The sequence below is a fragment of the Microtus oregoni genome, unplaced genomic scaffold, assembly GCF_018167655.1.
Source record: "Microtus oregoni isolate MIOR12 unplaced genomic scaffold, Mior012 000154F_ref0000087, whole genome shotgun sequence".
NCBI lineage: Eukaryota > Metazoa > Chordata > Mammalia > Rodentia > Cricetidae > Microtus > Microtus oregoni.
In genome coordinates, this window is record NW_024544809.1 from 286,081 (window position 1) to 430,259 (window position 144,179).

The window sequence follows — 144,179 nt, forward strand, 5'->3', positions numbered from 1 at the left end:
TATGATAAAGAAATGTTTGCATGGAAAAGCTGGGCTGTGAATATTAAGTGTGATATTGGTAGCTGCAAGACAAGGAATGGATGCTCTTTGTGCTTCATTGTTAGTATGCCTAGGCACATATTATTTGATCATTAACATCTTCCTCATAATGTTCTACCCTTCAGGTCTTTATCGTGATCACCAGAAAAATATAAAACAATTGATTATCCTGACCTAATTCCCCTGAGTGCTGTTTTGGCTTTACACAGCTAAGTTTCCTCTGAATAGCTCACAGAGAAACTTTTGGTTTCCTTCTCCATATCTGTGTTGTGTTTACTGACTGCATAACACCTAGAATTGGGTTTATTCTTCATTCCTAGCCACAGACTTCCGTATCATCAGTCATGGGAGAATATTAATAGTGGTCAGCTAATTTCATCTTCTGGGCTTTCTATTGGTCAGAAAAATTGCCATTGAGAATATTTCAGTGGTCCTTGCTATAGGCTTCCTGGTTTTAGTTTTGGGTTCCTATGACCTTTTTCTTTAACATCTTTCAATCTGATAATATTTATCTTGATATTTATTTCCTTCCTTTTCCCATTCAGAATAGTTTTCTGTTGAGAAAATTAAAACTATTTGGTAGAACATTATAAATGAGGACTCCTTTGGATTGTAGTAATCGATCACATACTCTAAAGAATTTAATAGGAGACATTAAATGATGTAACAATTACACAGCTCAGACATGGCTGGAAACAATAGTGCATACAGTTTGGGGATGAAGTTTGTCGTGTGGACTCCTATCGCCTGTTTAATGTTGACTCTATTTGTATTGATTTCTGTGGCAGTCTTTCTTGGGTCCACTGGGAAAAAAACACAGCTTCCTGGCAGTTTCCTGGAGTTCATTAGCTCTAGTAGAATCATGTGGTCATCCCCTGACCCAAACCGTGAGATAAGAGCTGTGCCTCACCTAGGTTAGGTGTCTCTTGTGTCTTCGAACAGCTCTGGGTTTGAAACACGCTCCCTCAAAACGTGGTGACCCAGCATTTGAGAACACAACAGCAGAACAACCGTTTGTACCTTCTGTTCACCTCCTCTCCCCATCGGCCATCAACTCCAGCTGACCTGCCCCTGAAGCGGGGAATCAGAACCCAGTTAGTTCTGCAGCTGTGCTCTTTAGACCCCGACTTCAGAAAGCTCTTATGGAGGAGAACAGGGATCTGAACACGCGACCTTGCGAAGACTCCCCACCCCCTGGTTTACTAGGATTAGAATTGAGATACCAGACCTGAAAGATTTTTTTTTCAAATGAGTAATTTGGCAGTTGACCGTAACAGGAGTAGAGCAAAATAAAAGGAAGGGAAGGTTGTTACTTCAGCTTAAACCAAACTGGAGGAAATGTGGGGAAATAGCTCGATTCACTGTCGGCCATGCACCTTATTTTCAAAGGCACAGAGAACTGATTGAAATTGATCACATTCTGGGTCGTATTTTGCCATATCATGCTTAACCCGATTCAGATCATGTGATACCTGTTTTCTGAGAACTGTGAATTAAAGGTCAGTAATAAAATAAACTTTAGAAGCTCTCAAATATTTAGAAACTGACACATTTCTCTTTTTGGTTTTTAGAGAAAAGGTTTCTTTGTAGCTTTGGAGCCAATCTTAGAACTCACTCTGTAGACCAGGCTGGCCTCAAACTCACAGAGATCCGCCTGCTTCTGCCTCCCAAGTTCTGGGATTAAAGGTGTGCACTCCCATCACCCAGCTTAGACACTGACACATTTCTCCATAGCTCTGTTGGTCTAAGATAACTGTGTAAGAGAAATGAGAAATTATTTTACACTTGGTTAAAATAAAAATATCCCAGAGTAAAACAGTATTAAGAGAAAAATCTTGGCACAAAATGTCTTTATAAATTTAAAAACAGGCTATTTCTTAGCTTCCAACTTAAAAAGAATTATAAAGCATAGAGAGAGCATAAATGAAGCTCTATCTAAGCAGAATATGGAGAATAATAAGCTTCTGATAAAAATACTCTGACGTCCCAAATGAAAAAGGCATAGAAAAAAATAACAATGAGTCTAAAATCTAGTGTTTCAAAGTTAGTTAAAGTGTCAAGCCTCTAATTTTACTCAATAACAAGAATAAGAAAAATAAAAAAATACTGATGGCAGTAAAATAACGAGTAAATGGTATCAAACAGCACTATGATAATCAGTCAGCAACTTTGATTAAATGAACAAATTCCCTGAAATCTGCAAACTAACAAAAGTCACTGAAAATTCTCATTAGTGAAATTTCTCTTGTAGCTAAGAGCATTCCTGCTAACACGATTCCAGACCAAAGTTGATTTTATTGGTAAGTCCTATCACGTTATTGAGGAGAAAATAATATCAATTTTGTGTAAGCCTTCCAGAAAGTGGAAAGAAAAGCAATATCTTGTAACACATTATTCGACGTAATCTTAGCCTGATAGCAAACTAGACAAAGACACAGAAGCAAATGCATTCAGCAAAATGTCTCATAGAAGGTGAAAATTATATATATATATATATCAGGAAATTTAACCAATTTGTATTGATTTAATTATATATTATGGTTATATATTATATATTATAATTATGTATTAATCATTATATATATAAAATGAATAAGCATGGGTCAACAGAGTTTCTTTCAGGATTTCAAGGAAAGTTTAACCTTAGAGAACCAATAACGACAGTGGAATCTATCGCCCTACAAAGAAACACATTTCACCTCTTTGGACACAGTGAGTATGTTTGCTACAATCACATCACATTTTTGTTTTCCTCTGAACTGAAATATTCCTTCAAGCTTTTGACATTTGTCCGTTTTTGGTCAGACACACGGGTAGCTCCCTCTTTGATTTTCTGCTCCTAAGGGAGACCTTTGGTTGTTCGATCGCTGGCTCTTGCTCTGCCATTTTCCCTTCTTATCATGCTGTTGTCCTACAATCTTAGGCAACTGCTTTATTCTTTTTAAATAATCATATAATGCTTTGTTAAGGTAAAGCGATTATGAGACATTCCTTTCTTGATTCAGTTTTATTTTTAGAAAGTTTTGATTTCTTTCTTTTATTTTTGTCAGTGGTTGTTTTAGTAGGCTTTCTCTAGTGGAACGGAACTAATAGAATGAGTATCTATGTATGTGTATATATATGTGTGTGTGTGTGTGTATGCTTATATATATATATATATATGAATATGTATATTCATACATATGGGATTTATTAGAGTAGATTTGCAGACTCTGACCCAGCCAGTCCAACAACGGCTGTCTGCCAGTAGAAAATCTTAAAATTCAGCAGTTGCTCAGTCCATAAGGCTGAACATCGCAGCTGTCTTCAGTGCATGCTGGGATCCCGAAGAAGCAGGCTCTGATGCCAGCGAAGGAACGAGCTTGCCAGTGAGAGTCAGGGCAAGCAAACAAGGAGCAAGGGCTTCCTTCTTCCATGTCCTTTATGTTGGCTGCTACCAGAAGGTGTGGACCCGATTCAAGATCTGCGTACCTCCAAAGATAGGGGTTAAAGGTGATCCTTCCTGTTTCGTAAGACTTCATTAAGAAAAACCCCTCACAGGTGTACCAAGTTGCTTGGTGTTTAGTTAATTCCAGATGTAGTCAATTTGACAGCAAGAGTAACCATCCCAATGGCATTCTGTTACTTTTTAAAAGTTTTTAAACTTTTAATTATAATTCCTTATTTCCCTCTTCTGTTTCATCTCTCCAACTACTCCATGTTCCCCCTCACATCCCACCCCCTTTCATATTCATGACCTCTTTATTATTATTATTTGCATTATATATATGTACATGTATGCATAAATATGTAAATACAACCACTGAGTCCATTTAGTACTGCTTGGAATATATATGATTTCAGGACTGACAACTTGGTATTTTAGAAAACAATTAGGGGCTCATTGGAAAGATAATTCTCCCTTTCTCATCAGTATTTCATTGCCTGTAGCTTCTTCATCCGTAGTGGGGCCCTGTGAGATTTTTCCCCTTTCACGATCACGTGGCTGTTGGTGCTGTCATTGTTTGGGTCTTGTTTAGTCATCCGTATTGGTGAGATAGCATTGATGTACTGGTTTGATTATAACTGGCCCCCATAAACTCGCAGGGAGTGGCGCTGTTAGGAGGTGACTTTGCTGGCGTAGGTATGGCCTTGGAGGAAGTGTGCCACTGTGTGTGTGTGTGTGTGGGGGGTGGACTTTGAGTTCTCATATATGCTCAATACACGGCCAGTGTCTCAGACTACTTCCTGTTGCTTGTGGGTCAAGATGTGAGAACCGTCAGCTCCTTCTTCACCACCATGTCTGCCTGCGTGCTGCCCTGCCTCTTGCCATGATTATATCCTCTGAACTGGAAGCCAACTAAATGAACGTTTTTCTTTTATAAGAGTTGCCCAGGCTACAGTTTCTCTTCACAGTAATAGAAACCCTAACTGAGACAATGGGTATAGCTTAACCTGTCATTTCCAGGAAAGAAAAATCTCACAGTATTCCTTTCAATCATCTGGTTCCTAATAATCTTTCTATTTCCTATTCTGTGACGTTTATTGAATCTTAGATGCAGAAGCTGTGTTATAACTGGATTTTTAGGACCTGGCACGCCGTGGTCAGTCCTCCACCAGAAGGCCTGGTGATGAGTTCTCCCCTTTGGCAGCTTGCCTAGGACCTTCGGGGAGTGAGACAATAGCAGGCACTCAGGTAAGATCCAGCTTGACTCTTCTGAGTCCTATGTCTGAAGTGTGTGGTGTCCTCAGCACAGGGATTCACCTTCAAATTCAGGGAGCAGCCAGGAGCAGTGGCAACAGCCCATGTTGTCTGGGAGTTGTCAGGCAACTCAGAGCAACAACTTGAAAGGGGGTTTCTCATGCCTGGCACTGGAGTTTTTGCTCTATAGATATTTAGACTGATATTTTTATGTGTATATATAATATATATCAAACACAAATATATAATTATAAGCATGTATATAATAAATATAAGTATAAACATAGAATTTGCATATATATAATTTTTAGGTAAATATAAAATACTACAACTACCTAAGGCTTTTTCCAACATCCTCATTAAAGTTTCTCCCTGTTTCTAAATTTATTTGTCCAGGAACCAAGGACTATAAAAATTGACAATATCCTCATAAAATATAAAGCATCTGTACAGATAAAAATCACTTAGTTTAGTGATGAAGAGACCTATAGAATGGGAGACAAGCTGTTCTAGCTGTGTTTCTGGCAGGATAACTCTCGAATATATGAAGAATTCAGAGAGTCATCAAGGAGTTACGAGTGAAAGCAATAGAAATGGACAAGACATATCTCAAAAAGTGCTCATCATCTTTATCACTTATGGAAAAACACAAATTAAAATAACTTTGAGATTTTTATTTCATTGTCAAAAGAGCTAAGATTAATAAAAGAAAAAACTGAAGAAAATGCTGGGGAGGACATAGAGAAAGGGGAACCCTTATTCACCATTAGTGGGAGTGAAAACTTGTGCAGCTACGCTGGAAATCAGTGTGGAGAATCCTCAAAGAGCTGCAGATAAATCTACCATGTGACCTAGCTGCACAGCTCCGGGGGGGACTCAGTTCTACAGTATAGAGATACTTGTGCATTGGTATTCACAGAGACCCGAGCCCCAATATCCAGGAAAAGGAAACAACCAAACGTCCTTCAAAAGATGAACGGATAATGAAAATGTGGCGCATACAACTCACACAGTGGAACACTATTCAGATGCGAGAAAAATGAAGTCATGAAAATTTGCGGTAAATGGATGGAACTCGGAAAGATGGTATCTAGTGGAGTAACCCGGATCTGGAAGGACACCCCGCATCTCCTCTCATCTGTGTTTCTTAGCTCCGGGTCCTCAGATAAGAGCAAACAACCTGAAGATGCTGCAGAAGCCAGGAAGGTGGAGAGAGTCTTTCCGGATGTGAGAAGGCGGGGGAGGGAGAGGGGAATAAAGGACATTCCTTCAGTGAAACTTCTAATCACCAAAATAACCCAGTTGGTAAGGCGAGGAGTAGGGGGAAGTAAATGCAGGACTCTTTTGTGGCACAGAATTTAAGGGTGCATTTAAAGGGCAATAAATCAAGGTAAATAATACTTTAATAAGTACCTTTAAGAATAAAAAGTAATGAAAAATCCACGATGACCAAATATCCAGATTTTAAATCAGGACAGAATTAGCAACAGTGCTGTGCCAAACCATATTAAAGCCTGAGGCAAAGAAAAAAATCAGTAATGCTGATCTTATGGTTTATTTTTTAAAAAAACTTTAGTCATCCTGGTCACCATGTAATGGTGTTTTATTGTGGGTTTGTGGGGTTTGCCTTAAATTTCTCTGGAAACTAATGGTGTTGAACACCTTTCCATGTATTTATTAGACACTCAGATTTTCTCTGTCGTGAAGTCAAAAAATTAATTATTTTTTTGATTGTATCTATTGTGGGCATGCACATGCGTATTTATATATGTGCAGGTGCATGTGTGTGCATGTGCGTGTGTGTCTGTGTGTGTGCGCGTGTGTGCATGTATGTGTATGTGCATGTGTGTCTGTGTGTGCATGTATGTATACGTGCATGTGTGTCTGTGTGTGCATGTGTGTCTGTGTGTGCATGTGTGTGTATGTGCATGTGTGTCTGTGTGTGTGCATGTGTGCGTATGTGCATATGTGTGTGTGTGTCCATGCGTGTGCGTGTCCATGCCTTTGTGGGAGCCCTAGGACAACCTTGAGTTTCATTCTGCAGAGACATTCCTTTCTTTTTCCTTTGATACCGTGTGTCCCTGGAAAGCTGTAGAGATCCTGTGTCTCCATCTATACAGAGCTGGACATACAAGACGAGGCTGTGACATTTGACTCTTTTATGTGGATTCTGGAACTCGACCACTGGTTCTTACGTTTGCCATCACCCCAGCCTTTTATTTCCTTGTCTATTATGCTGTGTGCCTGTTTATATTATGAATTTCAATGTACTATTTGGGAATTTTAAAATACAAGAACCTTTATATTTATATTCTTGCCAATGTCTACTTATTTTATCATTTCTTTTTCCTCTATTAATGGTATCTTGATAATCTGACATTTTTAGCTTGTAAAAAGTATGTCAATATTTGGGGACTATATTCTACATGTAATTCCAAAAAAAAAACACTTTTGATATTTTACACATTTTGCAATTTTCTATATTTTACATTTTAATTCTAAATGCATAAAACAGTTTATTTCATCACATTCTTTCTATACTTGAATATAGTCAGTCTTTTTATACCTATGGACCAAGTTTGCCCATCTCCTTTCTTCACCCAGTGCTCCCCAGCCTCTGGCAGACACAATTCTGCTGTCATCCTCTATGTGACCCCGCATTGGAGACTCCATACTGGACTGTGTCTGCCGTATTTCACTGTTTAACAGAATGATTTCCAGCCCTATCTATATTGCCACCGATGGCGGGAGTTCATTCTCTATAGTGGCCAAGTCGAATTTTACTGTGCATGCACTACGTTCCTTGTTCTGTTTGTCAACTGGATTCTATTCCATAGCTATTGGGGTAATGACGCAACAGTTATGAGGGCAAATGTCTCCTGAATATATTCAGTAAATTTCTGTGTGTATACCTACTGCTGGGATTGCTGGATTTTTCTGTGGTTCTGCCTTTAACTTTTTGAGAAACCTGGAAAGTGCTTTTAGAAACAGCTGTCATAACGTATTCCCCAACACAGTGTAAAGAGTCTCCCTTTGTCACATCCTTGCCACCACTTACACTTGTTAGCAGTGTTTTCCTCCTCTCCCATGCGATGTGTGTGTGTGTGTGTGTGTGTGTGTGTGTGTGAGTTTATGTACACATATGTGTTGTATGCGTGCATGGAAGTCTTCCTCAGTCCTTCTCTACCTTATGCTCTGAGACAGGGATTTTCGCTGAGCCTATAGCTCACTATTTCATCTGGAGTGACTGTACAGCATCCACCTGTACCTATGTCCCAATGCTGAGGGTACAGATATGTGTGACCACGCTGTGACTTAATATCAGTGCTGAGGAGCCAAACTTAGGTCCTCCTGCTTGTGCGGCAAAAGTTAAACACACATATGGTCAGCCATCTTCCCAGATCCTTTTGTTTTTGTAATAGCCATTATAGCTTGAAGGAGATTATAGATGAGTATGATCTGGATTTCAACTTTCCTGATAATTAATGATGTCCGCCCTCACCTTACACGCCTGCTGGGCCATTTGTATGCATTCTTTCAGAAATGTCTCTGTAGATTCCTAATACCAGCATGGATTCCCCTTAGTGAGTGGACCTTAAGTCCAATTAGACCGCTGTTAGTTACCACAAAGCTATGAATACAATTATTGCACCTCGAGGTTATCTCTTGTCGTGTTGGTCATTGCTGTGGTTCACAGTCATCACAGCAAGGTAGGGCTGCTAGGGACACCCCTCCCTCCCCAGCTTGAATAGCGCTTTCTGTCTCTATGGACGCCAGGTCTTAGGGAGGAGGCTTGAGTCTTGGACCTTAGGGAGGTCAGGTCCAGCTTGAGTCTTTGAAGTCCTGTGTCCGAAGTGCCTTGCGTCTTCATCAATATGGACTTTCCTTAACTTCTTAGAGACAACTAAAGGCAACAGCAAAGGCTTACATTGCTTCGGGAGGCTCTAGGACTCCACCGACCAACAACTGGAAAAGATGTTTCTCTTGCCTGGTACTGGAGTTTTTGTAAGATGGTAAATGGACCTTGGGGCGAAAATTGTCAGCTCAAGTTGCATAATTTCATTTAAAATATTTTGTATAAAGATACATACGCTTATACGCATTATGTATAATTTTAGTCAGATTGATTCCTTATGGCTTTTCAAACATTCATGGCTGTGCATTTTCTTCCTCTTTTTTCCTCTGTATTGATCTCTCTCACCCTCCACTTGAAGCTCCTCCTCCTTTTTCCAATTTCTTCTTTGTATCATTTGTACCCTCTATTCCTCACTCTAGGGTCCCCCCACCCCCAGTTCACTTGCATGTCCCTGGTTGAGCATCCTCCCAGTTACACACGCCCATCTGAAGAACTAGGAAACACAAATGAAAAAGAATATGCTGCCCTTTTGGATCTGGGTTACCTCACTCAATATAATCTTTCTGGATCCAGCCGTTTAACTGCAAATCTCATGTTTCCTTGTTCTTTACAACTGAACGGTGCTCTGTTGTGTATATGGACTGCATTTGCATTTATCTGTTGAAGAACATTTAGACTGATTCAGTATCCTGGCTGTTGTGAATGGGGACGAGTGGGCAATGGACTTCGGGGTGCAAGTGTCCGGGGAATAAGACGGTGAGTCCTTTGCACATATGCAAAGGAGTAGTAGAGTTAGCAAATAAGAAGCTAGAGCTAATGGGCCAAACAGTGATTTAAATAATATGGTTTCTGTGTTATTATTTCAGGGCTGAAGAGCCAGGAATGAACAAGCAGGCTTCCTCCTACATATATGTAAATTAAAAAAGGAAAAACAACAGTTCATGAATTCGAGACGAAGCAAGTGGAGTGGGAAACTACATAGATGTGGTTGGAGGGAGGAAAGGGAAGGGAAAGTGTAGTTAAATTTATTACATTTTAATTAAAAATATATTTACGCTTTCCCTGGGCTTGTTGTTTTACTGCCCTTAATTACTTCTTAATCTTTTTCAAAATTTGGGGGTGCCTTTCCTCTTTCTCTTTCTTCACTTCAGAGTGTCGCTTCCTTCTGGTTTGTTAGCCGAGCTCACTCTCAGGGTTTGTACATTTGTAAAACCTTAATCCCAACTCTTCCAGCATCTAGAAAATTTTCTTGGGATGCCAACTGTTTAAAAACCAATGCCACCCTGTTACATCTTTGTACAGAACTGGTTTTGATCTCTTATGATTTCGAGTCTCGTTTTTAACAATCACTAGTTTCTACATTTCATCATTTCCTAAAATGCCAGAGGTTTATTTCCGTAAATACTGTTGAGTCTTCGAGCGCTCCTCCTTTCTCCGTGCTTTTGGCTCCATGGGTCCTACACCCCTCATGGCACACTGCCATCTTTTACAATGTCTGTCTTTCTGTCATTTCTCTTGTTTCCTTAAGAATTATTTTTATTTCTTATTTTCCAATTCTTTATTCATATGCATATTAAATAACCTTGAAAATACATTGCTATTCATCTGTGAGTCTTATTTATTATTTTTCTTTTCTGATTCTGGATGTTGAACTTGACATGCTAAAACCACACTCTGCCTCTGAGATATGCCCCCTCTTCCATAGTGTCTTTTTATTAGCAATTGTAAACATTTTCTTATCTACTTTTCTTCTTCTGTATACATCCAATCACTTTGTTCTTTGCAGTTAGCTGAAGGTTACATATTATATAGAGGGCAATGAGCTTTGAATGACAATGAAGTTTATGACCTTAGAGGGCGGGCTTACATTCCCCACGTACCTTCTCCCCCATAACACAGCACATTCTAATGGCACCCCTTTCTTTTTAAATACATTTGTTTATTTATTTTGCAGTTTCTCCTTCTAGTTCCTCCCCCCAACACCCTCTGTTCCAACCTCTCAATCCATGCCCCCACTCTTATTTCTGTTTAGGAAAAGGCAGGGCTCCAGTGAATATCCACAGACTATGGCATCTCAAGTTACAGTAAGACTATGCACCTCCACATGTAGTAAGGTTGGGCAAGCCAATCCAGTATAAGGAGTAGTGTCTGTGCCCACTGTTAGGAGTTGCAGAACACACAGCTGTAACATATATGCAAAGTGCCTCGGTCCGTCCCATGCAGGCTTGCTGAATGTTGCTTCAGCCTCTTTGAGCCCCTATGAGCCCAGGTCGGTTGAGACTGTGAGTTTTCTTGTAGTGTCCTGGATCCCTCTAGTCCTTACAACGCTTTCTCCCCCTCTTCTGCAGGGTTCCCTTAGCTCCTCTTGTTTAACTGTCTGTCTGCCTCTGTTTCCATCAGTTTCTAGATGAAGCCTCTCTAGTGACAATTGGGCTAGGTGCTAATCTGGTCACAGGGGCTGTCCGGTTCAGGCTATGTATCTGATATGGCTACATGTTGTAGGTGGGGGGCATTCTTGTGGATTCCTAGGAGATTCCCTTGTGCCAGATTTTTATTGACCCCCAAATGCACCCCCTTTCCAGTAGTCTCTTTCAGCATTTCCCTCCTTTTCCCCTCAACCTGATTGCTCATGCTCCCATTCCCACCGGCCCTCAGTCCACTCATGAAATCTCTTACATTTCCACTTCCCAGGGAGATCCATTCATACCCTATGAACCTTCGCTGTTGCCTAGTCTGTCTGGGTCTATGGGCTGTAGCATATTTTATTGTATTTTTATTTATTTTATTATTTATGTATTTTATTGCATATTTATTGTAGCATTATTTTATGCTCCAATATCCACTTATGCATGAGTACATGCCATGTTTGTCTTCCTCACTCAGGATGAATTTTTTTTTTTTTACTCCATCCTCAATGGCACTTCCTGATAGAGCCACAATAAAGATCATGTAGATTTTGTCGGCCTGTGGCCCCACACGGCCATGTAAGGCAGCCTCCTTCTTGGACCAAGAAGCATGTACAATAAAAAGAACTTCGTTTCACTGCGTAACAAAAACTGGGGATTACTATGGCCGTCATGAGCCAGCCACTCACATGTAGTCACATGAATGATCACAGGCACACACTAAGTCATCTTTGTGACAGTGAATTCGGACTTTGAAGTTATGTCCTTATTTTTTAGACGTACTTTCTCACATGCTCTCACGTGCTTCCCATGATAGCGATTAGCGATAGATCTGAAAGACTTTGCCTCCCGTTTCACGAATTAAAAGACTGGATTGCAGATCTGTCATGAGACATATACAAGAGCTCGTAGGAGACCGAGCAAAGACCTAGACCTTTCGAGTCTTCACATCACATATTTCTAGCAGGTCATATGTTCTAAATTATTTTTCCTAAATGAGCGTTCATGTTTCACTGTCAAGGGCCAGCTTTGTAATAAGAATTTATATTGTATAAGTAGAAAGCCGTTTTTCTATCATTTTTTTTTGCTCCCTGAGACCTAACACTCATATGCAGAAACTATGCCATTTCTGGAAGGGAATATAGTTAGCGAATGATATATTTCAGTATCTGACGTGTATAAGTACCTTATCCTTCTTCCAGATTTCTTTTTGATGACTATGTGTTGTAACAGATTTAAAACCCTTCTATATATTCCGGCTGAGCTCAGCTCACTCATGAGTACCTATATTTGCTCCTTGAGATAAAAACAGTCATTTTCCCACCCAAGATATCTTAGTTGTAGCCTGTTTGAAATATGACGAATTCAGAATTTAAACTCAGTCCAGCGAACGTGCTCACTTCCCCTTCTTTTCCTCTTCTGTCCTCCCCTGCCCTACGTATGAAGATTGTGTGTGCATATTAATTTTCATCAAGACCTTGGAGTAGTGGGCTTGGATGTCAATATGTACCCCATGCTCTTTGCCTCTTCCTATCCCGAGTATGAAGATTTTATGTGCATATTATCTTTCATCAGGGCCTTGGGGTGAGTTTGGAAGTCGATACGGACCTCCTGCTCTTACTGCCCTCTCCCCTTTGGTTTCTGATCTCTGTGCCAGTTGTACCAGCAGCTGCTTTAATGTTTGGGTTTCCAGCTACGTTTCCTGGTCACAACGTAAACCACTGTCTTCAATGTTGTTCCTACTGTAGCTACCTTCTGTTTTCATGAGCAATCTCTTACTTAACTGCTTGAGTATGGAACAGAATTGTAGGGTAGAGGTAACGGCAAGCTAGGAATTCTCTGTCGCGTTCCTAGGCTCGAATAAAACCTTGATGAGGCCATCCTCAAGTTCGTATATAGACGTCCTTTCTTCAGCCACTGTGTTAAAGAACTTAGGCTTTACTAAAGTCTGCTTTGGATTTGATTTATATTTGGCGCCTGGTTCTCAAGACACCAAACACTCCAAAGATCCTTGCTTTTCTAGTTTGCCAGCATAGTTACCGTGAGGAAGGTGGAAGAGAAAGACAGAATTTCTACCATCTCGGCTGTCTCCTCGCTCACGGCCAAGGCCCTTCACCCGAAGGTGGGGAATTCAGAACTCACTTCCTGTTAGTCCCAGGAAGTCACAACTAAAAGGAATGGAAACAGTTCACAACCAGAGTATTGTTTTTCAGTAAATTTAGGACTTATTCATTGATTTCCTTTTCTCCGTTATTTTATTCCAGCTGTTTGCCTCTGTGTTATCAGTATTTGTGTCCTAAGTTCCCGGTACAATATGGCAGTGACTCAGTTAATGTGAGCTCTAATGGCAGTGGTTTGGCTGAGTTGTCTTTGTCTACACCTGTTGATTCTTACAAATACATCAGAACTGGTGAGGCTCAAGCAAGCTACCTCCAATGGTGACCGAGTTATGGAAACGTTATTCTTGGCCCTTTAGAATACAGTGAACATGAAGATGACTGGAATATATTAGACCAAAGACTCGTTGACACTAGCTATCCTCCCATCTCTAATTTGCTCGCTGGCTTCAGCCTCTCATTGGTAGGAAATCAAACCACTGAATCCCCCCAACTCATCTAACATAGGCTGATTACTGCTAACTTCTCTGTTCCTTTGGTCACTTAAAGAAATCTTAGGTTCAAAGCTAGTTGACCTCTCTCAGGTCAGGTTCTTTACTGAGAGTCAAGGATGACTTACAGGAGATTTATTACTGGCCCCCAATGACTCTAAATGACTCTATCCTAAATAACATGTCCTCAAGGGACTAAGTAAACGCAACACATCTCTGTGATGAAAAAGTAGTGGAGGAATAGTAGGGACTTACATTCATTTGATGCTGATTTGAATAATTTATTTGATAGATGGAAGAAACAAGATGTTTGTCCAAATGTATCAGTTGAGCTTAGCATTTTCTTCAAATCACTTCCTTTCCCTACGGAAGTTCAAGTTTATCCCGTACTTTATGACAAAAAAATTTATTCGCAGAAATAATCACTGAGTGATTAACATCCATCAATGAAAATGAATAGGATGGATCTAAATTAAACCAGAGCAGATTAATTTCAAATGTATTCATAGTGATTTCCTATAGTTTTAAAAGATTTTACAATTTCTAGTCAAATCCTCCTTTTTGTATAAAAGCCCAAAATACTATCTTTTGGGTTCATTTAAGAGATCGCAAATGATTCTTTCATTGGCATATGTTGCTCCAACATCTTTCCTGCTGTTCATGGGCTTAATTTTCCCACCACATACCTCAACATACTGCTTCACAGGACCCATTTGAATACCACGGCACTAGCTTCTTTGAAGTTTTTTTTTTTAAATTTAGTAATTTTAAATGATCTGTAGCGGCATAAAATTTTACATATTTGTGGGGTGGGTGCACAGAGAAGTTTTGATACATGTATACTCTATGTAATGTTTAATTCAGAGTAAAAGAATCCTGGAACCCACTACACCACACTCATGAAGTATGAATAACCAACATTCTGAAATCAACTTTTTTGTTAACTGGTCGCAATTAGCTTAAAGGAATTCACATTAGTCAATAGCATAAGGGGTGGAAGCGAGGGAGTTTGTTTCAGCGTGTTTAGGGAAGGGACTGTGTAAGGATTTACACACTGTGTAAGAATATTAACCGCTTTCCTGTACTCATTTTAGAAGAGATCATTTGTAATTGCTTTCCCCTGAAAAATAAATCCACGAGACATCATTTGTGCACGGGAATTTAAACTTTGCATCCATTGTAATTTCTCACTTTCACCCTGCTACTTAATGTGAAGTCCTAATAAATGCAGAGACTGAAATTAATTATGTCAATTATGTGAACGGCAAGACGGGGATCCTGGTCTCAAGGAATATCCTTCACAGTTTTACATACTCCCGTGTAATACATGAAGGTACTTAGAAATATAAGCTCCTTGACTTTGAAAACTTCCCTTTGAATATGTGTGATGTTCTACAATTTCAGCCTCATTCAGCGGGTTACAGTGCAAACTTCGGGACCTTATAAGCAGTGTACGTAATTATGGATATGAACGTGTACAGAGGCACACCTACTCTTCAAATTATATCATAATATCAGTCAGTGTCCACCAAATTCATCAAAGTATTGCCCATTTCTTCCAAAAGTGTATTGGTTGGTTGGTTGGTTTATTGCATTTTGAGACAGGTTCTCACGTTGTAATCTCAAGCTGGCCTTGAATTCATGGCGACCTTCTTCCTACTTCCAACTCTACAGCTCCAGGAAGACAGGCAGGAGCCAATACATCTAGCTCTACCATGACTGTGTAAAAGGTAGCTTGCTGTTTTGATATATGGGAATAGAGATTTTCCTGATCACTTAAGTGTTAATAAATGGGTCCATCACTAGTCACTTCAAAGATCCTATTTCTTACAAGAAGATATTCAAATTTTGACAAAACTCTTATTCTGTTTTATTTTGTTAAACTTACAACCATATAGAAATAAAAACTGATTTAAAGCCACATTTTCCTGTTACTTTGGGGGTGTCTAGTGCTGTGCTATAATCACCTTTAATTGACATTGTTGTGTAATATTAGAGCAACCCGTGACACTCTGTTGACTTTGTTTCAAAAAAAATTATCAATGAAACTTCTGGGAAGCTAGCAAGATGTTCCTCTGTTTCACTTGCCTATAGAATACCTAAATCTGAATCACATAGGTGCTTGCTTGCATTTTCTTAGAGTTAAAGCATCATGACTGGCAAAGGAGATCTGCCCTCTGCTGGGACCAGACCCTGCTTCATTCCCTAATTTTGCACACCTTCGTCAATATTCCTTTCCAAAAAGTTGAGTGCGATTGTTTCTCCATAGTTTATTTTAGGGATATGCAAATGAGAAGAGCTAGAAGGAATCAATGCCACCAAAGCCGTTCTTTTAAATAACCAGGACGTGAACTCTCTAACAAGACTCACTCGGCGCTATTCATAGTTTCCCCGAGCTATGAACTGTTCGTACACCCATGTTTCTGCATAATGTCTTCTCAATGTGGTTTCAGTAATCATTCCAGAAGGCGCAATCTCAAAATATCTATATGCATAAAGAATATATTTAAAATAAAGGCTAAATTGGCTGGCCACGCATTAAACCATTTGCCTGTGAAATCATTTTGTGAAATATCTCCAAACAGGAGATGCTCCAGCCGAGAGGACACAGCAAACATTTTTTTTTTTCCTTTTCTCTTACCATATTGTATCACCATGGCTTCTTTTGGAAGCAACTCTTCCTCCAAGTGTCCTCTTCGGCACGTCTTCCTTCCTCCTCTACGATGACAAGCCATTTTGAGAACTTGAATTTCATTTAGCCTGCACAGGATTAGAAGAGATAGACACGCTCTCCAACGACTGTCTTTAAATACTTAATAGCTGAAACGAGAGTCGCTGATGATTCTGGGAAGGAAGTGTGTTAGCACCAGACTCCCCGATTTTAGAGACAGACAGCATGGCAAGGAGAGAGAGAGAGAGAGAGAGAGAGAGAGAGAGAGAGAGAGAGAGAGAAATGCGCTTCCATGGAAGAGGGCTCATCCTCCGTGATTCTGAACGCAAGTCTCGCCTCCTTCGCTAAAGGGCTTGGAGGAAGACATTTTGCAAGCTGCATCTTGAGTTTCAAAAAGAAAATTAATTCATTTCTTAAGTGCTTTTCTTGAATCGAGAACGCGCATGAAATCTTTCCTCACAAATGAATAATGCTTGCATAATTAACCTGATCTTTTACAGAACAATATCAAAATAAGTCCGCGACATTGCTCCCATAGTCCTGTCTCTATGAGTGTGAAGAGAAGTCAGATCTACCTATGTATGTATGAGTCAGGGCTCTAGTAACTGGAAGGAATCTTCATGTTTCACACCCCTAATTTTAATTTTCCTTCATTTCCTTACTCCAAATAACATTACTTTCTTTCATTATGCTAGGCAAGTTGGTTAAATAATAATTCTCCATGCTCAATTGTATTGCGTTTTGCCCTAACTTTTAGGCAGATTATTCCTTAGCGTTCATCTTCGGCCAATGTTTTACAAGAGGAAATACATTTAACTAATTTAATTAATTCTAATTGCTCTTACAATTATCTTTAGCTACTCATATGCCTCTAGAAAAATCACATGTGGTTCTGAAGACTTGGTTGTTTTCCGAGTGACGTTTTAAAGAATTTTCGTTGTGGACCGAAGAGAAAGTCTTCGGCGTAGCAAGAGTTTTCATGAAGACTGAGGGCTATAAGTGAACACAGAGTCACAATTGTGTCTGGTAATTTCGCATGCTAATTATTTCCCATGAAATAATTGTGTATGTCCTGTCTCCGCTATCCAAATGGGCCTGTGTGCTTTTCAAAGGTACACGAGGCTAGAAATTTAACGAGCTGAAACATACTGCCTTGTAGGTGGAGCGCATTTACAGCCTCTGAGCGAAATGCTCTCTCTGTCAGAGAACGACCTGCTCATCAGCCCCGCATCTGATAAGCACACCTTTTTTACTTATATAAGTTCATGACATCACCGTCGCCACCCAACCAATTTCCAAGCACCACAGCTGTTACTAGTTATTTAGAAGTCTAATTTGAGCAGAATGTGTCACGCCAACTTTGCACACACGCGCTCCCACAGGCGGTGTTCACATGAAAACTTTCACCTCTATTAAATAGCGACAGTTCTTCAAAAATTCCAACACTCAACAACTCAAATCAAATATGTGCCTTTGAGGAGTCGTGCGTCTTGCCATTTTATTTTTATTCCTTGAGCAGATCTTTGTATTTGGGGGACGCGGTTGGGTTACCCAGCTGTCTGTGGTTTTCTTCAGTTCTCAAAGACACGTGTCGTGCTGGGCAGGTGGATACTTCCTGCCTCAGTGTTCACTCCCCCTGCGCCAAGCGGAAAACCTCGCTGACTTTGTTTTCAGTAGAGGACGTATAGGTATCGTCATCAATATTGAAATGGCGTTTTCTCATGCAAGCAGAAACTTTAATAGCCTCTACGAGGGTTTGTTCCTAAGGGATGCTCTGTACGAAATGGCACGGGCCATCTGTTGTGGTGGGATGTTTAAACTCCGTAGTAGAATGCTCAATCTCTTTCTCATCATCTCATAAAGTGAGTTTATAACCCATGCTTAGATCTCAAGTTGGCTAAGCCATAAACACTTAGCGGGTCCTCAAACCTACTGATAAGTGTACCATATGACCCAACCGCTGAAGGGGAAGCTCAAATTTGCAATTAGGAATCAGATATTTCTATTGGTTTTATAGCAGTGTCTAGGAAGCACCTGCTGCTCTGGCATTGGAGGGTTTTGGGGCACAAGGACACTGTAGCAGGTCCCAGACTTGTGGCCGTAGATGGTTGCTATGCACACCTGTACACCTTGAGCCCAGAAGGCATAGTTGAGCTAAGACAGGAAGGGAATGATGGAGAAGGGATAGAAGGAAAGGTGGATGGGTGTTAAGTGGAGACCAAGTCAGAGAAAGGAAAAGAGGAATTAAAAAATATCTACAATGGAAAGTAAAACCTTGCAATCTCACTACAAAATATTTTTTTTTAAATTTATTTATTTATTAAGGATTTCTGCCTCGTCCCCACAACCGCTTCCCATTTCCCTCCCCCTCCCCCGATCAAGTCTCCCTCCCTCATCTGCTCGAAGAGCAATCGTATATGCTCAACTATGTTCATGGCAGCATTGTTTGTAATAGCCAGAACCTGGAAACAACCTAGATGCCCTTCAATGGAAGAATGGATGAAGAAAGTATGGAATATATACATATTAGAGTATTACTCAGCAGTAAAAAACAAGGACTTCTTGAATTTTGCATACAAATGGATGGAAATAGAAAACACTATCCTGAGTGAGGTAAGCCAGACCCAAAAAGAGGAACATGGGATGTACTCACTCACTACAAAATATTGATCTGACAGACTCACAGCCCTGAAAAAGGGAGTATGAACGTGGAGCCACCGATGAGAGGAAGTTATTAAATAAACCTGGGCATCAAGCCCTTGGTTAAGTTCTCTAAGGACCACATGAAATTGGCTTCCAGATTTGACACTCTTATTTTGAGTTGAGTTGATTTTTATATCACGCAATCTCGGATGCTTTAGAGTCGTGTCACGACTGCACTGGGGATGAACAGTACTCCTGGCAGAAATGGGATTCCTACAGTTATAAGATTGGGTAGGGAGGGTACATTGGCCATAGGCTGTCATGGACCAGTACTCCTGAAGAAAGATTTTTGGACTATAGCAATTCAAACTTACAACCTCTTTTTTTAAAAAAAAAATCCATGTATATTGTAATAATAATATTTGCAAGAGTATGGCGAAGCGTGTTGAATCGTGCCATTTGAACAGTGATATGCATTTCTGCACAGACCCAATATGTCCCATGTTAAAGATATCTTACTCATTCTGCTTCGTTTCAGAAGCAGGCAGAAGGCCTGGAAATGAGAGACCATATCAAATGTGGATCAAGAAGGGGTCGTGACAAACAATCCCAGAAGACAAGCAGAGGTCAATCTATCACAGCTTCTTATTTTGGCCCCGAGGTTCTCTCTATATTTTAAAAATTGGTTCAGGACAGATTGCTGTCTTACTTGCTTTTCTATCGCTGCGATAAAACACCGTGACCAAGCAACGTACAGAAGGAGTTTACGTGATTTATGTTTCCAGAGGGGAACTACGCAAGCAGCGGGTGGGTGAGAGGAACAGGAAGCCGAGAGCTCACATCTTTGAACTACAAGTATCAGTAGAGAAAACCAAGAGGAAACAGCGTGAGTCTTGAAACTCTGAAATCCGACCTCCAGTGACGACTTCCTCTGAAAGCCTGCCTCCAGTGACGTACTTCCTCTGAAAGAACACGCCTCCTAAGACTCCCCAAACAGAACCAACCACTGGGGTTTAAACCTTTGATTGCACAGACTATGAGGCACTATTTTTTTTTAATTTATTTATTTATTAAGGATTTCTGCCTCCTCCCTGCCACCGTCTCCCCTTTCCCTCCCCCTCCCCCGATCAAGTCCCTCTCCCTCATCAGCTCGAAGAGCAATCAGGGTTCCCTGACCTGTGGGAAGTCCAAGGACCGCCCACCTCCATCCAGGTTTATTAAGGCGAGCATCCAAACTGCCTAGGCTCCCCCAAAGCCAGTACGTGCAGTAGGATCAAAAACCCACTGCCTTTGTTCTTGAGTTCTCAGTAGTCCTCATTGTCCACTATGTTCAGCAAGTCCGGTTTTATCCCATGCTTTTTCAGATCCAGGCCAGCTGGCCTTGGTGAGTTCCCGATAGAACATCCCCATTGTTTCAGTGTGTGGGTGCACCCCTCGCGGTCCTGAGTTCCTTGCTCATGCTCTCTCTCCTTCTGCTCCTGATTTGGACCTTGAGATTTCTGTCCGGTGCTCCAATGTGGGTCTCTTTCTCTGTCTCCTTTCATCGCCTGATGAAGGTTAATATTCAGGAGGATGCCTATATGTTTGTCTTTGGATTCACCTTCTTATTTAGCTTCTCTAGGATCGCGAATTATAAGCTCAATGTCCTTTATTTATGGCTAGAAACCAAATATGAGTGAGTACATCCCATGTTCCTCTTTTTGGGTCTGGCTTACCTCACTCAGGATAGTGTTTTCTATTTCCATCCATTTGTACGCAAAATTCAAGAAGTCCTTGTTTTTTTTACTGCTGAGTAATACTCTAATATGTATATATTCCATACTTTCTTCATCCATTCTTCCATTGAAGGGCATCTAGGTTGTTTCCAGGTTCTGGCTATTACAAACAATGCTGCTATGAACATAGTTGAGCATATACTTTTGTTGTATGATAAGGCCTCTCTTGGGTATATTCCCAAGAGTGGTATTGCTGGGTCCAGGGGTAGGTTGATCCCGAATTTCCTGAGAAACCGCCACACTGCTTTCCAGAGTGGTTGCACAAGTTTGCATTCCCACCAGCAATGGATGAGTGTACCCCTTTCTCCACAACCTCTCCAGCAAAGGCTATCATTGGTGTTTTTTATTTTAGCCATTCTGACAGGTGTAATATGGTATCTTAAAGTTGTCTTGATTTGCATTTCCCTGATCGCTAAGGAAGTTGAGCATGACCTTAAGTGTCTTTTGGCCATATGAAGTTCTTCTGTTGAGAATTCTCTGTTCATCTCAGTGCCCCATTTTATAATTGGGTTGATTAGCCTTTTGCGGTCTAGTTTCTTGAGTTCTTTATATATTTTGGAGATCAGACCTTTGTCAGTTGCGGGGTTGGTGAAGATCTTCTCCCAGTCAGTGGGTTGCCTTTTTGTCTTAGTGACAGTGTCCTTTACTTTACAGAAGCTTCTCAGTCTTAGGAGGTCCCATTTATTCAATGAGGCCCTTAATGTCTGTGCTGCTGGGGTTATACGTAGGAAGTGGTCTCCTGTGCCCATGTGTTTTAGAGTACTTCCTACTTTCTCTTCTATCAGGTTCAGTGTGTTCGGACTGATATTGAGGTCTTTAATCCATTTGGACTTGAGTTTTGTGCATGGTGATAGATATGGATCTATTTTCATTCTTCTACAGATTGACATCCAGTTTTGCCAGGACAATTTGTTGAAGTTGTTCTCTTTTTTCCATTGTATACTTTTAGCTCCTTTATCGAAAATCAGGTGTTCATAGGTTTGTGGGTTAAAGTCAGGGTCTTCTATTCGATTCCATTGGTCGACTTCTCTGTTTTTATGCCAATACCAAGCTGTTTTCAATACTGTAGCTCTGTAATAGAGTTTGAAGTCAGGGATAGTAATGCCTCCAGACAATCCTTTATTGTATAAGATTGTTTTGACTATCCTGGGTTTTTTGTTTTTCCATATAAAGTTGATTATTGTCTTCCCCAGATCTGTGAAGAATTTTGATGGGGATTGCATTGAATCTATAGATTGCTTTTGGTAGAATTGCCATTTTTACTATGTTGATCCTCCCAATAAAAAGAGATTATAATTACTTTCTCCCTTCCCCTTTCTGCCTCTGAAACATCCTATGTACCCTTCCTCACTCTCTTTTAAATTCATGCCTTCTTTCTCCAATAATTTTTATAATATGTTATATTATAAATTTTATAAATATTATATATGCATATATATGTAACCTTATGTGAAAAGGGCAGGACATACTTAGGAATATATATATATATTATATAATGTATGTGTAATAATAGTATATATATATGAATATACATATTCCTAAATATATCCTACCCTTTCTATATACTGCTCTATTTAGGAATATACTTATATAATATATAATACATGTATAATAGCAACACATATATATTTCTTAATAGATCCTGACCTTTGCACACAAAGTTACTTTCTATGTATGTTTTTAGGGAACATTTGTTATCCCAAACCTTTATCATCCACAACTGTCTTTTAAGCCCCAGCCCAACCTGATACCAATGTTATTCTATCTCCCACAGATTAAAATAATAGACAATAATTTTGAAAGGAAGAGAGAAACCTTTAAGAGTATCTGGTTGAGAGGCAGACGGTTTGAGCAATACCAACATTCAGATGAAAGTGTGTCCAGAGTCATGATGACAGTCTCCGAGAGTTGGTGAAGCTAAGAACGCTGTGCTCAGCTACCCTTTCCCCGAATGATCGGATTGGCTGCTTCCCTCACCCAGTGAAGAGCTGGAGTGCTCAGCTATCCTTTGCCTGAATGATCGGATTGGCTGCTTCCCTCACTCAGTGAAGAGCTGGAGTGCTTAGCTATCCTTTGCCCGAATGATCGGATTGGCTGCTTCCCTCACCCAGTGAAGAGCTGGAGTGCTCAGCTATCCTTTGCCCGAATGATCGGATTGGCTGCTTCCCTCACCCAGTGAAGAGCTGGAGGCGAGGCAGGGCCAGACTTTAATATATTACTACATAAACTTTAATGATTACCTACATTGTGTTATATTTCATAGGTCCCTGTTAGTCTACCCTTTCATCCGTAGCCCAGTGTTGGTCAATTCGTCGGATTGGACTTCTGTGATAGACACACGGCTTTTCTAAACCTCTCATTTATGCTATTTCTGTGTGTTAACTTGAAGCTGGCTGTTGTGAGACCCCAATATATTTGTTAACTTGTTCACCAAACTGTACCCTGCTTTCTAACAAGGACCATGTTTCTTGGAGTAGGTACTTCGTATTGTCTCAGCGTCTTTCATTTCCTCACTGATGAGCCACGGCGGATCATGAACGTTTCCTTTAGCTCTAAAGCAATGATAATATCTGTTCATAGGTTAATGGCAATTAGTGACACTATGTCCCTGACTTCCTCATCATCTTTGTTAAGAAAAAGAATATAATTTAAAAATCATTATTGGAGTATATCCATCGAATGAGGAGCAGGACATCACAAGGGTGTTTTCACTCAGGTCCGTAATGAACTTGGAATGTGTAGCCCCGGGGAGCTCTGTGCTGTCACAGTCTTGAGCTGGAAAGCACTGCTGTTTGCTTAGAGTTTAACCAGTCATTTTATTTTCTGAACAGAAGAGAGAGCTCACCGTTGTGCTGAGCACAGAACTGACGGCTGAAGTGGCGACGTGTTTGAGAAATGCGGCATTCTATCAGGCAGAACTAGAAAGCAATTCTAATCGCTCATCATTCATCTCCTCTTATCTTTCAAAAAATAATTATTGAGATCCTATGACCACGCTTCTAAGGTACTGTAGGAGGGGAAAAAAAACCTGTATAAAATCTGGAACTGACATTGGAGAGTATGGGTAAGTCATTGAACTGAATTTTAGCACCTGTTCTAAGTTCAAAAGGAACCTATAGATTAGTTTATAAAGACTCCCAAATAACTCGGAGGCAAAAGAAGCAGTAATGTACCCTAGAATCCTGTCCCCCAGACTTCTAGGCCAATTATCTTGTATATAAGTGCATCATTGCTTGCAATCTTTTCATCTTTTATCTTAGTTTTTGTTTGCTTTAGTTTTCTGTTTTCATATGTACGGAATAGAAGTATGTAAGCAAATTATATTTAGGGTGACTTTATGCTTCCTAGAGCTAGGATAAAAGACAAAATTCTCTGATGAGTTTACAGAAGCATGCTGTTTTTTTCTTCACGCTGAACAGTAGTACTTATCGATGCTGTTGCACCAGGGTTTCCTGCCTGGAATACACAACCATTGCTTAATTGGTGGACTCCGTGTGGGTTCTAGTCACAAAAGAAGGCATTTCAGCTGAAATAGGATGACCCTGCCCGATCCTTGCTTCATGTTTTTCTCGGATTGTACTAGATGTTTACCAGGATCTGTGAGTTTTTGCCTTTGTGTAGTTACTGAGAACATGACTACCACGCCACAGGCAGTGCTTGCTGGCCTGTGCTGGCTTCTGCTGAATCCAAAAAGCTAGACTGCTGTCTATGGATCGTAAACTAAAATGTTATGCGCAACTCTTGTACTGAAGGGGAAACTTCCATCTCCCTTTTCCTTTCCATCCCAGGGGTAAGAAGTGACCAGGACCCAACCTCATCAGATTCCAGCGCCCTAGACACTTGGAAGGGAAGATGGGACTATGCGCCTTGAATGACCTCCAGAATCAGACCTCTGCTGCTAGCCGGGATTGCCTGTCCGCTTCCAGCCTGGTCCATGTGAGCAAAACAACATTCCATTTTTCTCAATTTACTGTCTGGGATCCATCTGTTACGGAGCCTTAGCCTGTAACCTGACTAATGGCGTATGCCTCCCAGAAGGAGCAATGCATTCAGCACAGCTAGGCAGAGAGCAGGGGCACTGGAGCGGGTAGTGACTCCCCTGCTCTTTAGAGCTGGTAAGCCCAGAGTAGCAGTTCTCGTGAAAGCCGCGAGCACCGGGCAAGTGCCTATGCGAGATATGACATGGGACCTGCGAGCGACCAAATGACCTAGGTATAAACAGACCACTGTAAACGGAGCAATTGGAATTATGCAAAGATACACAGGGAAATGAAATATACCTAGTCTTAGTGATCGAGGCTTATCAAGAGTTTGGTGAGGAGAGGCAGGAGGAGTTGAGATCTATCATCTATCTATCTATCTATCTATCATCTATCTATCTATCTATCTATCCTTTTGAGTTCATGGGATATATTGACTGTAAATATTTTTATTAATAACTAAATTACTCATTCTTAATGCCATTATTACTTTATGGCTACAAAGGAATCCCTTGAGACGCAATATACTTGTTTAAGAGGACACCAGCCAAACCCGGTAATCATATTTGTCCCCACTTTCCCACGTCAGTGCTGGGTTCAAGTATTATGGGGCACAATAGCAGAATGAAGTCAGCGTTAAACTATCCGTACCAAGAATCTCTTCCTGTAGTGCTTGTCATTGACCCTCCAGACAGTGTGACAGATGCTGAGGATTCAGAGAAAATTCATTGTCCCCAAAGTTTGGGGCAAGAGTTGGCAACACTTGTTGACTGAACTCTGCTTCTATTGCTGTGGTGTAATTCTACTTCTTTCTCCTGGTTGCTCCTCCCTCCCTTCCTCCCTCCCTCCCTCCCTCCCTCCTTTCTATCTTTCCTTCTTATTTCATTTGTATCATCTATCTCTTTAGGTCAAAAGTGATGATTATTCTTTATTGATTATTTGATTTTTTTACAACAGGAAAAGAAGAAAAACAAAGACTTAGAAAACATTTTATTCTATCGATATCTACATTGGTATGATAGTACTATTTTCATACGGAGTGTTTATAAGATGTGACTATATCTATGGCATATTAATTAACATTGCAAATACTTGATGTGTTTCTATAGATATTAGAGGTTTAGCTAGAATTCCCATTGGCATGCTGATAGGCTAATGTTGATTTTAGACAATATTACCTTTTTTGAAGTGTGTAAAATAGGTTAATAGGTATGATGTGTGCGTGTGTGTATATATAACATATATGTGTGTGTGTGTTTGTGTGTGTGTGTATGTGTGTGTGTGTGTGTGTGTGTGTGTGTGTGTGTGTGTGTGTGATTTGAGCCCCCTATGTAGTTCTGGTTTCCCTGGACTACCTTCTGAATGCTGGGATTAAATATATGTGCTATCATGCCTAACTTAATTTATAGGGTATATTTTTGAGTCCTAAATAATAAATTTGGGTTTACATAAGACATTCACCTTAGCTTCATATATCATATATATATATATATACACATATATATAACATTTTAGTTGCCATCTTACATACTGAAGAAAATTAAACCTATTACCTTCCTCGTTATCTGACCTAGTATTCTGAGGAAGAAGTCGGTTGCTTCTCAAGGTGCTTCTCCGCATGCTCCGGGCATCCCAATAGTTAATCCCTCACCAGTTGCATTGGCTGAGTTCCGTCTTCCATTAGACAGCTCAACTGAAGCTTGATGTCTATGGCGAAAATTGCCCCGCTTTCTTTCGACGAGATGAGCATCCAAGGAGTTTGGAAATGTGTTTTAATTAAGATTCTGCTCAATTTTTACCACGCACCTCCTTGGAAAACAAAGCCACTGAATAATTAACTCTGATGAGAGCAGATGCTGGCCTAATGGCCACCTGTTACCATTCAAGTGCGTCATTGGTTTACCGTGCTCTCTTTAATGTGTCCGGAGTTCTCCTCCGCTAATGCACGCCTTGGTAGCTGCGTGTGCAAAACAGCCTTCCATCCTGCACTGCAGGAAGGTATCGCTAGCATCTGCAGAGACGTTCGTTAAAATAACCAGCCCCCCCCCCACACCCATCCATCCCCTCTCTTCATCTGTTTGGCATGTGCCTGGAACCCAACACTCCCCTCGTCTTCCTTGTGGGATTATTCGAGCCATACATCAAGTGAAGCTTACAAATTGATGAGAATCTAATGATGCATTTATTTACAGATGTGCTTTTTAATTTCCCTGTTAAGTTGTTAAGGGGTAGGATGAGCATAAAGGCGCTCCCTCTCCACTCCTCCCCACTGCCCCACCGGTGCTATGGGAATAACTGCGCATTTAACAAAATAAAAAAAAAAAAAGAAATAGCCTCACAGTAGAATAGGTGTGGAACTGTCAAATAGGAATTGTTAGAAGTTCTTAAAAATAGGGAATAATCATTCCCATCATAGTCCCGTCTTTTCGCTTTCCTTCTGTTTCGTGACCCCGCTACTTTTAACCTACAATAGCATGCGTCTCTAATCACCTTTAAATTTAAATGCTAACACCTACAGTTTAGAGTGAGGCCCCGCAAAAGACGACATAATCAACAGCATCGGCTTTAAAAGGGATGCAAAGTAAGGGGACATGGAATCGATTTAACTTCTGTGCTCAGAGTCAAATGTAGCCCTGTCTGGGAATATGAAATATCTTCACGGAGGTTCACGCATGACAGTGAACGTGAGAATCACATCTTCTAAGCAGTGTTCTAGCCAACTCAAACTCAGCTGAGCTAAGCGGCGTTGTGACGAAGAGAGATGGTAACTCATGCACGCTGGGTTGTTGTGTGGCCGTCTGTGTACGTGACGTTCCTTACACATGCGATGTCGTGTCTTTACAGTTAGCCAACTGCCATTCGGGTCACGGAGAGTTCAGAATAAACCTGTGGATTCTTCTCTTTTTTTCCTCTGTCTTAATTCTCTTCCCTTCATTGAATAGAATTTCATTTTAATGTTTTTTTAAATAAATATTCCCTAATAAATATTCCCAAAATGGCCAGGCACCAGAGTTTGTCACTTATGTGAAATATGGCTTTCTTCTTGTGGTAAACAATAGTTAATGAATTGTTTCTAATCTTTCTTTTTTGGGGTAGAGGGAGAGGAACCCTACCAATCATTCATTTCATGGGATGCGCTTCGGAATGCTTGCAGCCCTTCAGAATGATGCGAAGTCCTTTCTACTCATAAAATTCAGGTTGAGGGGGTAGAGAGATGCTTAAGGGCACTGGCTGCCCTTCGAGAGGATTGGGGTTCAATTCCCAGCACCCACGTGGTGCCTAACAACCATCTAAAACTCCAGTCTGACAACATCCCACATCCTCTCTGGACTCCATAGACATGTATGTAGGACACAGATACCCATTCAGGCAAAACACCTGTACATGTAAATTATTTTTAAAAATCTGATTAATAGACAAACCTATTATAATATAGGCAATGCCGAGTAAGCTATGTTTATGGTTTTGTCCTCAATCTGCTCCCGAGATGTCTTTAAGATCCTGTATCCATGCCCTTATGGAAATGTCCCTTGCTTTCCACGAAGCCATCACTTCCCTCGGGATGTGGCTACAGCTCCCCTCTTCTTCATCTGATTTCCCACCTAGGGGGCGCCATCGTACACCCAGTTCCCCCCTTTCACCGCTGGTTGTCACTGGTGACCTAATCGCGTAAAAATTGCCAGTAGACCCTTGGGCTTCATGCCTGCCTCTGTTAAGCCATCCTGAGTCTCAAAGAGGGGGTGCACAGCGAAACGCAAGACACCACATGATGGTGTGTGTGCAGCACCCTTCCTTTCCACACCTAGCTCTGCCGCTCTTCCCCTGGGCTATGATTAGACTACTAAAGCCAATCTGAACGATTATCTTTATCATGCTGGTGTTTCAGGCACCCGTGAATGAGTCAAGAAGAGTTTCTGTATCTGTCATTGTACTCATCCTTCAAATCTATTACTCCTTGGGAATTATCTTCCCTTTTCTCCCTGATTTATAGTCTACGGACCTCAGAACTTGGATTCTCAGTGGAGTGCTATCCCAGCTCCTGGGAGCAGGGGCTGAGTCACTGCCCAGATTCTAAGAGGGTGTATTATCTGAGGAGAGTCTCTGCCCTGCTTGACACTTTGCTTGCGGGATATTCCGTTCTCTGAAGAGATAAATCATAGACATATGCTTTCTGGAACTTTAGGCGGTGTTCACAGAGCATGGTATCCTTATGCATCATGACTTGGTTCTGGCCCTTTTCCAAAGGTTATACGTATTCTTTAGTAAGCTCTTACACAGATACAATATATTTATATTGTATCCAACCTAATCCCCCTCCAATTTCTCATAGAACCCCCTGTCACCTTCCCATCCCAACTCCATTTTGTCTTCTCCTCTTCCTACTTCTTAATAACCCACTGAGTCCAGCTAGCACATCATGTATATGCTTCGGTGTGGGGCTCTATCTGTGTGATTACTCGGGTTTGGAAAGCCAGGAAGGAAAGCACAGTCACCGCTAGCAATGCACCTCTTGCTTCTTTCTGCTTGTGGTGGATAAAAAAAAAACATATTATTTCCGAATATTTAGCTCCCACCACCACCACCACCACACATATCTGTTTACTGGGGAAAACACGAACAAGAGGAAGAAAGCACCAGCTCAGGCGTTTGTTCTTTTTCAACTGCCCTGGATTATGTTCAGTTCTTCCCTATGCTAAGAAAATAAACACAACTGCTAGCAATTCAACAGAAAATTGATGCGTACTGGAGACAGAGATGGTTTTCCTTCGTGTGTGTACATGTTCTTTTGTCTGTGTGTACACAAGTGTGGGTGTGGTGCCTGTGCGCTTACGGACATTTGTGGGGGGCTGGAAGTCAATGCCATGTGTGTTCTTAGTATTTCTTTAACCTGTTTGTTGGGATGACGCCTCTCACAGAACCAATCACCAATTTGGCTAGACTGGCTGACTGGCAAGGCGAGAGGATCTCTCCTCTCCCCGGTTCTGGGGCTGTAATCATTCCACTAAGCATGGTTTTTACATGTGTGCTGCTGTGTATCTGAGCTTAGGCCCTCACGGTCCCACAAAAGAATTCTACAAACAGAACCGCCTCCCCAGAAGGCCGCTCTTAAAAGAGAGTTTGAGAGTTAGCAACAGGTTGTCATGCCAGGATCCTTAGGCATCACCTCTTTTCACTTGCTAAATTTACAGAGAGAGAGAGAGGCTGGACTTGCATCTGGTTGGAGACCCTCACAGGCAAAGGAGAGCTGGAAGCTGCAGGCAATGCCACGCTCTCTTCTCTGTTGAGTGTGCAGGGTGTATTTAGGACCTGAAGCATCAGGAAATTGCTTTAAACCTAAAAGTGGCTTGTAGCTGTTTCATTTTTAGTATGCAGTCTATTTTTGTCATGGCTATGGTTACTGTGATATATTCCTTAGTTAAAAATGTAAAACTCCAGTCACTGCACCCTTTCTCTGCAATATATATATATATATATATATATATATATATATATATATATATATGTTGTGATATTCCATTTCATGACAGGTTCCAGAACTCACTTATAAGCGAAAGTGGGACAGCTTCTCTTCTCACAATTGCTCTCTTTCTCCACCTCTTGTTGCATATGTATGAGCGCACCAATATGCTCATCTTCAGGTCAGAAGACATCACAGGGCTGTCCGTATACAGTGACGTGTAGACAATACAATAAGGCCCCAGGGGAGGTGGCTCGTTGTCTAGGGTGTTCTATGTATCAAGACTCCGACCAGCAGCCTGATTATCGTGTGTCCCTTCCTCTGTTGTCTACCAGAGTCCCAGTGGCCATTTACTTCAAATGAACATTGTCAATAAAGGAGTTACTCAGCAAATGAAGAAAAATAGAAATCAGACCCACTATTCTAAAATGGCTAAAATAAACAATTTGAGAAGGAATACTTTCTTTCTTCTTTCTTTCTTTCTTTCTTTCTTCCTTCCTTCCTTCCTTTCTTCCTTCCTTCCTCCTTCCTTCCTTCCTTCCTCCTTCCTTCCTTCCTTCTTTCTTTGTCCTTCCTTCCTTTCTTCTTCCTTCCTTCCTTCCTTTCTTTTTTTCATTCATTCATTCATTCATTCATTCTCTCCTTTTCTTGTCAAAATGGGCAGTCTGCAAGGCTTTTATGGTCAGAGTTCCATATGAAGGGGAACAAATCTATCTTTCCTTACTGAAGCTGTGTAGAAGTTGAACTGAACTAAATTATCTCAATAGCTATTTTTCATACTTCCAAAAATGTTCCTAAAATAAATTTGCATATCCTAACCCTCTACTCTATAGATCCGGGAGAGAGGGAGCCAGATGATTTGGACAGGTACAGGAAAATCACAAAAGCCAACCACTCACTTGCCTTGTACAGAAAGCAGCGCACTGACATTTTATGATTCTGGGACACTGCCACAGTGTGAAATATTCAGAAATTTCCAGAGAGAGCGGGGCTAAGCAAACACGCACTGGTATTTGAAGGGTGTACGCACAAGACAGATCCTACACAGGACCCAATACCTTTGGTCACATTTCATCTTTAGAAAATAGAGGAGACCTTCCTATTTATGGGCTGCACAGCTGAATTTGGTGCCTTTTATGAAGACCTCTTTGGGTCTGATTAATTAGTAATTGGGACGAGAGCTGTGCACGTCAGTGACTCTTGCTGCCTCGATTGTAAACTGCAATCTGCTGTGAAATCTCAGCAGGTCACATTGCTGTTTCTACTGTACCCCAGGGACACAACTGATTAAATCTGCGTAAACAGAATCCTTATGAAAATATTTTTTGTTATAGACATGAGGAATTAGCACATTTTTCATTTTGGATGGAAATTAAAATTATTTGTGGGAGCTCGGTGTGTTTGCATCAATTGTCAGTCATCTTTGCAGAGCATGGAGTGAAGGAGCTGTTTTCATTTTCGCAAAGGGGGAGGTAAGGTTCTGAGACGGAGGGCTTTCAAAACTGAGAATTATAATAATTATGTCATCTATAATACAGCGCTACATGACAGGCAAGGATGATGCCATTTAATAGGTAGTTAAACAAGTAAATAGAAATCTGAAAATTATTGCACACCATCTATTTCCGCTGGGGTACATCTCAGTGAGGAGATATGTTTCAGTGGATGCCTTTGCACATGCACAGATACACATATGCACACACACATGCGTGCACACACTCAGACAAAAACTTTTTTATACCTTACCTTTTCTAAAATAACTTTCACAGAAATTTAAGTAGGTCCGTTGACTCTGGACAAGGGTCTTCGTGCTAGGGTGAGCTCTTTAGCTAGAGCACCTTCGACATTCTGTTTTGCATTCCTTGTGCTTGATACTAAGGCAAAGAAGTTTTGCATTAAGACTGATTTGTGTCTGCCCACTGCCTGCTGTCTAGTAAGATTAAGCAAATGAGTCACTTGCCAGGATTGTAAACTACATAATTTATGGTCTTTCTAATTTATTAAACACTGCTTTTTTTATTTGTGTTTGCACCTGTAGGGGTGGAGCAAATGTATGTATGTGGTCAGAGGACAGCGTGCAGGGGTTGGTGCTCTCCTTAGGATTAAAGCATCCTTAGGCTTGGGAGCAGGCACCTCTACCCCTAAGGCAACTCTAAGGTCCTGGTTCATTTTATTTCCCATCTGAATGGCTACTATGTGCTGTGGGACAATGGTCTTGTACCCTGTAAAGGTTTGTCACTTATATTGCTTTAATGAATGCTGATTGGCCAATAGCCAGGCAGGAAGTATAGGTGGGGCAACCAGAACAGGAGAATTCTGGGAAGAGAAAAGGTTCCATCTGCAGTCATCACCCAGACACAGAGGAAGCAAGATGAGAATGCCTCACTGATAAGAGGTACCAAGCCTTGTGGCTAACACAGACAAGATGTATGGGTTAATCTAAGTTATAAGAGTTAATAAGAAGCCTGGGCTAATAGGCTAATGAGTTTATAATTAATGTAGACCTCTGTATGTTTCTTTGGAACTGAAGAGCTGTGGAGGCTGACAGAATAGAAACTTCTGACAACAACTATATCATTGTAATTGGCATAAGAATTGTGTTTGATAATCTCCAATGAGACCCAAATGCACCTGTTTCCTGAGAGAGATGTGTCAAGCCTGTCAGACAGGAGTTCTCTCATTTGGGTCATTTTACAGAGAAAAAGTTAGAAAAGAGAAACTGGGTGGGGGGAATCAAGTGTAAAATTCAGTTGTTCAAATGGGAGTGAAGATGCAGGATGCATGGGAAGGCTTAAAGGAACTTTAATAAAATGAACCCACTGAAATACTGAAACTTGAGCAACAGATAATTTTCTTTCTAGGAGCTAAGGCTTAGATAAAAGAAAAATAACATTTCTTCCAGTTAGTACACAAAAATAATTATTGAAATATCAAGGCAAAAGAAGCAAGCTAACAAATTAGGAAAATTACTACGTGCCAACATTTAGATTTAAAGAAAGTATTGTCTGTGTACATTTCTAATGACTGCCTTTGTATCATGTAGGCCAAAGAAACAAACAACTCCCCCTCCACACACACTGTATACACACCCAAATTACCTTTAAACAGAAGAGGAAGCATTTACTCTGGGCTTTAATGCCATGCAGATGTTCCAAATGCTTTTGCCAAGGTGGGAGGTGAGCTCCACGAAGCTACAGCCTGCTGGTCACAGGAGAAAGGGTGGGGTGTTGGGACCACATGGCCCCCTTTGGAAGAGCTCTTTGCTAAATACACCTTCTTAGGCCTTTCCAAAACCTCTGGTTATAGACCTGTCTGGAGAAAGCATATCTGTAAAGCATACAGCTAAGAAATTCAGGGGGAAAAAATCAAGTGTAAAGTTAAGTGGTTCAAACAGGAATGGAAGTGAAGGGTGTGTGGATGGTTTCATCCTGAATGTAAACCAAGTCAGAGTGGCCGCATTTGCTTGTCAAATCTGCCTGCACAGCCCAGTGCTGCTCTGCACGCAATGCCCCTTAGGCATTGTCAGTGAAACACAATTCATTAACATCTTTCAGCAAGCTAAGAAAGTGTGAAAAATAACTTTTGAGGATCAAGGGTTTTTTTTTTTTTTTTTTTTTTTTTTTTTTTTTTTTTTTTTACCAGCTTCTCAATAAAATATCAGAGGCATTCTTGTTTAACAAAATAAGCCTGGCACTTTGTCTGACTAAAGATTTTCAAGAATATCTAGAATACAATACATTGAAAGTGTAGAAAAAGCACACACACAAGCTCATATACTCACACAAGTACATACGCACATTCACCAAACACATACACACACAAACACACACACACATACACACACACACACACACACACACACAGAGAGAGAGAGAGAGAGAGAGAGAGAGAGAGAGAGAGAGAGAGAGAGAGAGAGAGAAGGGGGGAGATAGAACTATACACAAAGACTGTGTGCAAGAACTCTTTGGTAATCAAGGTTCCTATGGACAGATAAACTTCTGTTTGACATTTCCGTATCCTTTATGCCCCCCCAGTCTGACAAAGGACCATGTCCACAAGAAGAAAAAGTTACTAAAACTTTAGAACGTGAAGTCTAGAAATGTGGCCCAGACCTATCAATGACAAAACTGTCAAGACCACCAGCTAAATGTAGAAAGGAAGGTGGCACAGAGGTGTGGAAAGGAAGCCACTGCTACATCCTCATTTTGCTGCTGTTTCCCACATGGTCCACATGATGCCACAGTGATGTCAGAACCCAGAAGACCAGCGGTCAACTCTTGAACTGAGAAATACTAGGGTAAGCATTCATAGAAACTAATTTGTGAGTATTGACTTGAGACAACATTTAAACATAGATTAATGGTCTAGAGTTAAGGACAGGGAGGAGGGCAAGGTGATAATAGAGTCGGTGTGTTACAAGGAGGACCCTGTAGCCAAAGGATGGTCTGCATCTCCCCTTCTCTGTATGTATGTTTACTTAATTTATAGTGCATTAATGTAATTTATAGCGCATTAGTTACTGGTGGTAACAATGGAGCGAAGGGAATACAGGCTCTCTGTGTTATTTATTAAAATTGCTGATAAGTCTATGATTTAAAAGTATAAACTTTAATGAAAAGTAAAAGAGTTTTTGTAGAAAACTCGCAAAATACTAACCCATACAAATCTGCATGCATATGTATGGGTGATGCATAGATTCTTTGAGGGCTATAAATTTTGATTTCAGCTATATTTGTACATGTATCAATTCTTAAACTCTATATAGTTTGATTTGGTATTCCATTTAGTTTGAAGGATTGTTTATGTATCATTTTTCAAGGCAGAGGCACGGATGGTTTCTGAATCATGGTAGTGAGCAGTGTTAACACAGGCGTGGGGGTTGCCTGTGTGAGTCACCTCTTCGACTTATAATACAAATCATTCAACCACTCTCTTTCTCCATGTGTCCACCTCTTAAAAGGACAGCCTTGGGCACCTCCTAGTTTGCTGTAATGAGATGCATTTATACCTAGAACACACTAGACCCCGACATGGAGCTAGGACACTCTGATGATAGCCATGTGAATCTCATCCGTTTCCTTAAAACGTCCTGTTAGCCCAAGAGGTAGCATTTAGGAACTGCGCTTTAGGTACCCAACTATGTTAAGAGTCAGGCATAAGCTCACAAAACGGACCATGTTTAGGAAGTTTCTACTCTGCTCTACCTTTGTTTGTGTTTTTGTTGTTATAGTGGAAGTGTATTAAATTTTATTACACATATGAATATTTGATGATCTATTCCCCAAATAATGATTCATAAATAACATTGGAAACAATACTGTAAAATAATAGTTTTTCTCTATGGGTGTACCAGTCTGGGAAGGACTTCCTTTGGGTATTTTGTCCATTCACTTCTTATCCTGAAAAAAACCAAAAACTGGATAGGTGTATGAAAAGAAAAGATAGGTTGCGAGCCCAAAGTTCTTTCTTAAAACTTCAGAAAAGATAAAGTATTGGGTTCAGTCCAATAAAAGGTGAAAATTCAGATCAAATCTTATTTTTTATAAGGCTAATGTATTTGCTTGAAGCCACCTAGCAATGATAGTGTCAGGTCTGGTGTTAACTAGTCTTTGGGGAATGGCTGGAATTACTCTTTAAAAAGAACTTTATCTTTGTATAGCTTTGCTATAGTCACTAAAACAGGAATAGCCTGGGATTGAGTGACCATATTTTAAAATGATCAACAGAAAAACAGAAAAAAAAGTGTGCTGTTGTCTAAATGGGAGTGGGATCTGTGTGTACGTTTGCAAAGTGTGAGCCAGGCAACTCGCTGCCAAGGTGGAAAGTTGCAAGCATTCATCAAACGCAAGACTTGAAAACAAAATCTTAGTGCTGAAGACACTATATATGTTGTATATAGGACTTAGAAAAATGGGACTACTGTGAGTGCATTCGTTCTCTATTATATATATATTATATGATACATACATATTATATCTATATAGTTGTATATCATACTACTATGTGGGTGTACACAAATGAACATAAATATATATGTATGTACACAATAAATGGTGATTGTAGAAAGAGTAGAAAGCCTCAATTAAGATTTATTGTCCAAGGGTATGAAAGCAAAGCTGGAAATCATTGATACATATATAAATGTGCTACAACTTGGATATTAAAGATATAGGCAAACCTACACTAAATGTATTATGTATGCTTTATAAACATCAAGTATACATGTGTTTAGGTAGTCCTAAGTAAAAAATAAAATAGCATTGTAATTGAAATAATTTAGAAACTCAATAAGGATGTTGCAATAGTGTTTATTAAAGCTGCTAAAATGGAACCAAACATCAGAAGCAAGTCTTCACCATGAGGACTTTCATTATGACTCATGAAGTCAAAGGAAGGAAAATTAACTGAAATTTACCAAGAAGAACTTGGGGGGGAAATGTAAAAAAAAAAAATACAAACAGTTCAATGTGAGCATGTCATAATTATAAATAACGTCAATCTTTATTAAGTAAAATAGTACAATTTGTTATTAACTTTACCAACATAACATATATATGTTGGTATATATATATATACCTGATGCTTTAATTGCCATAGAGAATACTGAATCTATCCTTGCCCTGGGAGATTTAAATCCTCTACAAAGAACATTCTCAGACTTTCTCAGAATGCCCGAGAGAAGTTCCAGAGTATAAGGAAAGGGGCCTTGCATTATTGTAAGTCTAGACATCTGGCTATTTGAAAAAATTAATAAGTTAAGAATATGAGGGAGGAAATGATAAGAAAACTTAAGATTAAACTCATGAATAGGAAATAAAAATCTTCATCAAAGCTTTAGAGAGACACAACCTGGTCTTCCAGCGAAGACAGTCCATATATTGAAGACAAAATGAGGGGAAAGGAGCCGATCATCAGCTTAGGTCTGTCATGATAACTGACCAATTGAGAACAAGCTATTTGTGACTTTAAGTAATTCTACTGCACCCATGATATGCATGTATTTTCTAATGAGATAAAGAAAAATTGTAGGAAGCTAATAATCTACATTATTATATGTAGGTTCAACCCCAAAACCGTTTGCTCTTTAATGTGCACTGGAGAAAAAGATGGGGATACATGAAAACAGCATTTTTATGTTTCGATGCTGAGAGAAAAAGAACAAAAGTCACTGAAATTTTGACAACCACTGTCAATATTAGAATGGAAAAATCAAATTATTTGACTATCCAAGAGAGCGAGCATAAAACAGTTACAATAGACAACTTATGAGTATAAAGTCCATTTGTATTTTATAATGAGATGACAGAGGACAAACTAAAAGGCAATGTTACTTCGAAAATATAAAATCTCATGGCCAGCCTGTAAGATACCAACAGCCTTTAAAAAACTTCATGGGAATAGAGTCCATTAATAATCACAGCAAAAAATGATTATATATTTAGTAAAGATTTATTGGGAAATGTCCAAGATTTACTCAAAAAAGAAATTTAATTTCCTAAAGAGATTGTTTTAAAGGACAGTTAAATCAAAACATACCTTTTATTTACCTGGAAAATTTCAATAACATAAATATATAAAGCCTTATGGAGTTTAATACAAATTGACTTGTTCCTATATCAAAATTCAAACCTTGTTTTAAAAAGTGAAGTGACCCTGGATATCTGTGGCCTTGATATCTGTGGGTCATATCTAGAGAAGAAACGTCTGTTTAAAATATATATAAATATATATCAATGGAAAGGAATGAAGCCACTTGTTCCATGGTGAATGAGACTTTTGCCTGTAGCTTTCCCCCCAAACTTCTTGTGTTTTGTAAGCGTGGACTCATTTGTGGGATTGTTTTGTTATTCTCCATCTCACCAGTAAGCCCTTAACCTCATAATGGCCACAGCTGTGTCTGGTTTGTTTGCTAGGGCTACTCTTAATATAAAGTCCTGTAAATAAGTAGATGTGTGATCGGTATTTGTGGAGCCGGGAGCTGAAGGGCATTTTCATAAGTTTTATTCTGTAATGATAATGTCTGCCTGATGTTGTCCTCCACACCAAGGGCAAACCTTCGATGCAAATAAAAATATAGAAATTTATATAGATTTATAACCTTCAAAGCACTTGAGAAACATTTAAAAGGTATCTAAGAAAACGACATCATTGTAAGTGAGGTGGGCCATGCAATGAAGTGTGGGCAGCAGGCGCAGACACCAGGGAACAGAACGAAGTGAAATGGATGAACATTACTGTCAAATTCTAGAGGGTTTTTACAGTGGAAAATAGATGGGAACTTTTCATGCTAAGAGAGAGTGGGGATTAAGTCTCTCTGGCCAGTGTTAGGTTTCTGAGCATTGCTGAAGAAGGCCGGCTTCCATACCTGTGATCTAGCTCCCTGCTCAGCCTCACTTCCCACCATGCTATAGAACACATGAGTAGAACCTTGGAGGCGTCCCCCCGAGTATCAGCAAGCATCACAGCTCACACAAGTCATGGTGAAGAGAGAGCGTCTCTCCCTCCTCTACTGAGTGATCGCACACCCCCAGTCAAAGTAATTCCATGAAACTTTTCATTCCTCCATTATTTAGACTGCATACTATGGGCCTGAAGTCCAATACTTTTTAAAAGTGTTAACAATATTAATGAGTTTCCTTTGAAATAACCAGAAGTCCTATGTGAATACAAAATTGGCTTAATTTCTGAAGGTGTACAGCATAACGCTATGCAGCTACAAAAATGAATTAAAATTCTGAATGCCATTTAAAATATACTTTCCGTGTGATTGGATATTAATTTAAATGCAGGATAGCTGAGTAAAACTTCCAGTTGTAACTTTGAGCAGATATAAGACATAATACTAATAAAGGCTGTCTTTAGTTTTAATTATTTTCACTTTAATTTTTTCTTCGGACGATTAACTATTACTATCAATACTTCTCAACTCTCTGTTTTGTACCAACTCTTTGCAAAATTCTTCAGCTCTTTGACTGCAAAATCAGAAAAACCACTGTTAAATAGGTAAAAAAATTTCACTCACTTCAATTAGTTTGGGCTATCCTTGAATACAAAATTTAACTAAGAGATCATCAAAGCCACAGCAAAGCAAGGTAGTTATTGGTTTCAAATATAAAAACATACACATATTTCTTCCGGACTAACTTTCCCATCGATAAGCTGCCTGTGTGGTATCTTCCGTCCAGGGAACAATGTCGGGCAATGTCGTTAGAATGGTGCCCCTTCCAGTGTACATTCATTCTCAGGGAGAAGTATAATACCCGTGATAGACTAATGTTGACGCAAAATGAAATTTATCCAAAATTTTCAGTAGACATCTAACTTTGGGGGTGTATTTTATTTCTCGAATATAAATTTTCAATTAAATATTGACACAAGTCTCAATTTGATTTCCAACTCTCTGAATGGCGGGCGCACTAGGATTCCATGTCCCTAGGGGAGGTGAGACACAGAAACAAAACATCACATTTTCCAGGGCATTGGTTGAGAGTCGGAGAATTAAAAACATTGTATCGTCTCTCTTCTAAGACAGCCAAGTCGGTCTCCACACAATGGCCTGGTTCTTATTGGTAAAGTATTCTGATGTGAATAGGGAGCCAAGAGGATTAGGTAGCAGGACACAGACTTCACGGGATGTGCACAGGGGGATACACTGTGTCTATTAGTAATGGCCAACATTTCTCTGTTGCACAAACACGTCAGAGAGCGTGCTAAGTGCTTTCTGAGCATTGTCTCACTTAGTCCTCACACCCACCCGAGAAGTTGGGATAGCTCTCTCTCTCTTTATTTCACAAATTGGAATGCAAGGCAGAACTTGAATCACAGTTAGTGAGGGCTGGCGCCGAGAGGGACCCCAGGTTGTCTGTCGACAGAACTCGAGGCCTGACAATCCTGCTATCCCACCTCCTCTACCCAGTTGTCTCCAATCTCCTGCCACCACCTTAGTTCACGTCCTCATCACCTCTTGCCAGGGCGCATTCCGAGCCAGAGACACCCTTCATAGGTGTACTGCCAAAACTTGAAATGCAAATCAGCCTCACAAACATTATTTTTAGATAGAAGATAGCATTTTTTTTTATTATTTTTGGGTCCAGAGCGTGTTCTTTCAAATTTATGAGTTTCACATTTTTAAAATGTCATGGTTTTTATGTTTTTGTTTAACTGGAAGGGAAAGGGCAGGAAGAAGGAAATTACCATCTCTTGAGCCTCTCTTATAGGTGCCAGGCAAGACTGCTTTGCCTGTGAGGCTTCGAGATCTGGGTGAGGGGGCTGGAGGCTGAGAGCTGTGGACCGGTGTCTTCTGGGCCTCAGGCTGTGTGTGGTACTTTCCATACGGCGCCTTCTTTAGGACAAACTATGGAGTATTGTCTAGCCATCCTGGGAAGTTTGGACTATGAAGCCAGCAAAACCAATAGTGGTTTTGCATTGCTGATGTTCTAAAACTGTGTAAGTGGAATGCCAGAAATCAGCAGGTTTCAGACCATTTGTTTTGAGTGTACACGTTGCTCGAGGCTCTGGATATTAAGTGTGGTGAACCTGGGCAATGAATGAAGTGGTGAGAAAATGCGCTTTACCTTGGAGATTGAAAACTCGATGTGTTTGACCTGAGACTATGTTGTGATTTGCTTTAATCGCATCTTGTGAGGTTTGGTTTGCTTGTCTGTGGTTCTGGGCATCCTTCCTTGTCTTTAGGTCCTCCATAGCACTTAGCCGTGGATGGGCACACTGTGGAGTCTAAGAAGCATCCGAGGTTTGTTTGGAGACACTCTTAAGTAATCTTTTTGGGTTTCAGAATTTTGAGAAGAGTTCAGAGCATAATTCTATCTTCCAACCACACCTCATATTATAACCTCGACTTTGGTGATCACCAATAGCGCTCGTCTGTTCTTGCTGTGACCTCTTCCTTTGAAACTGCCAGTTAGGGGCAGCCAAGATTAAAGATGGGGGCAGAGTAAACAGTAAACACAGATGCTGATGCAGGCGTTTCGGAGAACACAGTCAGTAATTTGGATGCCATGAATTTAGGATGCAATTTGGTGCCGCTCTGTGGAGTGGCTAGTGACCTCGGGATTCAGCCGGACGCTTTGGGTTTAGCGTCGTTGCTCTTTGCTGGATGAGACACGTCACTGAGAAATGAGTGACTTTAGATGATTTTTTGTTCACGTGGTGACACTCATCAGTACCCATCTTTTAGGATATTAGGTAGGGGACATTCTGGCTATGGAAACTTCTTCCTTTTCTTGAGTTGCAGGATGACATTGAATATTTTATTGCTGTTCCACATTTTAATAGGCTTTTTATTATTTATTTATTTATTTTTAATTTTTTAAAATAGGCTTTTGAAAGCTCTCTCTCTCTCTCTTTCTCTCTCTCTCTCTCTCTCTCTCTCTCTCTCTCACACACACACACACACACACACTTGTGCATGCATACTCAGGGACACCCACACGCACACATGCCTGCAGGAAAGATATTTTCCTTTTGATGCCATGACATTGTTTTTTCCCCCCTCACTTCAGAGGATGCTCGTGGTCCCACGTATGGCTTTTGCCAGGCAACACAGAATGGGGGCCAGGAGCCGAGGAGCTCGTTGGAAGTGAGGGGCCAGGGGTAAAGGATGTCAACCTAATTATTGATCCATTTGCTGCGTCTGTTTGGTAAGTCAGTCAGTCAGTCTCCAGATCCTTTTGTAGTCTTTAAGGATGACAAATGTTCACAGTTTGAATATCCCTAAATATCTAACAGACGAACAAGCATGCTTTGGTGTGTAAATGCTGCATAGATTCAGAACCATCAAAAGCCCCTCAAAAAATGGTTCTCCATCTGCTGCTTCTGACTCCACAGCACACATCCTGGCAGCGTGTTCCACAGTGGTGTGAAAGAGAGGTTCAAAGCCAACCTGGCAAAATCTATTTATCTCCCCCCCCATCCAAAATGTGTTTCTTTGTGCAGCGAAACTAGCAAACATATAGAGGAACAAGGTGCCAGGGTAAGGGAAGGCACTTGTCAGGCCCAAATCATTCAGGAGAAACCCTGCCTTCACGCTCTGCCTGAAAACACTGGTTAGCAAGCTGCATCGTTTTACAGAGTGTGGACCGCGGAAGCGTCAGGTTTGAGTTCTCAACAAAGCTCAGCTGTGAGTGGCATGCTGCCAGTGTCCGCAGGACTAGGTAGTGTGCCCCGATCACTCTCTGGCTGAAGTGGTTCACAGAGGCCCCTGCAGAAGGCATGCAACAATTCTCTCCAGAAAAAAAGTTACTCAGCTTTCACTGGAGGCCTTGCGAGCAACTCAGAAAAGGAATTATGAGAGAAATGCTCTGAACAGTGTGTGTGTGTGTGTGTGTGTGTGTGTGTGTGTAAGACAGTCAGTTTCCAGTTTCTTACCCAATCAACCCTTTAACGGACTTTTTGAGATAGCTTTTCTCACTGAAACTAGAGTTTGCTGATCCAGCTAGCTTGCGTGGCTAGCACAAGCCCCAGAGTTCCTTCTGTCTGCACCTGCCTAACGCTGGACCTGAAGCTGCATGCCAGCACATCTGGCTCTTCCTGTGCCTGTGGAAGATCCAGCTCTTCTGTCCGCTGGTGTAGGAAGCCTGTTCCTGACTGAGCTATCTCCTCTGTGGCTTTCACAACGTGGATCCTGAGCACAGTCTTCAGAGCAGTGTGACAAACCGCAGTGGCACCTCTTAGTGTCCTACTGAGTCATTTTATTTGGCATGGTTCAGGTCAGTTTCTCTAGAGAGCGAGCATTCTTATTTCCTGGGGCAAGCTCACCAGGAAAGAAATGGTCACAGCTATCATTCATCAGATTCTATTAACGAAACCGATAGAGGACTCGGGCCTCTCTCCTCAGACCTTGTACTGACAACTTCTTCAGAAGGGGGGCAAGAGCAGGGGCCTCAGAGTTGGAATCTTCCTCTGTCTGTATTTTACCTGAGGGAGGAAGGGTGCAGCAGACGTGTACTAATGAGGAGAATGAGAGCAGCCTCCCTCACACTCTGCTGGAACCGCAGCAGCCCGTATTGTATTCAAGAGCTGTTTGCAAATACTTAAACTTAGCTTTGGGGCAGAGAAAACTGATGCAGGAAGGGTGAGGGATGGCAACATCAGCATCCATTTTCCTCCAGTTCTCTAAGCTCTGATGCGCTGTGGTTACAAAAGGGTTAATAGTTAAAATTCTTAGCGAAGATCACCCAGTAGAAAAGTTGGGAAATTGACCTGCTATTTCATATTAAATATTTTGGCAGATTTTTTTGCTTCTGTAGAGAAACAGTCAAGACCAAATAAATGTATGGAGGACATATAATATGTCCTTGTACAGAGAATATATAGCCTGTCAGTCCAATAGCAAACTCAGCCCTTCCACTGTGGTCTTCATTTTATACCTTTGGTGAGAACATACTACAGATATGATTGTCTGAGCTGGGATTTTATAGGGCAATATACATCCTTAGGTTGGGGGACACATTAAAGAAGGTTAAAAATTGGGCTCTCTTTCTTTCAACAGCTGCATGGTTGAGGCTTCATGGGTGTAGCTTCTCTGAAATTTCTAGGAGACCAGTCTTACAGAAGTCATCTGCTTCTCTGTCTCTTACATTTCCATTCCCTCTTCCACAGTAGTAGACACGCTAACACGGAAGACGGAAATCTCCCGTGTCCCAACCCTAGACAGAAGACAGAAATCTCCCGAGTCCCAGCCCTAGACAACCAAGGAATGCTAAGGGCTAGAGAAACAGTCTTTCCAGAAATAATAGCCCAACTGTTTATCCAATGTCAAGGTGTCAACCTTGAAGTCATACAGATACAAGTAACAGTATCTGGACTGGGGACACTATATTTACAGATTTATAAACACACACACACGTGCACACACACACACACACACATACATGCACACTTACATACACACACAAAACAATTAAGAGTAAGTTGCCAGAGGACATGAATGTGAAAAAAAAAAGATATTTACATGGGAAGGATCAGAGAGAAGAAAATGAAAGAAAAAATTATATTTTAATTTTAAAAATAAATATAAGTAAAATAAAAGCACTACAAAAACTATGTTAGACATTGCAAAGGATCCACCAAATAGGGACAGAAGCTTCTCCGTTCCCACCAAGTGCTGGCCACGAGATTGTGCACTTGGTATTGCTGTGTTGTTAGAACATCTGGAAAGTTTGGAAGGAATCTCAGTCCATATTCTTGATGGAGTATCTTGATTTTTCTGCTCATTGTCTTAATATTTTAGATAGTTTGATAGCTGAATTAACTCCATGCCAGATCAAATTTAGCCCCATTTGTAGATATTAGATGTTGAGTCTGCTTTGAAAGAACCCATATTTTGCAGAAGATGTAAGAAAGTGAACTAGAAAACTAGAAAAAAAATATTTATTTTGCTTGAGGCAAGGTACTACTATTTGCGGTGGGAAATAATTCGAAACCCCAAATATATCGTGTAAACTCTAGAATAATGTTAGAAACAAAAGGTGACAAATTCACAAAGCTGATTTTGGTAGGTGTTTAATAGACTGTAGTGGGAAATGATTGCAGTCTTTGACTTTATAGGCACTGTGTTCTTGCACTGTGACATGCTCACAGAACTTTCTAAGAGTGATTAGGTGATGTGACATCCCCTAGACAGAGCACCCAGAACCTCCAGAGGTGCCGGTTCTGGCTACAAGAAGCAAGACCTGGATGCTTCCCAGTGGTGAGCACTGAATAGCTGCACACACAGCCTAATGTCGTGGTTCTAGCTTGATCGACAGTTCTGATGAAACCACACAACTCTTCATGAGCGTTTTATGGTTTGGAGAGGCTTGTGCTGCACAGTCTACGGATGAGGCTGAATTGACTGTTTCAGATTTTTGCTCAGTACAGCTCTGACTATCACGCATAGTAAGCATAGATTTGCCAAGAGACTTTAGGGAACCTAGATTTCACGGGATTGATTCATGTGTAAAGAACTTCTTTAAGAAAACACTGCCATGCTCCGCCTCAAGAAATAACCCTCAAGAAGTTTCTACTCCGTAGTAATCAGACATGCTATTTTGATACATATCTTATAACTATTACAAGATGGACTGAAAAAAGGCTCTTTTCCATTCTGTCTAGACACCTTCTCCTAGACAACATCCTGACATACAAGAATAAGCATGAGAATGAGGTTATTCCATCCATCACACCGCAGAGAGGAATGAGAATGAAGCTATTCCGTCCATCACACCGCAGAGAGGAATGAGAAGTCTCCGTTTCCTACGTGGGAGGACATTGATGGTGAGAACCCTTCCGCCCACCTCACGACAGCGTTACAGACCAGTCTGCTGTGGTCATGCCTCACCACATCTGTGAGGAATTCTTCAATTGGTTGGAAGCCTTCTGTGGGCGGAAGGGAGGGGATGTTGAAGAGAATTTGCGTTTTCCTTGTTGAGCAAGCTCACAGCTCAAAGTCATGGGAAATTTATTCTCACCAGGATCGTGTAGTGATTCCGTGTTTGTAACAGTACAGTAATGTCCAATAATACGAACAGTTTCACAAGAACACTAGCTAGAGAAGTCTTGTATTCACCATGGCAGGTTCAGTTTTCCTCTCGATGCACACTGACATGGAAACTCTCTCTTCCATGCAGTCTTTGTTTGGCTACAGACAGGAGATGGTAGTTGCCTAGGGCCACAGTTCTTTAAGTTCTGCTAAAAGAACAGTCCTTGTGTAGAACGTGGAGTTTTACTAAATGCTGACGGCGGGACATGAAGTTCACACAAGCACGTAGCATCTGTTCTTGAAGTCAAGGCTTAAGGGTCTGGCATCCAAACACTACCCAGTATGAATACTTTCTGTACATTGCATCTAACATGCTAAAAAAATCTGTAATACATTAGAAAAAAGAGTATACTTTTATTTATAGTTTTGGTTTTCTTGTCCTTGAGAAAAAATGTTAACTAGAAAAGCTGACATTTGGTGGTTCATTACTGTTAGGAAAAGGTCCATCTCCACATGCGGACCTTTGCTACTGTGTTACTAAGACACTATGTGCTACTGTGTTACTAAGACACTATGTAGCTTTTAAGAACATTTTTTCTTTAAACATAATGCCATTCTGAAAGCCTTTTATCCCCATTTATTTCGCATGCACATATCATAATACACATCTATTTACATTTGGCAGATAGAAGGTATTGCATATAACTTTCAATTTATATCTCGATGAGATCTTAGAACTTAGCACAATGTTATTCATCCACTAAACGTCCAAGATGCTATCTACATCTAGGGTAATAGTAAAAATACATGTCCATATGTGCTTATTTGTGTGTGTGTGTGTGTGTGTGTGTGCATGTGTATGTGTGTGCGTGTATGTATGCATGTGTTTGTGTGCGCGCGTGTGTGTGAGTGTGTATGTGTGTGCGCGCATGTGTGTGAGTGTGTATGTGTGTGTGCGTGCGTGTGTGTGTGTGTGCGTGTGTGTGTAACATAATAATAAGAGAGGGAGGCTATCAACTTTAAAGTAGTAGAATAAGGGGAGAGAAGGGTTGAAAGGAGGAGGAGAAGCAGTAATGTAACACAGCTCTGTTTAAGTTGAAAATATCTGATGGCTCAGTGGTTAAGAGCATTGCCTGCTCTTCCAAAGGTCCTGAGTTCAATTCCCAGCAACCACATGGTGGCTCACAACCATCTGTAATGAGATCTGATGCCCTCTTCTGGCCTTCAGACATACACACAGACAGAATATTGTATACATAATAAATAAAAAAATATTAAAAAAAAAAAAAAGAAAATATCTTTAAAGTTTAAAAATTAGTGAAGGAATCTGGCCAGGCAGAAGACGGTCTATAATTTTGGACACCCGCTGATATGTGTTCAGGGCTTCCATGCACATAGTCTCTGCTGCCCCCTCAGCTTCTTTTGGATCTGCATCATAATAATAAATTGCTGCCTGCAGATCCTGTAACATCTCCGGTTTGGGCTTCATGGAGATTATTCTTAGTACAAACGTATTTTTAGAGTTGTCGGACCCCGCCTATTTTGGTGAATATTGAAGTTCTTCCACGCTGGGCTTCACCTAGTGATCTCTGTCAGTGGTTGACCTGACAGTGTACACACTCTCAGGTTCTCATCACTGATTTTACCTGTCCTAAAAACACAGAACCCATTTGCTGAACTGAAAGCCCGTGGGGGAGATTCTTCATGAACTGGGTTTCTCAGCAGCTGTCTTGAATCCCATTCCAGATGAGGTAAAGGAAGAACTTTTATCTGTGTAATCCATGCTCAGACCCTGATGCCAGAGCGAACTCCCTGTATCTCCCACCAGAAATAATCCCACTTCAGAACACGGAATGTGGGGAGAAATTTTATTTTTACTAGTCTGAATCTGGACATTTTAAAATCTGGTTAAATTTTTTTTCACTTTTTATTTTATGTTTGTGCGGATTAAAATCTCTCGGTCATAATCGTGAGCCACCGATGTCTTTTTAATATAAAGGACAAGGGTAGGTCTGTTTGTCAAACAAAGCATATGAGGAATTAGGGTGTCCATGTAATTGTAAGTAACGTCGTAGCCTCCAATGTAACGTTTCAATTAAAACTTAATAAGCATGCATGAGATGAATTTACAGTGTATGTTGAGTAGTGGCAAAAAACCGTGTTTTGCCCACTTTTGCAAACTGGTAGATAGAACATATTTGTTTACTTGTAACATGATAATTCCTGGAGGTGTGAACACTGGGGTATGGAAGAGGTGAAGAGACAAACACTGTAGCAGGTATTCCGCAGAAGTGTCAAGAGATGCAGAATGTTGCAACACAAACAAAAGATGGCAGCCGAAGTTGATCTGTCCAGGGGTTGAAGGCAGCCTCAAGAAGTGGCAAATTCTCGCACGATGTCACTCCATCCGTGGCTTCAAGACGGCTCCGAGATGGAGCACTGAACTGGAGTGTTTAAAGAGACATTTCGTGATTGATCATCAGTGTTAGGACAGAGGGCAGGGGAGATGGAGTGTCCCCTCGCAGGGAACAAAGTCCTGGCAGGATCCCATTGTTTAAATGGGAAGTACCCCCGTAGGGGAAATGACCGCGCATGTAAATGACGCCGACTTCTCTTGCTGCGGTTGGTTAAAACATTAGATGATATTTCCACCTACAAGATTTCAAAATTAGCAAAGCTAATGCTTTTGTTTTTAATTTCAAACGCTTTATGATGAATCGTAACTTCCAACGAGTTACAGACTGCCCCTTTCATTTTGAAAGCCACAGTCAATCTCAGATATTATTTACTTAAAAAATTCTAGATTCAGAACACTGCGCCTGGCACTTCAGCCCGGGGCTGATCTTCTATCTTTCGCAGTGCCCTAAAATGATTTATTATAAATTTGGGAAAAGTTTCTACTTTGCTTAAACTTCATTTAATTTCCTCTTTGGGGGATGTACATCATGCGTTTGATTTTGAAAAGAGAGCATATGCTTAGGAAAAAAGGACAAAAATCTTGCTATTAAATAAGCATATTTCGAGGAGGAAAGAGATGCTGCAATATGCCAGTCTCTGATGGAGGAAGAAAATGCCATTGTTCGCTTCAAGTAGTTTAGTCATAAACCAAACCATTTCAAAAGACTAATACTTCAAATCGGTTTTCTAAACATCCACGCAACTAACTTAATAATGCAAACACGTTGTCAGATATATATGATCATGTGTGTTATCAGCGAGGTTTTGATATATCATCAAGATGTAGTCAATTAACATGATTTTATAGTATTGAAGAGTATTTCCTGGGGCAATAAAGGTTTTAACACTTTTATTATAAATCTTTGGTTATTTTAGAATAGGAAATTTGACTCCCAAGTTACCTTGAGTGCTTTTAATGTTATATAGATTTCAATGAAAAAACAAAACTAGCAGCTTTTATCCTGAGCAGATAGGCATGTGGGTGACTCTTTCTCCAACACTGTGTAGACATTGCTAAGCCAGCTTGAGTGATGCAAGTCAAGAGTTTGGGAATTTTGTTTAGTTTCTTTTCACAAATTGATAGAACTATTTGCTCGAGATCTTTAAGAACTTTGTTATCCAAAATCACAAAAAGAGCCTGTTGAGATTTTAAGATTCTGGTACCATAAGCAAAAGAACAACCCAAATTGGAGAGCACTTGGATATTCTTAGGACAATGGCGTGTTTTACTGGAACATATATCAGCACGGTATCACCTCTGAGGAAAAAGAATAAGGCTTTAAATTCTGCACCTAGAGTGGATCAACAAGATTCTGTAATATTAAGAGTACATGCTGGCATAATAGAGGTTTTAAACTATTTGTGTAAATCTTTGGCTGATTTAGACTGATAATTTTAATTCTGAAATAACCTTAAACTCTTTAAAAGGATTCTTTTAAAAGGTTAAAACTTATATGGCTTCTCATACAACTAGCGTCCATTACCAAGCTATTTCTCAAGTTTGTGTGTTTGCTTTTTACAAAGGCTAGCTCTCTGTTTTTCCTGAAAAAGATGAGCACATACTCACACAGACATACACTCACAGGCCAGCAGCTCCCAGACCTAAAAGGGCGTGCGACATGTTTATGTATTTCCACACACTGTGGTACAAGATGCATTACTGCGGATAGAACAATAGCAATGGAATCGAATCAAACACGGCCAGCTTGGTACTATCTTGTAGTGCTCCAAGTAGGCAGAAACTTGGTGATGCTGTTTCTCGGTCTTAGGTTGATAACAAGGCACGTGTTAGGGCAGAAAAGGAGCAGCTGACAACAATATTTTTAAAAATAAAGTTTGAGACGAATATAGTAAACTAATAGGCAATGTCATAGTAAATTACGAACATGGCACGGTCAACAAACTTCCAATCCTGTTGAAAGGGAGAATACACTGTGTAACAAAACAGGAAGTCATCTACCACATGCTAATGGTGGCAAATATTTGAAAATACCGTTATTTTAATAATCATTTGATTAGGGCCAATTGACAAAATCAGATAAACCACCCTTCAAATAAGAGTTGTAGATAAATAGATCTAGTTAGGCTAAGAGTTACGGACATTCCCAGCAGAGTCTTCCAGAATCCCATGCTGTGTCTAGCCAGGAAGAAAGCAGTGTGAAGATTTGAGCTACTAGGATCTTAGATACCTGTCCATCACCTCTCAGCATGCTAACATCTCTGACATCGCCAAGCATTTCCCTACCAGAATATTTCTCTGACAGTCTCACTCTTACCTCTGAGTCAGAGTTACACCAACATTCCTGGTAGGTATTCTTTTGAATACCAATAATAATGATTATGAATTATTGGGTATTAAATCAGTTTCAGCGCAATGATAAACAAATTTAAACTTTTAAAAAATTGAAATTAATTTCTCTATTTCTTATTCTTTCTCTCTATCTCTCTGTCTCTCTGTCTCTCTCTCTCTCTGTCTCTCTCTCTCTCTCTGTCTCTCTCTCTCTCTCTCTCTCCTGGGTGCTGTATTGAGTGTGTGTTGTATTTTGTGTGTGTGTGTGTGTGTGTGTGTGTGTGTGTGTGTGGTATAGGCCTGTGACGTATACATGTGAGTGTTCAGACGTACATGACCACATAACCACATGTAGGGTAGGATGCCTGCAGTCTTCCTCTATTGCTCTCTGCTTTACCCCTTGGAGACGGGGCTTCTAGCTGAATTGTAACCTTGTTGTTTCTGCTAAGCCAACTGGGTAGTGAGCTGTCCAGGGAGCTGTTGTCTCTGTGTCACCATGCTGGTGACCTGCAGCTGCATCCAGATCTCGACCGGAATGCTGGGAACTCGAACTCAGATACTCTTCATTCACAGCAAACACTATCCCCCACTGAGCCACTTCTCTACCCCTGATTTTGGCCTTGGATGAAGTTTTTAATAAGACGATCTTCTTTAAGCCAAGACTGTTGAACCCTTTGCTTCATCTTTGTAATAGTTGGGAGGTAGAGGTGACATTAAGAAACTTCTTTTTTTTTTTTCTCTACCAATACCCTTCTAAGAGGAAGGAGAGACTCTGAAATTCTCCTCTTCACGACACTGTGGATCACACTCATGGCACGCAATGTAAGATGAAGCCAACTGATGCCTCTCTGATGTTTAAAATCTTTGGGAACATGAGAAGTGAATGCTGGAGAGGTTGTTTTTTCTTTTTCTCTTCTATTTTCTGTTTCAAACTTAATGAATAATAAGCACAAATATTTAGAAAAAGGTGTAAAATACTTAAAGCCTACACTGCATGGGATGTTGTTCCAGAAGAGAGGTTAACAATTTCTGTGGTCAACAGAGGGGGAAGGATCTGTGTCTGTCTTGGCTGGATTCTTCTCCGAGGCAGTAGTAAGGACTTACCAATGGAGATAACCCAACTGACCCACAGAAACGCTCTCTGGAACGAGAGATCTGTGCGTGTACCTTACTCATACACCACGTTCCTACGGGTACTTTGGAGACTCTCCATGTTTTTAGGGCATGAGTTCTGGGGTAGTTTTCTACGGGTGGTCTTAATTGTTGGGTAGGTTTCCTCCCCTCTTACAAAGTGCCCTAACTTTTGTCAGATGATATAATTAACAAATGGGGGACTTCTGTTTACTTGTGGCTGGTTGGCCTCCGAGCGCTTCTCATCGCTCCGCGAGTTGGAAGCAGCACCGCCTTTGGCCGTGCAGTTTTTACTGCGTTGTGCTAGACACGGAGCGCGCAGCTCGCACCGAAGGTCTCCAGATTGCAGGCAGCTTCTTGTGAACTCAGCAGGGCGGGCAGCCGGGAGAGCGTGTGAATATTGTGCATTTGTAAACATTCGGGCACATCTGCTTAGCTCTCTCCTAAAGCACCGCTGGGGAGAGCCGCCTTGCCATGTGCCATGCGATGCTGTCGCTTTGCTCTAATTGTCGGGTCTGTTGAGTGTTTTTTTTCCTCATGCACGCAAAAATTAAACGTCGCTCTCCGCATTCATGATTAATTCAGCTGCAGCGCTGCACTGCGCCACACTGCATGTTTAAAAGTCATTGTTAAATTCTACCTCATAATCAGAGCAGTTTTAATTAACTTTTTGTCAGTTAATCTTTTTCCCCCTCATACATTTTCCATATCTGGGGTGTACACGGCGAGTCTCTGCCCAGGGCTTTGCGGCCCCTTGGCATGAATGCTTAAGCCCCGAGAATGCCAGTGGGTGTGCCACGCGTGGGTGGGGAGAGAGGGTCTCTCAGGCTGCATTCTGCTCAGCTTGCCTGGCCCTGGTTGCTCATGTCGTTTGCATAAACCAGCTCCTCTGCAGTGAGACCATTTATGAGCCTCCAAGTTCACTTTTTCTTTCCTCTTTTCTCCTAGATATGTGTGTGTGTGTGTGTGTGTGTGTGTGTGTGTGTGTTACATCTAAGAGAGAGTGGGTAGCGAGGCAATAGCAACAGAAAATGGTAATCTACAAAACAAATGGGTCAAGAGCCAACTGCTCGGTAGAGCATCCTCAAGGCAAAGCACTGACCATGTTCAACAGTCTCTCAGTAACTTCCACCTGCAAAGGCAGAGCGAGCTCTCCCTTAGCCTACTCACTCGGGGATCTCGAGAACATTATCCAAGTCATTTACTTGATCTATACCGGTACCATTTCTTCATTGACTCTGTGCATTTTATGAGTGTACATCTCTCTTGATCCACATATTTTACTCCTTACGTAATTTTTCTCCAGGGGCTTCCAGTTTCATATTGAGTGGTACACATCCATAGTGTTTTTCCTCGCAAAATGCTTACATTTAAAAATGGTTAAATATTTCTAATATTGCCATTGTTTCTTATACTTTGAGCAATAGCAGCCCTTTGCGGTTATGCATAGGATCTATCTATCTATCTATCTATCTATCTATCTATCTATCTATCTATCATCTATCTATCTATCTATCTATCATCTATCTATCATCTATCTATCTATCTATCTATCTATCATCTATCTATCTATCTATCTATCTATCTATCTATCTATCTATATTTGTCAGACAGTGCATTAGTTTTTCAGTGTTAAAAAGCATAGGACTGAGGAAATAGCAACTGAAAATTCCTTTTTTTAGAATTTTAGGGTAAGACGCCGAGATATTAAATAATCACATCACATACTGAATTATTGAGCTATTGAAACAATGTGACCACACCCTAGAAGGGGAACACATTCACTATTCGGATGCGGTAATCTTGAATTTGTCAACTGATCCTGCTTTGTTTGGTTTCTTTTCTCTTTAATAATCAATACTATTGATGAATGTAATGCTACAGAGATTCCTACTTGAGGCCCATCAAATAGTACTAGGTCAATAAACTGTATTTTGCAAACAATGTTTTGATATCAAAAGGATTCAAGCTGTATATGATTTGGAATCTGTCAAATCTTGAATGCTTCATTTCCCAGTAAATGGACAGATGAGCTCCTTAAAGCCCGGAGTGATGGGGGATTTAGAAGGACCATTTTACTCGCCTGAAATGTGGAATGATTGTTGGACATTACCGATATTTCCTGATGATAAAATTATTTTAGTGTATTCAGCCCAGTGTAAATTCTGATGGACTGATGGTACGTCATGGCTTGTCCCACTCTGTACATGCACAAACACATTTCTGTCGCTGTGCAATACAGCCCAGTAGATCCAGGAACCTATTACAGCCTTCCCCAGGGTCTATTCTCTGTCTTTCAGGAGGAAGTACCACTCCGTGAGCTCCTTCAGCACTCCTGGATGAGTTAGCTTCTCCCATGACCCTAGCACACCATCTGCATGATATGAACGCTTGAAAGATCATTACTGAAATACCGATGAATACACTGCTTTGTTCTTCATTTGTTAAACACTATTTAGTGTGTCTTCACCTGAGAGAAGGGTGAAACACAGTCCTTGTTCCTCCAGCCTTTGAAAACTTTCAAAACTAAGCAAGGAGTGACCTGTGTAGACAGAGGATCCTGGGACCTTACAGGCAACAGGCTCTTTTGTTTCTTAAGGTGGAGACAGGCTTACAAGAAGGCAGAAGACGCATGGCTCCTGGATATGGAAGGATTTTACCCAGATTGAGCTTATGAGGTCATTCCAATTTCCAGGAAGGATAAAAACACAAGCTGAGCACAATTAGGACAGGGTTCTAGCACAGAGAAAGGTCGGGATTGGGGGTCTGTGGCGTATATCACACTGTTACGCCATCAGCCAGTTCCTTCTGTTGCCCAGATGAAACCCATAGCCTCATGCGGATCAGGTGGCAGTCACGCAAGATGGTGAGGCGGGAGACATGAAAACCAGGCCTGGGAGTTCTCGAGGAGAGCCCCGAGAGCAGAGAAGAAGGCAGTGAAGAGTAGAAAGACGGGTGGATTTAGAGAATTCGGGGTAACTGAGGCTACAGCCCAGCCACGAAAACCTCATTTGCTAGCCACGGAAGTTGTCTTTCCCCCTCCACGTTAAATCCCTGGTGTGTGCGTGTGTGGAGTTTAGCCGCAGTTCTGCTTCTTAGATGGTTGGGACATTCGGGTCCCTGTTTATGCTTTCCCAGAACCCTTTGCCTGGCTCTTCTGTACTCGAGTACAAAGTGGCTGTGTTCCAGATCTGACTTGGATGCCGAGAGGGATGGGAGCATAGATGTCACAGCAATGTGTCCAAATCGGCTTTATCTTTGAAATGTCGCGAATTTGGTGCTTAAAATGATTCATCAATGCTGTACATTTTTCCACATAGAATTACTTCGTGATAGTGCTGTCTTAACTTGGGAGCCCGAATGTAAAATGTGTAACTATATAAACTTTATTAATATGAAATTTCTTGGATTGCTTTGCTCCATAATAATGTCTAAACTTGTCATTTAAATATAAATATATTAAAGGATAATATATATGAAATAAAACCATTAGCCATTTATCAGAACTGGAGAGTATTTGAATTTCTGGAAATTCCCTGTGGTGAGAATATTGTTTATAAAGATAGGAAAAATATGTTGGAGTCCCAGTTTTCACAATATTGAATTCCAAATGAATGTCACTGTGTCACTAAACACCACATTGATTTGGGAATGCATTTGTAACCAAAAGCAAATGGGCAGTTAATCAGGCTGCTCAATTTACAAAGTATTTTGTCATTGTTTCATATAATGTATAAATAAACGCAAATAAAACCCAGTTCCCAACTATTTGTTTTTATTATGTACAAGTACTTATAATGAGCCTATTTAAAAAATGATTTTTCAATGTTGGATATTTATGACATGACTTACTTTTAATTTTCATAGCTGGTAAAAATAACTCTAATTTTAGTTGAAAAATAAAAAAAGATTCTTAAATTTGTGGGTGACTTCGCATTGTGGGCATATATGACTTGACCACAAATCAATAAAGTTATTAATTATTGAGAAGGGTCCTCAAGAACCTCTTTTAGGGATTGAAAGTCCCCAGTGTGCAAATGTACTCTTTAATGGGGGTTTTCCAAATGAGTATTTGGTAGCAAGATTTTAATAGTGAGTTATAAAAATAAAGTTTATTTACAGAAAACTAAACTGGGATTTAAAGTTCTCATAATCCAACCAATATGAAACTGAGAAAACAAACTTTAATCTCTTTAATCTCTTTTCTTTCACAATGCATAATGAGTTGAGATTAACATGAGTGTCATTATTACCCCATTGAGATAAAAATCTAACTTTTTAAAAGTTAAATTTGTAAGAGAAAAGAAAAGAATAGAAAAGCCATGGAAGAAAATAGGTGTCTCTAAGATGATTTTAGATTTTAAATTGTTTAGAGTGGGGGGACTGCAGTTTAGAAGCCACACTGCGTATATAAGGTGTTTTGTTCGGAGCAGAACAAATGATATTCTTCATGTCCTATCCATTCTAGAGATCAGAATCCAACCTCCACTCACAACGTGGACGCTCAACAGCCTTTGGAAAGATAGCAACCTCCTTACCCAGAGATCTTTTTTCACTGTTGATTAAAAGTGTGTGCTCTGTTACTGTCTAGAGGTGTCAGCCGAGATTAGAACAAACAGTCAGCCAAAATAAAGCCTCTATTGTAGGAAAAGACACGCATCCCAGAATCCACGGCAAGACATAAAAGGCCCGGCTGCTTTCCTCGGTGCCCCCGCGGAAGGCACGGTTTGCAGAATTTTATTGGCACGCCGCCAGCCTTATTTTCATTCATCTGCCTCAAAGCACCATTTCAAAAAGTGCAAAAGCATGTTGTTGATAAAGTAGATTGTTTATAGCCGAATTGAAAATTTCTGAACAACATGTATTGTAATAAAGCGGGGGAGGGAAGGGCAGGCAGAATGCACCTGCAGCTGTTGGAAACCTCTGTGGGCACCACTGGAGGGGGAAAAAAAAGAAAAGAGAGGAAGATGTGTTGGTTTGCCCTACAAAATTTAATAAGCAAATTTTTATAAACTGTACTAAGTGACAAACATTACCAAAGCCGTAAAGTCCGCTGAGCCTTTATTTCTTGAGCGGCTTTCCCAGCATCTTGTCCCCATCCTGCAGTCTCCTTTATGGTGTTGGTTTTGTAATGTAGTCAGCGGCGCGGGGTGATTTCAGTGACAGTAAATCCTGGCCTGATGTGTCCCCATGTGGGCCGTAGCCATTTTAATACTTCTGCCGTTAAGTACTGTGGGCATAAATTTCCGCCCTAACTTCAGTTGCTTCTCGGTATATTTTCTTGTCACTGGCTTCACAAAAGCCCAGCCAATAACTCTGAAATACAAATGTGCCTGAACCGAGGAAAAGGACAAGAAAGAGGGTTGCATATCCTTGATTATACCGGCAAGCATTAGAGTTGATAAACTTTATTTCCCTCCATTGGTGACTCGTATAAATCATTTAAAAATAGCAACTGTAATAAACCGGACTCCTCAGATGACTAGGACCCTAAAGACATTCCTTGGTATTACTGAGAAAAATGAAGGAAAGGGGGAGAGATTCTGGGATGAAACATGTTTAAAAAGAAACGCTGGGGTAGTCACGGCTAGGCTCCTTGTCTTCCTGTGGTGTCACCCAGAATCTGTCACTCACTTCTGCATTTGTTTTTCTGTTTTGTCCTGGGACGGCTCCATCAACACCCTATGTCCTTCCGAGTCGTCTTCCTCTCTTGACAATGGTGCCTCTCCTCTCCATGGCCCATCCACTGATTTTAGAACATGCCTTCTCTTTACATGTTTCCAGTGCCTTCTACTTCAAACGTTTACAGGAAATCATTTCACTTTGACTAGGCCCATTCTTGGTGTTTGTTTCGACATGTGTTTTTTTTTTTTTTTTTTTTATCACGCTCGATTAGGAGCTGGAGAGATGGCTCAGCGGTTAAGAGCATTGCCTGCTCTTCCAAAGGTCCTGAGTTTAATTCCCGGCAAACACATGGTGGCTCACAACCATCTGTAATGAGGTCTGGTGCCCTCTTCTGGCCTGCAGACATACACACAGACAGAATATTGTATACATAATAAAAACATAAATAAATGAAAATTTAAAAAAAAATTCAAATTTCAGACAAAATGGAATAAGTCAGTAGGAAGCTATCCTGTTTCATTACTTAAACGCTTTTGGGTTTGCTCATAGCAAACATAAACAGACTAACAAATAAATAGATGACATTATTTTTCTGAAACCCGTGATTACCCCAACTCCTCCTCTATTTTTAATGACTCGATATGAGTCTCCTGGTTCTAGAGTCTATGCTGCAGTTTCTTTATGTTTTTGCTTCAAGATTGGTCCCCATTTTGTTCTTATCACTGATCTCCAGGGGAATGTCTTCAAACGGTAAAACGTTGGGGGTTGAGATCTAAACTCTGCGTAAGGCAAGGAGTTAAGTATTGGAAGCAGCGAAACTGTTGTTTTTTGTTTGCTTGGTTTTTTTTTGTTTGTTTGTTTCCCAATTTATGTTGTGTGACCACCATATGTACCCCAGTAGAAGCCAGTCAGGGTTCCCCTCTATCCTAGCCAGTCAGGGTTCCCCTCTATCCTAGCCAGTTAGGGTTCCCCTCTATCCTAGCCAGTTAGGGTTCCCCTCTATCCTAGCCAGTCAGGGTTCCCCTCCATCCTAGCCAGTCAGGGTTCCCCTCTATCCTAGCCAGTCAGGGTTCCCCTCTATCCTAGCCAGTCAGGGTTCCCCTCCATCCTAGCCAGTCAGGGTTCCCCTCTATCCTAGCCAGTTAGGGTTCCCCTCCATCCTAGCCAGTCAGGGTTCCCCTCTATCCTAGCCAGTCAGGGTTCCCCTCTATCCTAGCCAGTTAGGGTTCCCCTCTATCCTAGCCAGTCAGGGTTCCCCTCCATCCTAGCCAGTCAGGGTTCCCCTCTATCCTAGCCAGTCAGGGTTCCCCTCTATCCTAGCCAGTTAGGGTTCCCCTCTATCCTAGCCAGTCAGGGTTCCCCTCTATCCTAGCCAGTTAGGGTTCCCCTCCATCCTAGCCAGTCAGGGTTCCCCTCTATCCTAGCCAGTCAGGGTTCCCCTCTATCCTAGCCAGTCAGGGTTCCCCTCTATCCTAGCCAGTTAGGGTTCCCCTCTATCCTAGCCAGTCAGGGTTCCCCTCTATCCTAGCCAGTTAGGGTTCCCCTCCATCCTAGCCAGTCAGGGTTCCCCTCTATCCTAGCCAGTCAGGGTTCCCCTCCATCCTAGCCAGTCAGGACAAGAGAGTGAAGCCTGTGTATAAACACATCTCAAAGTTTCCACGACCTAAAATCTGAAAGTGATGTCTGCTCCCAAATCATCAAACAGAAGGAAGCCGGTCACACCACCACGCTTAAACACGGCTCTGCACATTGAAAGCCGGCTCTTCACAGGAAGGAGAGGAGACAAGGCTCCCGAGGGGCTAGGTTGCCATCACACAGACATGCTTAAGGGAAGTCTTGGTCGTGTTGGAGAGTCACGACGGCATGGGGAATGACGGGAAAGCCCTCTATTCTCCTCGGATTCACCATGGTTTTCGCCACGTTTCTGTTTATTTGTTGATTAAATAGTGCAGGTGCCTGTGGAGAAAAATAAAGGGAAATATTTTGACATTAAATTGACATTTTCCAAGACTCACGAGACGAGCAGATTCCTCCACATGACTACCTTACAGGTTAATTATGGGGATAGGTAGCCAAGGTGGCTTGGGAAAGACAAGGCAGTCTGATGTGGAATATGGGCTTAACCACTCCACCGAGCAAAGGGAGGAAGGCTGCCAAGGCACGCAAGTCCCCCTGCGGCAGATGAATCGGGAATCTCTGTTTGTGGAGCTGTCAACGGAGACCCTCTCCTAAATACTAATTGCCTAACAAACAAGGTATTAAGATCTTTAAAATAAGTGCTTCTTTGTCATATATGTGTATTTATAAACATAGGAAGGAAATCTCTACATGCAAAATATTTAGAGTTAGATTCTGTTGGAGGTAATTAGTGAGTGAGGCTGTATGTTTTTTCATCCACCTGCTGGTAGAAACAGATGGGAGCTTATTTCTGCCCATGTGACCTACAGATTCTTCAGGTTTACCACAATCCTATGACTATGGTAATAGCATTGTTTCCTTCCCAGGTACGCCTAGCTTCCTGGCGTCTATAGGGAGCTTGTTATTCTTCTTGGCCCTGTCGCAACCTTCAGGGAAGAAATGCCCATAGAGAGGGTAGGGGTCCCGGCACATCAAAGGGCATTCAGAAAGATGTTTTTTAGAAGTCTGGTTTTTTTTTTTTTCTTTCAAGAACAGTTACAATTATCCCAATGCTGTTATTTCCAATCTTACAATGAGAAGGAGCCCTTCCGGGTTTACATCCTGTTTGGTTTTTAGAAAGAAATCAAACTCAGGGGGCAGTGCAGAGTTCCCTTCAGTTCTCAGTCATTACCCAAGCTCTGCCCCATGTCTAGATGCTCAGCTCTTCCTTTTTACAACAGCCATCACATACTTTATACATGTAATAGTTTGTTAAACCTAGTTACATTGCGTCCATCTAGCCTGTTTCTTTCTGTCTTTCTTTTTTTAAATTTGAGTCGCAACAAAAAGTAAAAAACTTAAACACAGCATTTGAGTTATCCTTACCTGGTTACAGAAATTGTTACTTAAGACACATGGTAAAAAAAAATTACAAATGATGTCTTAGCATCATTTTAGTGTAGGAGTTAAAATATGCCAATGAAGCTCTTAATATAAATATAACTCGTGAAATATAGCAGGCTACGGTTCTAAAGGAATCTGCACAATCCTTTCTGTTAGGCAACAACCGTCACAGCGGGGAATTTTGCAACATTTGAGGATCCCACAACTCAAATAATTGCTCCGCTAATTAACTAGGCGGCTCTTCTTGTCGTAGAGGATTTTCGCAGGTGATTTCTTTCGCTGCCCAATCAACTTGTTCGAAACATCATCAAGGCTCCCGAGGGAATTCTTCGAGAACTCACCTATGTGTGAGGGCAAAGTGTGCGATGTTTCCTCCGGCTGTGCATTGTACGTGGGAAAGCAGTGGTTTCTAGCGAGGAAGTTTTATCCAGGCCCCGCTGTGTTGTTGGTTAGGGCATATATACCCTCTGCTTCCCCAAGCTCAATGATGCTTACCTGGGCAGTTGATTACACCTTACAATTTTAGGGAGATGTTCTAAAGACCTAGTGAGCCACTGAACAGGGCCAGTCCTTCGTTCTCTTAAGACCATTCATACAGACACACGTCAAACAGGTCTGTAGTACCTCTGGAAATGGGAAGACCTTATTTCCCTTTGATTGGGGACTTTTGTGTAGGCTCAGAAATAGTGTACATGAAACACAAGGAATACTGATATTATTAAGTGTCAGTGAAGTACACACTAAGTTCTTCGAGAATTTGACTCTTCCCCTCTGGATCAGCGGTATGTATGGGCAACGCTGGGAATGCTGGGAGCTTGCTCCCAACCTGCTTTGGAGGATCCACCCAGACTTACAGATTTGAGTCTGCATCTTAGTAAGATCATATTTGAGTTTTCCATTGTAAGCACCGAAAAGCTTAAAACCCCGAGACGTGTGTACGGTGATGCCCTGAATTCAGGCAAGGACGTTGAGGCTCATGGAGGCTCAAGTGTGCAGTTTGGTTTGAGCTCAGGTCTGCTGGAAGCGCACATTCGCACGTTTGCACCCCCCTCTGCTGCCTGGAGCATGCAGCCTGTTTTCAAAGACGAGTGAAAATCGTCACCAACCGCACTCCCCTTCTCCCGCCGCTGCGTTTTTACTAGCTCTCGAATATTCCAGCGATGGTGTCCAGAAGGACGTGCAAAAGTTTGGATCGCAGTGAAGCCACGCGCTGTTGAAGGAGACTAAATTTGGAGGGAGAGATCGACGGCGTGGATTCCTGTGGCTTTGCGCGGTTCTATTTTTGACTGTTTAGAGGATCGTGTTTATTAGCATGTGTTTGCAGAGTCTGTCAGTCAGCATCTTTGCTCTGCTGATACGGAACTCGCCAGCTCTTTCGGGCCTCCATCTTTCTGAGCCCCCGAGTCCCACGTGCTTTTTAATCCACTAATAGCCGCAAACTGTCTCCCCGGTGCCATAAAAGTCTTCCAGTTTATGACTTCCTTGAATTGCTACCATAACTTATAATTCACCAGACTTCTCTTGCCTTCGAGTCTCTTACTTCATTCAAGCCGCATGAAAAATGTCACACCCTGCGCCTTTTCCTCCCCAAACTCTAATGCTTATCTTTAATACGCTAAGAGTGCTTTCCGAGAAGAATTCCATCCTGCTTGCCAGTCATATGGCTTCACTCGCCATTCAAAGGAACTTTTAGAAACTTTCCCTGGAAGTATGGGGAAATACTGAAAATAGCTTATAGTTATTAGTAAAGTCAAGGGAAGATTTATTCGATTGCATAATTGGGAAAAGCACTCAAAAAATTTTTTTTAAACTAGAGAGAATATAGAGAAAAATTTGGGATTCTCAACTTCAATGATTCCTAAGGTAGTTTTTTTAATTACTCACTGAAAGCGTGGGCTGGGATTTTAGAAGCCAAGGCAGGGGGTCTTCTTTCTTTACTTTACTTCCCCCCCCCCTCCTTCCCTTTTTTCCTTCCTTCCTTCCTCCCTCTCTCCTTCCCTCCCTTCCTCCTTTCCTTCCTTTCTTCCTTCCTCCCTCCTTCCCTTTCATCCTCCCTCCCTCCCTCCCTCTCTCCCTCCTTTTCTTTCTTTCTCTCTTCTCCTTCTCCTCCTCCTCCTCCTCCTCCTCCTCCTCCTCCTCCTCCTCCTCTTCTTCTTCTTCTGGAGTGTCAGTCATAAATATCTTGATCTTATCTGAAACAAAAGAGTTCACTGTTTGAGGTGAAGATAATTTTATTTTCATCGTATCTGTTTCAGAGCTAGAAGGTGGGGACCCATTCAGTTTACAACTTCCTGCCCTAACATTATGGGAGACAAACTAATAAATATGAACAGTTTTCTCCTTTTATCAGAGATTCAAAAACTGACATCAGGGTGTGTGTGTGTGTGTGTGTGTGTGTGTGTGTGCGTGTGTGTGTGTGCGTGTACATGTTTCTAGAGAAAATCACTATTCAGAGGGAAGGATACTGCGGAATAAGTAGGGATGGGGGCCCCTCCCTCTCCTTCCTTCCAGATTGCCCCTCATGTAATGGTTGCATTCGCCTGTGTCTAACAGACTTTGATCTCTGAATCAGGATCTCTCTGATCAGTCACTCCTCTGTCATTGTTGCCTACATCAGAGACTCTCCCAGATAAAGTAGACTACCGGAACAGATAGTAAATTATTTCCCAAATCTGTGTTAACTTTGTGGCTTTCACCCCAGATGCCAGGGGACCGTTCTAAATTGGACACAGCTGAAGCAGCACCAGCGTTCTCTGGAGTTCTGAGCCAGAAGTTTTGGAGCATGTGCGGAAGAGAGCAGCTAGGACAGACCAACTCTCCCACGTGTGAAGCAGCTGCTAAGTGTCTGAACACAACACCACACAGAGTCAATTACCGAGTGCAATGCTTGTAGCCTCGTAGCTGGCTATATCAATCACAACGCACGAAGGAAAGCCATGTGTCATCTAAGTCAGTGTTGCTTCTGAAACAGAGAGAGAAGACACGAAACACTCATTGGAGAGGCCTGTTGACTAGTTATTGACATCGGTGCACAGAAACCTTGTGTGGTAACTGATTTTTTTTCTTTTTGTACGCTAAGAACTGATCACGAAACTTAGATAGTTTCTGTTATGCAGCAACCTTTAAGGAGATACTATTTTATTGTGCAAAGTAGTAATGACGCTGTTAGACCCACTGTAAGATTTCTTAACGTAAAATTTCCCTCGAAGTTATTGGCACTATCTTTTGAATAATTCCCTATCTCCAAAGTCTTAGAAACCACAGCTTGTAGGTGAAAAGTGAAGTTTTAGTGGAGAACAGTATAACGCAAGAAGATAATTTTCTTACTTTGTTTCACTGGAGAGTTCTACAAGTAACTTATTTTAATTTGCCATTATAATACTTATTCATATCAAAAGAGTAAAATGCAAAACGGAATTGTATTAGCCAGTATTTTATTGCTTTGAAGAGATACCAGGACAATGGCAACTCTTAGAAGGGAGGTGTTTAGAGGGGCCATTAGGTGCTGAGGTTGAAGCCTGCAAAGAGATGGGGGAAAGAAGGATAGAGGGCGGTACTCACACTTTGCTCTACCCTCCCTTCTCTCGATGGTAGTGGCTTTCTAGAAAGTCGTGGCCAAAGGGCTAAGCAAGGAAGCAGAGATCTCAGCATTAGAATGTGCTGCAGGGAAATGTCTGCAATCAGTATTCTTTCCAGTTTGTGTTAGGACCCCTGAATGCTTATTTCCACATTACATGGGAGAGACACTCACCAGGGCAAGGCATGGTGACATGCTTGTCGTCCCAACACCTAGGTAAATGGCTCAGAAGGGATGCCAGTGTGCTACCATCCTGAGCTACACAGCAAGAGCTTGTCTCAAAACAAAAGAAAACATAGAATATTTTATCAAAACTGAGTGTGGAGTTCAAAGCAAGGCTGAATCCTAGCATGAATTAAAGTAATTTACCTCTCATAAGTGAAAAGAAATCATAAGTGAAAATTTAAATGAATATCATCCTATGCTGAAATAATGTCTATGATTTATTAAATATACTGTAATTAAAGAAAAAATTGATAGGCAAGATTAAATGGCTATAAACCAAGAGAAAATGCATAATGACAATCATCTAGTAGAAATCTAAATTCTGAAGTCACTGGACAGATGATAGAAATGGTTATTAGCAATACACGAAAGCAACAGATATTAAAGATTCTACTAGATAATTGTATGTTAAAAAGAATCAGATGGACTTTCAACTCTTAAAAGAGTAACTGAAGTTATACATAAGTATTTTTAGTAATGTATCATAAAAAGTAAAATGAGAAAAGAAAGAAGAAGAAAAAGAAAAAAGAAAAGATTAGCCCAGTAGAAGACAAGACAATGCAAAGCATTCAGAAAAAAACACGAGATAAGACCTTTTATTTCAGGATAAAAAGTCAGAGCTTTATGTCATCAAGGGCATTACATGCCTAGAGTCCCCAAGGAAGAGCAAAAGGAGGAGGGAAGCCATGGGGTAACAGCTGAAATAAAAGTTAGCAGTAAATGAGTTTAACAAAGATTCCGAACCCCAATCTGGTTTATGAACAATACACTCCATGCTGTGAAGCACAATAAAACACTAAAACCCAGAGACAAAGAGAAAAAAATCTATAAATACACAGACGAGGAAGAACGAATGAAGATATGATTTCATAAACACAAACCAGGAAGTATGTTTTGCCCTGTCCTTCTGCCCTCATAGTTACAATCTGAAGTTGGCATATCATAATCTTAAATTTTTGCAGGTTCTAATTCTGGTTTAAGGTGTAATAAAAGAGGACCTTAGCCTCTATCAGAAAGAAAAGTCTCCAGATTTGTTTTCATCTCTGTTTCACCCTCTTTGTCCTGGGAATCTGGTAAATGTGTGTTTGCGATGGTACGGTGGGGACAGAGGCAGCCAAGGGGCTCCACGAGCATATGAAAATACATATCCAAAGGAAGAATGGTCCTGCAATGGTAGGAAGAATCCCCACCTCTTGTCTTCTCTTCCCCCATAGTCAAATACTTAGCCTTAGACAGAGACGCAAGCAAGACAGAATGGAGTAACTGTGGTCCCAATCCTACTGAGGGGCAAGAAGAAAGAGGAGCCTCTGGAAGCAAGCGTGCAAAGCGGGGGGCAACTGAGAGGACGAAGTTTAGGAAAGAGACAAACTGACCATTAATCTAGTCTTGTGGCCACCCGTCTATCCATCCATGGATCTAACCCTACCATCGTGAAGGCTTTGACAGAAAGAACGGTGGCATAGTATCACCAGGCAAATGGCAACTCAACATTTAGTGGCACAAGCCAAATTGTATTGTGCGGTAAAGCCTCTGGAGATGAGATTGGTATTTTGGAATTGAAACAGTTGGCGAGAGCTAGTAGCTTGAAGTTAACCAGGTTATGGAGTATTAACACAAAGAAATCAGGATTCTTCATGGAAGAATGCCCGGGTTCCCGTAACCTAAAACTTAAACTATCAAAAATATATTTCCGAATCACTATCCATGCAATGGACAAGGAGAATCTTTTCTCTCTGTCTCTCTCTGTGTCTCTCTCTATGTCTCTCTCTCTCTCTCTCTCTCTCTCTCTCTCTCTCTCGTGTGTGTGTGTGTGTGTGTGTGTGTGTGTGTGTGTGTGTGTGTAATGCAATAATCCTCACACGGTAATAAAATGCTCTTCCCAGGAACCAAGACTATCTAATAAACAACTCAGTGTGCAGACATAAGAAATCTCTCAAGGAATTGTTGACGAGAGTCCAGGAGAGCCGCAAAGTAAAGTGCCGTTGTAACCTGAATGCCAGAACCTGAATGTAGGCCTTTTACGTAAAACGCCACACAGAACCTGAATGTAGGCCTTTTACGTAAGACGCCACACAGAACCTGAATGTAGGCCTTTTACGTAAGACGCCACACACTTCTGTCACAGGACTTGGGGGAACCTGTCTGACTGGCTGCAATGTGACTGGAGGGCTTCTTGCCCCGGCTACCACACCTTCTCGATTTCCAGCAATATCTTTCCTGTCTGTGTTGATGGAAAAAATCCCTAGAACTGTAAGACACAATAAATCTTTTCCTTCTTAAATCGCTTTTATCAGGTATTTTTTATCACAACCATAAGGTCAATGCATTGAAAGCTAGCCATGTATCTATTGATTGTTAATTAATAATTGAAAATCTGAATGTTTTATGTTTAACTTGCAGTAGCTAAAATTGGAGAAACGTGTCTATGTAAATAAAATGTGAATATATAAAGTCAGAAAAGAATTCAATAAGTCATAGAGATATACTGTATTCATGGATTGGAAGACACTAAGTAATGAAAATATCAGTGTTTTATCAAGATTCCCAAACAGACTTGATATATTTATAGCTTATATCCCATTAAGTTGTAGAGCAGGCTGGACTCGAACTCACTGAGATCCGCCAGCCTCTGCCTCCTGAGTGCTGAGATTAAAGGTGTGCGCCACCACTGCCTGGCTAGGCAATTTTTGAAAACATCTTTATGCCGTGGAAAATTGAATGAAGGGCTTCAGATACAAGACTATACATTGCATGTATCTGTCTACAGAGAGAATAGAATAGCCAAATTGACCTATGGCATCAGAAGTTGGGCGAGTACCTGGCTTTGAGGAGCTGTGAAGAAGCAGCAGTGTCTGAAGGGCAGATGGGCCGATGGGTCCCAGATATGCTTTCTTTGTTGCTCGGGAGTGAGGATTCAGCGCGATGCCCAGGAGTGAGGATTCAGCGAGATGCCCAGGAGTGGGGTTGCAGCAGGAGCCCAGGACTGAGGTTGCAGAATTACACTCTCTGAAGTTGTATTGAGCTGAAGAAATGATTGGGTAAAAGGGAAGCAGTACTTTAATGATAAAACAAAAAGAAATAATTGATTGGGATGGAATTTCACACATGGTTAATAACAGATATCCATGATCAGCAGAGAAACATGTGAGTAATAATTTTTTTTTTTTTTTTTGGTTTTTCGAGACAGGGTTTCTCTGTGGCTTTGGAGCCTGTCCTGGAACTAGCTCTTGTAGACCAGGCTGGTCTCGAACTCACAGAGATCCGCCTGCCTCTGCCTCCCAAGTGCTGGGGTTAAAGGCGTGCGCCACCACCGCCCAGCAGTAATAAAATTTTAAAGCAAACTATATGTCATTTAACGAATGACACATCTCCAAAAACTTGTAAATTTCTTCAGGGTATGAATCAAAAATCCTGTAACATTGGGCAGGGTAAGTGGGAGAGGAGAAAAGAACCAACCTTTAAAGAGAATTTTAGATCCCTTGTATTGTCAAATAAAGTGTAGCCAATGTTATTTAGGCTGTTGCAGCCAAGAGAAGGATCATTACCAGAACATGGAGAAAAGGAAAGGAACCTGCACCTTTCCTGTGTCAGACACAGGAGGGAACGTGGCCCCAGTTTCATAGAAGCAACAAGGAAAGGTAAGGAAAGATCTTAACCAAGTAGCTGAACAGGAGAAAGCATGTTTCGCCTCTCTCTGGATGAGCAAGAGCACGGAAATCATTTACCTTTGGTCATTCCCGAGCCATAACAGGGTCTTAGCAATATTTCTTAACCTTTGTTTGTATTCTGAGACACCAGAATCAAGTCGTTAAGTCTTTAGTTTGATACACAAATAGACCCCAATACGGGGTATTTTTTCCCCCTACCTTACAGAAAACACAAACACTTAGATGAGAAGTTAGCAACTCAACTTTTTGAAGCACTAATAATTCTGAACATTTTGTCTCAGTCTCAAATCACTATAGTTTAAGGCCAGAGCTGGGCAATGCATAAGGACCAAATTTTGATTTAGAATTGTGTAGATGCAATTAACAAGAAGATCTGGAATAATCGTATATAGATATGTTCACAGAACGCATCAGGACAAGACTTTTCAAAGATGAGTGAACCTGTGAAAGCCTGCATCAGGGATTCTTATCTAATTTAAAAGCCATTGCAAGAAGATAACCTCTATGAAAAAAAAATTCTCAAGGAATTGAATATACATGAGAATGAGAAATTCAATTCCTCCCTGCACTGAGGCTGCCCTTAACTAATGCCTGGGTACAGATAATAACTCCAAAATCTCAATTAGATTGTCCTGGAGGCCAAGACAACCTCCTCAAGGAGCATGATTGGCTCCTCAGTGATGGAGCCAACATCCCCAAGCGCGTCTCATGCCCATTGTGTGTGAGAGATCTGATTACATTTGTCGATTCAACAAACTTTAATGGCTATGGTCCTGGTCCTGAGAACTCCCAGCTTAGTGGTTGGGATAATGCCCATGGTAAGACTAATACTAACACATTGGTAAGAGGCGGCACCCACATTCTGCATGAGTACCACAATAGTGCATTATACCTGCAGGTCATCTCTTCTGAGTGTCAATGCTGCCTTATATTAGTAGTTCAGAAACTGCACTATTCTCATGAAGTTCCCGGTACACTGCTCTCCTCTCTTTTGGGAACTTGTGGCTTCAGTACTAAAATCTAGATAAAAGAAAGATAATCAAGTGCTTCAGTAATCTGCAAAGGAAGGAAACGTAAAAAAAGTTCTGTAGAAACAATTGTCAGGAAAGTCTGGCAACGGGGCTCGTCTGTAGGATGGAGACAAAAGAGGAAGAGTACATGAAATATATTACAATTCCAGCAATGCATTTGACACAACATTTATCAAAACGAGCGAATTATTATGGATCCTTGGTTGATCAGTCAACTTTATAAATTTAAAATTCTGTCTTTTCAAACAACGATAATAATAAAAACATGTGTGTGGCAGATAAGGAACAATTTACAGACGTCCATTGGGTTTGACATCATGTTTTACATTGACTTTGAAGCTTAAAGTTGCCTAATGAAATCTAATCAGCCCTCTCTGCTCATTATTGGAACTAAGGAATGAATTAAACAAGGCTCTTACAATGCTCTTACTTTACAAACTCTACAGCAATAGATACCGAAAGCTCAAGCTGCTGGGTGTAAATTGAATATATATTTAATAATCAGGCAGAACCTTTTTAAAAAAGAACTCTAAATTTTTAGAAATAAATCTGGCAAAGATTTGCATTAAGTTTAGAAAAAAGTGACACAAAATTTATTTTCAAATCATATTATCAACCCCTCGATAGTTTTGCCTCAACTAAAATGGTTAATTTTATCAATTTAAATATAAACATATTGACACTTTAGATTGTCTAGAAAGATGACTTAGTAGATAGAGCTAGCCCCAACCACCCATGCCATCCCAAGGTGGGAAGGAGAGACTGAGGAAGCCATAGGCAGCTCACCTGGTAGCGAGCTCTAAGCTCAGGGAGTGATCCTGTCAACGAAATAAAATGGAAAGTTATAGAGGAAGAGACCTGACGTTGACCTCTGACCTCCACATGTATATACAGAGGCATGTGTGTAGGTAAATGCACACACATACAAGCACACACACACATACACACTCATACGTGCACATACAGGAATATGACAATGTTAAATATGGCAAGCGAAATATAGTTTTGAAGACTAATAAAAAGTTATTTAGACCCAAATAATATATGTGTTGAGAGCAGTGAGACCCCAGATCCTGAATTTCTTGTAATCCCCTGATCTGAGTGCCTACAGCTGCTCTGAGCACGAGACCTTCAGGAGTTCCTGATGGCAGGAGAGTGGTTTCTGGTGGGTTTGGCTGGACCGTGGCTATCTCTATATAATCTGCCCCTGAACACGATAAAGGGGGCATTCTTGGGGAATTCAAGGATGACCGGTGTCGCTGTCTCTCTGTCTGTGTCTGTGTATTTTAACCTCCAGCCCCCTTGCCCAAAGCTCGCGAACTGGGTGCCAGCGCACAGAGTGCAGACATGGGGGTGCACTGCATATATGCATCTAGAATTTAAGGAAACAATTTATATCATCCTTTTTAAAAAAATATGCATTACTGAATTGGTGAGATAGCTCACTAAGAACAATACGTTCAGAAAGAGAAAGAAAGGAGGTTGGAAGAGGAGGGGACTACGCACGAAAGGGGGTTAGGAAGAAAGTTTTTAAAGGTAGGGTAGCCCAATAAGGAAGGATCACAAGCTATAAACCAAACAAAAGGACAATGTAAGTAGCAAAATTAAGATAAAAATAGTCTTGATATTATAATAATCAAAGATGTATAATTAATAAATGTTGAGATCTCCCCCTGTGTATTGCACTCATTTGGACTGAAATGCATGAGTATTCGGGGCACGCTTCACTGGGTCTGTGCTTTTCCAGTGGGAAGAGGGTGAGGACCGAGAAGTGCTGTCTAACATTGCAGATGCTACCAACTTGCACTACCTTGAGAACCATTGACCTAAAGCAGTGGCTCTTAATCTTCCTAATGCTGCAAACCTTTAATACAGTTCCTCACGTTGGGTGACCCCAACCTTGAAACTACTTTCGTTGCTGTTTCATAACTGTAACTTTTCTACTATTATGATATGCAGGATGTCTGGTCTGCAACCCCTGTGAAAGGCAGCTTTACTCCCAGCGTGGTCTCACCCCTACAGTTGACAAACACTGGTCTAAGTGATCCAGCATGGTCTTGAACTTCTCACAGAGCATACTTGTGTAAGTAATTCTAATGATACTTCTTCTACCAACAAGAGTCTTCACCTGTCAATCTTAGATCAGGTAGAGAGTCATCAGAGGACATAACAATGATCAGATGAAGAGACAGTGTTGAGGTGTGACAGGATTGGCGGCCGATATCATCTGGAGAGTTACTGGGGCTGAGGGAAATGGGAGGACATTTCCCAAAGCTGGGTGCAGTGACAGATAATTTCACTGGAAACCTTCTCACACTTTACAACCCTAGCTACCAGGGTATCATTTTTCTGATGCTTCACTTTTATTCCTGTCTCTTTCAGGAGATGCTGATGGTCTTTTCAAAATGATAGCCCTAGATGTCTACCTTTTGCACTTTTCATCACAAGGAGCTCTTCTTTACCATCTTATCTTTTATCATTTACATTATATAAAAGATAGAATTTTTAAAAAAATTTTGCCAGGTACAAATAGACTATATATTGTAACTGTAATTCTGATTTGATACCTGTTTTGTGTATGTAATTTTAGTATGTTAAAGTTAAAACCTTCCTTTTTAATTAGACAGAAAAGGAGAGATGATGTGGGAAGTCCTTCTGTATATGTGTTGTTTTTATTGGTTCATGAATAAAGCTATTTTGGCCAATGGCTTAGCATCATAAAGCCAGGCAGGAAATCAGAATAAAGATATAGAAAGAGACTAGGCAGAGTCAGAGAGATGCCATGTAGTTGTGGAAGGAGACAGATGCCAGATGGAACCTTAATGGTAGGCCACAGACTTGTGGCAATACACAGATAAATAGAAATGTGTTAATTTGAGACATAAGAGTTAGCCAGGAATATGCTGAGCCATTGATCAAACCGTACTGTAATTAATATAGTTTCTGTGTCATTATTCGGGCCTGAGTAGGCAGGAAATGAACAAGCAGTCTACAGAGAGTGAGGTCAGAAGAAATCTGATGCCAACTTCTGGCACGCACACACACACACACACACACACACACACACACACACACGCACGCACGCATGCGCTCAGGCATGCACATGCTCACAAGCATACAGCTGTGTGCGCACACATGAACTACACATAGAAAAATACCTGATGTCTCCACGTGCATACACACTCACATATGCACTCCCTCACTGGCACACAGCTGTGCACACATCCACTTCCAATTATAATTTTCAGCATTGGAATTACATGCACAATTGGTAGGAAGGGCATGGCCATGGCTCTGATTGTTTTTTTTTCTAGCCTGTATTGATAGAAAATTGTTTTAAGAACCAGATTTTAATTGCAACTGAATCCAGGAGCACCCTAACTGTGTTTATCACTAGAAGTTTCTACTTGCCAGCAATTATCAATTAGTAAAAACAGATTTTAGGGATTAAAACAATAACATACAGTATTTATCCTCCAAACCAAACTTCTCATTAGCGAGTCTTCCCAATCGGCCCGTAAAGGGCAACGTTGTCTTTCTCTATGTAGCAAGAGAAGGTTTTCAAATTTGCACCATATTTTTGTCTCTTTTTATAATTGCCCATGTGTAAAATGTTTCCTTTCAAGCTCAAGGGTTTCTGTAGCGTTCAAGAGCTGAAAAGAAAGATTGTTTATGTTCATCCCCGGATCCAATACTTGGCTATCAAATCTTGTCATTCCATCCTATAATGGTTGGTGGTAAAGACATCTTCTTATACGTTGTTTTTGAAGAGTCACTGTTGAAAAACAATTCCCCTGCTATGTTTTCGTGTGTTAAATGAAACACACTCTCTGAACTAATGGTGTTTGTGGGGGGCTCGCTGAAATAAGGGTGACACTAAAACAAAACCATAACTATGTTCAGTGATGGAAAGATGCCTACATGTGGCAGCATTTTAAATAGGCTTTGTCAAAGTAAAATTGTGTGATTCATTTTGAGAAACGGTGTGAAAAGATGCCCTGGGAAGGTGACTCGACTTCTGTTAATTTGCTCCATGGGAATGGGCTGTGCCCCTGTTGCGGACTGAGTCCTGTGATGGGTCATCTCCAGAAGAAGCCTTTAGATTCGGGTGAGCACGCAAGACCAAGTCCCCGCTGACATTTTGTGTGTTCTGCGCTGCAGACAGTACACACACATACGGATAAGCGCTCCACTGGCCCTCAGCCCTTCTGTTTTCAATCTGTGATCTGATCTCAGGTGTGCCTCTTTCCCTCCTGCTGCGTGTGCGTGTGTGTGTGTGTGTGTGTGTGTGTGTGTGTGTGTGTGTAACCAGTCGAAGGCTGTTAACGTTGTCCAGAAATTCAACGTGACAGACCCGGAGGGGCTGCCGTCTGCGACTCTTGGCTTTTGTAAACTGGTGAGGGGAGCAGAGTGTATGGCGTCTCTAGCTAATGATTTCCCCATCTTCTGGACTCTTCTGCCAGCTGCTCAGGAATAGGATATGTATGAGACAAATAGCATCTGCTCTGAACATCTACTAGAGCCATGTGCTTTCCCCTGCTACATTATCATCCGAGAATAGATTATGGGAAACCCCAACCAAACGGGGATCTGGGGAAACTTTTAAGGGTCACTTAAAAAAGTAATTTTGGTTTTCCCTTTACAAGATACATGGTACACTGTAGAGACCTGAGGACATCTTCAGAGCAGAAATAACCTGAATAAATAATCATCACTACCATCCCCATATTCCTTACAGTGTACAAACAGGAAATAGAACTGTTAACTGCCACAGTTACAAATAGATCCTGCAAGAACAACTCAAAAGATGGTGTTCCGTGGAATAGGCTTATCTTCCAAATGAAAACCAGTAGCTTTATGTCTGCCTTTGATTTGACTCGAGCTCTTCTCTGATGGTGTCCCTAATGCTATGGGAGCAGTCTTCTTCCTCTTCTATGGACTTCTTGATTTATGGTTGTAAGATCTTCATAGCCAAATGACAAAAGTCTAAGAGGTTTGCTTGCACAAATGCAAACACTGACAAATGGTTCTCCAAGACCAAGTAATGGAGAATAAAAGTTTAGGTCATTTCATGTTGATCTACCATTAGAACATAAGCCATGAAACTTGAGAATTTGTCTCCCATCAAAATTTAATCAAAGAAAGGCAAACTGCCTTTGATTTTAAGTCTGGCTATTTCCATTCCATTCAGGAGTTAGACTCGCACAGAATTTAGAGCATATGGTGAGAATGAGTCCTGACATCAGCCAGGGGGTGAAATTATGTTACAGCTCATTACTTTCAGCGCTCTTACCTAATAAGGGATATATTTCTATTTCCTCATAAAGGGGATTTAAAGTAAACTGAAAGTGTCTTTTCTTCAAATAATTATAAGTTAAATCCAAACATACTGTGGTAACTAAGAGTAATGTCCAGAGATGTGGCCCATATTTCATTATTTATAAGTCCACACATAAAAGCAACTATATTAGTCATAACCAACTTTTAAAATTTTAGTAGAGTGTATGTTACTACAGAGTTAAAATTACAGTGGGTTGCAGGAAGAAGGCATGTGTGGTGTTTTTTAAAACTTGATTTTTAGAATATAATGCCATCTTTACAACCATGCAAACATCTTTGTAATGAAAGACAAATAAATCTACACACCGTATTGTGAATGTAATAAGACTATTTAGAAAGCACTGAATATCACGTTCAAGTTTTGAAAGCACAACGGATCATTCTTTGAGACACAACTAAGGCAGTTTGAAGTTGAAAGTTTACAACTAAACATGGTTATATTTTAAAAAAAAATCAGAAGAGCTTCAATAAATAACCTAATGATACACCTCAAGGTCTTAGTGAACAAGGAGAACTCCAGCCCTTGAGGCCACAAGTGGAGAAAATAGTAACGATAAGGTCAGAGAATATAAAATAGAGAGTCCATAAAGAATGCCATCAAATGAGGATTGGGTGCTTTGGAAAACAGAAAAAAGGCTGAAAAAACCCTAACCAAACTAAACAAAAGAAAAAGAGATAAACCCCAAATTAACAAAATTAGACATGGAAAGAGGGAGGTTACTACAGATTATAATGAATATAAAGAATTACTAATGAATACTTAAAAACCCATATTATGGAAATGTGGAAATATCAAAGAACTAGACAAATTCCTAGGCAAATATGATTTAGCAAAACAAAAGGGATAAAAATATTTATGCAGCTGCTTTGAAATCAATGCGACTGAAGCTGTTCAGAACTCTCTGAGCAAAGAAAGGTCCAAACAAAATGGATTCATTAACAACCTTAACAGACATGTAAAGAAGAGCCCCAAACCAGTCCTTCTCAAAGTGCTGTGTGCAGTTTGGAAGGAGGTGCTTCCAATCTCAAGATATAAAGCTAGATTTCAAAAGTTTACAAAGTTTGTTGTGGTGAACAGGCCTATAATCTCAGCATTCCAAAGCCACAGACAGGAGGCTTGCCCAAGAATTAGTAGCCCTATCCTGGGATACATAGCACGTTCTAGGTAAGCCAGGGCTAGATAACAAAACATGATCTTTAGAGAAAAAGGAAAGCCAGGCTGGAGAGAGGGCTCAGCTACTAAAGGTTGAGCTTACAACCACTGGTATAAGAAAGAGGAAGGACAACAGAGCTATCATTTGGCGTGGGAGGCCTTTATGTACACTGCAAAAATGCGTTGCTTTTATTGGTTGATGAATAAAGCTGTTTGGGCCTATGGCAGGGCAGTTATAGCTAGGTGGACCATCTAAGCAGAGACCCAGGTGAAGAAGGGTGCGTGAGAGAGAGAAGCCAGCGAGCCACTGGAGCAGGTAATGCCAAGAAGTCACATAGCGATCCACAGATTATCAGAAACAGGTTGATTTAAATGAAGAGCTAGTCAGTAAGGGCCTGATCCATCAGTCAAGCAAATATAGTTAATATTCAGCCTCTAAACGATTGTTTTATAACTGCGGACCTGCAGGCAGGACAGAAGCTGGCCCCGCTGCAGACTGGAAAGAAAACCTTATGACTAGAGTTCTTCAGTTATGAGAATATTTAAAGCCCACACCACTTCACCTACTGAATGTTCTGATTTCTGTTTTGCCATAAGACATCAATGAAGGTCATACTATTTTAGAAAATTTAGTAAGAAAAATAATTTCTGGGTGTTTTGTATCAAAGCAGATGTAAATAATCAGAATTGTAAGCTTATGAATTCTTCATCCTTTCTTTAAATTATTATGCTTTGGAGATAGTTTGTGGGTAAAGGCTCTTGCTGAGGAGCCTACTTACATTATAACTGGACCCCACATGGTGGAGGCACAGAACCGATTTCAGCTGATTGTCTTCTGACCTCCACACATCCCTTTGTTGTATATGTGTGACCTTCTTCCATAATAAATATACTAAAAATAAGTGCACTATTAAACTTTGAAAAATCCTTCTTGAAGACCAGTGAGGTGGCTCATGAATGCTTACTGACAAAATTCATGACCCTAGGCCACTACACAGGATGTGCATGGTGGAAGGAGAGAGTCAACTCAACAAAGTTGACCTCTGACCACCACGTGTGTTCCGGTGTATGGATATCTACACCCCCATCCCTACAGACAAATATATAAAGAGGTTGATAAGTCAAAAAAAAAAGACCCAATGCATTCTAAAATCACTAAGCATAAATATATAGAGATGTGGAGATACAGGTATGTATTGGCTTTAAATCTGATTTATGATCATATTAACTATATTTTGAAACAGTATTGTGTATCCAAATTAATGGATTACTGTGCTGTAATTATATGTTATTATATATAACATATATAAGTATTAAAGTGATAAAGGGCTTTTCTATCATCCTAACTGACACTTATTTTTATAAGTGTTATCATTTATCAGTTATCATTTGATAAAATGCCGTAGAGAATAAACATGTGGTCTTCAATGTTCTTTATATCCCTGTGATATGCAGTGAATGACTTGAACTGGATTTTCAATTCTCATTGCTTCTGTATTATGCCGAAGATCGTCTGTCTGATGACAGAGTGTTGCAATTGTTTAAATAAAGACTGTCCTAGAGATCTACTCCATGCGAAATATGAGTCAGATTTCGCTTCGAGAAAACACTGGAAGTGAAATGTAAAACATTCAGGTTATTTTTGTAAAATAAAAAAAAATAGTGTACTTTCCCTTAAAATGTGATGTCTGAAAGTAAATATATAGCGTTCAGATTTATTATTGGTTTCGAGTTAGTTATATGCTAAATTCTACTCTCGGAATTCAGGAACTGCAAACTTGGACTAATACGTGGCTCCGGTGACAGTAGAAAGGGTTCAGCTACCCAGCACTCTGTTAGAGCATCGCCACATAGGAGAGCGCCACCCTTTGCTGTGTCCTTTAAGCTGTGAGAAAAACAAAGAAAACTTCAAAAGTCCATACTGGTCTTGACATGGATGAAGGCAAGGAGCCTGTGGCCAATCTCTGTGTTGCACCTGTCTCAGGTATGATGACAGAGCCACGGGCCCATACCGTGAAAATGGATAGCAAAGGTGGCCCTCCCTTTGGATTTAAAGAAAGTTGTATTTGGCAGAAGTGTGGTGTAATGAGAGCAAAAGAATCGTAGGACAACCGGGATGGGAGGTCCTTCTGTCTATGTGTTGCTTTGATTGGTCAATGAATAAAGAAACTGGCTTGGCCTGTAGCACGGGAGAAGGAAGGCAGAGTAAGAAGGAAGACACAGAGCAGTCTCTGGAGACAGAGGCTGAGAACTTTACCTGGTAAGCCACAGCCATGTGGCGATATACAGATTAATAGAAATGGGTTAAATCAATATAAGAGTTAGCCAGTGAGAAGCTAGAGCTAATGGGGCATGCAGTGATTTAATTAATACAGTTTCTGTGTGATTATTTCGGGTCTAAGCTAGCCGTATGGCCGCAAACCAACAAGCGACCTCCCTCCAACAGGAGACCTACATAGTCTCATGAGCTGCCCCCCACATCCTCTCAAATGGCCATCTTGCTATTGCAGGAAGGGAGTCAGGGACCCCTATGGTGCTGAATGTGAATTCTTGAGTTAAGGTTTAACTGTGCCCCTAATAGCTGATATTAGTTGAGATATAATTAGTTTTTCTCGCCTCACTTATATAACATAACTAAAACTTTGATGGGATGATCTTTGTAATATTTGTTAGTTTAGTTATAGTAGCTGGTGAAAATTATGTGTCCCATTATCATTGGTATAGACTATATGACTCATTAACAATAACATTTCAGTATTGGACTATGACATATGTATAAAACATGAAAATAAGTCTACCCATCACTTATCATACAGCTATCCAGAAATAGCCTTGGGCTCCTTCTAAGATATACAGATGCAGTCATACTTCCTGGGCCACTGCAAACTCATTTCAGTGTGTGCAGAAAGAAAAGACCTACAAGGCCGAGAGATGAGCCAACTTGGAGTAAGCATGAGAGCCTAGCCAAAACCCTGTCAGAGGTCCTGATCATGCCTAGCCAATGAGGGATGAGCACACAGGTCAATGGATCTGAACCCAGCCTGAGTGCTGGAGCAGGGTCCATCAGGCCCTCCCCATTGTTGAATAGACAAGTCTGCGTTTACTTGATTCCCAGTGTCTATGCCAAGGCTGTGCCTTCTCGCCCCCTTCCTCAAGGGAGCCCTAAGAACCCCGGAACAAGTGTGGATTTATAACTGGCTAGTGTGTATAATATTAAATGTGTTCTTCATTATATTATCTTGTTCTTATGCAGGGTTGGACTCTTACTAGGCAGTCTGAGATGCTTTCTTCCTAACTCTAAAGAGGATCGATGCACACGCCGAGCCTACGTCATTCAAGTCAGAAGGACAGAGCCTTCAGTGAGTCTGCATATGCACACACAGTCATGGCTCTCCCTCATGATATGCAAACACACACCTAGCAATGCTACTCTCCTGACACTTCTTGCGCATTTAGTTCCATGGTACATTTTTTTGTGTGTGCACATATATGTATGTGCTCATATGTGGGGGATTCGTGCGGAGGACACATGTGTACTTGTGTTCACATACATGTGGAGTCCTGAGGACAGCTCTGAGTGTCACTGATCTTTCACCGTCCTGGAGTTCACCAAGGATGGCTGGCCAATGAGCCGCAGGGACGTATCTGTCTGTCTCTCCTCCACAGCTGGGATTATGTATACACGACACCATGACTGGATTTTTCATGTGGGCTCTGGGGACCATAACTCTAATTCTTACACTTGTGTGGCAAGCTCTTTGTTGACTGGGATGTCATCTCTGCAGCCCCCCATCGTACATCTTAAACTTAGTGCAGTCAGCCAACTGTTCTCTTCCCACCTCAGTATGATCTACAAGCATTTGATCTTGCCAAAAATTACTCTTAATCACTCAGCTTGCTTCTCTCTTGAACATTTCCTGTGGACATTATCTGCTCTTTGGTGGCCACTGTAGCTTTTCCGTTATTTTCCTTATATACTTAAGCTTTAATTTCCCTATAAAAACCATGTTAGTTCCTAAATCTTCTGTGGAGGGTCCTCTGAGCCATCTCTCAAGCCCTCCTCTTTGTTTTCTTACACTTTTGTCTCTGCTGTCACCTCGCTCTTCTCAAGGACAACAACAGACCTTTTCTGGCATGTCTGAAGATTGGCAACACTGTCATTATGATAACGCTGGGCCACATTTGACCAGCTACAATAATAGAGCGTTGTGAACAGGGATTTAATGGGGAAATGAGTATGACAAACATGGACTTAGGTCAGCACTGAAAGGATATTGACACTGATAGATTCCCATCTACGTATGAAGACAAAGATGATTCTTTGGGTGACGTCTCCCAACCCAAGGTAGTTTTGCTCCTAGCAGAGTACTTAGCAATATGTGTAGAAATGTTTTATTGTCCCATCTGGGGTGGAATATCGCTGATGCTTAAAGAGAGGCCACTGTGGATGCTGCTGCATGTCCTATCCTGTATGCTAAGAACAGCCCCGATGTCATTCTGCCCAGATGATGGCTTATCCCAGCTTTGAGTGTCTAACAGAAGTATACATTTTTTGGTGTTACCAAGCAGCGAGCTTCTTGCCAATTTTGAGAGGAGAGCTTACTAAATAACCTTCAAGATGAGAGGCTGGAAGCAAAGCGCTTCAGGAGCTAGATGCATTTCCTGTTCTTACAGAAGGTTACAAAACATTCTCACCAACCTGTTGGATGCTCGATAAGAGAGCTGCTGTGCTCTCCATAAATATTCATCGCTATGGAAACCTTCCCACATCCCTGCACTTCTATAACCTTAAATGGCAAACACATCTTTTATAAGCATGATGAGAAAAAGAGGCAAATAAAGTCCTCTATGGGCGTCCTATGGAGCACTTGTCAATTTCGGACCAGTGAGGTCAGCCTAGGCTGCTCAATAAGATCATGGAGGAAACCGACAATTCTGGTATTCGGTCCTCTGGCCTGGAAAGAAGCCATTCAGAATGTGGTGATATATTCCCAGGAAATTCTGGTGTACAGTAAAAGCCAGGAATCATTATGGGAACAACCAGAGGCTGGCTGGACGCCTTTATACATAAGGACAAAGTAGGTGGGACAATCACTTAATATGCTAGTTCCAAAGTTCAGAGGAGAGGCTCTAGGTGTCTCTTCGTTTGCATCAAGTGAGCCTTGAATGGTCTCAAGGATGTTGGATGTTGTTGCTTAGGAGTTAGGGAACAGCAGGGAGAAGGCCTCGGCCCCCTCAGTCCCCTCTAACCCTGTGCCTCTTCACACACAAGAAGGAAGGAAAGCAGACCGGTTTCTCGCCATCTTTCAAGGGCGCCACCGGGTTCCGATGAGAATAGAAGTATAAGCCACACACGGCAGCAAGGAGTAAAATTTGAATCCATCCCTAAAATCTCTCCGAGAAGGGGGAAAATGCTATAAAAAAGCCATCTGTGTTGTGATGTGAAACACATTCCCTTGTGGTGGTCCTTGCGGGGTGCCTTGATTCTGTTCAAAAACGGAGGGGCGCTTGCTGCGGGACCAAAGGCAGCGAGCATTCTGGCCTCCTGCTTTTCTAAATCTGCACAGAATGGCTCCCGTGAAGAGCTGAGACATTCAAGAGTCGGGCGCTGGGTGAACTAATATAAATCTAGGAATTAAATAAGATCCTGTATTGGCAAAGCATCGCTTTGATACTGTTCTACATAAACACGAAAATGAACTGTTATATTTAGAAGCGAACAGATTCCCATGCCGTTTGTCCTTTTTCTATCTATAGTGTGGCTCCTTCTCATCCCGTACTGTACATTCGATGGCGGCATGCGGTTGGGACAAATGTCCCCAGGAACCGATCCAAATCAGAAGTTCAATCTTCTTCAAGCTCTTAACGTGGCCCCGGAGGTGCAGAGTGGATTTCGCATCCCCGCCCCTAACCCCATCCCAATTCTCATTGTCTTTGAAAATCCTGAAAACCAGGAGATGGAACGGGGGAGGGGCCAAAGAAAGCCCTGGGTGACCCTATTAAAACAAGCATTTCGTATTGATTTTCCCGGAGAGACAAATTGTTAATGAATTTTTGGGAACTCGTTTGTTGTGTCTCTGTGAAATTTCTTCCTAGTTTTCCACTTAAAATAAATGATGTGTTTTTCCATCTCCCTGACTTATATGCTGTCCTTGGGTTTGGGGTTATACAGACTTGGGGTGAATCCCAGCTTCAGTTAGCTTTAGCCGGCAAGCCAAGGAAGCTCGCAGATCCTCGGTTCTGCCTTCAATAAATCAGAATAGTAGTTGATTTTGATAACGGAAAGCTTGTGGGATATTTGTTAAAGTAGTGCATCAGAAAGGACATATGCAAATCAAAATCTCAAAAGCTCGTGTTTCTTTAAATGAAAGGGGTCAGGGGGGAACGCCATGGGCCATATTCCTACTTATATTAAGCAGAACTCTGGAGACATGAGTGAGGCCAGTGACCGTCAGGGACTTAGGCCACTAAAAGTGGCAGGAGAGAACTTCCAGGGCTGTGGTCAAATCCGTACAGTTATCAATTCATAGAACAATTAGCAATTGGTAACTAATTGGGCAATTATGCATCAATAGCCTTAACTAAAAGGTTTAAGACAAATATAAAGGTTAAGAAAACAATGCCACAGTGGAAGTGCCTGGCATGGTTCTGATAACCACGGCTCCTGTTGCATCAGCCCAGCCTTTGGCTTTACAACCACATGTTTTATATTTCAAATGAAATCTATGTTTGAGTATAATTCTTCCTTCTTTCTTCCTCCCACCCTCTCTCCCTTCCCCCTCCTGCTTCTCCTCCTCTTCTTTCTCCTCCTCCTCCTCCTCCTCCTCCTCCTCCTCCTCCTCCTCTTCTTTCTCCTCCTCCTCCTCCTCCTTCTTCTCCCCCCTCTTTCTTGTTTCTCTGTGTAACACCTCTGGCTGTACTGGAACTAACTTTGTAGACAAGGCTGACCTCTGCCTCCCAAGTCCTGGGATTAAAGTCCTGCACCATCCCACCTGGCTTTCCATACAATTCTTGGTCAATTCTTTTCTGTTTCAGCCCTGACTTCTTCTCCCTCACACAGCTCCAATAGTCCGTTTATTTCCTGAGCCAGGTTATCCTATTCTCTGAATTTGGGGGGTCATACCCCCTTCTTGGTACCTTTGCTTTCTAGACATCTTGACAATAGTCTTTCCAATAAAAGTTTTGTGCCTACACTATTTTAAGTCATAGTTGTATATTTATCTTCACATTGGTTCTGCTCAGTGTTTAATGAGCTATTCTAAGAGTTTCTGCTTTTCTATTCAATGCTAAAGCTCTCGAGATTGCACAAGGTTGCAAAAGTCATCCAAATCCAAGTAAATTTAAAGCGGATTTGAACACTGTGAAATTGAGTAATTTTTGCACATATATCATATTATAATATTAGGCCCTTTGCTTATTTTAAACAGCAAACATCAGAAACTGTATGTCAAATCATAAAACAAAATATTACTATTATATATATTATATATATATAATGTAATATATATGTATATATATACAGGAAGTTAAGAAAAGTAAGATCTGAAAATCACTAGAATCATCTTTAAATCTACATACTGATAGATGCGGGTTACAGGAGCTTGGCCCGGGCAGTCTTAGAAGAAACAATTGCTAAGATTGATGATATTACGAGCATCAGAAAAGATTGGTCAGATCTTGGTGAAACAGAACCTGGAGGGGATGTTTTAGAATTCTTTGCAGGGACTTGTTCATGAAAATTAGAAAAACATGCTGTGATAATTCTTTCAGAGAAATACGACTTCACAAAAATTCTTGGCATTCAGTCTTTCTTGTTCTAAAAATTAGCTCAGACTTCCATCGCTAAGTTATGTTTTGTTGGCTAAAAATAATTAGATTTCACAAATTTATGCTTATTTTTAGGTTAATCCTTAATGCTCCCACCCTCACCACCTGAATTTTCAAAAGCTATTCATAGAGAAGGGCAGTCTCTTTTTCAAAGAGATTGACTTCCGAGGAACAGCTCAGAACTTCCTTGAGAAACTGCAGACCTTGTGAATGCTAACCGATTTTCTAATATCAAGCAGACGGAGCCTGCGCTCTGCTCTGGGTTCTTGCCGCCCCACAGGGTGTGCAGTAGTACCTGTAAGAACGGATTTCCTTAGTTTCCTTAACGGCTGCCAGGTGCGTTACTTCTGGAATATGAACAAAAAGCATTAAGGAAAACTTTTGAAAAGATCTGCCACAGTTTTGTATTGAAAAGTCTTCCTTTAAAGACGCCATCTAGCTTAAATTCCTATTTATGGACCAGGCCTATCTCAGCTCATGCCTCCCCAGCTAAGAGCTAAAAACTTTCTTTAGGTGAGCAGCACACAGTTTTTATTACATGTGGAAACTTGAGAAGATTCTTCCATAACATTTCCTAGGTTTGAAACCTTGAAACTATTAATAATATAATCAAGGCTATAATTTGCATGATTATTTTTTTAAATATTTGTGTCCCTAATTCCGTTTTATCTTTTTTTGTTTGTTTTGTTTTGTTTTAGTGAGTCAGGGCTTCTCTGTGTAACAGCCCTAGCCTTGTAGACTATGTTGGCCTCGAACTCACAGAGATCCGCCTGCCTCTGCCTCCCAAGTGCTGGGATTAAAGCCAGAAACCACAACCACCCAACCAGTTCTGTCTTATTTTATTGGGGTTTCACGTTTTATGGACATAGGAAGTCATTCTGTTAAGTTGGCAAAAACGCATATCAACAGCAAACCGCATCATCAGAAAATCTTTGCAGCTGAGCTTTCTATGTAATCTGAATCCTGTGTTTAAATTAGATATGGGAGGTGTCAGGTATATTATCTGTGTTTGTTTCAGTTTATCTAAAAACATACAAAGCTTTTTCTTCCACACATACTTCTTAGCATCTGTATCTAGACTTGTGTTAGATGTCCGATCAATTCGAATGATTGAATGATTTGTTTGTTTAAATGACTTTCACATTTTTGTTTTCTTTTGTTTTTATTATTTTTGGTTTTCCAGATAGTGTTTCTCTTTAGCTTTGAAGTCTGTCCTAAAACTCCCTATGTAGACCAGGCTGGCCTCGAACTCACAGAAATCTGCCTACCTCTGCCTCCCTAGTGCTGTACATTTATTGATTGATTGATTAATTTTTTTGAGACACTGTTTTTCTATAGCTTTGGAGCCTGTCCTAAAACTAGCCCTTGTAAACCAGTCTGACCTTGAACTCAGAGAGTTCCGCCTGCCTCTGCCTTCCTTCCAAGTGCTGGGATTAAAGACGTGTGCCACCACCGCCCGGCTTGTATATTTATTTTTCCATGTGTTGAAATTGACCTTTAATTTTTTTTTTCCATCAGAAGACATGAGCATTATGGTTTTCAACTGTTTTACGTATTCTTCAATTTTCATTGCTTTCCTCCTAGTTTTGAGTTTCAGATTAAGTATACATTTATAATACGGTGTCTGTGACTCACTTTTCTCTCTCTTTGTTTGCTTGTATCCTTTCGCAATCTTCTTGTTCCCTTTTGTTTAATTTGGGTTCCGTGGAGGATGCTGAACGTGGCTCTTACCTCTGTAGGTAAGGGTATCTTCTTTTCATCTTCTCACTGACGCTTTCTCTTTGGGAAATAACTAGCTGTTCATTAAAACGACACAAACACTCTCAGTGCTGTGTGGAGAGGCGGTATTGATCAACTTTCACTTGTTTCGTTGTCAAGGAGAGCCCTCCATTCCAGCTGAGCGTAGAGGGCGGGGCCCCTCCATTCCAGCTGAGCATAGAGGGCGGGGCGTTTCTAAGACTAGTTCTCACATCTTTCCGCCCTCTCTTTCTACTCTGACTTGGCATGCATTGGTCATTTCTTGTTTCTCTTTATCCCATGGTGCTTTCCTCTGTGTTCCTTCTCTGCTATGTACTGAGAGCTCTGTCGGGACATCAAGACAAGCTCCTTATCCCCATCCAGACCTGTTTCCCTGTGCAGAGCCAGTTGCTGTTTTCCACGGTCTCTCTTCCAGGTTCACTGATGCTCTGTCCCTGGAATGAACATGCGCCCTGGTTCCCACACACGTCCATCCATAGTCAGGCCACGCCGCGTGTCTGTTTCCGTGTGCCCAGTGCGCCAATTCTGTCCTCTAGGTCTAAGATGTGTCTTTGGGGGGTTCTTAGGCTCCCCTGCACTTACTCCCACCTCACACAGCCCTGCATTTTCCTACACGTGGAGGTAGTCCAGCCTCGCTGTCTCTCCCTAGCCTCGGAATTCTATCTTCTACTATCTATTAGCCATTTTCACTGAAACGATCCACAGAAAATTCAAATTCAGCATGTCATAGATGTCACTCACTGTCCCCTCAATTCCGCTTAACACTCATCTACTCTGTTTGCGCCCCCCCCCCGATGACATCACCAACTACTCTAAAAGCGGGTTGTCTGGTTCATTCATCTTTCTCGTCATGTGGGTTATACTCTTACGAGCATCCTCCCAGTCAATTCCCTCTACTTCTGGCCATGTCTATGTGTTCTTTCGGTAGCAGTTCAGGCTGTTATTAGTCCTGATTAGGAGAATTTCTTATGGGCGTGGTGAGCTCACTTTGTTTCCTTCTTACCCCACATTCCAAACCCATGGCCTTCTGGATTAGGGCAATGCATATTCAAAATCCCCTCTTGTGGATTTCTCCAGCTACAGCCTGCTTGCTCTCTCAATGAGTTCCTTATCATGTTTACACAGGCCCGATTTCATTTCTGCTCCCTGCAGCTGAGAAGGCCGGTGAGTCCAGAGCTAGAATTGCAGCAAACTGACCGGAAGGAACATGCTAGGGGCGTGGTACAGCTCTGTGTGGAGATCCACAGTGCTTGACATACATGAACATACCCATTACCGCAAAGAGAGAGTTTCAGCTCCCTTACCCCAAACTTCTACCAAAGGCTTAGCACCCTTTAGGCTTCTGTGGAACGTGGAGTCAAATAGGACCTATCTCATGAAAGATATTATGAGGGCTGATTGGCTGTGATTTTAACTTTTAAAAGAGAACATTCTTGACTTATTGTGGCCATATAAGCAAAAAGCTGCTTGATAACTCTTCAATCAAACGACTCATCCTTCATAAATATAGGACTCTTTGCAAAGTAAGGCAGTAATTCAGAAATAACTTGCATCTTTGCTTCAAGCAAGCTTCATAGAAGCTGTCTTCCCTGGAAGAGCACAGCAGATTTGCACAGTCAAGGACAGTGAAAAACACTTCCTGTTCAAGTTTTGATGTGTTCTCAGATAGAAGCTTGTCAAAAATAAGTAAGTTGAAATTTTACAGAAAAAACTTTGTGCATTGAGTAGCTCTAGTGATATACATGCATGACTGTCTTGTTTCTCCTATCTCCAAACACACTACAAGAACAGATTTCAAAATGACAACCAAATGCTTTTTGATCTTCTACCCTAAAATATTAATTACTAGTAGAATTTCATTTTCTTTCTACCTCTTTTAAACAAACAAATGAAATGCATAATTATAATCTTGATCCAGAGAAATGCAAAAATAAATATATTTCATAAACAAAACCATCCTGAATATCTTACAATTTCATCTTCTTCTAAATTATTTATGATATAATATGCAGAATAAAATCTGTATAAATGAACTTTGACTAAATATTCACAGGTTGGGAATATCTAGGTTCATTTGTCAACCGCTTTTCAAAAATTTTCAGCATAAAAATACTTTACATCACCATTAAAGGGCAGCAGCGTCCAGAGATCGTTGCCGAAGCCGGCACTGGATTGAGTAAGCCTGTGGGTCTTATCCATACATAATATTCATGCATATTTCAGTATCAGGACAGACCTGGTGAGGAAACCAGACACAACAATGGTCTAGAGGAAAAGAGCCATGATATATTAGCATTTCAAAAAGTAAATAACTTCAGGCCTGCCTAATAGTTGGTTCGCACTTTGAAAGGCACCGAGTGCACTCTTCAGAGCAGCCGGTAAGATCCCAGGCTAAAGACAAGCAGGCGTTGTAAACACGAGCCCAGGAGCTGCGTTGGCTAACAGCTGCGATGCATAGAGCCTGCCTGGGAGTTAAAAGTCCGAGACGCTGGCTCACATTTTCAAACAATCCCTTGTACTATAGGCTGGGCTATGTCTTCGCAAGTTGTCCATGTTGGAACCCTAGCCTCCAGCATTTTAGGATACATTTTTTTTGTTTTTTTTTTTTTTTTTTTTTGAGATAGGGTTTCTCTGTAGCTTTGGTGCCTGTCCCAGAACTAGCTCTTGTAGACCAGGCTGGCCTCGAACTCCCAGAGATTCGCCTGCCTCTGCCTCCCGAGTGCTGGGATTAAAGGCGTGTGCCACCAACCGCCTGGCTTTTAGGATACATTTTTTTTTGGAGCTTGGGTGCTTTGTAGACGTGTTTAGTGTATTGGGGCGTAAGGTGTGCCTCCAATCTAACTAGACTGAGTTCCTTACATAAAGCAAGTTTAGACATGATTCGCATAAAGGGGCAATACCATGTGGAGATGAAGGCAGAGGCTAAATGGGAAGGGAATGGGGTCCAGACTCAGTGATGCAGAAGTTTGTTACCAAACCTCCTGAAACCACTGTACAAAGTATGAACGGAGTCTCCCTCACGGTCCTCTGCTGACCTCTCAATCTTGTACCTGGAGCTTTTTAAACTGAGAGAATCCGTTTCTTCACCTGAAACTGATCAATCAACGGATAAACTCAGATAAATCGCTAAGCCATGGAGCCTTAACAAACTATCACAACGTGAAGAAAGTGCTGGATTTTCTGCATCTCTGAGTGACACTCTGTTGATTGGCTGGAAGAGAGAAGGGGCTACCCCTTTCCTGGGAAGTTCTCTAGTCCTCCAGAGCCCAGACAGTCTGTTTTAATGACTTAAGTTGTCTGAGCGATGGTCAGTTTTGGCTAAAAACTTATTGTGTTGAGAAATGCCAAAAGACTAGTGAGCCCGTTTCTGTGCAAGTCAGTGAACGGGTGTTTGTGGAGAATTCGCAAGAATATGGGCATCACCATCTCCTGGGGGTGGGCTAGGTAGAACAAAAAAAGGGGGGGATGAAGCCAGGCATCTTAGGCATTCTTCCACTCTGTTTCCTGTCTGGTCCTGTCACATGATCCCTGCCCTACTGTCCTGAAACTGTGAGCCTGCACAAATTCACCTCCACTGAGCTGTGTTCCTCAGGTATGTGTCAGAGTAATAATAAAGAGAATAATTAGCCTCTTTAGCTCCGGATAACACTAAAGACAAACAGGCCGGGAGCTTTGGGCAACTGAGTAAACATATTAGAACAATATAGATTTTTCGGTGATCTTCAAAAGTGATTAACTCGTTGAGAAAGGGGGTGCTTTAAAGGTTACCTGGAGAATTTCTGATCTTCTCTAATTTTACAGATGCCCCAAAAATGGAAACCATCAAAACCTGAAACATTTACAGACAGAGCTGTAACTGTACTCATGAAGACATGTGCTCCGAAGGCTGCTGAGGTACAGAGAGAGGCAGAAGGTGTTACACACTGCTTGAAATAACTGTCAGATGCAAGAAAACTTCTGGAAAAGGAAGTACAGATACAAAGAAAGCCAGGTTTAGAGACAAACACGCACTGGCTAGGTAGTCTCCACTCAAGTCTCATTCTGAGCAGACAGAGGCCGTGACATGGAAACAAATCACATCTCCAGACTCCTGCAAATGTTGACCACAAATCCAGTTGAATACCCTCTGAGGATTAGCTGAGCATGGGAGAGCATCCAAAAGACTAACAATGGAGAAAGCAATTACACTTCCCAAAGAGAGACCCATGGGAAATCTTTAGGTACTCCAGACCAATGTTTCTGATAGAAAACAGAATAGAGAATCATCCCAATACATTTGATATACTAAAGAGAAAAGGTAGATATTAGAATTTGGGATTGGCTTAAAAATAAGAGCAGATGTACCAAGAAGGCAATCTGCTTCCTACCCTGGGTCCTCTCAGTTTTTCTACCCACACTGACTGCTGTTGAGTATGCCTCAGACGCCACTGCCTAACAGTCTCCGGGAAACTGCTCCCAGGTTCTGGAACTTTCCTCCCAGAAGAAGCTTTGCACTTTTCTGTCCTCAAGGTTCCAACCCAGTGTTTCCTTTTCCTGTAGGCCTGCATGCACTGAGCTATGGCCACCACTTCTCTGGAAACCCTTAAAATGGCAATTCAATTAATCCTGCCGACACTGAAGTCTTGGAAGACAGGGTCTTAGAAAACAGTAAATATAGTAAATAATCAACATTTCGCTAGACGAATATCATAGAAACGCTAGGAGAGTCTGTAAATCAGAGTCTTCTCTTTAGAGAAAGGCCCACTCCTTGTTGAAGATAGAAGTGGATGCTGATTATTAATCTTTGACTCTGGAGCCTGGAAGAGTGCCTGACTGGTGTATGGAGAAAACAGAGGGGAGAAGAGGGCGGGTGTCAGAACCTGGAAATGCAAGATGCATGTTCAGATAGAAAATAAAATACCCTAGTGTCCCCAAACCGCTGGTAAAGGAAGCATGTCCCAATGATAGAGTATCCCATTGTGAAACAAACAAACAAAAAAAGCAAATAAAAACGGAGACTATCACTTTTGTAGTCAATGACCCAGCTTTTGAAGCAGGAGCAAAACTGTCACAAAATAAGACAGGGGATTATTTGCAAAATACGCATCAAGTATTATCCTCATTGGAGGCACCTTAGCAAATTCTCCAAGGCCAGCGAAGAAGGATAGGCAAGGATCAGTGAAGAAGAATCAGCTCCGGAAAGATGTGCATCATGTCAAAGGAGGACTCAGTCGTCAAAATGGCTTTAAGCACAAGCAGGAAGACAATTACAATAAAGAAAGCATAAGGATATGACTGAGAGCCCCGAGATCCCCAGGACTGCTGCGGGAAGGGGAAGGGCAAAGGCTTGCAGGGAGAATCGGAATCGCAGTTAAGCTGGCAAAATGCAATTCTGGGGAGCTCTGCTGTTCCTAACACAACTGTGTGTATTCATGGATCACAATCAACAAAAGACAGGGTTACTAGAACACACGAGTGTCAGGAAAACATTAATACCAACCAGCCTTTGACTTCGACACACTCCTACTTAATGCCGTCAGCAGCTGAAAGAGAAACATCCTCATTCCTATTCTGTCGGGGACTATTAACATAATGCAGCTTTGAAAATTTTAAAAAGGCCCTCATAATTAATTTAATCACCGTTTTGCCTGGCGCTCCCACTTGCGATCTGCATTTTCGCTTCAAAACTCTTAGATATCGCTGTCACTCTGATCTAATGAAACACCTCTTGCTTAGGAAGAGAGGACATTTCCAAGTGTGGCGGCTACGCAGAAGTGGGGAATGAAACAAGTGTCTGTCCCGACACTCTCACTGCGGTAGACTAATCGCAGAGGCCTGTGGGTATGGATTGATGCTGTGCAGTAGACAGCCCTTATTGCCGTTGCTTTTGGGGTGATTTGCATAGCATGGCTCATAGTGTTTTATGATTTTTTTCTTTTAGAAATGATTCTACTTGTTACTGGCTAAATCTGTTTAACTCTTCCAGGGCTGACTTGCACGTGGGACAGGCATGCAGCGTGAATACAATTATCTCTCACCTGATGAGTCCGAAATAGGGTCTCTAGCTAGTGAGCATTTCAGGGTGCTTCAAGCCTTGTCAAAGATGTCTGCTATAGACTGGATCCCTAGGAAGCAAAGAGTGTTGGTTATGTGTCTACTTGACTGGGAGAAAGGATGCCAAGAGAGCTGGCAAAATATTATTTATGGGTGTCATTGTGAGGTTGTTTGCAGAGGGATTAATTTGGGGATCTGTAGGGAAGGATTTCATGGGTAAAATCTAATGCATAGAACACAAGAGTCAAGCAAGCAGTGAATCTCCTTTGGATCTGAGGCACCCATCATCCCTTGCCCTTTGCGTCATGTTCCTGGTACTCAGATTTTCAGGGGCAGCCTAGGCTTACTCTCTCGACTCTCTCTGTCCTCAGCATCCATACTTAAGCTAGAGCAAAGCTTCTACCTTCTCTGTACTTGCAGTTTGCCAAAGGCAGACTGTGGCACTTTTTAGCCGCCACAATTGCGAGTCACTTCTTCATAATACGTCTCTCCTATTGGTGTGGATAAATCTTACACGTTCGACGTCATCGGCAAACACTAGCATGGAGATCCAAAGGCAGATCGGTATTCAGATTGATGGAATAGTCACGGGATTGATACATATTGAAGAGGAGAAAACAAAGCCAACACCGAAGAGAAGCGGGAGGCCTGAAATTGACATGGTGGGTTGACCCAGTGGAAGCTGAAATGAGAGGGCTTGTGCATGCTAATCCCATACTGCAGGCACACTAGGTATGCAAAGGCCTGCGAGGGTATATGACCTTGTGGCTGGGTATGAGATGGCCAGCAAGGGTCCCTTGTGTGATACAGTTCTCTGAGCAGTTTCAGAGAAGGGCTAACTTCTGAGGACTGCCTATGAGATACGTTCCCAGCTGCTGAAGAAGTAAGTCCTCTGATCCCGAAGACAACACGTGTATCACGATTTAGTGTCTGCCCTTGCCACATTTCATGTTATGGCAGCATCGTGGAAGCAGGCTGGTCTGTCTGACTCCTGTGGAAACTTGTTTTGGTAGACTCGTCTTCAAGAATGTGTTATCCCTGCTTAACAATTTAGCAAGTCACGACTCATCCTATGTAATCGGACTTTCCTTTGGGCTGCCAGTTCACAAATAATAACGGAGACTTATTGTTAATTACCAAAGCTAGGTCTTAGCTCAGGCTCGTCCCACTCTCTCCTATAACTTAAATTAATGCTATTTTTTATTAATTTAGGTTCTACCACATGGTGTTGTCTCTCTTCCATCTTGCACCGCCTGTTTCCTCTCCACGTCTCCTGGTGTCTCCCTCATGTGCCTAGAGTTTTCCTTCCTGCTTCCTCTCTCAGCCTGGAAGTCCTGCCCATACCTCTGCCTACCTATTGGCCATTCAGATTTTTATTAGACCAATCACAGCAACACACTGTCACATAGTGCACAAATAACCCACAACAATCATAGTAAATTCTCTAACTATGGGCAATTTAAAGAAGGGTTGGGGAATTTAGTTCTTTTTCTTATATCTGATAGCAAGGTCAGATAGTCATGCTACCATGAGCTTACATGGTATGTATGTAAATATATGTCTATATTTCTATTTCAATATTTTGTTCTTTAATTTTAGTGTTTGCATGATTATTTTGTGTTTGAGGTGATTGATATATTTCAAGATACTTCCAACTGGTCAGATTTTCACGTTTACTTCAATGTATTTTGCTGAAGGGACGTTTGTATATTGCTTCTCTGTAATCCTGTAAATTCTTCTCTGTAAGTTAATGCGATTGCCCTCTTAGGATATCTATGAAGAAGACAGCGGATGACTAGTTCAGAAATGTCATTATCGGGCACAGAGGCACCAAATCCCAGGCTGATCTGAGGCACAAAGAGCATTTACTTGCCTCGCGGAATACTGGTCACTTAAGTCAAGGGGAAGCATACAACGTGACATCGTCGGTGGTTTAGAATGAGGCTCAGATCGAAGCACAAACAAAAGGCTAGGCCGGCCGGGCACTGCCTGGCCACCGCAGCCGTGGATCTGAAGGTTACGTTTTATGTTTATTAGCTCCATCCAGATGGTGTTTTATGTGCTTAATAACTTTGTCCCTGACTAAGCCATGGACCCACCGTTTGACAAGCACAGTAGGAAGTGCCTATCATCAAAATAAAAACAAAAGTCATCTCATAACGAAAACATCGCTTGGAACGTTTGGACCATGTGGTGAAAGAGCTTGGTCTCCTTCCTGTCCATGTGTGTAGTTGTGCACCGGTGAAGATGGCTTTTCCAAACCGAACCTAGATTCACCGAGCTGCTGGGATGCCATTAAAGGAAAGACAGCTCAATGCTACTATTTTATACAAATAATAACTTCGTTGTAAGAGGTCAAATTATTTGGATGCACATTTATTTGTAGTTGACGGCTAAACTAGTGGATCACATTAATTTAATAGTCTAGGTTTACAGACTGGAAGACTGGAGGACATGATGTATGAGGTCACCCACTAAATTGCCTCTGAGCCTGGATTCTCTTGGGTCTCTCAGCTCAGTGATCTAGATCAGCCTGCTCACTGAAGGAGTCTCAGGCCTCCTCTCTGTCACTTCAGAAGCGGGTTTCTCCCAATGACCAGTTTATACTGAGGATTAAATTCTGCTTCCAAATTCCAACCTCTTCAAGGACAGCTGCTAGGGTTTGTTTGACTGTATCTTCTTCAGAGCACAAATTGTAGACTCTGAGTATAAATTGGAAGAATCTATTGAAAGAGAACAAGACCTTTGAATAAAAATCTCATAACTCTCTAGTAAAAAGAGTCACTGAACTTTTTACTTATGAAGGAAACCACAAAACTGTTCTGCACTTATTTTGTTACGGAGTCTAAGGAGAAGGCAGAGATTCTTGTCTGGGATTCAAACTTAGAGAAGAAAATTAGAGAATAATGTGATTTAAAATTCTTGGTTAGTTCCTGCTATGGGATGCCCCCTTTGTGTGCCGTGAATATGTTTCATTCCCATTGGTTAATACAGTAGCTGAGCTGGCCTGTAGCAAAACAGGAGAGAGCCAGGTGGGACATCAAAGGAGAGATACAGGGAGAGGAAGGGCAGAGTGGGGGAAGAAGCCAGTCAGCCGCCCAAGCAGCAAGGTGCGCTGGAGAACAGATAATGCCACAAAGCCACGTGGCAAAATATAAGTTACTAGTTAGTGGCAAACCTGAGCAATAGACCAGATGGTTCGCAATTAATACCAAGTCTCTGAGTGGTTATTTTAGAGTGCCCGTGGCACAGAGAATCCTTCTTTGACAGGTTCCTATCCCCAAACACTGCACCCTTGGTTTCCAGAAAAATCTTTTGTCAGATAAAGTGAAGACCATTATGTGGGTTTTCCTACATTGTTACAGAACTGTCTCTATAAAAAAAAAAAACAACTGATCGTATCTTGTATTTGTATATTTTTCTGTTAAAATAAAACATTGCCCAACATGTCCCGTAAATTACAGATTATTCAAGATTTATTTTAAATATGAAGTTCATAAAGAAAAAATAAACCTGATTAAAGCATTGCCAATTGAACTAAATTTAACGAGGATGGTATCTGGCTAAATATATGGTTTTTCTTAGGTAATAAGAGGGAGCTACCATTGGGGACTGCAATCATCTTTTGCAATAAATACTGTTTCTCTTGAAGACTGCCGCACAATGAAGTTATCATTGTTCTTGGAGAGTTTCTGCTTATAATTAACATGAAACATGCAACGGGGACGCTTAGCCCTTCCTTCTGCTCGTCTTGTGACACGTGGTACATTTTCTGTGAGACATTTTTAACTGCTGGTTAAAAAGCTCCACTGCGCATGGCAGGCACGCTCCTTGCAGTTTTCATGCTAAGTCTGAGACCGAGGGCCTGGTTCAGCCCCGGCTTAGCGTGCCCAAGGCTCGGGGTTCACCCAACACCACACGCAAAAGATGTCACTCTCACAAATCAATCAAGTGAGTCAGTGAACTTCGAGGCTTTTGACTTCACAGAAGAAACCGTGAACATGAAATCATAGCTTTAAAAGGTATCAATATACTATATACATGTACAACGATAAAGTGTACGTATATTCGGCATAATACTAGGTCTGCTAGTACAGTGAGTTTGAGGTGTCGCATAAAATGGAATATTTGATGGGCAGTGTTTTTTGTATTATGGGATAGTAACGATAATGCATTGGAAATATCTAGAAAAATGCACTAATGGAACTAACCCACGACAACAGCCCATTGTTAGTAAGTATATAAAACACAGCCCAATACTTATTCTCCAATAGAAAACACCATTGAATAGTACATTTCACTGAAGAAGAAACCACCACCTGATTTCAAAAGTCCTTATCATTTAGGAATATCAGTGTCTCTCCATCTTGCACAAACCATGCATGATATAAGAAAGTCAAATAACCCTAAAGAATATTGCCTTTTGTGTTTTATACTAAAAAAAAAAAATGGCCTAAAAGTATTGGCACCCTGATGGAGGAAGGTCATTGGAAGGACAGACTCCACAGCTCTCCTCTCGGGAGCAGACGCCTCAGAGAGAGATGCCATGCTCCCGGCTCCTGGGCAGACACACGCGGTGAAGCTCCGACCCAGGATGGACGTAGGCTAGAATCTTCCCGGTAAGCGCACCTTGGGGTGCTACTTAGAATATTAGAAATTGGCTAGTCCAGGTGCGAGAGTTAGCCTAGAAGAGGCTAGATAGAAATGGGCCAAGCAGTGATTAAAAGAATACAGTGTCCATGTAATTATTTCGGGGCATAAGCTAGCCGAGCAGGTGGCCGGGGTGCTGGGAACGCAGTGCTGCCACTCCTATTACTACAGCACCCTACCAGATTTGCGCATGCTCTAAAGCCAGCTCCGCCCCCTTCAATATTTCCCTTGAGTTTTAGAAATAATTCATAGTCAGAGTGGCAGGAATCTTCACGGCTGAAGAATTGCAAAGCAATGCCAAATCCGCTTCACTTCTCCCCGGATGCTTTTTCCTGGGAGCACACATGCATCCTATCCCGGGTGCCTCACATGACCACATCCGGAAAAGAACATGCTAGAAATGAGCTCAACACTTTCCCTGATCCCAAACCACGTTGCTCTGAGTCAGAGAATAACAGAGTTGGGGAAAAAAAAAAAACAAAAACAAAACAGAACAGCACACCCAGAAGCTGCCTCGCTATCTAAAAGGAACCAGAACGTGGATCTACCTCTCAGCCCCATGACGCTTGAGATACGACATGTCACAGAGTCTCTTAGCTTCTGGGATTGCTCGCTCCACACGCTGCCGTTTATGGTGCGCGGCACACAGTAAAATCTATTTTCTGTCAAGATGGGCTGGGTTCTCACAGCTCTGCGTGTGACATCACTCACTCCTCTCAGCTCTTCATGCTTACCATGGCGGAGTCTTTATTTTTTGGCTGATTGCCTCCACTATATTGAATTTTGGATTTTTATTTTTTTTAGAGTAAGATCGTGAAATGAGGCCCCAGAAATGTGTGTGTGGGGGAATTGTATAGGTTTCCTTAAGGAGCTTGTGGGAATCAATCTGCTACATAAGCATCGTTTTGAAATTGTAATAGTTTCTCCAGCATTTGGGAGGCGGATTCAGGGGGCAGGAAGCAAAGTCAACAAAAAGGGAAGGACCAGGACCGGACCGGAGGAGACATGCGCTGTGCGGTGAAATTCTGGGTCGCTGCTGCTGTCGACTGTGCCGCTAAACACCATCACCGGGGGTGTTTGTTTGTTTCGTTGTTTACCTGGTACATGTCTCGTTTTTGCAGCTAAAAGATTTAATTAAAAAAGTAATATTTCTGGACCATCCTTATGTCTCAGTGGGTAAGAGCATTGACAGCCAAGCCCAACAACCGGAGATGCATCCTTGGGACCCACACGGTGGAGACTCTGTCCACCTGTGTGTCTTCCCCACCAGTGTCCTGGCACGCCGTACTTCTCCCGCACACTAAATAATAACATCCTTCTTCAAGCAAATGTTAAAGGGTAATATTATACGTGCTATTGTAATTTTCGAATCTCCTTCTGTTCCTTGCATCTTCCTAGAGCTAGTCAGTATCAGAAATGTAAATTATAGCCCGTTGCAATGCACCTCTCTTTGAGTCTCTCTCTATCTAGTAATTTCATTCCAGGCCCCTATGCTGTGTCAGCACAGATGCTAACCTCAATTCTTACCTTTAAACTCCACGGCCTCCTTTTCCCACAAGATTCTTTTGCCAGGTGAAACTTGTTAGCTGTGGCTATCGGTATAAAATGTGGGCTATCCCAGCTTTCCTAAGCAGTGCCCCTGAGGGTACTCTGCTAAATACCTTACAGAACCTACCTGAGAGAAGCCAGCACAACCTGGCAAACCTTCATTGTTGGTGCCACCACGACATGATAATTAAGTAAACAATAATTTAGTCAAAGGATACACAGAGATGCCAAGCAGGCGGTTAAGCTGATTGTTTCATTGTTCAGTATATTTGAAATTCTCATACACAAAATTTACCCGATAGGGGAGAGAGAGTAGACCCAAGAAAAATACAATATTTGGTATTTCATCTCTTTCATCCTTGTTTTTAATTTTTCTCCGATTCATCTTTGAATACTTAAGAGGACATCTTACAAACAAATGTGTTTGTTTATTTCTCTTAAATCAGAAATAGCAGCTACCAAGCAACGAGGTGGTAAATGGCAGAACTCACACTGACACAAGAGCGAGTTGACCGGGGGCTGAAGAAACTGGACTTCATCTCAAAAGCGGATAGCAGAGCCGACTCTGATTGGATGCTGGTTAATAAGAACAAGTCCCTGACAGAGAAAAGAGAAAGGAGCCCCGAGAGTTCCAGGCTTTCCCTCACTCACTGGAGTCCCCTGATTTCTCTGTGAGTTCGAGGCCAGCCTGGTCTACAAGAGCTAGTTCCAGGACAGGCTCCAAAGCTACAGAGAAACCCTGTCTCGAAAAAAGGATGGTCTTCAAGGAAGGTGCCTTCCAAGTATTTGGTCCCCAAGGTTGTGAATTCCCCGCTCAAAAGAGACACAGAAATATTCAATGTCAGTTTTCCTCTCCGTCTCCTTCCCCTTTTCCCTTTACCCCTTCCTCCCTCCTTCCACGGCTTTCTCCCCTCCTCCATCCTCCTGTGATTCATCAAGAATTTTCGTCCTTACAAGCGTCTATGGAGAAAGTTACCAGCAGAGGAACAAGCTGACTTGGGGATTTCATTAAAATCTGTGAAAACCGAAAAACGTCTTTAAACCAATACGTTTGTCAATCACACCATAATTGAGAAGTAGGAACCGCGGCTGCCGGGTATTTTATATGCAACCACTCAATTAACTACGGTCCCCCAGTCCAAGAAACGCGGAGAACGAGATGAGCGACAACGCTCCATCTTGGATCATCTGGATAATTAATTTAGACTTCTAATTTGCAAGCTCGTCTAGTAATCAAGGCGATAAACGATTTCCCCATGTTTTCCCACGATGTGCCCGGCACCTTGCTGGTGTGCCACGCCCACTTTCACCTAATTGGTGCCCACTGTGCCTCGGGTCCAGTTTACAGATGAGGAAAGAAGGCGCCTTTACTCATCCAACAGATCTCTATGGAATCACCACTACATGCAGGATTTTTTTTTTCTGGGTTTTAAAATCACGGTCATTAAGCAAACGCCTATCACCAGGGCTGTTCTGCTCAGTCCTTCCCATGCCGAGTCATAAGCAAAGCCCACCAGAGCTGGTTGCTATGGGGCCACGGCAGCTCATTCCTGGGTGGCAAAGGCTTGTGGTTGTTCCTGTCTTGTGAACAGCCTTACAGGATCATGGAATTATGTGTTTTTTTTTGTTTTTTTTTTTTTTTTTTTTTTTTTTTTTTTTTTTTTTTTTTTTTTCCGAGACAGGGTTTCTCTGAAGCTTTGGTGCCTGTCCCGGAAGTAGCTCTTGTAGACCAGGCTGGTCTCGAACTCACAGAGATCCGCCTGCCTCTGCCTCCCGAGTGCTGGGATTAAAGGCGTGCGCCACCACCGCCCGGCTCATGGTGGAATTATGAACGGAATAGGAAGAGGTGAGATCCAAGCACCAAGTCAGATACGGACATAGAAGATGATTCTCGGGGTTCCTGAGAGGTATGGCGTGAACATGGGACACAGTGTCTTTGCATGGTTTGCTGACATCGAGCTCATTCATCTTAATTATCACGGCCACTAGGGTGTGTGTGTGTGGAACGGAAGAACCAAGAAGGGCTTCGGAGTCACCACCCATCAATCACTTCATGTCTTCCTTTCTTTCCAGCTCGCCGGCCTGAAGTCTAATATTTACTGAGCCCCAGGAGCCCTTCTGCTCAATTTTCAAGTCCCGTTTCTTATTGAGCAATCCATCCCTGGTCTTAAGGACCCTACAGTTTTGGTGGGCAGAAAAGACAGCGTAGGCAGCAAGACCTACGCACACAAAAAACTCAAGACACGAGAGGAAGGGACTGAGTGTGGACGGGGTGCAAAGAGACTCAAGTGGCAAAGGTAACAGATACCCCGGCTTTTGTGGTGATCACAAGACAATACATTTGACAAAAATTGTAAAAATGTCTACTTAAAATTGCTAAACTTTCTGCCATGCATACCATAATTTGTCAATGATGCTGGCAGAAATTTGTGGACTTGGTGTTTTGATACTAGTTTAAAAAATGAAGTGACATACCCTTTCTAGTTTGTTAAAAATTATATATACATATATAGCATAAATACATGCACATGTATAATATATGTAATGTGGTGTATATGCACATGCATACATATATAGTAATATCTAAACACATTTTCATGTCTATACTATTTTGAATAAGCATAAAGTGGTAAAATCATTATATGGCTTTTATTATTCTAGAAGGATATTATAATTAATAATAATATATCTTATACTCCAAAATAGCCAGAAAAGAACATTATGAATTTATATATGTTTAGATATATCAATACTTAAAACATTTTTGAATCTTAAAATTATATATGCTTATATATATATCACAATTTGATGGAGTTAAATATATAAACTATAAGTTAACGGGACTTGAGAGAAAGTTATTTTTATGTAAAGAATATCTCCAACATAACTTATCCTTCAAAATAATCAATTCTTTGGAATATTTTTCTGCAATGGGCCTTGCAGAATAATCAAAGTGATCTTCCTGGGCGGTCACTCAAACTGACAGGCAGCTGTTACCACTGATTGCTCATTCAAACACTTCCACATCTTCAAGACGAAAGGAAAGAAACCAATGGGACCAGAAGATAAAGTCTGAAAGCTTCAAAGGAAAGATCATAGTACTGGGAGAGATGCAAACACAAGGATCTGTTGACTTTAAAAAATACAGAATTAAATTCATTATTGCTGCCTGTTTATTCCATAACAACAAACTGTGTAGGATAACAAAGTTTTAATTAAAGGTTCAGCTGGACCCCACAGTCTTGCTGTGGGATCTTCAGGAGACGCGAGTCTTCTGAACTCGCTTAGATCTGGTACCACATCGCAAGGTTGCTTCCGTTAAACATGAGGAGTGCTGGACCACCAGAGCACGCTGGCCTGGTCCTGAAGCGGCCGAAGTATTTGCCCTTGCTTACTTTTGTAAAATTGAACACAAATACGAAGTTTATTTCATATTCTATAAAGTTCTCAGAGTTAGTACACCCTTGCTCGAGCTCAGGACGACAGTGTGAAGACTTGGGGGTTAGGACCAGCAACACGGCCGTGAAAGGACTCAAGGACCAGCATCTCATAAACGAGCCGTGGGCCGTGAGATAGAGCAGGTAACACTGCAGGAAACGGCAAAGAGAAAGCAGCGTAGGGGAAAAACATTGACATGTTCGGTTAAAAATAATCCCTCAAAAGGCCAAAGTTAACAGTTAAAACTGCTTTTTTTTCCCATCTAGAAATTGGCAAAAGATTTATCTAAAATGTTTATATTTTTGCCACCCCATAAATCAAAATTAGTTTTCCATTAAAAAAGTTGGATCCGAGATGACAATCTTCTTGCCAATTTTCAGCTAAATGCAAATGGAAACATCTGAGACCCTAAACTGAAATGGGAGGTTTATAGATACATAGTACAACTACTGCTCGCGCGCGTTACAGTGTGAGCCCCGAGGAGCATATGCAGTTACGAATTCAGTCACCGCAGATACGGAAAACAATTCATTTTCTCTTAGGAAGTCCAGAAACCCAAGCCCAGCGCCTATCTTTGGTTAGTGACCTGTGTGACTTCTTCGGCTTCCCTACTCTTGAGTGATAGACTGCTTGTCCCTTCGGCTCGCTCCCCGAGTCTCAATCAGACTCTCTCAGAGTCCGTAGACAAAGTCAGCTTCGGAAGATCTGCCCTCCTCACGCCAAGCCGGTGCTTCCCCCGCCGTGCCCGTGAGCTTATTGTTCTACTCTAAGACAACTACCTAGTAGATAGGTTGAGTGTAGTCAAGACACGGGACGTGCTAGTTGGAGACACACAGCACTGTATTCTACAGTCAAATGAATTGACCCATCTCTCACCGTCCTCTCAATACCTCGGAAGCCTAGCACTGGTTTATTCCGCAACTGGGAGTTTGAACAATCAATAATGTTTCCATGTTGTTAATATTCATCCTGCAGTCTAAAGTTCCAAGAGACTGTATACGGGTTTCAATTATCGCTTCATCCCGAGATCCTGTCTGATGTCCAATATGCACTGACATTTCACAGACATTTCTTAAATGAATGAAATTGCTACGGGGCGATTTCTTTAATTTTTCAGAATCTGACCACTGAATTACTAAATGCTCTATTCAAATTTTCGAACTTTTTTATGTCTTTAATGTCCCAAGCCCGTAAACTGTGTCCTGTTTTCCCCAAAGGTTGTCACACTGTTCGCGTTCCTGCTTTCCGGTCTCATCCCAGACCATGGGAGTTGCCAGCATTTCCATGGGCCAAGAAGTGCTAGGTGGGTCCCTGCTGTTCACTTGCTGTTAAACTTCTTCCAATCCCATTCCCTGACCCAGAGAAGCTGTCAACATTTCCGGAAGAGGGAGAGAAACTTTGCCACTCCACAGCAATTTTGAAATGAGAGTTCCAAAGGAGCAGCAAGGAAACGTGACAATAAAACTTTTGTTTCTAAAGATGCTCTGTGTAGTTACAGTGAGACCTCATCTGATCAGTTCCCATCCAGGTTGCCTGATGTCTGCAGGAGGGAGAAATCACCTCCCTAGATGGTCTTATGGCTTTAACAAGCTGGTCTCAAGAATGCCCTGTCTGTTCAAACCATTAAGTCGGTATATGCAATCCCAGAGAACCTAGACAACAATGAGGACCCTAAAAAAGACATACATAGATCTAATCTACATGGGAAGTAGAAAAAAGGCAAGATTTCCTGAGTAAATTTGGAGCATGGGGACCTTGGGAAAGGGATGAAGGACAGGGGAGAGGCAGGGAGGAGAGTAGAGGAAAATGTAAAGCTCAATAAAAATTATTAAAAAAAAAAGTTGGTGTATGCAGTGTATACTCTGGTGACCAGCTATGAGCAGATGAAGGCATCAGAAACAGAACCCCAGGTGTTGGTGTCTTAGTGTTCAAACCGTATTTTGTGGGGTGAAGATTCTATGTATATAGCAAGTGTTACAATAATATAGCAGCCTTGATGTCTGCCTCCTTCACCCTGCGGGAGCAGACTTGCAGAATGCTTGCATGGAAACCAAAAGTCAGCTTTGCCTTGGGTGATAGAGATGAAGGCCACTATAGAAAAGACTCACTCTTCACAATGAATTACATTTGCCTATGCCAGTCCTCTGGGTAAGAAAGAGACCAACTTTGAACAAATAAGTTAATTCTCATTGTTTTTGCCAAGATCTTATTAAAACCTTGAGATATGCTAAAGTATGCACTCTGGGGGTTCATAATGAATTCATTAAGCAAATATATATCCTTCTCTTTAAAATTTAAGGGAGAAGACAGGCAGTTAAAGACTAATACATTTTAAAAGAACTGGTGGTATCTAGCCAGCTCCCCCCTTGTCACAAGCTCTTTGAATGATTGGGGGTGCTGACTGCCAAATGTGTTTTCAAAAGTCACTTGAAATGAAGAGAAAATTCAAAAGTAAATAAAATGGGCAAGGAAGAAGAAGGCATTTCATTTTTATATTCTCTTGCTTTAAGACTAAAAGTAAAGCCATTATTTTTAAAGTGGTCAAAGTTGAATTTGTGAAGGTTAGAAACTCCCATTTTAACTCCACACTCCAAAGGAATGTCATTGGATTCATAGACTTTAAACTAGTAAGAGAGTGAATTATTGGATTTTATCACGAACTGTTCTAAAAAAGTACTTCCTTCTAGGTGAAGATATTTACCTACATTTCTGGGAAAGCATTAGTTCTCATATAAATGCATAGATGACAGCAAAAAAATATAAGAAAAGCAATATTGTCCATATATTTAAATTAAAAAATTTTATGGATCCAATGTGTATTGAAATATCTACTCCCAGCAAAGTTCACACACATGCCCACTTTTAAATAGCATCACACTATAAAACCCATAGTAATGATGAACCGCCGCCTTTTCCAGCATCTCAACCATGTGTAGCTCAAGAACTAGCCCTCCTCCCCACAAGAAAGAGAGAATATTTTTAAAGACAAACCAGCGAATTTTAAGAAAGTACAGAAGTCTGAGTTTCCCAAGAAACCAGACATAAGACGAAGGCAATAGAATGTAGTCTTGGTCCTGCTCCAGGGCAGAGACAGCCATGGGCTGGGCACGACAGAGTTATTAGCCTGTTTAATGCCCAGGACCAAAGTCTGGCGTGGCCAATTTGGAAGGTGGCGCCTCTTTAAAACCTAACCAAAGAGCCGGTCTACAGTTACCAATCTGCCTCGGCGTATACAGACGATCCATGTTGACAAATGATAAAGGAAATTGGAAAGGTTGAGGGGATGAAGTCAATAATAGATTTATCTCCAGACATCTTGCACTTGGAGTGCATCTGTTATACAATATGTAGACATATTTTACAGCAAATTTGGAGATACTGTGAGCCCACTGGGCAGGGACAATGTCTAATTTTATATTCTATATAATTCAGAGCTTCAAGTCTTTGCTTAATGAGGGAGAGGAGGAGAGACCCCACTCCCCACCCCACGTTCACAGGGCAGAAGCCCGTGAGGAGGATGGAGGGACACGGCTGTGGGTGCTGGGAGCAGCGGCGGAGTGGGACCCCGGCGCAAAAGACGGACGCAGCCGGATGTGAATATTTCATGCGCAACACGAGGATCGGATGCGAGCAAGGATGTGCGGCCTTGGAAAGTCAAAGTGTCTATGTTTCACAAACTCAATGGAAGTCTTCGCAAGTTTTCTTCGGGGTGTGCGAAGGTTTTTAAATAAGTTGGAAAAAATATTTTAAAAAGATCTCATTAAAACACATATAGAAAACAATGTTTGTACTATTCTCCACCACAGACAATTTATCTTTCTTCTTTCACCGGTGTGTTCCTAACCATGGATACCATAAATTATTAGCCTCTAAAGCTTAAGAATATTAGCCGCTAATATTTAAAAAGGGCAGAATCATTTAAGTAGGAAACTCCATTTATGTCTAATTATTTATGTAAATATGGCATGCAAATAAATCTTATTGGGAAATTTCTTTTTTACTATCTTCCTTCATTTCATCTATGTTTATTTTTCTGGTACCCATATACACAAAATCGAACCCATCTTAAAGCTTAATTTTGATTAAATTTGATTGAGATGCTTAAAAAGCATTTTACAAGGTTAGAGAGGAAACGATAATACTAGCAAGCACCCTGGCATTCTATAGCTCAGAGTCATAGGGAGCAGGGCTGCATCCTTTAGCCCCACGGTTCATGATGCTAATATTTTTAAATTCAAGGAGATAATTATGGTCCTTTCACTGAAACAGGCGGTTGGCAGACTTCCACCCCTCCATCCTAAGACACAATTTTGAAGTAGCTCTGAATTTTTTAAAGTCTGTATTTTTGTTGTCAATTAAAATGGATTATTTTTCCTTAGCCTGTGGAAAGTCATGACTGAATGAAGGAGAGCCGTACAAAAACTCACGGCGGGAGCGTCGGATGCTTCTGCGTGAAGCCAGCTGCTTGCTGTGAGGTGATGCGCTGGATCACATAGCAAGATCCTGCCCGTCACTTAATTCCGGAGCATCTATGTCTCTAGGACTTCATGTCATAACGATTTCAGTTGGTGACTTACTGCAGGCATATGATGAACAGACATGGCTTACCATACTTCCTCATAACATGTCAATCTTACAAAAACTTCATAAGCACATTCTCTAAGATTCACCAGGATTTTTGTTATTTTACTGCTTTTTTTTATTATTCGATTCATTTTCTTTCATATACTTTCTTCCTCTCAAAGGCAAAATGTATGAGCATTAACTGTTATCAATAATGAATGAAGTTAAGAATAACTTTCATATCTCAGCTTTATAGCCTACAACAATGCCATGCTTAAAATTTCATTTTCTAAAGTAGGAATCATAGTCAATATGTTGGTTAAAATAAAATAACTTTTCTTGGGATTTGCTTTTTTAAAAGGAACACCAGACCTTGGTGTTATCGCCTCAAAATTTAATCTGCCATCCAGAAAAGCAAGAAGAAACAGGAAAAGTGGCTTCTGCCACCTGATTCTGGTTTTCCTAAGAACACTAAGCACCTACAACCCTCAAACTCTCATGCTAATAAAGGCAGCTCCCTTCTGGGGCAGTCACCTCAATGAAGAGCTGGACAACGTGGTTGTAATGAACCTGTTCTTTGTAGAACCTGAAAGTACTCTCTTGCATGGAAGGATCACAGCAATGACTTTACCTTGATTTAACTGGTTTATCCCAGTTTTTAATGGTCTTGTGGTTCAATGTAACTGTGAGGGGGTGGCAGTGTGGACTCTGACTCTCTTCAGATTAGGTTCTTCCCATCCAGAAAAATAATCACTCTTAAACCCCACCCCCAATAAATCACACGCTGGAAGGGATATTTTCTTAAAAGAGTCAATCAAACGTACTGAAGACAGTGCGATAACCAGGCAAATTCCCCCTCAGCTCTTTAACAACATGGGGCTGTGAACCAATCACGCTTTCAAAGCCACGGGCAGGATTTAAGAGTCTATGTTCCGAGGGCAGAGTAGCGAGCTAAGGAAGAGAAAATATTACTGTACCCTGTGCGCTAGACGCTGGCTCTTGTTTGTGGCTGTATACTAGTACTTTTCAAGCAAACATGATAGAACAGAGCCAAAGGCCCCTTCTAGGAGAGAAGCAAGAAGCATAAACTGAACTTGAATAAGCCGAGGCTCTGGTATGTTTGACACAGCAAAAAAATGCACCACTAATGGAGAGAACGGTCAGATGGAAGACTATTGCGTGGCCCTGTGGGCATGGAATGCTGTGTTGGGGCCTGTTTTATGTCCCCGAGGTCCTGTATACATCTTCTCTGTGAACGTGACAGAGTCTGTGAGGAAGAGAACTGAGTATTTGAAGTTATTTCATAAACAAAATTTCAGACAGAAAAAAAAAAAGAAGCAACTTGAAGTTTTGTCTTGGAATTGTACAAGTGGCCGAGGAAGAATGAGCTAAAACCATCGCTCCCAGCCTTTTTTATCAACCGACCTAAGGCAGCAAAATAAAATATCTTCTTAGCAACTTAGATGCTAAATGTCAAAAAACAAAAGTCAAACAACGTACGGGCATACATGCATTTTTAGGGTCTACATTCCCAGTGTTAGAGTTGGCAAAACAGCGTTGGCCGTTGCTTATACAAAGATGGCGTCTACTCCATCCTATGAGTAAATATGGATTTGAGGAATTTTCTCTGACCTTTATAAAATGCTGTGGCAGATTATGTTACAGCATTTTCATCTTCTATATACAACATGAAGGTCACTTATGTTCTGTAATGAGCGAAGGTCTATTTTACTAATGTTTTCCGTATCGTATTCCCAACTTGATCTCCAGATTTACCCTTGGAGTCTGGAAGTCATTGGGCAGACCAATTGATTGTCTAGAGCTAAATGAAAAACAATTCCAAGGAAAGTCGCAGTTGAGGGAAACGGGGATTCAGAGAATGACTTAATTTTCACATTAAACAAATCCAGGTGATTTGTTTCCGTCTCTTTCTCCAGTGTGTGTTAGCCTTCTGCAATTGTTTCCCGATTTTACCATGGAGAAAGCTATGCTTTTGCTCCCATAAATATTCCAAAGGATTCTGCAACATCTCTTCCCATTTCACAAGCCTTTGTTTCCCCCAGGGGAATCTTTACCTGATCTCTGTGGATTTTCCTCACTGTTTCCAGCTTCTCTCTTGACTGTTTCTTCCTTCCCTGAGGAACTCAAATCTTTGCTTCTTCAGACCCAGTTAAATGAGAGAGAACGCCTCTGACCGCCTGACCTTCTCTTCTTCCACATGCAGCAGGATGAGGTACAAGTTTCTCTGAAAACCATATCATGTTTTTTCACATATCCATCAATCAATCAATCACACACACACACAAAATCAAAGTAAGAAATATTTTATTTGAAGATAAAATATACAAGGGAGTTTAGATTTGATGATACTCCAGGAGTTCCACTGTGAGTTTCCCCCACAGGATATCTGAGAAGGAGGCACAATAAGAATCAGTATTATTGATATCTTGTATCCTTTCCAATTTCATCAAACTCCTTCAGTTTGGAATTAAAAAAAAATAATCAGGTACCCCGGGGAAAATATGAAAATAGCATATCCTACAATGTAGTCTTTAGCCTTTGCTTTATTTTCCTCCCTAAATTACTTCAAAAATTGGTCAGAATCAAATTCCCTTTTTTTTTTAAAAAAAAAGGACAGATTTTAAGTTCCTATCCTGAGAGGGCATCAGTCACATATACCAACGTGAATGAAAAGGTGCTTGTCTGTATGTACCACGCAACGGGTAGCGTTGATGACAGTATGGAGGCCCAGGGAAACTGGCAACACGACTTGCCTTTCTGTCCTTATGCATTGCAGACGGTTGCCACCAGCGGGCCATTACTGCAGGGATGCTTCCTTACACACGATGGGGTGTGCTGTCTTTCCTGTGGCGGCTTTGTTTGTTCCCTTGCTCTCCGCACCTCCCGTAGCCCCGGCCCACAACCCTGTCCAGTTATCGGAAAGTACAACACCCTTGTGGTGGACACCTAACCCTCAGGAAGAGGTAAGGCTAGTTGTGAGTTGTTTGTATTTGTTGGTTTTTTTCCCTTCTCAACAGGATTGAGCATGTACACACACACACACACACACACACACACACACACACATTGATTGATTCTGACCAATTTTGAAGTAATTTACACTGATTTTTTTCTTTTAGTAAAAGCAGGAAAAATACAGTGAAATTGAAGAGCTTCCTAGGGGTTCACATGACAACTGAAAGAAGACAGTCGAATTGTGTGTGTTTGCTCCACTTCATATCCTTGCTCTCCTTACGGTGGACACAGCAAGTTAGTGCCAGTCGCCAATGGTTGGTCCTGTCATTAATTTCTAAGGGAATTTTTTCCTCCTCTTTGCTGAAAACATCCTAGGGAAGTAGTCTAGATTTGGCCCTAAATATCCTTTATAGTTTTATATGCATTTTATGGTGATCTGAACATCCAGCTATGGAAGAGATAGATCCATTCAATAGCAATGAGATGTAACAGCACCCAAGTTTTAATACCTGCGACACAGTAAATCAGTAGCTTTGAGTTATATTACCCATTGTAAACTTTTTTAACCTGTGGCTCGTTTTCAAAATAATAAACGTAACTATTCCATAAAAATATCTCGACGCAGAAGAGCCAGGAAAGTGAAGGACGTCGGCAGATGGTACATCAATCTTCTGCGTTTATACAATTTGTTTTTTTAACGCAAATACTGTGGGTTGCCTGCTCATGCCTTGGATATCTGTTTCAAAGACGAGCACATTTTCTTATCTTTCTGCATCAATGTGACATTTGCAGTTATCATAAAGTGGGAGCCCATTTAATGATGCTAATGCTTCCTTAATGTAAAAATAAAATCACCTTCTTTATAAAAGCAAACAGATTAAAAGTCCCAAAGAGACCATTGAAATATGTGACATTTGCAGTTACTGGTAGCGAGATGGCTTGATTACATACAGGTAAAAAAAAAAAAAAAGTCTGAAAAGCCTTGTTTATGTTCCTTTATCACAGCATCAAATATGAGTTCTATATTCCCCTATGAGCAAGTCAGTAAATACGGATATGTTTGTATAATGAAGCAGTTAAGTTAAAGATTGTTTTCAGATAATGCAGCTAAATGTGAAATCATTAAACAACTTTAACTTTTCAGAGAAGGATCGCTTTTACTTTTTTGCGTGTCCTTAAAAATAAATAATAATATTTCTGAGAGGTGATTTTTTTTTCTTTCGAAACCAAAAGTCATGTTTTAAAGTAGAAGAGTAGCTGAAAATCTAGAGGCATTAATTGAGAAAAGAAAAACACAACAAAAAATAAAATACAAAAAAAAAAAACCCAACAAACTTAATTCAAGAAATGGTTCCAGGGTATAACTGCCCCTCCTTCTGAGCTTTCTCTGCGACCTGCCCAGTCCCCTGTGCTGGAAGTCACTCAGCTGCTTCCTGGGAAGCCAGCTCTCGGAATTTATTTCCTTTTTTGTGTATTGTTATATCTGCTTTCCATGTTTCGTACACATACCCAGAGGCCTTCTGGCAGCTCATATACTTTTCAAAGCCAACTTGAGAAAGCAAATCATTTTCCTTCCTGCGAAGGCAGCTGGTTCTTGCATACCGCCTTTCAACATAAGCGAGTTATGGTCAGTAATTCCAGGGGGTCGAGAGATTTGGCAATCGATGAGAAGAAGCGGCGTGAAAAATAGCTATCAAACTGGCATCCACTCCAAGGATGAGCTCATAGAAAATTCAGGGTACAGTGATGTCAGAGACCCCCAAGGGCACTGTTGACGATTCTTAAAGGGAAGGGAGATAAAACAAGGGCCTGGGACCTCAGAGATGTTCCCAGAAACAGGTGGGATAGATTTTGGATATTTGTCACTTTTTATAGATACCATTTTGTGTGATCATCATTGGCCCTTCATCGATGGGCGGGACGGTTCTGGCAATGGCTTTCCAGGTGTTTGTTGTAGGATACACACACCCAGTCTGAAATAAAGCTGGTAAAGGGAGGTAAATTTAGACCTGAGAAATAGGACCTTTATGGCAGCAATGAAACCTTGCTCAGACTCAGGCCTATGGACCCAGGCTTAAGATGAAGGCATGCAACTCAAAATAATAAAATCTTATCTTGGAAAGAAAATAAACTCATTAGTGGACAGTTTGGTTGTAGGGGGGAGACTTTTCATCTGTGTACCCAGTCAATCATCGATTTACCAGTAAATAAGTATTTGGCAGTCATGCAAATTTGGGAGGTGTGGAGAAAGCAGCAACCAGAAAAACGGGGAAAGTTTCTGTCTTCGCTGAACTTGTGACTTATTGGACAAAGTATATTTGACCAGAAGGTCTTTTATCACCTTTTAAGGGTTTATATTTATTTCTGATATGAGGGGTGTGGTGGGGAGGGACATATGTGTGAAGGTCAAATGACAGCTTGCGGGAGTGGTTCTCCCCTCTGCTCGCTCTGTGGGTTCTAAAGTAGGACTCACCTGACCACTTTGTCCCAAGCATCTTCACCTACAGAATGTTCCGGCCACTGTGCGACTAGTAATTTGAGAAAAAAAAAAACACTATTAAAATTGATATTTCCATTTTTCTTACAGGAGAATGGGAGATGCGTATTGTTTAAGAATCAAAAGAGGAAAGGGGGTTGTTCCCAGTAGAGAGACGTGAGTGGAGGGGCTCCATGACAGTGGGTAAGGAAGGGAGATGAAATTCTCAGGAGGGCTCAAGTGGATCAGGGTGAACAGTGATAAACAGAGAGGGCAGAGAGATTTCTAGGATCCAAAGAAAAGGGGATCTTGAGATCCTGAGGAAATCAATGACCGGCAGAGAGAAAAGATGGGGAACTAATTACCTAGACTTTTGAAGAGGATGGGGGTTGCCGCCGTGGAAGGAGGGACCCTAAAATGCTTGTCAAGGCAGCAACACAGCCTAGGTGGGAAGATTTCACTTTCGGTAGCTGAAGAACGGCCATCCCGGTTTTACAGACCTGGTCCACATCTCGTGCTGAGCCACAATTCTCATAAACGTCTTTAGAGTTCAGCATACTGGCCCGCAAGTAGCTGCTCAAGAAAGTGTTGTAAAAAGGAGTTCAAAGATGTAAAGGCTGAATTAGCCTGAAGTCAGCAACTTAGACCAGAGGACAAAGTTGCGAGATGTAAACAAGCCTGGCGAAAATGGAAGTGGTTGTTTGTTAGAAGTTGGGAGAAGCCAACAGTGGATTTGGCTGCATAGGTCTGGAAGTTCAGCCCAGTGACCCTGATTTGAGACCTATGTAGCAAAATCTACCCTTGGCTTCTCCTGACTTCTAACAACCGCTACCGTTTTCCCAGTCTTGTTTACATCTCGTAACTTTGTCTTTAAATTGTCTTCTCCTCTCTACTTCTATTACAGGCTTTTCTGCTAATCTATTATAAAGCCAAGCATGATGGCATTTGGACCTGTGTGTGTGTGTGTGTGTGTGTGTGTGTGTGTGTGTGTGTGTGTAAGTGTGTGCAGGTATGTAATATCCACATACATAATTATATATAATATGGTATATATGCACACAGATAGCACATACAATATTTTATGCATATATGTATATACACACTTTATCTATAATCTACACATACACAGAAACACACACATATGTGCTAGACGCTGTCCTGTTCTTTCAGTTCAAATTTTTAGCCTCTTGGGGAAGCTCCATGATGAAAATTATTATTTTTCATATTTTTTTATTGATTTTTATTGAGCTCTACATTTTTCTCTGTTCCCCTCCTTGCCTCTCCCCTCCCCTTCAATCCTCTCCCTAGGTCCCAATGCTCCCAATTTTCTCGGGAGATCTTGTCTTTTACTTCTTCCCATTTAGATTAGATCGATGTATATCTCTCTTAGGGTCCTCATTGTTGTCTAGGTAAAAATTATTAAGATAAAATTATTGCTATGCATTTCTTGTCCATCATCACATAATGCAGATTACACCCCTGCCTTTAGAACGGATCCCAGATCAGACATGGTGGAATGAAAACTGAATATCGCTTTAAGCGTACAATAGCGCTCAATTTCCCACAGTTGTTGCGTGAGATAATAACCCTGTTTAATACACAGTGTGCACTGGGTAGAGCAGTTCACTGGCTGTGGCCACACTGCCTGTCGGAAGTATATCCTTGAGTAGAATTAAGGTATGTCTGCCCCTCGCGCCCGGAATCACTTCATAATACCTCCTATCTCTCTTATTACTCAGAGGCAGAGCGGATTAGGTGGCGGATTCCCTGCATCCTTTGCTGCGTGCCGTGATCCTCGTGATTACGTCACACTTCGCTCGGCAGATTCTCAGTAGATCACGATGAACAGCTGAATGGATCATTTTACCGCGAGACTTAAATAGCTGCTCTCCTTAGCATGTGATTGAGGCAAACTAATAATAATAATAATAATAATAAAGATCATGTAAATTATCGTTAAATCAGTGAATCACAGGGACATCGACATAGAACATCAAAAACAAGCCCCTTTTCCAGAGAGTGCTAACCTCTTCAGGCCGCCGTTAAGCGAATAGTCACAGAGCTACCAAAAATAGATTCTTGAAGGCAGACACAAATTATCGTTGGGGACATTGATAAAGGAAGATATGCTTTTTTTCCCCCCGTTTCTTTTGTTTCAGACAAATTTGTGCCATTTTGTTTCTTTTTTAATTACATGGCTTACTAATGTTAGCAGGACTTGAGAGCGTCTTTCTCTGGGTTTTGTGGCTTTTATAGGAAAAGCCCAGCTACAATTAGTAAATTTTCTTATGAAGCCACGGCAGAACACGCTTTCTGGGCATGCCAAGGCCATGGCTACTTCCTCGTCTTCTCCAGTAATCCTTGGCACGTATGTGATGGATGTCACACTATTTCTCTCCGAAGTGAAGGACAGATTCATGCTGGTACTTTTTTTTTTCTTGGAGAAATCTTGGTTGAAAGCACCCACAGTGACACAACTTGGTTCATTTTGTCATTTTTTTTTCCTCCCTTGAATTACTACATAAATATTAATAGCTAAACACATTGCAAACAGGTGGAGCTCATTCTGTCTCTGGAGCGCTGCCACCGCTATGTGATAGCTGAGACGGGTAACGAGATTTTCCATGTGGGGAGGGCGGTCTGTCGTTCCATGCCAACCCCGTTGGACACACCCTTGGCTTGGACCTCTTTATTTCCTGTGATATCTCTGTGACAGCCTTCTTGGTCTTTTAACAGTTCATTCAGCAGAGCGGGAAGGAGTAACACGTTCCGTTTGAGAGTTACGTTCCCTTGACTGTGTCTCCGGGTACTTTTCCCTCGCACACTGCCTGTTCCCGATCAGAACACGGAAGGGAGTCCCCAGGGTTTAGAAGGTGCACCAGCTAGGCACCGGCTGTCTGGTGGCCGCGCATCCAATCCCCGTGCTCCTGGGGACCTTCTCGAGCGAAGGAAGTCACACTGTGTGACCATAGATCATGAGAGAAAGCCTCTCCCTAGTCACCTGCTTGGGAAATGCAAAGCTTGAATTTAGGTCATTCAAGGTAATTACTTATTATTTTACAGTCCACCCGTTTATGAATGGCTTAATTGCTTTCAAAGGTTCTAGGGAGGCAGACTTTATATTGTCTTCCATTCACGCTGATTGATTTTATGTATATGCATATTGATTTTCAACTTATATATTTTTAATGCAGTTAAACATTTCAGAATAAAATCCAGAAGGCTTTCTTTCTTCCACCCTTGTGGATATAATAGTTTATACATTCCTTCTGTGTCATTATTCACAGTTTATTTAAATATATTTGTTCTCATAAAAGATAAACATGAGAATTGATCTGAAATGTGTTGGATGCATGTGATTCTGTGTAATTACTTTAGGGATGAAAATAGGTGAATTTTCATATATATATAAGTTCTTCAACTTTTTACTGTCAAAGGTCCACTAATTATTTGATTATGACAACTTAGAAGTCTCACGCCCAAACCCAAATGTTTCATCTTTCAAATATTATGTATTGGAGAACTTTCTCATGTATTGGGACAAAATTTAGATTTGGTGATTTTCTAGAAGAAGTTTAGATACAAGGCAAAATTGGATTGCCACTATCATCTTATCGATTAGTTTATGCATATGATTAAACAAAAACAAAACCTCAAGATCAATATCACATGCTCTATTTCATCAGAGATAATGCAAATAAACCTCTTTGACTTTAACTTTTACTACCCACTTAATAGTCTTCCTTAAAGCATATTAAACTGTCAAATTTTATTAAATTTTCTTAATTTGTATGATATTTTTCCTTCTCTGGTTCTTGCCTGGGTCCAATGACTCCCTAACTACCCCTAGCACCCAGTAAGTATTTTTCAGGAACTTACCCAGTGTTTTTGGGAAAGGGGCCTGACCACCTGGCTTGCAACACACTTAGATGATCTAAACAGAGGCAGGAAGTGTCCCACGACATGAAAAAGAATCATTTGTGGGAGATCAGATGCACAGATTCCATTTTCACTAACTCATACGGTCAGTTTTGTTATAAAGGTTAACGCTGACAGGACTTAAAACCACAACTTACACAGCTTTTCCTCCGATTACCCTGCAAACTCATCACAGAAACCCAGATCCCACTCCCCCCACACACACTCACACTTAGCAAGAGACCTTAAAAATTGAATTTCGTGTTTAAATGTTAAGAATGATTACACATTAACAGTAAGTGATGGGTGACAGAAATCAAATGGTCCCATCTTACTATCTCTCCTTACAGAAAACAAAAATTTAAGAAGTCAAATAAACAAGGACAAGTGGCAGGAAACAGGCTGCCTTCTGACAGGTGGCGATTTAAAATCTCAGCTCCAAGTTTCCTTACTCATCCATTAAGCAACACTAAACACTAATATGATGGACACTCGTCGTCCAGTTCTTGGTTGGTAAAGGGAATTATATCAGAAGTTCAAGGTCACCTTTGGCTATACGATGAGTCCAAAGCTCGCCTGTGCTAGATAGGACTCTGTGCCCAACAAAGAAACAACAGGAAAAGTATGAAGTACCAGTCACATAGCTGAGGGGACTGTGAATACCAGTGACCTCCATAGACTCAGGAATTTGAATACTGTGCCCCTAGCTAGTGTGGTTTGGGAGGTTGATGCACCTTGTGGGAGGATGTAAGTCACTGGGAGCAGTCTTTGGGAGTTCATAGTCTTGCCCAGTTTCTAGTTCACTCTCTCTGCCTTGAGCCCGTGAATGGAGATGTTATCTCTCTGTTTCCTGCCCTTGCTGCTAGGCGCGCCATTTTCTTCCATGATGAAATCTGATCCTTCTAGAACCATGAGCCTCGACAAACAGACAGCTTTTTCCACCACAAGTTTCATGCGTTCATTGCATTTGATTGCAGCAACAGAAAAGTAATTAATACAGAAGTTAGCACCAGGGTTTGAATGTTGCTGCGAAGAAGCTGACCATACTGTTTTCGGGTGGAATGTGGAAGGCTTAAACTTTGGACCATCAACATATTTCAATGTTGTGGGCAGAACCTTGTAGGCTGTTCTAGTACAAGCCTGGAAGGCCATAGTACTAAGAATAATGCAGACTGTAGGGGCTTGTCTCAAGCTGTTTCAGAGAGAAGCAAAGAATTTGACGGTTGTTGTACTAGGGATCATTCTGGTGATGTTTTGACAAAGAATCTCTTTGACTTGTGTCCTTGTCCTAAGAACTGGCTAAAGCCAAATCAAAAAGGAATGGGCTAATTTTTTTGGTGGGAGAAATCTCAAGACAGCATAGTGCTGAATCTGTGATGTGTTTAGTACTAACAACACCTACACCGGTATGTACTGGGAGAGCAGCGAGCAGGGCAGAAGGAAATACAAAATGTACCCTGGAGAGAGCAGCTGGGGGTCAGAGCAAATACTTGGGCTGAAGGCTGCATCAAGGCTGGGCAAGGTTCCCAAAGGCCAGCTCAAGGGCCAAGAACAGATCTTGACCTCACTGCTAGGAGTCTAACAAACAGACCAAGCTACACAGCTCTCACACACATGCAGAGGACCTCGGTTAGTCCTGAGCAGGCTCCCTAACGTTGACTCCCTGGCTCATACAATCCCTCCTGCCTTGCTCTGTTATACACATATGTTGTTACACCTTATTTATATATAGCCCCATTACCATCCCCTATTCTTCCTCTACACTTTTTACTGTTCGCTGTCCTCCGACGTGATATATCCTCTACCTGTGCATGGTGTGTGGGTCTGGGTCTATGCCTGCACGGGGGTGTTAAAAGTTTAATCTAGATTCTACATGTTAGAGAAAACATGGGATATTTTATAAGACTCGATATTAAGCTCTTTTCCTCTCCCACACACTGTAGACACCCCTTTCTCCTCCGCTCACCATCCTGCCTACATGTTACAAGATTCCGCAAACAAGAGAAAACATTTTATTTTGCCTGACATTACGGTCTTCAGTTATATGTTTTCTCTAAATATAACATGCTTTTGTTAGTTTTTATGATTGAACAAAACTCACATCTGTTGGGAGCAGTGAGTCCCCAGATCCTGAATTTCTTGTAATCCCCTGATCTGAGTGCCTACAGCTGCTCTGAGCACGAGACCTTCAGGAGTTCTGATGGCAGGAGAGTGGTTTCTGGTGGGTTTGGCTGGGGCGTGGCTATCTCTATATAATCTGCCCCTGAACACAATAAAGGGGGCATTCTCGGGGAATTCAAGGATGACCCGTGTCGCTGTCTCTCTGTCTGTGTGTGTCTGTGTATTTTAACCTCCAGCCCCCTTGCCCGAAGCTCGCGAACTGGGTGCCAGCACACAGAGCGCAGACATGGGGGCGTGGTGCGCGGCAACATATATGATGTGAGTGTGTGTGTGTGTGTGTATATATGTATATGTATATATATATATACATATATATGTATGTATATATATGTATATATATATATATACAGAGAGAGAGAGAGAGAGAGAGAGAGAGAGAGAATAAAGGATGGATACACAAGTGTCTCTTTAGTATGCTGATGTAAAACACTTTGGTTATATATCCAGGAATAATATACACAGTTCACATTGATGATTTTTATATTGATTTCTATGGTGACTATGATAGTTTCTTCTTTTGTGTATTCTCACAAGTTTTCCCCTGTTTTCTTGATGATAGGCACACTCACCGGGGGTGAAACTGGATCCCAGTGTACTTTTAACTTTCTTTTCCTTCATGGATAAGACTGTTAAGAGTCTTTTCAATATTTGCTGGCCATTTCTACTCCTGCTTATGGGATCTGCGATCGATTGCCTGTCGACTGACTATATGATCAGGCTCGGGCAAGCCCTTGACGGTGCCTGAATATTAAGTCATTTCCCCTAATAGTTTTCCAGTTTTAGTTCTAATATATACTTTCCATCTAAAATAATATATATTCCTTTTTTTTTTGATGTGCAGGGGCCCAAATCCTGGCTCTTCCCCGTTTCAGTGTTTTTATATATTCCATTTTTAATTGATTTTTGTGCAGCTGAGAGACAAGAACCTAGGCCCATTCTTCTCTACATGAAAACTCAGTTTTCCCAACTGCATTTGCTATCTTTTCTCTTTTATGTGTGTCTTTGACCCTTACACAACTGGAGTTGTGTAATTCGGTTCTGGACCCGCTATTCTAGTCCCCTGGTCCACTGCTGAGTTTTAATCCAGTATTTTTCTCCCTTTGTTACCATGACTTTTTAGCATAATTTGAGCTCAGGTATTTTGATCCTTTTAGGTGTTTTTATATTTTTTTTTTCCTGCTAGAATTGCACTGACTCTTTGGAGCATTTCATGCTTCCTGATAACTTTTAGGATCGCTTTTTTTCTATATCTACAATGAATATTGTTAAAATATTATGAATATTATATTCATATGTTGTTCATTTTCAATATATAGCTACTTTATTAATTCTGCCAACTGTGTGCATTGTACTGTTTCTTTCATATATAATGTTTTCACTATAAATTACTTTGATATCCTTAATTAGTTTTATTTTTATGAGTTGATTGTTTGAGGCTATGATAAATGGCATTTTCCTGATATTTTTTCTTTGTAAGTTCATTATTGGCATATAGGAAACCTACAAATTTTGTGTGTTTATTTTGTGCCATAAACTTTACTGAAACTTTTTGTTACAATCAACAGGAATCCTGGTAAAATATTTAGGATTATGTCATCCTTAAACAGGAATAAGACAATGTCTATCTTTACTTTTTTTGCTCCCATTCCTTTCCCTGTCTTTCTGCTGTAGCTAAGACTTCAAACTCTGTACTGAATGAGTAGAAAGAATGGATATGATGTTTTGTTCTTATTTTAAAGAAAACACTTTCTATTCTTTCCTACATAGGACAATGTCACAATATGTTGGGTGATTTTATTGTGGTATGTTCCTTTTCTCCCAATTTTTTCAGGGTTTACATGAAGGGATAGTGAGCTTTGTCAACACCTTTTTCAGTCTATTGAGATCAACCTGCTATTTCTCTCCCTGAGTCTTATTATAGACTGCATCACACTTCTGAAAGCACCCCTGCATCCTGGATTGAAGTTGACTTGGTCATGTTTTACGATGCTCTTAACGTTGATGAATTCAGTTTGTAAATATTTTGTTGAGAACTTTTACTCATCTGTTCACTGGGAAATTAGTGCTTGTGTGTGTGTGTGGTGTGTGTGTGTGTGTGTGTGTGTGTGTGTTTGTGTGTGTGGTATATCCTTATTTGTTTTCTTATCTGACTTTACAGAACTGGCTTGATAGTGTTTCCTCCTTTTGCATTTTATGTAATAATTTGAGGATAACTTGGTTAGTTCCTCTCTGAATTTTGGTAGGATTTAGCAGCAAATTTTCCCATCCTGAACTTTCTCCATTGGGAAATTTTCAAACTCGTTGCTCACTATGGATCATTTTTAGTTGTTTATATCCTCCTGATTTAATTTTGGTATGTCGTATGTATCTAAGAATTTTTCCATTTCTTGTAAGTTTTCAGGTTTTTTAGAATATAAGTTTTCAGAGGATTTCCTAATGATCTTCTGGATTTCATTAGTGTCTTTTGCAGCATGCTCTTTTCATCTCTAATCACGTTAGCTTGAGTCTTATCTCTCTGTCTCTTGGTTAGTTTGGTGAAGGGTTTATTGATCTTGTTTATTTCTTTAAGGGATCAGCTTTTCTTTATTGATTAAACTATTCTTTCAGTCTCTGTGTCATTAATCTGTTCTGGTTTTTATTATTTTTCTCCACTTCCCACAGTTGGCTTTAGCCATTTTCCTGAGACTGGAGGTATATTATTAGGGTATTTAATTGATATCTTATTGACACTTTAATGAAAGAAGGAAAGCACTCATAACTATAAATCTCAATCTTGGAAATGCCTTTGCTGTGTTCCAAATGCTCTGATAACTTTTGCTTTTATTTTCTTATTGCTTTATTTCTTTTATTTCTTTTGTGTGTGTGTGTGTGTGTGTGTGTGTGTGTGTGTGTGTGCACGCTCACACACATGTTTGCAAATGATGGTACATGGCTCTCGTGTAGTATAACGTGGATGGCTCCTAGGGGTTGGCTCTTTCCTTCCACTGTGGGTTTTTCTGAAACATAGTCAGGTCATCAGGCTTGTCAAACAAGAGATTTTTTTAAACCTGTTGAGCCCTCTCCAGCCTTTTGAATTCATTTTCATTCAATCATATGAAGGTTTTAAATCCCTTTCGAATTTTTTCAATAAGCCACTGATTGTTCATGAGAGTATTCTGTAAATTCCAAATAGTTTTCTAGTTCCTGTGTTTCTTTTCTCTTGGTACTGGTTTATAGTTTAAATATAATAAGTATTTCAATTCTTTTGTGTTTTTAAGGGTACTTTACAACCTAAAATGTGATCTGTTTTAGGGAAGACTCCATGAACTGCTGAGAAGAATGTGAAATCTATGAATCTTGATTATTGTGAGATTAATTGTTGTATCTATGCATTCTGTATAAAGAAAGTCCAAAGCTTATTTTCATCCTGTTTATGAGATCAGGATTTTGAAGGTACTTATTTTTATTGTATCATCTATTCTTTTATTACGTTAAATGATTTTGATGAAATTGGGGACACAACATTTGGTGCATATACATTCACAAATGTTTATATCTTTTTAGTGTATTTTTCTTATTATTAGATAATAGCTTTTTATCCCTTGTTAGCTAATAGATGAACTACCATAATTTGCTTTCAACTTCCATTTACTTGGTAAATTGACTCTGTTTTTTCATTCCCAGACAGGAAGAATCTTCCAGGGCACATTTTTAGAGACAACAATAGAGAGTTTGATCTAGTTGTTAAGGAAGTGGTTGTTTTGTGTATCTGAGTTGAAGAGTTAGGACTTCCTACAATCAGGGACATTGCTGAGATGATTGCTACTTCCTATAATGTTGTATGCGGTTTTTCTGCCTTCTCATATTGCTTCTCTTTTTATCTCCCCTGATGTGGTAGTCCTCTCTGTATGCTATGATTACAATTAAGAATAAAGAAGCTGCTTTGGACTTATAGCAGGGCAGAACTTAGCTAGGTGTGGAAAACTAAACTGAATGCTGGGAGGAAGAAGGGCAGAGTCAAGATATGCCAGGTAGCCCCACCCGAGACAGACGCCAGAATTTAGCCAGTAAGCCACAGCCTAGTGGCCATACATAGATTAATAGAAATGAGTTAAATTAATATGTAAGAATTAGCCAATAAGAAGCGAGAGCTAATGGGCCAAGCAGTGATTTAATTAATGCAGTTTCTGTGTGATTATTTCTGGGCTAAGCGGCCCTGAACCAACAAGTGGCTCTCATCCCCAACACTCCCCTTTTACCATTCATTACGAGTTTTCTAAGTTCATGTATTGGAAACAATGGATTTTCTCTTAATTCTCTTTTTTTTCCTCACATTTTCCTCTCATGAAACTAATTCTCAGTTTCTTTCTATTAACCAAAAATATCTCTTTTTCTTCCTCTATGTTTAAGATTTCTGTAAATATATTATCTCTTTGCCACTGAGTTTTTCTTCCATTGATACTGATAACTATGCCCAATCCTTCTTAAGCCTGACATTTTCTATCCCAAGTCTTCTCCTCCACTGCTACACATTTGTTTAAAGAGATGCCTTATGGAATGTGTATTGCTCTACCTCTAAATGTGATGCTTAGGTGGGAAGCTACATGAGATCATAGTGTGAGCCTATATTTATTTCACCTTTAATATGAAACTCAGGCCAGAATGGAAGAGTAGACCTTAGGAGCATCAATGTACTGCTATCAAGTAGTGATGGATTGCAAACCAGAGAAGTCCGAACTAATATATTTCTTTGCATTGTAAAGAAATTTTCTATTTCTTTACTTCAACACTTTCACGTATAATATAGCTACAAAGTAATTCCTCAAGTGTTGTTTGTGATGTCATAAATGACTTTTCCACTGCTATATCTGATATGAAAAATTTGTTCCTCTTTATGTCACTTTTGGCGTTGAGAGCTCAGAAAATATGAGTCACAATTCCCTCACAAACGCAAGGCTTTTCTGTATTGGTTCTTTCATTTCCTCTAAACTTTCTTGCTTTCATATTTTAAAGTCTATTTAAATCTGGATTATGAATCCAAATACTATTTTATTCTTATTATATCTTTTATCATTCTAGGATGTTTCTTTCTTAAGTTTTTCAAGATCTCCTCTCCTAACCTTGAAATATGGAGAACACATCTCTTACCTCTTCTTCATTATTTTGAACGAATTCATCCTATTTTTTTTCAAATTTCCTAACAAGAATCACACATTAATGTTTTAACACTTTATTCTGTGTGGTGTATTAAATTCTCCTCTATGCACTGACAGTGTCAGGCAGGTTATCGTTTCTTATAAAATTTAAGTTTGTATACAATTTAACTGAGAAAGGCTATATCCCCAAGCCTCTCAGGACTTGGTGTCTAGCAGCTTCAGAGTTCTTAAGTAGTAGATATTAACTTAGTTAGTTAGATTTTTAGCTAACCAGGAGTATCAAACCCACCGTCTCCTCTATGCAATAGTCTCTTCACTGTCTTATATGGTGATGAAGAACTCTACAGTCTCATGTGCACAAGGTCAGGAGGCACCCTGGGCTCATTCATCTCTGGATCTTAGAAAGACTGTGTGCTAAGAGGAGTCTTACATGACCATCTTTCTTTTCCACCCTAGTGTCTGTTAATCATGATGGCGCCCACTGTATTCTCCACACTAAATCTACTGTCAGAGGAAAAGGTCCTTTCCGTGAACTTTGTCCTGCCTGTGGTCTTATGTAACCACCACCACCTTCAATTTCACTTAAAAGTTTAAAAAAAATTAGCTCTTTAGAATGCAAGCAAAATAATCCTTACATCTACTAGGACCAAAGAGTCCCATTACTCCTCCTTGGTGTATATACTACAGGTGGTTTTTTCTTTTAATTTTCCAGAAAGGTAAAATTGTTTCAAAGCCTAGAATGCAGTATTTTATTTTTCAGACAACTTGAAGTTCTTTAAGTGCACAGGCTGTTTTTTTTTTCATTTTTTAAAAAAAAAACCTATTAAATACCTGTTTGTTACTATCCTTCCCCAAATACTCAAACCTCTTGATATGTCTGGTGAACCTTATCCTTCCTCGCCATTCAAGAACAACTAATGTTCTTATTAATACTCTTTATTAACCCATATGTTTAATATCCAATGGCATCTAGTATCAGCACTGAATAGAGTTAATATTTGAATGTCGTATTTTTTTGCTAATGATCAACCTTTTATGTTACTGGGGGTAAGATGTGTATTAGATGAAAGGGTGTGCCACCAAAACTGTAGGTTTCTTCCAATCCTATGTGTTTAATATGCAACACAGACTAAGTATTTAGGAAAACCTAGTATTAACTGAATTCTATGCTAATATAGCAGTGGCTTTTGGGACCTCTGAATACTTTTGATTGAGCAGTATTGAGCTCCCAGTATTAATCTCAATCCTAATCCCCATAGTGACATTTCAAAAACTCTGTCTTCTTGTCTCACTAGCACATAAATAATATTTTTTTATCCATGAATGCTCTTCATTCGTTTTGTGCTAACTACAAAACATATTTTACAGGACTCCAGTAAGATAACAGAGTTCACTTTCTTCACTAAGTCAGCTCTGAGTAAAATCAAATCCAATGCACCCAATCACTCATATAATACTCATCTTGTTTTATGTAGGGAAATGCCTAGAAAAGAAAAACCCATTATTTGGGCAAAGGAGACATTAAATCTCTCCCTGCCCCACCAGGGTGCTCCGTGTTTGCATTCCCCATCCTCTCCCCCACTCCCTCCCTGCTGACATTAGCATAAAAATGTGCCGCCCTAACTAAGCAGTCTGTTAACTGATAAGCTATCAAAAAATCATCTGTTATTTTTATAGCTCCGAGGCAGATGCCATTTCGGGAGCTAGAGTTGAATGGATAGGATTTGCTCGTGCTTTTCAAACACATCATTGTGAACCTGAGGTATTTTAAAATGGGATGATTGGAGGCTCAGGATATTATCCCATGAGCAATCAAGCTTTAGAACTGTGCCAGTCTTAAATCTGTCTGCGTGGAATCATTTCAGATCATAGTTTATCATAAAGAATCTTGGTTGTCTAATGCTTATATTTAAAATGTGTCTTACATGAAACTCAAAGCAATGTCATTTTCAAAGGAAACTCAGAGCAGAACATCCCCTTCCACTCCAGTAGAGGCCCCCTTTGTCTTAAGATGCTTTCCTAAGGGTCCCTGAAGCAGCAGGCATGTATGAGCTCTCGAGGCACGTATGTGCTCAGGTTGTGCTTCTGAATTATACTGTGCACCATGAGAAGACACTGCAGTTAGAAAACAGGACCAGGTCCAGATCCCAGGCCTGCGTGTGCTCATGGAAATGTGCACTAGAAATCAGCATGAATAAAATCAACACTGGGGACTTCTGTTGCCAAGACTGCTCACTGTGATAACCTGCTTTTGTATCCCCGGACTTACTCACCCATCTGAACATGGCAGAAGAGGAGTGGAAATTCCAGACAGAACAAGGAGAAGCTCTGCAATACAGTCATTAAGACAGCAAAGAGGACTTCCAATCGCAATACATAAATTATGTCTAAATATATTTTATACTGTATACTCATGCAGTAGTAGCAGGGCAGGCAGAATTTTTAACTTTTCAGCTTATTCCCTCACCAGTCATGGTAAGGGCAATAAATAAGTAATTTTCATCAAGTAAATACTGACACTACAGAGAGTAAACAGAATAAATATGACCCTGTAGGTTAGAACATTTTAAGATAAATACTTTAAATTATACAAGTACAAATCGAGTAATCCTTTTAGAAAACTTCAATAATCCAGAAAATGTTAATACAAAGACATTCTTCCTCTTCGTGCATCCTTGGTCAATACTGTCAACACTTCAGTATCTACACTTGAAGGCCCGTTCTGCGCATTCTTAGAACGTGGGTGTCTCGGAATATATGCATACCCATAATCACACCTACAGAAGTCTAGACATTTTTAGGTGATATTGTAAAAGCAGCTATTAGAAACAGTCTAAATATCCGGAGTAGGGATGCTCTGAGAGGGGAACGGTGGCACAAGGGAGATTTAGGTTGTCAATGGAGTGACCACGTCACACTTAGTGCTGATGTCCTTTAGCATCCAGACAACGGCAAGGGGAGAAATGTGTTGGTTTCCTCTGCCTTGTAAAAGATGGAATCCTCCACTCATTTATCAGACACTTACTGACCATAAATGGAAGCTATGATCCTCGTAGCATACAGAAACAAGAGTGCAGAATGTGTTTGCAAGTAGATACTTTGGTGACTAATGAGAATTTGAAAAATTTAACGCTGAAAACAAGTGTTATATTTGCATAGGGATTTATTGATCTTATATTTTTTTAAGGAACACATTGTTTTTAATATTAAAATGAGTGGAGTTGGGTAGTTTGAAACTCTGTGATCTATCTCAGTGTTGTATTTGTATTGGGATTTGTTGATCTTATATTTTTTAAGGAACACATTGCTTTTAACATAAGTGGAACTGGGTAGTTTGAAACTCTGTGATCTACCTTGGAAAACAAGCTGCCTGATTCTTACCTCTTACCTCGTTTTCTCTTCTCTCAGCACCATTTCTGCTTTCATTTCCTTTAAGGGATTTATTTAAACAAACAAACAAACATGAACCAATAAACAACAACAGCAACAAAATCGGCAGAAGCTTCACAAATGCAGCACCATTTTCTTAACGGGGGTGGGGTGGGGTGGAGGGAGTCAAAGGAGGGGCAACTGATGTCTGCGTAGTCGCGGGAAAGAAATGCCAAGAGTTTCTCTGCTAAATGGAGACCTAGTTCAATAATTACACATGAGCCTATTTCCTTCGGGAGAGATGTAGAAACCATGCCGCAAGTGCCTGAGCGACTGGAAGCAGATAGACTGAGCCCTGTAGGAAATCCCCGCAGTCTGCTCCCTATGGTCCCTCTGGCTCATGGTGTTGTAACTGCAGTTTCTCTCTAGGGAGAGAAAGAGAAGGCTGGTTCAGTGCATGAGCTTGATCTGGGCTCCAAGGGTTTCTGTCTTGCTTGTGCTTAATAGGACCCTGGCTGAGGGTTGCTTTGAACAAGATTTGCACTGGTCTGCTTTTGCAGGGAGAAAATTCTGTTCTCGTCTTCGAAGAAAGAGTTGGAGCCACTCACCCACCATTCCAGCATCTCTGAGAGGTGGGTACCTGTTGAACTGGTTTCTGCCTCGTTTGTCTTGAGACATTGGCAGTACCCAGTAGATACAGGGAAGCTGTTGTTAGAGAAAGTAAGTCAGCTGGGTGGTTAGCCACCATCTGGAAGGATGAGTACTTTATCTGACCAACCCATACAGGTTGACAGTGCCCACCATGGTGGGGGAAAGGAGCAACAGGCAACAAGGATGGACCATTTTGGTTTCATGGAAGATTTCCCAGGAAACAAGAAAGAATAACTAATAAAACTTTAAAAGTAAATACTCAAATACGAAAGTTGGGTCTGAAAGAGTACATTACAGCAGATATTAAAGAGAGAGGAAATAATTGAATGCAGTCACTTGGAAGAAAGGTGAATTACCGAGCAGAGATAGTTCTAGCTAGAAGCAGGTAACGATCCAATGCTTAACGTTTTTGTAATCAGCAAAGAAACCGTACAAGTCCTCAAAAAACAAAGCAAAACCACAACAAAGAAAGGCCCTGAACCAGAGGGCTCCAGTGGGAAATTCTACTAAACATTTTAATAAGAACCAATGCCAGTCACTTCCAAAATCTTCCAGCATGTGGTCTAGTAATGAATATTTCTAAACATACTTTATGAGGCTATAATAATAATAAATAATAATAATAAGTAAGCATATTATAAATACTATAACATTATCACTGATGAATACAGATGCAAGAACTTGTAGCAAACTATGAGAAAACCAAATTAAACAGTACGTTACAAGGATTATATACAAGAGGAACTTATACATAATACAATATACATAATACAATAAACTCCTGGTTTCCTAATTAGCTTTGGCTACTAACTTGACAAAGGCTAGAACCCCCTAACAATACCCACAGTTGTGGGTTTCAGATCACATTGGCCTGTAGCCATGTCTGAGAGGGATTGCCTTGATTGATTGCTGACCTTGGAGGGTTCAGCCCACTGTGGGTAGTGCCGTCACTAGGTACAGACAGGGTCCTGTGCTGTCTAAGAAATCTGGCTGAACATGAACCAGTAGCAAGGCCAAGAGCTAGCCAGGAATCATTGTTCCCCCATGACTTTTGCTTCATTTCCTGTTTGAGTTCATATGTTGACTTCCTTCAATGATACGGAAGTTGTGATCTGGGATGTGTAAATGGGAACAAACCCCTTCCTCCCCATGTTGGCTTTTGCCAGAGGCTTTTTTTTTTTTCGAAGCAGAAAGAATAAAACCAAGACACTGGAATACAGGGATAGTTCAATATACAAAACTAACCCTTTTTTATGTTTCAGAATGCTAATGTAATAAAAGACTAAAAATCATATTGAGTCGATAGGTACAAAGAAAATACTTGAAAACACTCAACACCACAGTTTAAAAACACTAAATAATTTTCAAATCAGAAAATACTGTCTCCGACTTGAAAATCTCTCAGGTGGCATTGGAGTCAACAACACAAACCTGCAAGTCATCCCTCTACGATGAAAACGGGCTAGGACGTCCTCTTTTTCACACCTTCTACTGAAAAGCCAGATGCCAAATTACTCATGACAAAGAAATAGCAATATCAAATCTGAAGGGAAGGAGTAGAATTTTCTATTTATTGGACATGATCTTTTATGAAGGGTTCCTAAAGATTACAAAAAGGCACAATTAGGAATATACATTTAGCAGAGTAGCAGGATATAAACTCCAAACAGAAAAATCCACTGTGCATCTCTACATTCACAATCAACAGTGTGAAAAGGAACTCTCAATTATAACAGTTTGAATAATTATATATGCTATAAGATGAAAAAAATTAAAATACAGTGGTGAAAGGCTTGTATATTAAAATCTACAAAAAAATGACTGAAATTTATTCAAGAAAACATAGGTATGTGGAAAGACTATTATGTTCATAAACTGAAAGATTGGAAATTGCTGGAATGAAAATACCACCCGAAGCAGTCACCAGATTCAGTGAATTCTGTCAAAATCTAACGGCCTCATCTGTGGAATTTTAAAACAGCCTAACTGCATGGAAGCACCAGCACTTCCGTGTGATCCAGACAAGCATGGAAAGAGGAGAGCGAGGAAACGTCGCATTTCCTGACTTCAAATCAGCTACGAAACAATCAAAATCATAACCAACATGAGTCTACCGTCAGTCCAGACAGAGTGGTCAACAGCATAGTACGGAGAGTCCCCAGACACCTGTTGTCGGCCAAAGGACTTCGGATACAGGTGCCAGCCACACTGTATCATGAGTAATGAGCTCTTATATTGGTTTAGGGGAAAACTGTATATTCACACACGAAAGAACACAATGACTGTTGAGTAAGACCATGACAACCGCAATCAACTTTAAATGAATTGAAGACTTAAATGTGGAACCTCAGACCATGACTAGTATTAAAAAAGTAAACCTTCATTAAATTTCTCTTGATAATATTTTCTCAGATATATCCCCATACGCATAAAGAAAGGCAATAAAAATGTCAAGAGTAGGTAAATCAGAGTAACTGAAGCTAAGGGTCTCCTGTTCTGTGGGGGGAGCAACAGAGTCCAAGTGCTGTCTGCAGAATGGAAGGAAAGGCTTTTAAATTATATATGATTGCTAAGGATGAATTCTCAGATGTATGTTAACTCCCACAGCTCAATAGCAAAAGTCCTCCAAAGAGCTTGATTTTAAAATGAACAAATTCTGTGGGTTTCTTCAAAGATGACTTAGAAGCGGCCTACAACTAGGTAAAAAGGTGGCTAGCATTATTGATCATGGGGAGAATCCAAACCAAGGCAGAATGAGACGGCAGCTACTGTGGGTACACCAGATATACACACATTACACACACACACACACACACACACGTGCAAGTACACACAAAAAAAGAAACAGGTATATTGAAGATGTGGAGAAACACCAGAACCTTTGCAAAATATGGTGCCAATAGAAAATGAGGCAATTTCTTTGGAACCTGGAGCTGCCCTGAAAGACAGCATAGGCATTCCTTAGAAACCTAACCCAACCCAAAATAAGGGCTGGAAAGATGATTCAGCCAGTAAGTTGCTTGTCATGCAAGCATGAGAACTTGAATTCTGCCCCCAGCATCCATGTGAAAAGCCTGGGCACAGCAGCATGGGTTTGTAGTACCCAGACTGGGGAGGTAGAAGCAGGATGATTGTTGGAGTTGCCGGCCATCCAGGCTAGCCAAACTGGTGAGGTCTAGATTCAGCCAGGAACCCTGTCTCAAAGATGAATGGAGGTGCTGATGAAGGAATTGGATCTAATGTCAACTTCTGGCTTCACTCCCAAACTTATACCCGTGGTCTAACCATTCCAAGTATTTATCCAAACGAACTTACAACACTGTGGGAAACAATCCCCAAGTTTATGGCCCCATTGCTTTCAGTCTCCATTATGACACCAACTTAAATATGCCTAAATGGATATATGGGTTCAAAAGTTTGCCCCACCAATATTATCCCAAAGCCTTATTCCAAGTATTGCAAACCCGGAAGACTGTGGAGGGTTTTACCACAACTGACACAAGCCAGTCAGAGGAAGGCAAGAGCTGCTTGGCTCCAAATCCATGAAATATCCCAAAGTATAAAGTAGAATCGATGGTGTAAAGGGACAGAAGACAGAGTGAGGTGCTGTCCAGCAGGTATAGCGCTTGCATCTAGCAAGAGCTATGAATCTTTTGATGCTGTGTATCAGTGCCCATAAAGTAGCCATGCTGTATCATACGCTTGAAAGTTTGCTAAGAGGACTCCCCTGTTGTGCTTTTCCCCGAGTGGAAAAGAGAAGACACAGTAAAATCTTATGTCCACTTGCTGTCTTTGTGTTCCTTCTGTGTGCCAAGAGCACAGCTGTCGGATTCTGGTGGCTTCTTCATCAGTGACTGGCAGGCTACTGCCTGTGGAGCAAATCCAGTCCGTCATCTCTTTGTAACAGTGTGTTTTTAAATTGTGACAGAGCCATGGCCACTTGTTTACATCATATCTATGGTCACTTATGAAAAAGATTACGCAGTTATAGTAGATAAATACATATAATAGGTACCAAATGTCTCACAAACCTAAGCTCTTTATAATCCAGACCTTTGCAAAACAAACAAACAAACAAAAAACCTACTGTGAAGGTGGGAATTTCTGAAATGAACTTTGTCTAGTTTTATTTCAAACCAAGCATTTGTGTGTTTACCTGACATACATGGGTTGTTTCTCCTGCTAGAGCTGAGAGGTAAGCCCTATAGTCTTTTGAATATATAAAACCAATATATAAATTGGTTACATTGACTTACAATGTAAAAAATGAAACCAAAATCCAACCTCATCAATTCCAGCAAACGGGAGGGGAGACACAGAAGAGCGAATTTAAACAGTTGCTGCCGCGACCCAGACACGCTGAACAACAACCATTTCCTACGTCTCCCGAGTCTGTGGGTGGCCTCCCCAGACCTGCTCTTTAACTGAATGAACTCCATCAGCGTCAGAGTCACCCCTGCCTTGGCAAGGAGCTGATGAGGGAGTTTGGCGCTGGCTGGCCTTGCAGGGGATCAGCTTGAATAAATTACGCCTGTTTCAGAGAGTTCTCCCGTTCCTTTCATGGGGCAACCTGGCCTTATTCTTAGGGTCGTGGTGAAGATGGAGGGGCGAGGCATAGAGACAAAGGAAACGCGTTAGTTTTCAGGTTTTGGTTTGTCTCGGTTTTGCTAATGTCCAGTGTTAGTCTGGGTCAAACCCAGAGAGTGTGTGGAGTGTCACGAGACTGAGGGATCCTGGGAAGGATGAAATGTGGGGGCATTAGAGCAGGCAGCCCGCCTGAAGTACTAAGTAGCTTGGCAAAGTGACATTTTAGTATTCTTCTGCCAAGGTTTTCGTGACATACCAAATAACTAATGTTAAAATTCTTCATGGGATTACTAGGTAAAAACCAAAAGGAGTTTAAACTGGCCCGTTATAATTATGCCCACCGTGCTTCCAATAGAAAGACAATCTATTTCAAAATTACCTCACAAGCCTTAGAGAGCCTAGTTTCCAATCAGCACACACACGGAAATGCCTTTTATTCCCATGTACCCTGGTGATTTTCATCAAAAGCTAGTCTGATGTTTACCCTGAAAAAGGTGTCATTGATCACAAAGAGCCCCTGTCCTTCCTTTCAGGTACAAAGGAAGTAGACATTGAGATTATATGTTTTAGTATACATGCTTGAGCCTTAATGAAAAAATAAAATAAAAGAGCAAAACCTGAGTCATAATAACATTCACATATTGGCAGACCCGGAATCTCAAAGCCACACGGTAGAAGGAACCGGCAGAGCACGGACCTTCATTGATTCATTCCAGAGGAATCGTTGAGAAATTGCTAAGTTTGTACCACTACAAGGTCCTTGCTGTGAGATTAGAGCATTCTCTCTCTCTCTCTCTCTCTCTCTCTCTCTCTCTCTCTCTCACACACACACACACACACACACACACACGCACTCACGCGTGCGAACACACATGCACACACGCACTCACGCGCACACACACACTCACGAGCGCGCGCACGCACTCACGCGCACACACACACTCATGCGCACACACACACACACACTCATGCGCGCACACACACACACACACGCACTCACGCGCACACACTCACACGCACTCACGCTCACACACACACTCACACACGCACTCACGCACACACACACACTCACGCACTCATGCGCACACACACACTCATGCGCGCGCACACACACACTCACGCGCACACACTCACACGCACCCACGCTCACACACACGCACTCACGCGCGCACACACACACTCACGCACTCATGCGCGCACACACACACACGCACTCACGCATGCACTTGCTTGTACATGTGCACCAATGCTGCTGACCTTGCTTTGGAGGCTCCGGATTTCATTAGCATCAACCCAAAATACGACGAAAAGCATTAAATATAAAATTGCCGTTGGACATGCCGGGTTCGATACCAGCCAAGCAGCACCTCAGGTATAGATGGTTGGTAGGTGTTGGCACCAGCCCTGGATAAGCTGGTTCTGTGTATAGGCTTTAGCGTGAACCTGCCTGTTGGGGATTTTGTTCCCTCACCTTTTACCCAAGTGTACAGCAGCGTTTGAGCCACGTTGCCAAGCTCTGGCATGGTGATTCCAGCACATTCTGTCGCTGGTCAGTATGTTTCTTAAAGGGTGACTCAGGATTGATGGAGCACCTACCATGTGTCAGAAATTGACCCAGCCTTTAAGCTACAAATGTAACAAGTTTAGCAAACAGAACATCTTTCTCTGAAACTTTGGAATGAGCTATGATTTTCAGTATACATTTTTAAGATTAAAAAAAAAAAAAGACAATCAAATGCCTCTAGAGGATAGAACAGGCCACAAAGTCTGCAGCAACACTCCATAATCAATCACGTTCACTTTTCTCTGCACTAACAACATAGGGACACTCACAGTAAAGGGGATGAAGTCTGTACTTGGCTTCACACTAACTCGGGGCTGGTTTTGCCAAAAACACTTTGCTACAAACTTACTGAAGGATTTTTGAGGCTCCAGACACACTTTCCTTTTTTTTTTTTCTTCCAGAAGACTTTGGAGTTGAGAATTGTGACTATAGGACCCTTTCCCATTTTAATGCATCAAATCCTTGCATTGACTTTCAGCTCAGAGAAACTGAGGGCTAGCTAGGGAAGCTGAATCACTAGGCGGTCTACCTCCTCCGTCACCCCAAACTACAGGAAGTCAGTGACAAGCAAGGCAGATGGAAGAGCATGGGAAACCCTGAGTCACTTGGGACTAGAGAGAGGATGGGCGAGAGCACAGCTCTGAGTGGGAATCAGGTGCACATGGAGGAGCGTGTCCAGAGTGTGCTGAGGGGTTCCAGTGACACAGAGGACCCCCGCTTAGGAGGGAGGGGGCTTGCCCATTGCTACAGCGCGAGCCTAACCACCTCTGCCTCTCCAGCAAGGAGCAATCAAAACTAACTTCGACTCTACCATTTCGTGTGGGGTGAGGTTTGCAGCGTTTGAATCTTGACTTCTAAAAAAAAGAATATTCTCTTTAAACAAAACTTGGAATTGTGCTGCGACAGAGCCAGCCAGGAGGGCCGAGGCTTTTGAGAGCAGCCAAGTTAAATATTGTATCTCTTTTTAAGAAGTTAATCCCCTTGGGTCTTCGACCTTTGTTCTTTGCTCCCAAAGGCAGGGACATACGATGTTTATCTTGCCAAAAATAGTTAGGAGTCATCTCAGAGTTCTGTGCTGAGTGGGCCAAGCCCCAGTGACCTCTTTGACTAGCCCAACTCCTGTTGGGTTAACCTCTGACATCAGCCCTCTTAATGGTGACCCTCTCCAGCATGGTAATTTCCCTCCCACCGTGTTCTCTCGGGCAAATATTTACTACTGAGGTTTCACAATTTATTTTTCAAACAAAGTGGCAGGGACCACCCCGTGCCACCACATCCTCATTTCGCATTAGGGCCCATCATTCCCGAGATATAATTTTACCAGAACAAATGTGCTTCAGGAGCTTTTGACCTGAGATGAAGGCTTTGACTTCCTATGGAAGGCAACCCCAAGCCCCTGTCAGCCTTGGAGGTGGATATAAACAAGAAATGCAAGCCTGTAATTGCTGATGGAAATCAGATAAGACCTCTTTAAATACAACCATTGATAGAAAAATGTGAACTCGAATTACCTTTGATTAAGTCACTTAAGAAAATAAAGCTAGGGCCGGTTCAAGAGAGGACTCCAAGCCGGCTTTCAGGCGAGGTCTGGGAGCCTCTCAGCCCCGCAAAGGCAAGGTGAAGAAAAGTAAAGTCAGACACAAGGTCTCATGAAAAGAAGCAGGACTCCAGAGTGGGTGCCGCCTGCAAACGTTGGGCCCTAAGAGGACCCGGGTCCAACATGACTCCCTCTCAAGCCGTAGTCGGGCTTTCTGTGCGGTAAATAAAAATCTCAGTATCCGTGCAGTCCACGGATGTTGAGCTTGGTGGGAGCTGAGAAGGCAAAGTCTGGCAGTCACAAACAAACAAGCCCACGCAGTCACGACTGCGGGTCCTAAATTAGGCAACGTTAATCTGGGTTCCTGGTGAGTTTGGCAGAGGCGCCCTTTGGTTGCCCCGAGACGGCATATCTTAGCCTCGGCTGTAAAAGAAATAAAATAAATGCGAATCAAATCAAAATCAAATAAAATGAGAAACACGAAGCTACCTCCCGTCCCACGCTCCACTCTCTCTGCCCGGTTTAGTGACTCACCGCTCAGAAGCACTCAGAATTTCCCCATTTATTGGTGTACGAGATATAATAAATACGGGCTATACATTTTGTTCGATTTAAAGAAAGTTTAAATTACTTCCATATGCCAAAGCGAACTTGCAAAGCTCTTCCAAGGGCAGTTAACAGTGGCTTCGGAAGACGGTGGCCCTAGGTGGAAATGGTGTCGTTCCTCCCCAGCCCAGATCATCACCTAACAGATATGTAGACAAACACATGAAGACAAGAGCTATCCTGTAAAAACATGGTTGACGTTCTTGGAATTTTTATCACTTGACTGTTTTCCTATCATCACGCTAGAGAAGCCAACTTCTATTATCTTATTTGTGCTCTCTCTGAGGGAAAATTGGGAACATTTTACAATACATATGTAACTTTTCAAAGTTTGCTCCAGGCTTCGCAGACAATACCAAATACAAGTATTATATATTTTAAGATGACAGTATCTTTTAACAGATGGCAATCTGTTAAGTTAAAATTCAGATTCCACATGTCACGTTATTTTTTTAAATTTTATTTCTAATTGACAAATAATGATTGTATGTATTTATGGGGTGCAATGCGATGTTTTGATATATGTTTATACTGTGCGATAATTAAACTGGGACAGGAAGTCCATCACCTCAATATTAAAATAATTTATTTGAAAGTGATCACCCACTCAATTTTAGCTGTTATATATGTTAGATGTATTTATAATTCTTACTAGAAAATGATTATATGCTAGGCTTTATATACAGATATCATATTCATGAAGTAATTTTATTTTTTACGAGGATAAAATTACATCTTTACAAAGTGATATAAGGATATTTTTCCGGAATCGGGGAGAGCAAGAAAAAGCTCACTACAGGGGAAAAGCATTTGAGCCACCTAGGAAAGCATCACACGGGCAATGTGAGCCCTGCCATAGGGAAATGTGCGTGGCTCACAAAGACACAAACAAGAGTCGAATTAAATAACAAACTCCATCCACTGCATTGCATTTTGCGTTGCTTATGAAAAGTCCCTGCCCTCCCCTAGTTCAGAGGTATCCTTAAGTCCAGGCTGCGTCTAGGCCTGTTTTCCTGGGCCTGCACTGACCCTGCTGAAGAGGGAGCAGGAGAAGTAGAGAAAGGAGAGAGTGTGGGGTTTCCTGTCTGCTCTTCTGAGACCCTGCTGAGCTAGACAGCACCTGTCCCGGACCTACCTCTTCCCAGCCAGCACCCGTCAGAGGGAGAGAGCAAAGAGGAAGAAACTCAAGTCACTTCAGGGTGCTGCTTTGCTACCTTCTCTCTGGAATATGAGGCACCCCAAGCACCCCAGGAAACAGTCCTGCCTCAGAACAGAGTTAAAAGGGAAAAGGAGGGCGACATACAAGTTATGTTTTTAAAGTTAGAAGGGGCCTAGCTCATTGGCCACCTAGGTTTGTCTCGCATGGGTTCTAGACTTAACCCTCAACAAAACTCATTTCTAAATAATAAAGAGCTACACGTCTCATTAATATATATATATATATTTACTTATTTAAAATATATAATTTACTTGTTCTCAGACTTTAAAATTTGAAGTTTCAATACCTGCTTAAATAATGATAAAGTTTCGGTCTTTGTTTGGGTTTCAGTACTTGCTCACGTGAAGATAAAGTTTTGGTGTTTGTTTGTTTTTCTTCCATTTGCTTGTGAGTAAGGGTGTCCTGGTCCCAGCCCTGAGGAGCACAGTGGCAGCTATTGTCAGGAATGGCAGGAACGCCGTGTGCCCCTTCATCACTTACGTCCCTGCCCATCTCCACTGCAGAGGACCGTACAAAAGGGTCAGCAGCTAGTATGTTTGCACTCTTATGTAGTAGGCGAGGGAAAACAGTTTCTTGATTTTTTTTTTCTAAGAAGCACCATAAACACCAAAATATCTTCAGGACATAGTTGAAATTTAAGACTTATTCACCTTGATTCCAATTGTACTCTTTGCACAGATAAAAGTAAAATCTCTCCTCCCTTCTCTCTCTCTCTCTCTCTCTCTCTCTCTCTCTTTCTCTCTCACTTGTTATTGTGTTTGAATTCAAGGACTAATTGTGGGAAAAACTGGATTCTCCACTATAAAACAGGAAAGAAAATATAATAAAGCAATAATTGGCCGATGGTGGCAGAAACAACAACTTTACTACAGTTTTGCTCGGACACGCACGGTGATCTTTGCACTGCGGTGATGGTATAATGCTTTTCATAAAACAAATCCTTCATTATAAAATTTCTATTTTATACCAGGGCCTTTCACCCCCAAGCATGTAATATTGTAAGTCATGTGGCCATTCGAGTGACTCCTTTGCTCTGTCGTGCGATCACCAATGAGCGAGGTCACTGGGAGCAAAGGCAGAAGCAGAATATCACCGAGGCATGCCAGCCGCGGTTTTCAGTGTGCAGGTCCAGACTCGGTTAGTAGGAACCACGATAGTAAGCTGCCTCCGCCGCTAGATGCAGTTTAAGCCCAGCTAGCGCAAAGCCAGTTCACCTGACGGGGCACCCGGAGGTGGCACCGCCACTCAGTTCCCTTTCCCACTCTCCCTACACTCCCTGGAAGCGTATTTAGGCATATTGTGGCACGGGACTCTGAGGAAAACCGCCGGTATCATCCTCCGGCAGGCAGACAGCTTATTCCTTCTCTGTACTGACAAGACATCTTTAAAAGCTTAGATAGTATTTTGATGATTTCTTCATGGGGGTTTCCTACTTTAAAAAAAATAAATAAACAGACACACTTGCTATGAAAGATATGGTCACTTAGTGGGGTTCAAGAGCTTGGAGTCTCAACGCTTTTGGGGGACACAGTTTAAGAGTTCTTGAAAACATACATTACCGAAATACAGAAAAACATATTTCAGGCTCATATTTTAAGTATTTGCATGATTAAGAAAAGTTTATCTCGCAAAAGGTACCCTGAGTCCGTTGTTCCATGTTCCCAGAAATGAAATCATGTCAGCACATGACAGGCACATACTGAACGTTTACTCAATAATTATTTGTAATTATAATTTGTAATAATGACTGGAGAGAGGGCACAGCAGCTAAGAGCACAAACTGCTTTCCCAGAAGGTTGGAGTTCGGTTCCCAGCACCCTCCACGGGTGGCTCACCAGCGCCTCTAACTTTGGCTTCCTTCAGAGTGACCAAACGTCTCTGGCCTCCGAGAGCATCCTCACTCGTGTGGACATAGAGACACATCACAAACATACACGTAATAAAAAAGAAATGCGTATTTAAGAGTAATACATAATTGCTTTCCCGTTATCCTCCCCCGTTGTTGTGTGTTCTTCTTTAGAAGGCCACTTGCTTTTATTTCAGTCCTTCAGGAATTTCCATAGCAAACATGTCCTGATGTGCACCATGGGAAAAATGCAAGGCTTAAATGAGTGGATCCTGCTGTTGGATTGTCAGGGTCCGTAACCCATAACTGAGCTCTCTGCTTCTTAGCTGTCAGTGCTTGGACAAGCTGTTTAACATCTTTGTTCTTTATTCCAGTAGTGGCAGACAGGTGCCCACGGGGCTATCTAAGTCAGAGGCAAAGCAGGTAACACGGCCGGTCAGTCAATGGGAAGGGAAGATATCACAGAAGCCTTTCACCATCAAGTTTCATCTGATAACAGTGTTGATAAGGGTGATTGCCTATCGGACATTGTAACAGCTAAATGGGGAATTATAAAGGAAAAATTACAGCCTTTGATCTCAAACAGCTAAAAGTTGTGCAAACGGGATTGCACTTGCTGTGAATCAGCTAATAAAACAGTTGGCCAGCCCAGAATGCCTGGGGGAGGCTGGCTGTTGAGAGACTGTGTACAAGATGGAGTCTAAAGAAGCACAGGAAAATAACTCGCAACACGTCCCCATTTCTACACTAGGATTGCTATGTGAATAGCAATGTAGGGGATGGCTGGAGGAAAAAGAAAAGAATTCAAGGAAGCATTAGAAAATGGGCCATAGTGCACACCTTTAACCTCAGCCGTCGGGATACAGAAACCAGAGAACATTTGTAGATTTAGATGAATCTCATCTACACAGTGAGTTCCTGGCCACTTAGAGCTATGTAGTAAGATCCTGGATCAAGACAAAGATATTAGCAAATTATAAAAGTCATTCAAGAGGGCACAAGAATCTGGTATATGCCAAAGAACAGGACAGACCGGAAGTAGACACTTGGGTTTGAGGACAAGCATTGATGGTTCTCTCATTCTCTGTTGCTTTATGCTTCTCTGTCATAAGAAAAACCCGGGACGCACGTGTAGAGAGAAGACATAAAGCTCATTTGACACATGGGTAGTTGTTTAACAGCCGGTGAAAGAGAGAACAGCAACAGGATAGAGACTTGAAGAATAACACAGATTCTTCAAGAACAAGAGATTGGAGAAGCACGATTTGCCCAGCATGAGGGAAGCCACCCCAGGGAGATCAGGTGGAGAATGTGTCCATGGGAGACCACAGAGAAGGAGAAAAAAGTGGGTTTAGCATGTAGTCCATTCACAGAAAAAAGGAGAGAGAAGTCAACTCCAGCAGACTGTGGTCTCAAGGAGATTGGAGAAAGGAGATCAACAGATGAAGAATGTCTACTCAAGGTTTGGAAGTAGAGAATTGTGAGAGAAGAGACCACTCACCGGCTCATCCCCAGAAGGGAAAGAAATTGACCTGATCCCTATAGGTCGTTCTGGTTTGATTTAGACTTAACCTCACTTACCCTCTACAGCCTAAAGTGAGCGCAGGTGTTCCTTGGCTTGCAAGGAAGCTACACCCTGTGAACGTGTGGTGGGCTGAAAATATCACCAGCTGCAAACACACTGGCTGCCCTCTAGGACGCACCATGGAGTTCCCCTTGCTCCTGCTTGGCAGCTGCCGCTGCTGCAATCCAGGAGCCTCGAAGACTACCCTACCAGGGGTCCCAGCCTAGGAGACACATGCAACTCATAATTTCAAGTCCAGTTTCTGCCGAATGCAGGTTGCTGTCCCACCACGTTGAAACCGAAAAGTCCCAAGGAGAAAAAATCTAAGTAAGGGAAGGTCGGCATAAATCCTCTTCGAAGAAACTAGGACTCAGATGAAACCGATAAACGGATCCATCGTGAAGTAGGAATAAAATGGAGACTTGGGGAACACAGACAGCTTTCCTGAAGTAGGGGCCTCCGCTCCTAATTGCAGAGAAGGACACACCTAATGAAACGGAGTAAGATCAGCTGGAAGCTAGCGGATTGGTGCTGCCCATCAGGAAAGCCTGAAGCTGAAGGCGCAGGACATCAGCCTGGAGCAGAGCAGGAAGGGGCCCAGCTGATCTCTGGTCCTTGCTCAGGGGATGCGTGGGTGAGCCGATTGATGGTTGAGCGAAGGGTGTGCGCAAACACAGGCGCTACTCTACTCTATTGCGATGCTCCGCACGCAGAATTCACATAATCCGATTTTTCTCGCAAAACAGGGGCTTTTCATCATGCCTAAGAAGGAGTTTCATTGTAGTGCCAAGCTAAAATGAACCAAAAAATCGGATTCTAGTCCAGAGCTGTAATGTCACAGAATAAATTATTTTAGTCAGGCAATTTAACCTTTAAACAACTTTTAGCTAATTTAAAAACTATTTAGTTTTCATTTTTTTATTTTTAGAACGCACCACAAATTTCAAGAGAAGTGAATATTTACCTTCGAAAAGTGGATTATCATGGGTGGACTTAGTGTAGTGCAATCTCCAATTAGTGTTTTCAGCAGGTAACTTTTTTTTTTAAAATAAATATATATATACAGCCAATAGGATGTTTGGAAACTTAAAACGAATATATCATTCTTGGTTTGACCTGTAGTCTGAGATCAACCCCAAGACTAGCTAAAGTTGGTATCAGGAAGCATCTTCTGCGGCAGGCTTCTTGGCAGCATGCCCCGCGTGTGATTTCTTCCAGGTTTCCTAGCGTTCCCTGCTCAAGTCCCGGTTACACAGTAGGCATCTAAGAACGTGCTCTGGGTGAAGCGATGTAATTTAATGCAGATATGCAGGAGAAACTGCCTCCCTCGTTGCCACCATCTCTGCGCTCAGCCTTTAAAGTCAAAAACTTAAAGGGTAAAAACATATAAATATATGCGAAGCTACTTGTGTTTTCATTTTGCTAAAGGTATTTATATCATGAGGCATTTAGAGTCATCTGCAATACTCCGTGAGACATTTAACCAGCGCTGCCTTGGTTTCTCACTAATTAAAAACCGAGTTATTAGAATACAAATCTCTTGGCAGTGGGTCTAGGCAAGGACAGCACAAACACGGCATAAAAACCAGGGAGGGGTCAGTGGGAGGGTTTTACGGCACAGTGAAAATGACTTCCTCGTTAAGAAAACACCTTGGCTTTAAATGTCGTGCCCAGGATCAATGGCTCAGGACCTAGTGGCAACCTCCCCCCGCCCCCCGCATTTCCATGTATTGAAGCATCCGTATAGCTAAGCCAAACGAAAGGAATAACCACCAATATGAAGAGTTTCCTGACATAATTGTTTAGATGCTGTAGTGAGTAACGTAAAAAGCTTGAATAATGGACAGAATCCGGACTGTACCAACAGTAGGGAAATCATCGCCATCGTCAGGTGGGTCAGTTTAACCCACCCCGTTAAATGAGCTAAATACGACTGATTCTAGCTCTACTGGTAACTCTCAACTCGTTGTGCCCAGCCTCGACGTTATTCTAGATACTACTGTGGATTCAGCTGATAACCAGGTAACTGGGATGAGATGTTCTTCCCAGATCTAGAGCATGGTATTAAGGGACCAATGTGAGAAGAAAATAGACCAATCATGAATAGGGACACAGAAGTTACCTGGGGGTTCATCAGCTTCCAAAGATGGCTTTGCTGCCCAATTCATTTCAGCCTGGGGTAATTGGACATGGTGCAGACTGTGGGCTTCCGTTTTTGGGGTAACTGGACATGGTGCAGACTGTGGGCCTCCAGAGGCTTTCTACTCCGTTGATAGTCTTCACAAACAGAACTGTAAAAGCATACTGAAAGAAGGTAGCTTGTTAAATGTTTCCCAGCCGTTTCCTTCACAGAGAAACAGTTACCCAGCAATTAGCACGGGACTCCTGGAGCATGTACGCTAGCTTATCACTGCCATGTGATTGGCCTAGTCTCCAAAGCTGACTCAGGAGGCTCGGTGGACAGAGAGAAGCATTTGCCTCACCAGGGTTTGACAGGTAGATGCAGGAGATTTCATTGATGTAGGTGGCCTTGGGAAAGACAAGTAGGACATTGTAGCACAGAGGACAAAGGTTCAGAACACAGAGACGAGAGAAGCTGAGTTCCGAGGCTGAGGAAATTCAGAATGTGCATGAGGAAGCTGAACAGAAAAGGAAAAGCCACAAGGGGCTTACACAGCCACAGCCGGGGGTCCTGAGTGTCGGGGAGAAGACGGACATGGACCATCAGCTCAGGATGCTCCCGACCCGATAAAGTGGAGCTCGGGCTTCATACTGGAGAGAAGACAGAAGCGACTGAAACACCTTGACGCACAAAGCACAACCAAATTCAGTTTTAGTTTCTAATCTGTAGAAAAGGCAAGAAACATATTTCTTCTCTCTTCTTGCCCATCTCAGCACGTGACGAAATTAGCCGCCTAGGCGCTGACGTCCCAAACCTAGGTACCATCCTTTATTCTCCTTGCTGTCGGGACCCCAAACACATCCTAAAGCCGCTTGTTTCACTTCACTTTCCTGTGGATTCTGGCGCGGGGGTGAGGGGGGGGGAGCTTCTACCTCTCTTTCCTGAATCTGGCTTCGCTCCATTGTAATGCAGCCTCCCAAGGATGCTAAGAGGGAGCCTACTAAAGATGAACCGGCATGATGCCGCTTCTCATCTGAAGGCTTCCTGGACCCTTTAAAGCTACTGCTCCTGACTAGAACTCGGAACCTTTCTGTTGCCTACAAAGCCACAGGGCCTGCTGTCAGGCCACCCGGCGTCCCAGCTCACGTGACCCTATCACCTTTGTGGTACCATCTGTGCAGTTTGCACGGCGCTCTCATTGCGTCTGGACGTCGCTCTTCCCAGCACTCCACGCGGCTGTCTCCTTTTCATCTTTTCCTCTCAGCTAAATGTTATAAACTCAAAAACGCCTTCCCAAAATGTATTTCCCTTCACGCTGCCAGCCAGGGCAACATCACTCTCTTTCCTCCTGTATCGCTTAAGACAACCCGAAATTTACTTGTTCATTTGTTTTCTTTAGTGTTATCTGTTTCTTTCCTACTCAGCAGAGATCCGATCTGGTCCCCGGTTGTGTAGGAAACACCTGGTACATGGCAGAGACTTCAAAAATGTATGTGGATCTAATAAAAGCTGGCCGTGCCAAATCACTATGAAGGCACTACGAATACAATGCAGGTGACACATGTCTGTCCCTATGCTGGGACAGGATGTCTAAGATAGAGAAGACATGGATTAAAAAATGACAGTTGGAGGATGCATCCGATAAGACTTGATGGCTAGTTAGGATGAGGTAGGAAATAAAAAGGAGGAGCATGAGGGTACCCAGCATGGGGACATAGTGTCTGGAGCAAGAACTGCTCTCTGAGTTCTACTACAGAAAGGTTTGGGTCATCCTTCCTTCGTTTTCTAAATGTAAGGAAAATGGCTTCTTTGTTGACCGATTGAAGGAACAGTTGCCAAATCATTCATGCTACATAGGAGAACAAGCAAAGTATAAAATCGCACGGGATGGTAGCGTTGTGTGGGATGTTCCAGTGGGGTCTTCAGAAGCAGAAGGTGGGACAGAAAAATAGCTCTGGGAGTAATAGCATGTGGAGCAATCCTGGCGACCCAAGTTTGATCTCCTGGACGAATATACTGGAAGGAGACAATCAACTCCTTCAGGTTCCTCTGATCTCAACACACGTGTCCTGGAGAATATACAAGCATGCAAACATGCTAAATAAGAGGCATGCAAACATGCTAAATAAAAAAGCAAAAGACTTTCCCACTGTCGTAGCCCAAGCTGGGCGTATAAATCAAAGAACTGAAAATATTTTGAATGAGCCAATGTCACACTTCGTTAATTTTGAAAATGTGTGACATCCCGAGACTTCAAGGCCCATGGATGAAGGAGATTTGAATTCAATGACAGTCAGGGCGGGACATATATCCTGACACCCCTTTCTCTCTCGTTTTCAGACCAAGGTTGTTCCTACTTAAGTCAGTGATCTTTGGCGGTTCAAAGTTTTATAAAGAAAAAATTCAGTAGCGTTCAAGGAATGAAGGAGCCTTTTAGTCCTTTTGAGCATAAACGGCTTTCATATTTTGTTTAAAAAAAACACCAAATTTCCATCGATTGTTCCTATAATCTTTGTAGCAGAGGCCCAGTTTCATATGCATATACATATATATATACACGTATACATACATACATACTACATACATATATATAAAAGAATTGTCTGAAACCCCTTCAGGAGGCATCACGTCTGTAGGCTGTGGTGTCTCATTTAGTTTTTTTCATACCAGTGTAGGTGCTCCCCCAAGAAAAGCATGGTGGTGCCTTCATTTTCAAAAAGATTTTTTTCTAGCTTATGACTTTACTCAACCAGGACTTGCTGATGTGGTTAATAGAGGAGAAAAACGCAGTAGACAAAAGCGCCAAGGAGAGTCCTTGGAAGGCTTCGGTTTATCTTCGTACTACAGCAAAATCCCCGGGGGTAGGCTGCATGCCTTCTGAGGATCCCTCTAAGTTGAGGGGACAGACCTCAAAAGGTGCTGCAAACCCGGATCCATAACCTGGAGAGTTTGGGAGACTGCTGAATTCTCTAGCAGTAAAGCCATGGAATTGGATGAGAGCCAATGCAACTGCATTGTCACGCTTCCAAACATCAGTTCCGTTTTCAGAAGCTCTCCTCTTCCTTGCCCCCTGATAACCCTTCAAGGTAGAGTTTTGCAGGGAGCCTTTTCACGTCATAAACAAGACCATTAAGGAATTGATTTGTTTCATGGGGACGTCAGCGAATCTTGGGTTAGATCCTGCTTCTTGGTTTTCTCTCTCCTCTCCTTCTAAATATTGCGCACATAGCTATATATACAGCAGCAGTTTGTGGGCACCAGGAGCTTCGAGGTAAAGGATAAACAGTCACTCCTGAGACTTCCTGCTATTCTAATACTTGGAATCATAAAAATATTCCATATTTTTCTTCTGACAGTTAGTATTATGAACACTTACGGTCCTGATAAAAATGTACATTTATTCTGTGCACTTGGCAGTCTCAGCCATGAACGCTTCTGTTACAAAGTGGTGCCAAAACACATAAAGTTTAAGGCTTGACCAAGCACTGAAGCAGAAGCT